Here is a 143680-nt window from a genome sequence, read left to right as displayed (position 1 = left end):
CACACTGATGTTTGACGTGTTAGATTGTACTGTTATTTCTGTTTCTGTTCAGTATTTAGACTATCTAACTCTAGACTCACTGGCTGTTGCACAATACTTTCCTGTGCTCTCTATCTCTCTCTCTCTCTCTCTCTCTCTCACACACACACACACGCACGCACGCACACACACAGATACACACACACACTCACTCAATCACAAACACACGTGTACTAGCGCTCCATGTACACCCAAAACTCAATTTTGGTAAACAAACGTGGGCTGGACACTGGGGTCAAGGGTTGAATACACAAGAGAAAATGTGAAGGGAGAGAACATTTTGTCAACTTTGGACATGACGAAATGAGAGGAGGACAGGGAGTCTTGTTACTGGCTTTAACCTACAAATATTAGTCTTATTTCACGCACAGGCAAATCAACACACTGCTACTGGTACATGTCTTGCTATCCAGACTAAAACAACAACAGAATAATCACAGATGTTGTGGACGTTTAACCCGAACGGAGCTTCTCCATCCATAACCTTTTTGTCCCATAGATTTAGTTACAGTTCCTCTCCACATCTCTTTGTAAGCAGGTAAATCCATCACTATAGAAATTCACCCCTCTATTTGGGTGCAGTCTGTCTCACACATTGTATATGCCTGCCCTTGACATGCTGGTCTATTGTAAGAGCCAGTGTGTGTGTGTGTGTGTGTGTGTGTGTGTGTGTGTGTGTGTGTGTGCTGGGGTCTTTGTGTATGGCAGTGACGGTAGTCTCCTGTGCCTGTGAATAGCTGGGTCTGACAGCTCTGGAGACGCAACGCCCTCTCTGTGGCCAGGGGCCATCATCACACACACACATATACAGATGGGGACAGGACAGGGCTATCCCACAATGCACCTTGAGCACGCCCCTGCTCTCCCCTCTCGCCTCATTCCCCCCTGGCCTTGGCTTACAGTTGGGGTCTCTGGGCAAATGAATCCAGCCGTATAGTGCACTGCAGTCTGTCCGCGATCGATGGCGATACAGTCCATAACACGCAGCTGGATCAATGATACAGCAGTCAATCAATATGCCAGCAGTTATCCTAACTGATTAGGCGTAGTACGGGGAATTTCAAATCTCCCGGAATGAGACAGCGAGTGCGTATGTACTTTGAATGCACCTACTGCAGCATGGCATTTCTTCCTGAAAGATTCAATCTGTCAACAGGCGCCCAATTTGTGCGTCCTGATCTATGGCAGACAGATGATGCCTTTAGTGGGGGAATCCTGCAGAGCAATTAAATGTGCTGGGGAGAGCGGTGTTGATGGACAGATAGAGTCTATCCGTCGGTGATTGGCTTTTTAATTGAGTCCCCCACCTGAGCTGATCACTATCATAAGCCCTTGGACCGTGTCTGGGGATGGGCGGCGGAGGGGGTGGGGGGGGTGGGGTTTGGGGGCAGCCGGGCGAAGGAATCGAAGTGGTAGCAATACCTTGATGCGGTTGCGGTGGGGGAGATTACAGCCTTCGCTGATTTGTGTCGTCAACGGCCCAAAATATCTGTATATCGTGCCGTGTCAGTCTGAGAGCTGCGGCAGGATTCTTCAAATGTAGAACAGTCGCAAGATATCGCAGATCTGCTCATGTGCCGTACGTTCACCGCCCAGCACAAAAGGCTAAGTCTTACATGTACGGTGGTATCAAGCATGCTTATGCGTATTCATGTGTGGGGAGAAGGCCCCATGGTAAATGGATTTAAGCGAGAGTTTAAATGGGCACTAATCTCACTCACTGAACACCCTTGAGCTGCAGGGGGTCTCATCCACACATACCCCCCCCCCCACCCCCCACCCGCATCCTCACCCCTACCCCTCCTTCTCCTCTCCGACCCCCACCGGTCTCTCGCTCCAACGTGCAACCCCGCCATCCCATCGCTTACACACACACACAAACACACACCCTACGGCTGTCACATAGTTAAAGGCAGGGGAGGGCCTCTCCACAACGCGGGGGTAAAGTCATGGAGGTCAGCGCTCAGTTTCCACATCAAACCCGGGAGCAGGGGCCAGAGTCTCATCACCCAACCGACCACCCCCCACCTCCCCCTCCCCCACCTTCCACACTCCTCCCACCCCCCAGCCCCTTTCTCTCTCGCTTTCTATCTCTCTCTCTCTCGCTCTCTCTCGCTTCCACCTCCCACCCCCCTCCTCCTCTCGCCCAGCGAACCCTCGCACCACCCCCTCCAACCCCCCACCCTCTCCACTCCACCCCCCCACACCCCCCCTCGCTGGATGTACAAATGCCTTTGCTGTCAGCTCTGCCCCGGTCCCCTGTAATTGAAAATAACAGCCAAGGGCCAGCCCCCAGCCACTCTCCCCAGCCTGGTGGCTCTCTGCCTCCCTGACAGCCACCCATCAATACCAATGACTATTACCCTGGAAGTGAGAGCGCTGCCGATGACATCCAAGACACCACCCCTGCAACACTCCCACACACACACACACACACACACACACACACCTCCCACACCTCCTCTCCCCCCCCCTCCCCCCCCCCCACCAGTGTCCTTCCTCCGCTACCCGAGCCTCCTAATGTTTAACCCGTTGCTAACAGCCCCGTCTCCCCGTCTCTGTGCTTGCTACAGTACGGCAGGCAAACAAGGCTGTCACACACACACACACACACACGCACACACTAACACTTTACACAAATGCACACCCACACGCACCACTCTCTAAGACATGCACAAAACTCTGACAAGCAGCAAACTTTTTTTTCCCAGTAAGAAGTGCTGAGAGAGAGTTTGGTGCTGCGCTGTTTCACTTCACACTCTCATACTCCAAACCAAGAGGCATTCAGTCAGTGTTATTATGCAACAATTCCACACTGTGCTCCTATATTTGGAAGTTATAGCAAGTGTAAATAGTGGTAATTAAGAGATGTGAAACAAAGCAGATGTGAGGACAGTAATCCCGAGCAGAGCCGGCACAGCACAGCCAGGATGCTGCCCATGCCGACAGTCATTCTGTGTATAATCACTTTTTTCTCTTGTCATGACAGCTTATGCATTCACATTGGAAATAGGTGTTACAAGTCCAGTCAGCACCGGTGATAGTCTCTGTATTCCCACTGACAGACACCAAACACAATGCCACACACGGACAACCAGTGTGCCATATAGGTGATCTGAGTTGTCATCTGCTTTGACAGAGCAATGACAGCTGAACGAGACGCACTGAACACAAGCACAAAGCCCAGCAACATGACAAATGAAGCACACAGCAGCAGAGGAACAGGACGAGAAAATGCACAGACCTTGTCAGAAGCTGCAGAGCCGTGGAGACTGTTTTCCCTTCTACAGTCCTCTCTCTCTCTCTCTCTCTCCTCTCTCTCCTCTCCTCTCCTCTCACTCTGTGTGTATGTATGTGTGTGTGTGTGAGTGAGTGAGTGTGAGTGAGTGTGTGAGTGTGAGTGTGTGTGTGAGTGAGCAGCTCCCTCCCCTTCTGCCTCTCAGCTGCTCGGCTCAGGCAGTTCTCAGGAAATGAATGGGAGCGCACAGAGAACTGTTGTACTTGCAAATGACTTACCCCCAGTCACATGATCCGCTAAATGTAGGGTGGGCCGGTGGGTGGAGGCTTCATAAGCAAAGGGAAGACAATATACTCTAAGCTTTAACAGCATGCATCGAATTACACGGGGGCCCCTCCGGGGAGGTTTCCGACGCGTCCGCTCTCAGCCAGCCCGCACTCCCTCTCTCCCCCTCCCGGAGCGGAGAGCCCCGGGCTGGGGGTGAGAGCACCGGAGCACCTCCCCGTTTAAAGGGGACGGACAGGAAGGTGTGCATGTGGAGAAGGGGGGACAGTTGTTTTATCCTCAGTGGGGGCCACGGTAATAATACATGCTGTAATAATATGGCTTTAATCTTTAATATTTGTAATTATTTGAAATACATTATATATTAAAGTGTGTGTTTATTATTTAATAGGCTAATTAATAATTTAATAATGGCTTTACTCTTCAACATGTAGCCTATATAAATTGTGAAATATGTAATATATATGATTAATATGATTAATTATGATGTAATATTATAAATATTACATAAAGTATGAAATATTGATGCTGAAATATTTTATACATATTGTATTTGTAATAATATAAATTTATTTCAAATGTAATTATGTATTAAATGTATATCAGTATTTTAAAATAATGGTGATAATAAAGGGAGAGAAATGGATTGGGTCATATATTGTTTTGGTAAAGATGTCAAATTCATTTGTTATTCATCTAATTCAATGGGTTTTTCCATCAAACACATATTTTTCAAATTTCTCATCAGATATTTGTAAAAAGCATTCGAATATTATTTCTAATACTTTCTCCCTCATTGTTGGCTGTCCGTTCCTGAAATGCCACAGCTCACTAGATATTTCCTGCTTGCTGCGTAAATGACCAGCCATGAATAACATGCTGGAATATTTCCTCAAAATGTGAGTGTTTTAAAATTCCCCTCTGCAGAAATGCCTCCGCCACATACCCATGTCAGTTCTCCCCCTGGTGTTTTCAGGCTTGATGAAAGGTAGCTCCGCGGTATGAGCGGCTGATGCTGATGCTGCTCAGCGCCCACAGCCAGTCCCCTGGGAGCTCTAATTAAGGTAAAGGAAGCAGGGCTCATCTGCATGGCTGATGGAGCCCACACCACTTTACATGGTAGAGGCTTACTGTGGAGCTGGAGAACCATGATTACACAGAGAGCCAGAGATGAGAGAGAGAGAGAGAGAGAGAGAGAGAGAGAGAGAGAGAGAGAGAGAGAGAGAGAGACGGGGAAAGAGGAAAGAGACATGACTATTTACAGTAGTACAGTGAGCCTGGTCCACCTGCTACCCACTTAATATTCATTCTGTTTCACTACAGATATGTCTCCTTTTTCGCTTTATTCTCTGAGTAATGATCTCGCCATGAATGGAGGATGAAACGGTCGAATGGAGAGGAGAGGATGGAACGAGAGGGACGGAGGGGAAAGGAAGAATAGATTGATAGGGTTGGCTGGATAGAGGGATGGCTGAGTGGATGTATAGGGGTGAATTAAGGAAGTGTATTATATGGCTGGCTGGATAGGGGTGGATGGAAGGAGGTGTCCGATGGAGGAAGAGGGGGGTGGGTGGATGGATGGATGGATGAATGGATGAACGGGTGGAAAGAGAGGGAGGATCTTCTCTTGGGGATCTGGTAGTGGTGTTAATTATAATGGCATATAATTGCAGGCTGGATACAGACACGTTCAGCTGTGGTGGGATGGGTTAAATGCAGCTTTAAAGAGGCTTTTTTCAAGCTTTTGGACAAAGAACCTTATACATGTATTTTCAGATGAGTGACATTTTCAAATCTCAGCATCTTAAGGCTATGTGTCTGAATAATTTGTAAAAGCATAGCTAGAGCCTTTGGAAGATATATAACATTCACACTCCAAATTACTAAAATATACGTACATGGTTACTCATCTCAAGGCCTCATGTGCGTGGTTGCGTCAGAATGATCATGAAATATCAATTACAGATGAATACGCCATTACCAAACTAAGAGACAAACGAGAAAATCAGTTTCACCTCATCACTCGCAACTTTGATTCACATTCGTTTTGATTTTGCGTGATGAGAGGACTGGCTAGTTAATAGGCACTTTGAAGGCGGCGTGTGTGTGTGTGTGCGTGTGTGATGGAACAGTAATGTAACATCAGCTGTAAGGCCTGGTGATGATCCTTATAATGACGTCCTGAGGAGCTCTTTCAGATGAAATCCTCACTCTCTAACTGGCGCCCCAGGAGTCCTGGCATGTGTTGAAGGGAGGCAGGCAGAGAGGAGCGCAAACAGGAGCTTCGAGGGAGGTGGAAGTGGGAGGAGTGAGGAACGAGGGAGGAGGGAGGGAGGGAGGCGGTGGTGGTGGTAGTGGTGGTGGTGGTGGTGGAGTTGGGGGGGGGGGGGGGGGGGGGTAGGGAGCCGGTCGGATGTGTTGAAGAGAGCGTGAAGAGGAGGAAGCGAGAGCGAGAGAGTGAGAGAGGATGAGAGTGAGAGAGGATGATGGGAGATGGTCTGAGGGATGGAGGGGGGCTGGGGGGGTCACAGGAGGGATGGATAAGGCGTACCAGGAGGCTGAGGGAGGGAGGTCTCTAAAGGGGAGGGGGGGTGGGGGTGGGGGGCTCAAACCAGGGCTCTCAACTCGTTCCTGGTTCCCCAAAAGAGCTTATTAAACACCCCAGTTATACGAAGGCCTCTCCCAAGGCCACGCCGGCTCCGGACAGGTTCCCCACACATTGCCCTTGGGGAGACAGCAGTTCAAAGGGGAGGTTGGGGGTTGGGAGATTGTTCATAGAGTGGGATAATAAGCTGTAAGACATCATAAGAAGAGCATAATCATTATTCACGGAGATGTTCACATCAAATGCCTGATCAAATCGCACTCATCAAATTAACCTCATTCATCATTTAGATAGAAATCACACACTCTCAGAACATTGTACATGTACATTTTATGTCCACACCGAGCATTCTTAGCGAGCAGAGGAAGCCTGTATTTGACTCAGCGAAAAGGAAAAAAAAAAAAGTGTGTGCTGCGAAATGCTGAGAGTGTGTGATGTGATGCTCCCCTCCTGTTGTCTCTGGCTGAACTTTAGACTCAGGAGTGAAAGAACAGACATGCCAGACGAGGAAGTAGGGAGCAGAGAGGCTAAACAGCCTGTTGAGCACACAGACCCGTCAGGGGGGAGGGCAGGAGAGTCATTCCTCCAAAACGGTGCATTTTATTAAGTCCCTCTGACATCATTTGTGTAAAATGTTTACCAACACCACATTCAAGATACAGGTTCTAAATTACTACATATTTCCTTTAATAAAGCACAATTTGTATTATGTGAGAGGGTATTTTGTTTATTGTAATCACTTTTTTTTTATTGAAACCAAGCCATTTTGCAATGTTCCTACGTTCATTTAACTTCTGAAAGAAATGCAACTAATAAAACAAATAATATAACACTTGAATAAGCATTGTAATGCATTAGTTGTCTTTCTGCCTGAGCCGACAAGGTAAGTATGTTTCCCAGCTCTGTTTTGTTTGTTTTTGAATGTTTAACTGATGGTAATGATCATAACATGTCAACCCTTTTATCCTGTATTTCAAAGGAAACACAATGAATCTTTAACTTATTTAATAAATGCATGTAGCCCCTCACTACATGCATCCCATGTGTTCCCATGTTCTTCACCACATGGGGAGTAATGGCCGATATAAGCTTGAAATGTCAACCCTGTAACAAGGTTGACAATTTGTCAATATGTAATATACATAGGCTATTCTTATATATCAATGTGCTCCATTTCTGACTGATTTGTTGTATTGTTTATATTAGGTCACACTTTTTTCCTATTTCACAAAGGAATACTAATTCCTTGAAGTACTATAACCTAAGTTTTACTGTAGCAGAACATTGTTTTAAAATGCTGCTCCCCCCTAATGGATTGTATGATTTATCCGTTTTTATTGTTCCTGTTAGTTTTCAGATGACTGTTGTCAATAGTGCATAAACACACTGTTTTCAACCCAGGTCTCCACCTAGTACACAATTTTGAAAGATGCAAAAAAAGTGGGGTGGGGAGCAAATAGGGGGGCATGTCTGTGAGAACGGATCACCCATCTCTCAAATGCTTTTCTGATTGCAAAACATTTGGCGCTGCCAAAGGTGAAATACCTACCTTGACATCACTGACTGAGGCGCGGCCAGAAGTGCAATACGGAGAGAACAGGGCAGCAACATTTTCTGCCCCTAGAAGTGGATGAGAGACTTCAATCGAAAAATTTTGAAATTATACAGGATTAGTGCTATTCACTATGTATGTAGACACCATATAACCATGTTTACAGCTCAAAAAACACCCTTTTTATAGCGTCTATTGGGTCCCTGCCTTTATTCAAATATTGTATAAAAATGAGTAATATAGCAGATTAAGGGTGATTATTATAAATGATCTGCTTCTGTCTTCATCTACAGTCATCAACCCTGTTACCCAAATGTCAACCCTGTTACTTAGCTATATTTTGATAATAATGTCATAACCTCACCAAATGGGATGCAAATATTAATTTGTATGTGTAGGGGAATAGGAGACCAATTATATATTCTAAAATGACAGTGAAATTCTTTCAATAATGGCTTTTCTTTTAAAAGGCAACCAACACTTTAAAAGGTGCTCAACAGAAATGTAATGACTTTATTGAAGTTGAAAAGCATTTTATTAAACAACTATTATTATGGTAGAATAAGGAACAATTAATTTGTAAAAAAATAAAAAAAATTTTTTTAAAAAAAGTGTTCTAAACATGCATTGAAATCACTTTCAAACAATTGTGTGAGGTTTGACATGTATTATGGTTTGTGAAATTTGCACAAGATTTAGGTGTCTGAGTTGGACCAGAATGCTTTTCTGCAGGTCAAATATGTTCTCTTTCTGATAGAGTGTTAAAAAGACAGAAAGTGGATACTTGAAAACATAGACAACACTTCGTCCAAAAGACACCCATTTGGAGGAATGACTCAGGAATGGGGGAGAAAAACGTAGTGCACTATAGTGCATATATATCTACACATAAATAAAAAAATAATTAAAATACACATAAGAGAAGTGTTTGAAGGATGAGATGAATCATGAGACACATGCAGGCTATTTACTACTTGGATCGCAACAATGTTTTCCTTTCCTTCCCTTTCGGAAGAGGAGCGCTATATGAAGAAAATTGTGTGAAAGAGAATTTCGAACATATTTTGAAATGTTTCACATAGACTTGGAGAGGAATATTAAAATTGACGGGCTCCGAATAAACAATGAAGTGGCTGAGAGAAAATTGAGAGTGAAGAGTGAACTTGAAACCTTGAAAGCAGGATGGACACCAATATATTCGCACTGCCAGAGAGCCCTGGTTTCTAGGCAATAAATAGCTCACCTCCAGAGCCACTCTCCATCCCCTGCACTCCCACTCTGTTCCCATTGTAGCTGCCCCTCACAATAGGGCCAGTACACAGACAAAATGAGGAGAGCATGCTGTCAACTTCACAAGACAGGGTTTTTTTTTTTCTATAACGACATTATTGCATGTCACTCAATATAGAAACAGACAAAGGCTACGGCGGGGATGCTCAGCACTTTCTGCACTTAGGTCTTGTATATAACATACAGTATGTTGTATTTTTTCTGGTGCTGCAGCTGATTCAGAGGGGCCACTCCTCATATGATGCAATACCTTTGTGACTTTGAACTAATTCGACCTAATTTGGATGATTCGTTTGAACAGTTTGTGCAATCACCACAGTGAATGACGCCAATCGGTGGGGGGGGGGGGTGGGGGTGTGTGTGTGTGTGGGGGGGGGGGGGGGGGGGGTTGGACATGGGAGTGGATGTAGTGCATCTGTCTCGAGGGTGTGCGTGTGTGTGCCATATCAGTACCGTATTGTGGCTGAACAGCTTAGGTTTACACCTCCGTTGGGACCTGCACATCGGATGTATGCAAACTCCCAGAAGTATAAGTCTCACAGAAGTCATCCAGTATTCTCATATCTGCTTCACAGATAATGTACTAATGAACGCTGGTGAAGAGCTACGAGGAGTAAATTATTGATTCATACATATATTTCTACATTTCTATTTATTCATGTGCATCTGTCGTTAGCCAAACAAGATTCTGCGCATGCTGCGCTATACAGTCTCTGACACTGGTTAGTTCTCCAAACTAACAGAAAGCACTGGCAGAAGTACTTGAAATGTCCTTACCTTAACAATAAAAGATATTATTGGAATGCCACGCTGAACGAGTGATATTCACCCACCATTCCGCAGCCTTTTATTTCTCACTATTTACCAATGCAGTGAGGGAGGAGGGGGCTGCCAGTGGAAGCCAAGAGAGAATTAAGAAAGTGAAGATGAGAGCAGTGAGGAGAGAGAGAGAGAGAGAGAGAGAGAGAGAGAGAGAGAGAGAGGGATAAAGAGGAATGAGAAGACATAAAACAAGCAAGAAACAAATGTTGAAATAAGGGAGGAGAAATGGGGTGGAGGGGTGGGAGGGTGGGGGGGGTGAGAGGGAAGACAAGAGAAAATGAAAATGGAGAATAAAATGGAGAGAGAGAGAGAGAAAGAGAATGACCATGAGAAATCCAGAAGAAAGGAAAAACAGAGAAATGGAGAGTTAGGACATCTGCTTGCTCAGGGGGCCTCCCCTGGTCTAGTGGCTGTGTGCGTGTGTGTGTGTGTGTGTCTGTGTGTGTGTGTGTGTGTGTGTGTGTTTGTCCAGGCGTCAGTACACCTGCACAGACTGAGTGGGTTGGCTCAGTGGGCTGGCGTGGAGCTCCGTGGGTCCCCCTCCAGGCCAGCTCTCTGTCAGGCCCTGCCAAGGTCAGCCTCCTGCCAGGGGGGGGAGAGAGCGGGGGCGGGGTGGGGTGTGTGTGTGTACGTGTGTGCGTGTGTGTGTGTGGTGGTGGGGGGGGGGGACGCTTCAACATGACCACCAGGGCCTCAGCATGCTGTGTCTAATAGCAACTGCATCTAGGAGAGGCAACGCTTTCACTCTCCCTCTCTCTCTTTTTCATACATACACTCACAGAGGGGTTCCTAGAATGAACTTTGAACACCGATATACACAGACGCACACACACACACGACACTCAAACAAGCAAGCAAGCACTGATAGACATAGATAGAGATGCACACGAAGAAAGAGGCGCATGTAACGAGGCAGTCACATTGTTCTGCACATAAGGCAAGACAAAAGAAAGCATACAATGTGACGGAAATAGTTTGGATTAGTAAGACAAAGTAACTATAGCCCCTGTCCTTAAGAGAATGAGAGGGTGGCTATGAAAGTAACAAGGAGACCTGTGTGTCCTAAAACTGCTAGCTCCGTATTATGTCCATTCCATAGCTATCCATTACCTAGATCGTCTTACTGGGTGGCTAGAGCCAGGGTGGAGCCTACGACACCCAAGCCATCCTGAAATACCTGACTCACTTATGTACACACTGGTAGCACTGCAAGGCCTACCGTGAAATCAAGGTTGTTACTGAAATATCAGGCATGAAATAGAGCCACCAAGTGAAATTGAAACACCTTGACACCTTACTCTCGACGCGTTCGCTGCCGCATGCGAGAATTACAGTAACTTGACCCAAACCTATTAAGTTGTGTTTATTAGAATATTCGCCTTCTTATTTGATCTAACTCTCGATTCCCGATTTGCACTGAATTTTAACCAGATACGGCAGATAAAACGACCGTGAGCGCCGGCTGAGAGATTAGCCTCCCCAGATGGCAATGGAGACACCTGAATTGTATGGCAGCATTGAAGCAATTATCCACTGCCACTCCCCCACATCCCCCCACGGCTGTCAAGCCTGTCAGGGACACTGGTGTGTGTGGAGCAGGGGCCGATCTGACACCGGAGCCCCCAATGTTGCTCTTTTGTTGCTCTTTTCCCAGCCAGCAGCCCTTTGGTTTTGTGGAGGAGAGACCTCGCGTTGTTCCCCCTTGGCAGCTCCGCCCCTCCCAGCCTCCCTCTCTCACCTCCCGCTCCCTCTCCCTCCCTCCCAGCCTCCCCCTCTCACCTCCTTCTCCCTCACCTCCCTCCATCCCTCCCTCCCTCCCAGGCGTTGGGTAGAGAGGGAACAGCCAGTGCTCTCCGAACACAAGGAGAGAAGCTGCCAGCAGGTAGCCATGGCAACAGCTTCTCTCTCACCCGCCACTTCCCCGCTCGGTAAAAGGGAGTGTGGAGAATCGCAGGGCCCCTCTCTCCTCTATCTCGCAGCCCAAATTAAACGGGTCACAGTCATTTTCTGGCACCCGTTTAAATAATCATAGAGACGGATGTATGTAGAGAGAGAGGGAGGGAGAAAGAGAGGTGAGGTGGGGGCACGCCGAGGAAGTAGAATGGGGGTGTTAATCAAAAGACGCAGATTGCTGCACAACAAATGATTCTTTTTTCTTTTTTTCCACACATAAGACTGTGGTGGGTGGAGACGAGGATGCTTGAAATATTTGCGAGCCTTGTGCAGAACTTATCTCACAAACGCAAGTGCAGGAGGGAAGGCTCAGGTTGCAATCATTTTAAACGCATTGTCTCAGCGAGAGGATGTGAACGTCTGGGAAACAAATCAATCCCTTGTTCGCAACTAGCAGTTTATGTGATTTCGCAGGTTCATTTGCAGATCCATCTCTGTAACTTTTAGTTTAGTTTCCGAGGCGTCTACGCAGTACATAAACAGTAGCACTTATCCAGACCTATTATACCTCAACTCACATTCTCATTTGAAAGTGCTCATATATTGTCACTGGCAGATATACTGTGCAGCAGGGGTCTTGCACACTTTTTATGGAGCACATGCTTCCACACACTTCTGTAGTGGGCTGATCTATAGCGCTTCCTGTGCTTCTGACAGTTTATGTATCTTCCAAGAGGTGCTGATATTAAGAACAAGAAATAGTATGATGGAAAACGCTGAAATGTTTTCTTTTCATGAGCTGCTGCCACGGGCCTGCTCTGGCTTAATAGCATGCTGGCTTTTGAAAATAATTCAACCCCGCTTATTTTCTACTTGATTTACTCTGTGCAAGCCGTCCCTCGTCAGACCAGGGTTTTGATATTAGGCCAAAATAAATCAGTTTCTTTTTTGAGCGATATGTTGAGCCTGCACCGGCAGCAAAAAGAAAACTTGAGAATGCAGCCATGGGATTACATCACAGCCAAACAATGTCTATTTATACCGCGGATAAAGTTTTTCTTACTTCCAGGAATTTCCAAAACAGGAGAAATCTGAAAGATTAAGCGCAGTGACGAAGAAAAAAAAAATAGAATTAAACTGCAGCCATAAAAGCAGGAACTAAACAGAGATTAAACATGGTCCCAGGGTGTTTGGAAATACAATCTATGGCAGTCTAATGGAATGCTAGTAAAGGGAAAATGCTGCTGGTTTCTGTCTTAGAAGGGGTTTTCTCATTGAAAAGACTAGTACATATGTGTGTATATACACAATAGTGATATTCCACCAACAACAAAATATCTAAAATACAATCACACTGAGTTGACTTGACTTACAGTGCTCGGTCATTTACAGTATGTAAAGCTGTAAGAAAGCCCTTCAGCGAATGCTGTCTCCAGTATTTAACAGTTTATTTGCTTGTTTGTGTTTTTATTTATGTATTTTACAGTTTCAAGGACAATCAAACATGCATAAGTAAATGTATTACATGATTACAAGGATGTTTTCAGCCAATGGACATGACGTTTGCTTTGGTCCAACAGCAGACACCGCATGCTTGGCGTAATTGTCCGAGCATTCACGTCAGCTGAAAGGTGACGTCCCCAGGGTGTCGCACTATGGGGAGACAGGTATTGTATTCCAAGACCGCACTCTGAGTGACAGGTCATTGACAGGATGTTCAGGTGCTGCCCCGAACCTCCCAGAGAAAAAAGAGAATCATGTAGTCTTTGTGTGTGTGTGTGCGTGTGTGTGTGTGCGCGCTCATGAGCTCGCTTCACTTCCCCACATTGATACCAGATGGCCCTTCCCATCATGGCCGATGGAGGAATTCAGCTGGCAGGACCCCTTCGCGTTCATGGTCAGTGTGTGTGTGCATGTGTGTGTGTGTGTGAGTGTGTGTCCCTCCCTTTGCCCCTCCTCTCCCACACTGACCTATTTGTATTCTGGGCAGAGCAGATGAGGCTCCAGGCCCGCTGCCCTGCTCCCCTCTAGCCCGTCCCCTCGGGAGGGCATCTGTGGGGCTGCACTGGACAGATAGGGCAGACCCATCATGGCAGCACTTTAAAGACCACCTCACTGGTCCGCAGAGAGGGGATGTGTTTGGATTTCGTGTGGGTGTGTACGGGCCTACATGCCGGCCCGTCGAGATGGCTCCTGCTCCGGCTCTTTGTTTCAAGTGGGGTTGTCTTTTTTCCTGACCGGAATTTAGCGAAAAAAGCAGTCGCCTGACCTCGGTATGGATCCGAAAAGCTCACGGTCAATAGAGAACGGTGACTCACTATTATCGTGAAATCATACCAACACTTCACCGCATAATAACTCATCTACTGTAACTGAGTCCTCCATCAATTCTGCAGTGAAGGAAGACAAAAAAATGAACAGATAATTGAAAGCCAGTGGGAGTTGTTGAGACTCTCCATCTCACACTGATTAGTCAGTCATAAGGGACACGTCTCCCACCTCTCTGAGACGGCCTGCGTGGTCAGCCTGTGTGTATGTGTGTGTGTGTGTGTGTGTGTGTGTGTGTGTACGTGAATTCAAGCTTAGAGGGCTCATTTAAAATCGCTCAAGCATCTCTGATAGACCCCCATTTTTAACCCCCCCGCATCTCTTTCACCCAACAAACATTATTTGTTGATTTGCAGTTGCGCACACACACACACACACACACACACACACACACACAGACTCTAACACAAAGTGTATATGTGTGTGGGGCAAATATACAGCGTGCGTGCGCATACACACACACATACGCACGCAGACACACACACACACACACAGGATGCCGAGCCATAAAGGAATGCAGAGCAGGATAATCACAGCATCATCAGCTCTGTCCTCTGAGAGAGCGGGCCAATAATGCCCCTCTAATTGAATAACTTATCCACAGCTATTTCCCAGGGGGTCGAGCTGCAAGGCACGGTCGCCCAGAGAGGGGGGCAGATGGCGCTGAGCGGAGCAGATCAGCATCCTCCAACTGCCACAATGAAAGGTGTTAGTTAGACAAACACACGTGATCATACAGTGTAGTATATCCCCACTCAAAGAGAGGTGTAATTAAACTTTTTTTGTCTTTTTAAACTCATATTTACAACGATACGCCCATGTAATTGACACATACACTAGCTGATCGGCTATACATAAATCACACACATACAGTACAATTCCCAGCTATCTTCTGAATTGCCAAGCACTGAATCTCCCTTCTGTAAAAGCACACAGCCCAGTCTTTGTTTCCTCTTCCCTTAGTCTTTCAGCACTGTTGAATTTCTCTGTGTGCAGATCAGAGCAGGACTCCTCTCTTATGTGAGGCTGAAAAGCCTGCTGTATCCCCGGGCCTGAGGGTGAGGATAATTCCCCTTAAGACCCCTTCCTCTGGCTCCTTGTTCAGCCACCCATGGGCTCACTACGGGGGGTAACTATACATTCTGTTTCCTTTTCTCCCATCAGAGAGAATGCCACCCTGAGAGAGGACACACACACACACCGATGCCGGAAAAATAAAGGGGATAATAACGGTGGTGGCGCAGTACTTATTTACAACAACAACAAAAAAAATCAAAAATGAGTGTTTCAATCATTAAAATTCATGATACATTATTAAAATGTATCATGAAACCAAGGGAAAGTGTATTGGCTGATTATAGTATGCTACTGTACAAGCCTGTTCCCACGATGTATAATTGAGCTCAGGAACAATGCCACATGCCTACACTTGGTGCCACTTTGATTGAACAGAGATCCTGAGTCCTGATGATTCAGTAATTTTTTTTTCTTAACTAACTAGCTGAATTCCTCTCCGGTGAGCTGTGCCTCATCAGGACACATGATATCTACCCAGGTCAATACCTTTATGCCCACAAGCATAGTTGAAGTCAATGGAATTTTTATTAGGAAACAATAATGGGGGGGTGAGCAAGAGGCGGAGAAAGAGAGAAAGCGAGGTGTAGGGAGAGGTAGTACATTGATTTACCCTTCATAGTTCGTTGCACTACATTTACCCAGCAGAGTGCTCAAATTAGTGCCCTCCAGCTCTCTCCCAATTAGTTTCCACAGAGACGAGGTGTAAAGCCAGTCACTGGCCTCATTACCTCTCCTCTCTCCTCCTCTCTCTCTCTCTCTCTCTCGCTCTCTCTGTTCACCACCCTCCAACTCCCTCTCTCTCTGTTTCATAGACTCCCCCTCTCTCCACTTCTGCTGCTCTCCTCTCACTTTCTCCATCTCCGTCCTCCCCACCCTTTCTTTTGTGCGCTCTCACTTTCTCTCTCTCTCTCTCTCCCTCTCTCCATCTCCATCTTTCCATTTGTATATTTTCCCTGGTTAAAGCAGGGAGCTGATTGAGGAGAGTGCATTCATCTCCAGGACCATGGAGTGGGCTGGGCTGCCAGAAACCCAACTACCTGATGGAGAATAAATGATGATTCTCTTTTTTCTTACTCAATCAGACTCTCTGTGGAGCTGTGGGGCTCAGTTCAGTTAAGGCTACTGCTCGACTCCTCCAGCAATACACAAGTTCAGTGGATAAATCATTTTAGCCAGCATTACCAGAAAAAGGGCAGACAGAGGCAGCAAGTGCAATGCTAGGGACTTTACTGAACTATTCACATTACCTTACATTAACTGTGTTCAAACAATGGAACATGTCGTGCGTGTATATGCGCCTTGTAATGTAAATAGTTTAACATAGTTCCTAGCATTGCACTGGTTGTCTCTGTCCCTTACATACAGCCTTTATATCCCTCTGGCTTTCAATCTGTTGATCCAGTTTTACTCAGCCGGGTAATGAAGACTGAGGAAAGTAAGTAGTAGTAGGTTTATATAAGTTATAAAAGTTTGTGCCAGTTAAAGTGGTAATATGCCAAATCCATCTTTGTTGCTAAGCGCTCATTGCAGTGGTGTTTCTGCACTGCACTTCCCAAAGATCACCTGTCAATCAAACAGTGTGTCCAGTACTGTGACGTCTTTTCCCTTGGATTTTCTGTTTGAGGTTTGAGTTTCTGTAGGTGGCGCTTTTTTCTTTGTCTGTTCAGCCATGGTGGATATCGCTGCTCATGCTAACTACCCAGTTCTTCTTCTACTTATTCCAAACAAACCGCTGTTGCTGCTGTCAGAAACATAAATTGCATCACTTCCTGTGTGGTAAAGGGTTTTTCCCAGGAAAGACCTACCAGACACCAGAGTGTCTGGTAGGTCCAGAGTGTTTACACCAGCAAGGACCAGAGTGTTTAGACCAGCAAATGTAAAAGCTTTCATGAACTGGCTATTGTTTGAATCACTATTGTGTTATAGCAATAGGCAATAGAGAGTAGCAAAACAGACATTTTTACATGAAAATGTTGTGAATTATTTCTTGAAGTTCTACCCAAAGAATCCCTTTTCTCACATCATGTACTAACATTATGGTGTGAGCGCTCTTGGTCATGGATCCTTGGCCTTGGAACAGACAAATTTTGCCTGCAGAAAAGCAAACACCTTTCCCTCTCCACCCCCCACCTCCCCACCCCCCCAGGCCTTTCTCCTCCCTCCCTCACCGTGGAAACCCAGAGAGAATCTGGGTGATGTGTCAGGCCAATGTACTGCCTGCAAACAAAAGCCGCCCTGTCCACCCCAGACCCAGATGTTCCTTATTGATCCCCCTGTGGATTTGGCTGAATGTAACCGCTCCAAACTCTCTCTCTCTCTCTCTCTCTCTCTCTCCCTCTCTCTCCCTCTCTCTCCCTCTCTCTCCCTCTCTCTCTCTCTCTCTCTCTCTCTCTCATATTCTCAAAAACAAAAGGGAGCCATTTCTTACTGTGTGCATACGTGTTACTGTGTCTGCTTGTGTGTGCATGCGTATCCAATCGAAGCTGGAAGTGCCGTTTCCCCTATGAAGTTTACAGTACCAGCCAGCAGTTTGAGAGTGCCAAACTGTAAGCCCCCCTGCCTCTCTCTCTCTCTTTCTCTCTCTCTCTCCCTCTCTCTCTCTCTCTCTCTCTCCCTCTCTCTTTCCCCTGTCCTCGATCCTGTCCTCCACAGCCCCTCTTGGCTGCTTCTGGTTAATAATGTAGCATGTCTCACTGTCTGATGTTGTGTAGGGTTGCTGTGGCACCAGAGAGAGGCTGTCTACCTTTCTGGGAGACGCTGCAACTGGTTGCCAAGGAGTTGGTTTCAGGGAGGAGGCAAGGGAGGGAGGGAGAGTGTAAAGTAAAAAGCTGGCGGAGACAGAGAAAGACAGAGACAGAGCAAGGGAAAATGAAAAAGTCAAGATACCGAGAAAAGCGAGACAGAGACCGAGACAGAAAGAGAGGGAGAGAGAGTGAAAGCATATGAGCTAAAGAAAAAACGAGAGACAGCCCAGCCCTTGCTCATTACAAAGCCACTTGATCCAGATAATACACACACCGCACTGTTCAACAGCTTGTTCATAATGACAAAAAAAAAAAAACACAGACAAAGCAGGTGGAATGTTCCTGAAGGCAGGTATAGTGTAAGAGATACTGCACAGGAATGTTGATGGCATTTGTCTAATGTCCTGTGGTGTAAAGTAATGGGCAGCGCTGTGGGGTTGATAAGTTCATTGTGGATCACAAGGACGCTATTCAATAAAAAACAGTGACTGGGTTTATCTGGGGGAGTAAAACATCTCCTGAATTCTCAGAAGAGATGTTCAGGTTTACATTGTAACTTCAAAGCCTGATTCTGTTTTCACATAACAGGTATAAAAAATACTGCATAATGATCCCATGTCTAGTTGGGAGACTGGCGGTGTGGGTGGAATATGTCATTCATGTATACATAGTGCATATTGATGTCATTACAAGCAAAGACATGGCTCCTGGGGGAGCTGATGGTTTTAGCTGCTTGTCAACGTCTCAGTTAAAGGTATTTCCCTACAGCCAACAGGTTTATGGTCAAAACACGCACACACACAGACAGACACAAACACACACACACACACATATAAAACACACATACAGACGCATCACAACTAGATATGCTAGGATGTATGTAAAAGCTCACTCTACGGCGGTGCCTTCAAGCCCATCCGTGGTATATTTGCGCTAGTTAATCTAATTCTAAAGCAAGGCTAACGCAGGCAGGGTTGTGTCAGAGATGTCTCTTTTTACCAGTGAGCTGCTCCTACATCAATGAGATTGCCTTTATCTGCCTGCTTGCAGCTTGGGCTCAGATTCTGCCCTCTGTATACGGGCGCTGGGTCGTGGGAGGCGAGTGGGCGAAGGTGCGTGGCATCCGGCCTAATGCACAGCCTGGAGAGAAATACTAACACTTCATATTCACTGTGACTTCAACCACCGCCACAGTTGAGGCTCTCGCATTTGGACAGAGATTTTCAGTGAATGAGTCACAGGTTTGAAAGACATTCCATGGGACATGGTCTTCTAATTTGGTTGTGGTGTGATGAAATGAAAAGAGTCGAGTGAAAACTGATTGCAGGCACCCGTGTCGCGTTGTCGTCCACACAAAAGGATGTTGGGCTTATAAAGTGTCATCCGGCTGATTGCGAATGCAGTTTTTAAAAGTCTTGCCGCAAAGCTTTTCCTCCTCAGCCCCCCAAAACTGCCTTCTCTTTGACTCAGGATATTCCCCGCTGTACCACATTCCAGTGTTGTTCCGTTATTCTGGACCAGGTCCCTGCCTCTTCCTGCCAAAACGCTCCAATAAACACACGTCCAACCCTCAAGTCCTCGCTCTGCAGGGGGCATTCCAGAAGTGTTAGCTTTCTGAGCCCTCCTCCACATTTAAACACACAGACACATACATGCACACATACACACACACACACACACACACACGCTGTGCTCTTACCCTTGCCCTAAAAAGAATTAAAAGAAAATATTTCTCACTGTACATACTGTGCACTTTTAAGACAACGACTGACCATTCAACAAGAAAATAATACCCTATTATTCCCCAAATCTGGTTCATTACATACTGTAGCCTACTATGTGATATCCTGCAGGAATTTCATGCCAATACAACCTAAAATTTGGGTTCTTAAACTATTTCAGCTAGAGACCCAAGCAATTTAGTCTCTTGCTCTGGGACACATGCTCATTAAAATATATTACTTCCCTTGTCATGTGGGGACCCACTAGCAATGTGCCCATGATCCGTTTAGGCCCTCAAACCATAATTGAAGAAACCAAGCCATAAAGTACAGTATGATATTGTATTTACCATATTGTCTCACTCGTCTTCCTGTATGGAGCATGTTTCCTTGACTCAGTCTGACTGAGGTGTGCAGAACATTTATGTGAGCTGACTATCCGTCACGATGGGGAGTTACAGTGTCGAAAGATTTCTTTGCTCAATGTAACTGCCTCATGTTTCTTGGCTCTCTTAAGGTGGTACCGCCCATGAGGTAACGGGAATCGCTCCGGCACTTGTTTGACCCGCTCCACAGTTCACCCATGGGACGCTGGGTGTCTCTTATCAATCCAGTGAGTTTGACTTCACCCCTTACCATCTTGTTTGCCTTCTTTTAGGTTTTCATCTTATGCAAGCATCGAATTGCTATAATCAGAAGCATTCTTTACTGTGACATCCAGGTTACGTTTTTTTGGGTGTTGCAACTTTTTTTCATTTAAGGCCGGCACTCATCAGACCCTTATGGGGATACAGTGTGTGGTTCAGACAGAGCGAGATCCCTAAACTGCACACCATCTTACCACTTTCTCCCTCAAATCTCTTCTGGAGCGAGTGCACACACGGTGGCCAGTATGAGCTTAGACAAACTCTGAAGGTGTAGAAGTTGATAAGTGAACTCTACGCATCAATTATTCAGTTCCATCACCTAGCCTCCTCACTGTCTCCATCTTAGCCTGCTCTCCTGCTGTAGATGGACCTGCTGTGCAGACAGGCGCAGTCAGGGAGGAGGGGGCAGCCCTGTAGATAGCCTGACTGGAGCCAGAAGAGGGCTGGAACAGGAGTATTCATTAAAGTCGCCCCGAGAGCACAGGCATAGGAGAGGATAACAAGACCCTAGGGTGGCTGGTGTGGGCCCTCACTCCTCAAAAACCATAAATGTATTCCCCTTCATCCAGACAAATCCAGAGTCTACTGCGTCAGCAAAAACACACACACACACACACACACACATGCGCACACAACCACTGTCGCTGGAACATGGACCCTTCACTTTTTGTTTTACCACACCACTTCGTTCACAACTTGCGATATAACAAGTGAAAAGTCAGTTACCCACTCAAAATTATTGCTGCAATGCTAAGAAAATGGCAACCTAAAATATGACATGCATACAATTAGAGCAGGCAATATATATATTTTTTCAGCGAGCAGCCAAACCCCTGAAACCAAAAGATGTGGTATGTTTAATGGCTTTTCTATCCAACCGTTGACTATTGGCTATCCAATAACTCTCACCTCCACATAGTGAGCAGAGGTGGAGAGCAGCTTTTTAAAGAGCCATAACTAACCGAATCGCTCCTGAGGGAGTCTAGTCTGACTGACGTAACTGTCCCTGGGGTCTCTGAGCTTTAACTGCAGAGGACTGTTGTTCTCCCCAGTCTGCCTCCCTGGCCTTGTTGGGCCCCATACCCGGGGTCTCCAGAAAGACCCCCAAGCGATGCCGCGCTCAGCCAGGCTGAGCAGTAAGCTGAAATTAAAGCTGTTTCACTGCGGTTAGTTAAATAGTTGGACAGTGAGAGCATGGGGTGGCCTGGAGTCAAGGCTAAGGCTGTCTGGGCTAGTGAGTGGAAAACTCAGAAAAGGCTAAGGGTTAGGGAGGGGAGGGGGGGGGGGGGGGGAGGGGGGGGGGGGGAGGAGAGGGGAACATGCAAAATAAAGAATTAGGGGAAACTCTTATAGTGACCTGGTTACAGAGTTTCAGGGATTTTTTGGTGGGGAAAGAAGCTAGGAAATGGATGTGGGTGTACAGTGCTGCTACTCTGTTAGCTTACTGTCACTGCTCCTCAGCCTTGCTGGTATAGCAGCACAGTGGGAAGGAATGCACAGCATTACATAAGATGATAAGATATACACTGAACAGGACATATATACAGAGGCAGTGTTTGCCCTGGCATTATGTAGCAAGCTTGAAGTTGGACAGGACGGAAAGGGTTCAAAAGACTGAAAGTGGTTAGACCTTTGTAATGCCCAGCTCTCAAGTGAGATTTAGGGGATTAGTTACTATTTTCTAAAAAATAAATACTTCCATTAATGCAGATTCCTTATCTGCTTAATGGATCCTTAACAGCATGGCATCATCGGGTGTGAGCAAAACGGATGAAACCATCAGCTATGAGCCAAAAGATATAACAGAGTTGATTCAATTGCTTCATTTTTCCCAATTGCTCTATAATTGGTCGGTCGTAATGCATTTGAAAACGATGATCATGTGGTCTGAGAGTTAGATAGCCTGTGGCTGCACTTCAGCAACAGAGTTGGAAGTGTTTATTGAATTACATAACTGTTTGGCAGAAATCTGGGCTAAGGAGCAAGGGGTGGATCTACAACGTCCTGCTACCCCCCATGATTTGCCGGGTTTGACCACAAGTCCTGCCCACATTCTTAAGCCTCTGCTCATTCCTTTTTGAGGAGATCTGTGTGCTTTTCAAGAGCTGTAGTCTGAAAAGGGGCTCAATCCAACATGAATAACGCCACATCTTACTCGTCAGCAGCGAATTTCCTGACAAATGATTTCATCCCTTTGCCCCCAGTCTCACTTCCAGAGCACACGCTGAAACTATAATGCACGGTCGTAATCACAATATTGCCTTTGCTTTTTTAGCACACGTTATTTTCTATTTTTATGCATGTTGGATGTTGTACAAGAGAAACATTTTCCCTCATTTTTCCAGGCTACAGTGGATTGGCCGCGCATAGTGACTGGAATGGAGGATAGTGGATTCCTGTGCCAAGTTCCTTTAAATCCATGGGGGTTCGTGCAGCGTATGGATCAGTCTTCCAAGAGGAACAGGAGCCAAGACATCTGTGTGACTAGCAGGGACTGATCCCCTCTACCAGAACACTGGGAATAGGAAAACCAGGATTATCTGGTCACATTGCATATCACGGGCATATATTCTGCGTACAATAGTGCGTGCCCTGCCTCATTGCCATCCATAAAGTGCTTTGTACTAAATTCATTATGCAATTTGAATAATACATCCCCATTAGCATGCATTGCTAGATACTGTACACATATTTGTGAGGTGGAACTCTTTTGCGGACAAGCATTTATAATCTCATGTGAAAGTGGGTGAAGTAGTGGAGCAAAGGAGACACAAAGGGAAAATGTATCATTCCCTACAGTAATCTACACTGTGTAGAGGTTTTCACCATCTACTATCCACTATCCACTGTGTTCATGTTCAGTGGGGTCTCTGTGGCCAGTTAGAGTCCCACTAGCCTGAGGGTAAAATGATGGTGATGGGGATGTTGGGAGAGCAGGGCTTAACTATTTCACTGCATTATATTTTACACTTGCAATATCGCTGCAAAAGTAGAACATTATTTCATCACTGCATGATTATGATATCCACCACGCTTGAATAATGTAATGTTACTTTGTTGGGTTAGTAAATCAGAGGTGAAATCACTTTGCAATGGTACAGACTGTAGATGGTTATTGGAAAATGCGGTAAATTGACTGAAACAAAGACATCAAATGGCACTATTGTTTTAACAGACAAGAGTTTCTACTGAGATATGGGGATGGGGGGTTTCAGGGGTTTTTGGATCGTAATTGATGGTTGTGTGTGCAGAATGTGTGTAGTGTAAAATAAATGTATACATTAGGTGGGTCTGTGTTTGAGTGTACATTTGAAAGTGCGCTTGCAGGAGCCTGCAGGAATGGAAGCTTGTGTTCTCACATATGTGACCTCCTGTGTCCTAGAATGCCGCCTCCACCCAACCACACCCCCTGGTACACACACACATACACACACACACACACACACACAGTAAGTATTCCGCCCTAGACAGGCCAGGTTGCCAGAGCTACACAAACTCCCACCCATTAGCGGCAGGATTCCAGGATAACCATGGCAACCAGTCTCTCACCCCCGGGGAGACGAGCAGTAGAACTGAAAGGCTCCATTCAATTTCCACATCCCAGTACAGCACACACAAATGGACACACATGCGCACTCTCACGCGCCCGCACACACTCACTGACAAACACGCACACACTCGTAGATGCGCACACACACACTCTCACACACAGACACGGACACGTCCAACACAACCCACTTGCTCTAACAGCCTCCCAGTCGCTCCAGCCTTCCCTGCCTGCCTCCACTGGGGTGAGTGGGAGCTTGTTAGAGAGACCACACACTACATCCTCTCACCCACGGTCCTTTACATACACAGCGCACGCAGTGAAATAATAATTACACCTCACTCATTATTATTAGACACACATTAAGACAAAGCTGGCAGACACTTTATTTCACACACAAAGATTATCTCACTCTCCCTATAGGCATGGAGCATGTAATCGACAAGGAAGCGCCGCACTGGGTCATGTTATCTGAGTATCAGGGATACATCTACAGTGACAACATGGCATGTATGTGCTTGTCCATCACTGGTGTGATCTCACATGGCGATTGCAGGGAAGTGAGATTGGTAACACACACACACATATACACGCACACACACATGCACACACACCCTTTGCACAGGCATAAAGATAAAGGTTTGAGAGAAATAAGGTCGCACATAGTGCAGCATAAGTGGATGTTGGTATATGATGGGAGGAGAGGTAACTACAGTTGCAGTCTCAATTCAGTGTGCCTAACAAGGATGTAGTTATGATCTCTGGCAAAACCCCCATCCCACTTGAGTGAGCGTGATGCGCTCCCCCAGTCTCTCCGGTCTCAGGCAGAAGATTCTACTCACTGGGTTTAACCAAGAGGAGAGAGAAAAGGTTAATGACGCACAGTGGGAAATCAACCTCTCTAAGCATCACATGGCGACAGATAGAAAGGAGGAAGACCTTGTTACAGGCAAGGGGGCAGAAAGAGGTATAGAAGAGAACGGATAGAAACAGGGAATGAGACGAGAAACAGATTACTGGATCCTTGGAGAAAAGTGTTGCAGGGCAACGAGAGAATAAGGGAGGGAGAGAGAGAGAGGGGGAGAGAGACATTGGTGCAAACAGTGTAAGTGACTGACAAACAGAGACCTTCTCACAGTGCACATTGAAGAGCTTTGAAAGGCGGTGGTGGGGGGGGGGTGATTTCCTCATGTTCACATAATGGCCCACACAGACCTTCAGACGGTGAGGCTGACTCAGTTTGGGAGCATCTATTCAAGTAAATCTTCACTGCCACGCGCACAGCAACTCATCTTTTACAAACACACACAAACCCAGTAATACATAGTCTGCAGTCAGAAGTCGGCTTGTTTTTTTTTTTTACCTTGGTGGCAGACAGAAGGGAGATGGAGCGGTGCAAGGGTTTTGTGTCTGCTGGAGTGGCTGGCTAGGTCGAAAGACGGGCAGAAATGAAGTCAGCCAGACATTACAAAAGGGTGTGGTGTTGTTTGTGAAGCAATGTGGAGAGAGAGACAGAGAGGGATAGAGAGCTGGAATGAGAGAGAGATGGAGGAAGAGTGGAGTTAGGCTGGCACTAATAAAGGGTGCGCCCCGGGCCACAGAAGTACAGCTGTCTCCCCTCCCAACTTCAGCAATGGCAGATCAGCATAATAAAACCCTGTCTGTTAGTCTGTGCTCACAGGAACAGCTGGGTGGCTCGGTGAAGGAAGAAAAAAATAAAAAAAATAAAAAGCGAACGAAAGAAAAGAGAATCGTGCATCGCCAAAATCCTTACACACTCTGCCTCAAGCTTGTTGAGTTGCTTGAACAAAACCCCAGTGACACTCGAGGAGGCTGTGGGGTGCAAGAGGCCAGCGGTGGACGTTTACACCTCTGGCAGCGTCTGCTCGCACAGATCACCGCGTTTTCATCGAGTTTCCCTGTGGCTGACGTCAGACTGTGTCCGGAGCGCACTGAGTCACACACAAGCAAGCTCTGCCCACCGCTCCGGCTTTGTACTTGTGCCCTTAGTGGCCTTGTGAAAAGGATGTACGTACGCACGACGCATGATGTCAGAGGTACCTCACTCACCTCCTCTCACGCCCTGGAGTCCCTTATCACTGATATCATACACCCGGGCCTTAAGGGCTTAACCCCTGGACGCACAAACATTGCCCACAGATAATGTCAACTCAGACAAGGAGAAGCGAACATGTCCGCTGCGTCTCTGTGGGACCTGATCCTTACATATTATTTGCACTTTGATTTGATGGGCCTAGATGTAGGAGGATATCTGCCTGTCTGACTCACTCCTTGTCTGTCTGACCACCCCCTCCTTCTAGCTCGCCGACACTCTCTCTCTCTCTCCCTGTCTCTTTCTCTTGTCTCCTCCTCTCCTCCTGCCTGTGTTTGTCTTAATCATTGCTGAGGTGATGTGGGCTGGGCAGGGCCAGTGGATAATGTGATTAGAAGGGGCTCAGGCGCAATGTCCCCGCTCTGATCGCTCCAGTCACCTGGGATTGCAGTCACATTTGTCAGGAATCCTCAGCTGGAAAAGTGGCCTCAATAAGATCTTGTGTCTCGTTACTTACGGTCTTGCGAGCCTCTCCTCTTTTTAACCTTGTTTTTGTACATGTGTCAGTGTGTGTGTGTGCACCAGCTCTGCCCCAGATGTCTGCGAGCAGCCCACCACAGCCGCAGAGCCTGGAGGCCAGAGGGAACGGGGGGGGGGGGGGGGGGGGGGGGGGGCAGGGTGAGTCGGGGGGGTTTGGGGAGCACGTCTGTGGGCTGTGCCTGCGTGTTTGTCTGTGCATGTGTGTGTACACACGCGGAGATTTGCGATCCCCATGTCCGCGCGTACGCGTGTGTGTTTTGCAGACCTCCAAAGGCTCCGCAGATGAATGCAGCGTTGGATCAGGTAAGCCCGGCCGATACTCCCCAGAATGTGCAGCAGCCGGCCCCCGGGGGATTATGGGTAGTGTGTCTGCCAGGCCGTCGGGGAGGGGGGGGATGAGGTGAGAAGAGGAAGAGTGGCGCTCGTCAGGAAAAAGATGAAGAGGGATTAGACATGACAGGCGTGTCATTAATCACAAGATTCTCCAGGCAGTGTTAGTGGATCTACCTGCACTCACTGGAAACCAAAGCGAATGGAAAGCTGGACTAGTCATGGGAATAGGAAGTGTGTGCGCGTGTGTGTGTCTGCGTGAGTGTGTGTGTGTATAGTTCTGTGTTTCTTCTGTGGCTTCATTATTGTCCTATTCCCTATTCCTTGTGTCGTTCCTGGCTCTGGCCGTGTACCATCAGCCCCTCCGGCAGACACATCCCTGACAGGTACAGAGAGAGCAAAGCACTCTGCAGGAAGCAAATCTGTCACCATGCTAACTAAAACATGTCATCGGAAGTGCTGTGTGTGTACGTGCACGCGCGTGCATGCTTGTGCGGTGTAGATTGTTGATTGGAATCCAAGACTGCAATACTGAAGAGTTCATTTCACAGAGTAGGAAGAGAAAGGGGAAGAGCTTTGAAAGAGCTGGAGCGGCGGTATAACTGCATAGTAGAGGGTTTTGGGGAGGGGGGGGGGGGAGAGATGGAGAGAGAAATCAAGGCATGGCTAAAGTATGAAACGGGGAGATATGTGTGTGTGTGTGTGTGTGTGTGTGTGTGTGTGTGTGGCCTCGGGGGAGCCAGCTCCTCTCTCTCTGGACTAGACTGAGCCCACCTGAGTCTCTCCCCCACCCCTCCAGCTGTTTCCCTCAACGTCTCCAAACCTCCCCCCCTCTGTCACCCCAATCTCCATCCTCCTCTACCTCGCCAGTAACTCCCAATCTCAGTCTGCCACTACAAGCTTGCTGCTGCTCAGATGAGCTCATTTGCTTTGCGGTTGTGTAATGTTTGTGTTTTTGGGGGTTTTTTTGCCCCGAGAATCACATTATTGATTTGAATTGTGGATAGCGAAGTTAAAAGTTGCGCTGGTGCGTAGATATTCCATGACCTGTAATACTTGTGTACTGACGACTGTATCCCAGTGTTTTCCTACTGAGTCCACTCCAGCCTCCAGACTGCACCACAAGCGGAGCAGTATGAATTCCCATATAAGGCTGGAGGACCCTTGCTAACCTCCTCCCTCCTCCTCCTCCTCCTCCCCCACCCCCCTCTCTTCTACCCCTTCACTCCTCTGTTCCAACCAACTAGGAGCTCTACACTGTCAGCTCCCCTCTTCCCTTTCTGCTGTGACCCTGGTCCAGTGCTCTTCAGACACACAGACTCACACACACACACACACAGGAGAATATGGCCAACCTCAGTAGAGAGCTGACTGACAAGAGCAGCCCAGCATTGAAGATCAACGGGTCATTCAGTTGTAGAGTACTGATATGCTTTTATCACTGTTTTTAAGTTTCCGCCTGTCATCATGCCCTGAAATACCTGTCTGGAAAACTGTATTGCTACATTCTATTGGACTCCTATTAGGAAGGCATATACAGTGAATATTACAGTACTGTACCTCATTTCTAACAAAAGCTTCAGATTGAACCTCACAACTCCAAAGGGAGGAGAGAGGAGAGAGGGGAGCAGAGAGGGGAGCAGGGAGGGAGGGCGGGTTGCAGGGAGGGAGCGATGGATTGAAGGATGAAGATAGGGAGGACAGAGAAAAAAAACACAAACAGTACTGATAAGACCCTCGGCGGAGGAAGTGTCATTCTTGGCCAATCCCCAGCGGAGTCCCAGTATCCCACTGTTCCCCTGCTGCAGGATGTGTCCGCGTGTGGGAATACACCAGGAATGTGGCCCCTTTTGTTTTGTGTGCGATAGGCTCCTGGTTGGCGGTCATTTGTGCGTGTGTGTGTGTGTTTATGTGTGACAAGCTCCAGGCAACGCTCCACAGTCCTTTCTGGGCAAGACCCTCCTAGGAAAACAATGACTGGGCATATGGCTGCTATCTTTCAAGCTCCCTCATTGGCTGATTGAGCCCTCCCTGGGTTTCCAGCAGTGATTCATATCCATAGACTACAGATTAAACAAAGGGCTAAGAAAGAATCTACATGAAAGTGTTTTCATCAAACCCTTCAGGATATCATTAGCAGTATGCGACGTTTCATGCATTGAACCAACACACACTGCATTTTACTTTCATTTCCAGATCAAACTCAGAAGCCAAGCATTTGAAGCTTGACATCTTATTTCATTCACTACATTACGGCTAATTCAGAAATGTACACTATATAGGATGTTTGAGCAGATACTTTGCAAAGAATACAACTTCGCAGGGGAATTTGTGTTTTGTTTTTTTTCACTGTGGTACCTGTAGTTCTCTTAGCCCAAGGCGTTAACCAAAGTAAAACTCTTGAAAGGCCTTTAAATAGAGTCTCTAAAACTGTCGAAGCCTACCATGGCCTTTTACGCAATAATGTTTCCACACACAGAGCCCGTTTCAGCTCCAGGCTACATCCTACACTTGGAGTGCTACCTTGTAGAACGGTAAAGAAACATGATTTCTTTATGAGAGCTTACTGGGCATGAAAGACGCTCAGACATGAGTAGATAGAAAACAAGGCATGGTGAGGTTTATTGAAGAACTTATGACAGTTTCTTTGCTTTGTGTAGCCCTCACGTTGACAGAAAAACAAGCTATTTTTTTTATCAAGTGTGTCTTCCCTCAATGATTAAACATGGTGATACAAACACTATTTAAGGGTCGGGATTGAAAGCACCAGAAGTAAAATGAAGACAAGTGAAAACCCTTAGCTGACCATGAGGACGTGCTTTACATTAAATATAGACAAAATTATCATTGCCAAAATGTTCTTGTATCTCTGGGCAACGGTTGATAAAGGCCCTTTTAAGCTTTTGGCACTAATCAATAAGCGAGAGAAGAAATAAACATTGGATAAGAAAGGGTAAACAAACCTGTTGATGGGCAGTGATTATTGTTTTGTTATTGTTTTCATGTCAAGCATTTACTGCCTGTATTTGGTATAATGTTTGGTATAACTGTTGTCTTTGTATGAACCCAAAGAGGAGCTCCTCTCACTCTGCTGAACAGTACATGTAATGATAAAAAAGGTTATCACATTAAACACAGTAATACATCACAGCATTTTTGATGAACTAATTAATTGAGAAACAATCACATCTTTGGTTCAATAGTTGATGTCGATGCTGCACAAATACTGTATAGGCGCAAAATACAAGCAAAACGAGCCAAGAAAGCAGTGTGGAACTGTATCCTACACATCCTGCGACATGATTTAAAAATGTTTCCTGATATGTTTCAGTTGAATTACTACTGTTCAGCGGTGACCATTTGTCTATTATTTCAGAGAAGGTTGGTGCAAACCTTTACAATGTCACCTCAATTATCACAGGAACATTTCCCCATGAGAGAGAATGTCAGGTTGGATTTATCAACCTCTAGCTTGTTTGGATTAGCTGCTGTATTTCAGCAAATGTACAAGTAGGCAAGTGCTCTGGGTATATGCAAACATACAGCACGGCTAAACAGAACATGTGACAGAGCATTGTGTGCCAAAGAATATATCCACTTGGACTAAAAACTAACTTTACAGTGAAACAGACACAATTGTGTCACAACAAGTGATGCCAAGAGCAGGAAGACTGATAGACACTGTGAGCAACTATTGAATATTCTGCCTTTTTCATACAGACATCACCTTGGTTGCCATATAAAAGTGTTGTATAAAAGTGGAGTTAAGCCCAGGAGTGTTTTTCTTTCAATCAGAACCATTGGAGATGAGTCAGACACGGAGGTGGGATAAATCAAAACTGGAGAGAGAGCCAGGGACACTCATTGAACACATTTGAACCGTCTGTCCACTGGGTCAGCCGGTTCAATGTCTATGTCTGTCTGTGTGTGTGTGTGTGTGTGTGCGTGTTACCCAGTAGGCCTAAAGACTTTTCTCCACTCAAAAAAAGGTCTGCAAGCCGTCTTTATGTTCTTCTCATTTCCTGTGTGGCCTCTCTCTCTCTCTTTCTCTCTCTACTCACTCCAACACTCACACGTTTCACTGTACACAAAAAAACAGCCCATGTGACCAACAGCGATGTAACCACAGGCATCTGTTGTCTCTAATTCTTGAGCGAGACAACATCACCATCAACCTCATGGAGAGAAACACTGGCTGCTCATAGGCCCACATTCAAGAACCATAGGAGGCGATGGTGATAGTGGTAGTGCTGATTGCATCAAATCTCTGCATCACAGATTAGGTTGACAAAAACACAAAAATGCCATATAGACCTTTAGGACAGAAGCATGTGATCCACAGCGTTCATTCAGACCCTTCCTCCTGGTCCTCGGCGCTCGAGCTCTGCCTCTGCCTCTGACTGCAGCGACACCTCGGTCAGTCACACGGGAAACAGGAGAAGGCAGACGACCTCACATCCTGCCCACGCTTTGGACGAAGCACTTCCTCCCCCAAAAAAGCAGCAGTGCAAGTACTAGATATTTGGTTCTCTCACGTGAACGCAGCGAAAGACATCCCTTTGTGGTGTGTTGCCGAAGAGAGGCGCCGCAAGGTACTACACGTGTCTGCTGAGGAGTAGAGAGCACCCAGATGACACAGTTCCTAACAACACAAGCCTATCAGAAGGCTCTTTGGAGGGAAATTACATTCACAAAGTTTTCAAGTATAACAATGAAACAAAAAGGAAATCAGAAAGCAATGTGATTAGCCTGTAGCCTGGGTTTCTGTCACAAACACAGTCATCAGACACGGGGCGTTCAAAATCATTGGGGTATCAACTCCAGCATCATCCTCACTAGTAATGGCTATAAGTTGACCTTGAGGCCCAAAGGAGTGTGTGCTAACGGCCGCCTTCTGTCCACCTCTGCAGCGCTACTGAGAAGGTCAGATTGGTTGTGAATACATCAAGGCAGTGCTTAAGAAGGATTGCAGAGGCAGACTCATTCCTCACTTGTAGCAAGCTGGAAACCGTGCCTGTGATTACTAAAAAAAAAAAATGAATAGGGACGCTGTGCATCTTGATCTCACCTTCAAACTGGCACTGAAACAGATGAGAGAGAACGGCAGCTTTGATGCACTGATGGAACAGTCTGTAGCTAATATAATTGAAACCGTCCACCCACCGCAATCAGAGTATATATCACTCAGATACTTCCTATACAGTTTGCCTGTCTGGACCTTCAGACAGACATCACACATTAACAAAACCCTGCCACTCTTTGTGTAGCAGTACAAAAACATTCTTTGAGCTCACCAGCCTTCACTGAGAAGTATTTCTCAGTGTTCAACCAGTCTCCGTTTGTTCACCGCAGTCTCTGCCTGCGTGTCTATCTGCCTGTGCGTCTACCCAGAGCAGCCAGCCCCCTGGTAGCCATCAGGGCTTCTTGGCCGCGGGTTTGGCTTTCCCGTTGGGTCCTGTTTTGATCTGGGTCATCTCCACATCTGCCAGGGCGTCGGGGGGAAGGCACGAGCGCATGCGTTCGATGGTCTTCTGGTAAGCTGCCCTCTCCTGCTCCAGAGAGCGAATCATGTGCTTCATCTTGCTCTCCCGAGACAGGAAGTTCTCCACATTTGTCTCCAGCGTCTGGATCTTCTGCCGCGCAGCCTGGAGGACAAGGACATGTTACCTCTAAATACAGGCCATGGTACAAATCAAGCTGTTTGGGCGAGGGGCAAACAAACAGCAAGGGATCGACAAACTGTGAGGACACTAGCAGGGGTCGGCACTAGCACCTTATTCATCTCACTTGCTTTGATCAACGCAGCAATGAGGTGTAATGTAGCATAGCATGAGTCAATGCAGAGAATATGGCTTTGTGGTGAGCCATTTGTTAAATGTTGTACTAACAAGTTACAACAGCTGCAACTCTATCAGTCTAAGACTCTACTAACATTTCTGTCAGGTCGGAGAGGACAGCAGCTCAGGGTTTTCTGCTGTCTCCTGAGCCAACATGATGACTTCTTTGACCTTTATTCATGTGCAGACCCTCAGTTGTGACTTCACCTGCCCTACAGTGCAGATTCACATAGTCCTGAGCCAAATGGTAGGAGTATTTAGAAAAATATATACTGTATATATAGCATTTCATCTCTTTGTCTTTCTATCTTTCCAACTGAGTCTTTCACTTATGTTTTAGTGCCATCTATGGGTGATCTGAGATGTTACCGGGGTGAATTTTGTGGATAGAGTGGGCAGGTGTAAACAATGTGACAGAAACCTTTACCAGCCAATCAAAAGAAGGAAATATGATACCATGTTCCCCGTAACCTGAATCCTTCCCACAATTATACATGCTGGTTGGTTTGTGACAATACACCAGCCTCTTCATTAGGAACCCTCTTCCTGATTCCACACAAATTACATACTAATGATATAATAAATATTCATACAAATGATATGCGGAACATTTGCTGTTATTTTCCCAGTTCATCCACACTGATGCAGATGAAAGGTAGTAGGTGTGGAGAAAGGTTTGGGTCTACAACAAGACCAAAGTGTGATCCTCCTCTTCCTTACCTGGAGTTTTTCCAGCAGGTCCATGTTCTGTTTCTTCAGCTGGACATTGGTCTTTTCTAGTTTGTCTAGCCGCTCAGAATCATCAGGCAGCGGCCCGGCATCCAACATCTCATCCTGCAGCACGTGGTACTCCACCTCATACGCATGCAACTGCTTGGAGATGTCCATCTCCAACACCTGGGAACCCACAGGTCACACAGTGAGACTTCATACGCCATCAACCGATAAGTCATAATAGTTTGATAGTGTTACAACAGCTATATAAATTCCAGCCGAAGTAGCATGTATGGACAAATCAACAAATCACTCCCAACTGCATCATGTGATTTCTTTTAAAATAGACTTCTGCCATAAAACATTAGGTCCTGGTGGAAGTCTGTTTTTTATGGCCATAGCTGAATACATCACGCAGTCGTACTTTTGCCCAGAGGCACTGTAATAAAGAATATGCATGTGCTAGGTATTATCTTTAAGGTCCCATACTGTAGGAAATATATATAGAAACTATGTTAGTATGGACTGGCCCCATACTATATATATATATATGATCAAAGATGTTTAATGAGGACATTGTTAAAATTTGCTTTCGTTTGAGCAGTTACATTTAAAGTTACTGCATTTTAAAAAATCCACCCTTTTTTCCAGGCAGTTTCAGATCAACCCCAGTAAAGGCAGCACAGCTGGACTTGGTCTTGACTGACTCACTCACTAACAAATTCTTTACCATCACAACAAAGCTGGGGTTAAGTGTCCTCAAAGGCACAAGGTATAAATGCATGATTGTGCTTAATTATTTGGGAACCTGGAACTGCAGTCCCTATAACTCCCCATTCTGTACCTTAGTGATGGTCTGCTCCATCTGGGTCTGGGTGAGGGTGGGAATTGTAGTTTTCAGATAATCCACAATGCTCTCAAAGCTGTCACACTCCACTATCTCCCTTTCATGGCTGCTCAGGAGACACAGGGCCACCTTAAAGATCACCTCAGTTCCCTGGACAAATAAAAAATCTGGGAAAAAAAAACAGAAGCAACACGGCAATAAATACAGCAATCCTCTACACACTATAAACAATGCAGTAAAGCTGTAATAACTAGGAGGCATATCCGATGTATAGCTTCCCTCTTGTGCTGTAAGTAGCATTGTGCTGATAAGTATGTGTGTGTGTGTATTCTAAAGATGTACCAAAGACGCGGGAAACAAAGTTGAGGGGGAACTGGGAGGCGAAGAGCGTGAGGAACCACGGCGCAGCGTAGAGGCTGGGGCAGATCTCGTGCTCCTCCAGGTGATTGTACAACTCGCGGTGGTAGTCGTGCAGCAGCCGCGACAGCTGGTACATCTGAATCTGGGATACCAAATACGCACACACACACACGGATACAAACAGACACACAGGTCAGAACAGGCAATAGAAAACTGGTATATCTGGATCAGAAGGGGACACGATATCACAGGAAAATCTAAGTATTACAGTAGATTAACCTTTACATGACCAGGGAGCTCCTTTAGTATTAGGAAAGCTGGTTCAAAGACTTGCTCAGACACGCACTAAGGCCAAGCATTAGACAAGAAAAAATTCTCTAACAGTATATCAAAGTGATCCTGACCGTGAAGTGTAGTAGCAAAATGCACAGCAGACAGAAAAGAGAAGCAGAAGTTACATCAAGCTAAAATTAGACGATATCAGCCTTACAATTTCCTGACGGTTAAACGGAATATGCTTTACCTTCACCCGCTCGCACAGAATAACAGCAGAGTGACAATAGCACAAATTCTTCCTGTCTTTGTGAACTTTGGGTTGGTCTTAAAGGAGCACAATAGGAGCATAGAGAGACCCAGGAGGCCACTGGTTGGCTGAATGGTTACCTGATGTAGATTAAACATTACCACGCCTGCTGATGCTTTTACCCCGGTCAGGTCAGCTGATATATAGCTGCAGCTAACAGAGGAAGCCGCCTGAGTGGTTTGTATAAGGGGCTTGGCTACTGTTTGCTGTTGATAGCTAACCCACACAGGTGAGAGGCATGTTGGGACTCCCACAGCATGCAGATGATAGCTAAAAAATGACTGTGTCTAGTAAGCCTGTTACTCACTCACTGTTTCAAACAGGTCTAATACCATGAAATTTGAATAAAATGTTTCTTTTTCTGTGGTAGCATATGTAAAGTGAGCTACCCTTTATTTAACATGATTTGGTGTAAGCTGCAGATACACTGCAGGATATTTTGCATGATTCAGCTTCAGTGTGACCTGAATTTGAATCTAAACTCACCAAGAAAAGTGAACATATTTGATGTTTAACTCCAAATTCTCAACAGCAAAAATAAAATGTAGAGGATTCTGTAGCTAATGTTGCTCAACTCCATTTAAAAAATTGTTTGTGCCAAACTTTATTCCAAGACAGTGTTCAACCTTTAAATAAATGTGTCAGCATTCATCAGCATTCACCAGCCGTCCCTGGGATAGAAGTTATAATACATAGTAATGGCGTTTCTCATCTTATAGCAGTAACACGTGTTGTCGAGTAGTGATCACCTGTAGAGAGACCATGTCTGGTCTGTACTGGCGTCTGAAGCCCAGGTCGTACATCAGGAACTTGAGCATGTCAAAGGCCTGGTCCTCACTCATGTGGAGCAGCAGCACTCCAGCCACAAAGCTGATTCCCTGGCAGTAGCCCACCTGTGCCGCACAAAACAAGAGAATAACACTGTGAGCTGCACAGTTAATGACATTCAACACACTACAGCCTTACATTCGTGCATCATGGGGAGAGGCTATCTTTGGAGATGTGTCCATAAACACAAACAGAGGATTACAGCAAGTACCTCTGTGTCCAGCAGAGAGTAGGCTTTCAGTAGGTTGTAGAGGGACAGCTGGCCTGCTCCCAGCTGGGCTGAGAAGTACTGGTGAGTGGGGAAGGTCCGGCCTGGAGAGGGAGAGAGAGAGACCGATACCAGGTTCATCACTCCCTGTGGTCCTACACATTATCACCACTCAAAATCTACCATTTTTCTGTGACAATTTTTTGACATAATTGTATTTATATAAAATGATTGTTAGCGTCAACAGTCAAATGTTGCAGTTTTTTGCTGAATAATTGATTTGGATGCCCCAGTTCTCTTTTCGGCCAGCCACAACTGCCACTTGGGACTTATGTAATCAGGAAATTGATTTGCCTTTTGTTCCTCCTAACAAGGAAGTAAGTAGGTGAGTAAATAAACAAAATAAGAAAAACAACAATACTACTACTACTACTACTACTACTACTACTACTACTACTACTACTAATAAACATCTTAACTTATAGAGAACCTATCAAATCAGAGTTACAAACAGTTTTACAAGCTGAAAATTTAAGCAATAAATTAAAATTAGTTATAAATGCTCTAAGGTAATTAGATCTACCAGCAGCCAAGCTTGACATAAGACACTTGACTGGCAAAAAAAAAAAAAAAAAAACTTTCCAAAACTTCTTGGACTTGCGTCACTCTCAGTAACTTGCCCAGGCCTGGAAAACAAAACAGTCTAATTCCACGGCTGTCTTGGTTTTCCATGACTGTAGGAGCCCTGTGGATTTGAATGTGTGTGGTGTGTGTGTGTACCTAGATCCACCAGAATGGCATGTTGCTGTGCGGTGAGCTGCTTCAGCAGGTCGTGGTAGGCGGTGTCGGGGGCCTGTTGGCGCAGCGGCAGTCTGTGGCGCAGCCGGTGCTGATGGGAAAGGAGCAGCCAGACTTCCCCTCGCCTGCTCTTAGGAACACCTGGACACATACAGAGGGACACGCATCATCAGCTCATCACACACACTACACACATGTATACTCCATGTATATACGCATGCACTCTCTACCTCTTTCCCTTGCTCGCTTACACACACACACACACACACACACACACACACACACACACACATACACACACACACGTACACACAAAAACACACACACACACAGCACTCTCACCTTGGCAGAGTGCATTGTACATGTCCTCCTTGTCTTGTGGGACGGTGGTTCTGCCTGGGGCTGTCAGTTTCCTCTCCCATAATGCCTGCACATCTTTGGAGCACTGGCCCACTTCCTGGTAGTCCAGCTTCATCTTGCGGATGTGCAGCTCATCTCGGCTCGCTGGAGCACGATCACCAGAGAAGAAAGGGATGAGCGAACATATTCTATGTCAGTTCAGCAAGGTTTTCTTTAAAGGTGGTACCAGCTGATGGAGTCTCAGTACACACATAACATGGCATCAGCCCTACATGTCAGTTATTCGTTCAGACTACAGCCCCAGTTTACGGCAGGCCAGAGAATCAAGACAGGAGGATGACAGGAGAGGGGTGTGAAGAGTAGAAATGCGCTTTTGTTTTGCGCCTTTGTAAAGCACAATGTAGCTGATTGAAAGAGGTCAGACTTGAGAGCAAAGGGGTCACTGTGGATACAGTCCCCCTCACCTTGCATGAACAGTTCCCATGGTAACCCTAACACATGGACGCAAGCCACAATAACCGCATAACACCAATAATACACCCTTATTCAAAGCTTTCAGGCTGGAGGCATGGCGAGGCCAAATCAAGATAGTGGAGAGAGGTACACAGGACAAAAGCAACACAAAGACCATAAAATGTGGTTGACCCTGAACATGCAAACAGAGGAGGTTGATTTGAATGAGCAACGCCCATATAATAACCAACACCAACAAACATGCAAAACATCTGCCTTGACCCAGGGGGCAGCTTTTATGTCTCTTACCTTCTATTCAAAATGGTTATTCACAGTTAGGTCCTCAGACCAGCATTGGTACCATAGTAAACAAACAGAGGGAAACATGTATTGGTGTTCAGAAGACAAAGGCTGCTGGGCAGCAGACATAGTGGGTGCATCCCAAAGCTCTGAAAATCAGTCCTCCTTTCCTCCACTACCTCCACCTTTCCTCCACTACCTCCTCCTTTCCTCCGCTACCTCCTCCTTCCCTCCGCTACCTCCTCCTTTCCTCCGCTACCTCCTCCTTTCCTCCGCTACCTCCTCCTTTGCTCAGCTACCTCCTCCTTCCCTCCGCTACCTCCTCCTTTCCTCCGCTACCTCCTCCTTTCCTCCGCTACCTCCTCCTTTGCTCAGCTACCTCCTCCTTTCCTCCACTACCTCCACCTTTCCTCCGCTACCTCCACCTTTCCTCCGCTACCTCCTCATTTCCTCCGCTACCTCCACCTTTCCTCCACTACCTCTACTTTTCCTCCGCTACCTCCTCCTTTCCTCCGCTACCTCCTCCTTTGCTCAGCTACCTCCTCCTTCCCTCCGCTACCTCCTCCTTTCCTCCACTACCTCCACCTTTCCTCCGCTACCTCCACCTTTCCTCCGCTACCTCCTCATTTCCTCCGCTACCTCCACCTTTCCTCCACTACCTCTACTTTTCCTCCACCTTTCCTCCGCTACCTCCTCCTTTCCTCCACTACCTCCTCCTTTCCTCTGTGCCCCGCAAACTGATGTTGGTGCCATCATGTTGCTTGTTGTCCCAATAGTGGAGAAGACGAGAGAAGTGTCAGGAAGGTTTTTTTTTTTTTTTTTTTTTTTTTTTTTTTTTTTAAAGGTGGGGGGGGGGGCAAAATATGAATATGACATTCATATTTTGCACTGGGTGTGCACAAAAAGTTTGATTGGTTATTAGTTACACTGTGGGCTTGGGATACGTCAGTCATGATAGGGCCACTTCATCAACAGCAGAAGTCCATTTTTGATGATGCCGTAGCAAATACACTGTCCCAAACGTCCTCCACTTTCCTCTCGCTCCCTCCTCTCCTCCACTCCATTCCTGCAAGTTACTTCCTGGTAGGAGAGGAGTGGTAGTGAAGAGGGAGGAAAGGAGGAGCAGTGAAAAAGCTTTGGGATGCACCCTGCATGACCTCGGCCATTAGAGGGCAGTATTTTCCAAAATCTATCCTGTTTTTTACTGAACAAAACAGTGCAATTACTGTTGGTTCAAAATGAAAGAGAATTAGTTCCATGCCCTTTAACCTACAAAGTGTGTGTTTGTGTGTGTTTGTGTGTATGTGTGTGCGTTTGCAAAGATGTGTATGTGTGTTCCATCAAAACATTTCTCTCTAAATATAGCTGTGCTCCAGAATCCCAAACCGAGGAACAGCAACGCTCGACTTCCCAAAATAAACAGCAGTCAGAAACGGCAGCTTAACGCGTGGCTAACCCTGGGCTCTCTAACCCTGTCCACTCCGCAAGGAACAACAAGACTTCTAGTGTTACGGCATGTGGTCAGGACTGACGGTGCAACTCTGGGGTTATCATGATAAGCAGGGAAGAGGGCAGGAATGGCAGTTTCCATTACAACAGCTATCCTCAATGGAAGAAGAGGAATCGCTGAAAAAACTCAACAATGACACCCAGTGTGAGCATTTTTCAACTACAACGGCCTCGTGACACAAATTATAAATACTCCAGTGCCTGTAGAAAACCAAATACAGTGAACATCAAAAGAACACTGAATGATCCAATTGCAACAAGACTAAGAACATAGGGTTCTTTATGTTTGGGATTCATATGACCAAAGAAAGGATTAATTCTAGAGCAGATAGCAATACGTCATGTGGCCAGTACCGACTGCAACTCACCCTCCAGCCTCTGGTTCTCCTTCTCCATGCGCAGCAGCAGGATCTGCTGGTGGATGGCGGTCTTCCAGAGGGACCGGTAGTCGGCCCCCGTCCTCTTCGGCCTCTCCCCGCTCAGGGGGTCACCTGAGGGGGGCAGCAGGCGCCCAAAGGGGTCCTGACCCGAGTCCAAGGAACGGGGAGAGAGGGGCAACAGCTCCCTAGCATCACAGTGGTCTAAAGTAAAGTTGTTTTTATTAGTAAATAGCTTTAACATACAAAGCAAATGTTTGAAGTATATGGACTATGTTTAAAATGCATGTCCTGTATGGCCCAGTGGGTAGAGCATGGGATGAACACTGCCAGGATTAGAGGTTCAATCCCCACTGGGGCAACCCATTATTTAAAAAAAACCATAAAAAATAAAAATGTACTCATGGTTCTGTGGTTGTGGTCTATGGTTGGATAAAGCATCCAAAAATGGTGCATTTTTCTATTTTGGTTTAGTGCATCAAGATTTGCATTTATAAATATGGGAATGGGAAAGCATCTCACAATTTAAATGTATTTCAGTTCTTGAGGTTATGATTCCATGCCATCACGTCTCAACGCATTATGATTTTCAGTTTGATTCACTTTGATTCACTGCACCACTTGACTGCAGTAAAAAAAACATAAAATGTTATTGATGACCATTTTTTGGTAATTGCTCATGTTTTTTTTTTTATCCCATTTTTTCTTTGCAAAATCATGTTCAAAAACATTGAGCCTCCCAAAAAACTGCCCAAGATGTTTTTTTAATAACCTGAGAATCATCTCCAAGTTAAAATTCTTAAGCTATGAGATCCCTTGAGGTCAAAGCAAGCTAAGAAAGACTATGCGCTTTAGGCAAGAAGAAGCAAAAAAAAGCTGTGGGAATAGGCTGGAGGATCACTTTGAAGAGCTCCTCTACCAGTAGTGTTCATGCATGCAGTCTCCTGTTTCCACTGAAGCCTTACTGGATGTCTGCAATTTCCATGTCCGCATGCAATTTGAAAATCAGGAGCTTCGTAATTGTAAGAATTAATTTCCTCTCCAGCCTTGGTGTTTTGTACTATTTTCTATGTGCTTCTAGATTATTCAGAGCTTATTCATTGTGCATCATGCCGTGGCTTGTTTGAATGTCAAAAGTGATTGTGTTACAGCAGTATCTAGTGTCAGACCTGGGTGCTGCATAGATGCAGACGGCTTGTTCATGGGCGAGGCCACCCTCAGGAAGATCTTCTGCCTCCAGGAGACCCTGCGTGGGGTGGGTGGGAGACCCCCTCCGCTCACTGAGTCGCTGCTGCAGCTAGACAGAGTCCTCTTCCTGCCTTCCCCATTACTGCGAGAGCAGACGGCACAGTCACGACACCCGATAAAAGAGTCAGGTGTCATCTTACACTAATAGTCTTTCAGCACCCTTTTAGAAGGCATACGCACACCTACAAATGCACAGACACACCAGCACACATCCACTAGTACACACACACACACACACACACACACACACACACACATCTAATCTCTCTACTCAGGCAGGACAGAGGAAACCTTATACAGGCACCTCATCAACACAATCTCTCTGAGTTGCTGCGAAACAGTCAGGATGAACCTTAAGAACACGGATGACAAACATACACAAGGCCAATACATTGACTGATACCCAATACTCGTATTAATAAAGCAGCCGGTAGTGTTGCAGCTCAAAATTAGTATGTAAAACGACAGCAAACATCAGACACACAAGCAGCCAAAGTTGCGGTGCACGAGTGTTTGCTCATTTCCTGGAAAAGAGGTTGCTCTTGTGGGGAGAGAAGAAAACACCGTTAGAGAGTCAAAAACCTCACTGCTCAACGACTCGTGTCGCTTGAATTTCACATTTAACACATCGAGTCACAAACACAGGAGAGGCCAGAGCTGCCGAGTGTCAAACTGAAATGTCAAGTGCACAAGTAAGAGGTTCTGTGACACGAGTCGATTAGGCCTTTAACTTCAAATTACCACATTTCAAGTCACTTTTCACCATGGAGGAGATGAGCCTATTATGTCATTAGGCGAGGGATCAGTTGAGAGCTTGTGCTGAGCCCGGTCAGCACACAGCGCCCGTCTGATCATGCGGACAACGAATAACAGGAAGTGACCTCCGCTTGAGGCCAGGGCCGCCGGGATGATTGTGTTCTTACAGCTGTCCTGCAGACTTTAACATCGCTTCTTCTCTTTGGCTTCCATCATTCAAATGAACCGATCTGAAACTCTTCACTTGTCATATTATCGCACCATGATTTCCTGCCAGTACAGATAAAGTCATAAGGAAGTCGCAGAAAGGCAGCGGTGCGGTAAGGTAATCTCACAATACAGATAATGCAGACTTTGGTAACATGTACAGATGAAAATACCCAGTAGGTCTACAGGCTTTTCAATAGTTGTAATCTAAACCTGATCTTATTCATCACCGGGGGGCTAGATGTGCTGAAAGCGCCGTTCTTGTTGTTCTTGCTGGTGACATTAACAATGCAAGCGCTCCAAGGGCTGGACTGCTGTCAGAGGGGGAAAACATCCCCTGGAATTGACAGTCGACAGCGGTCTGCACAACTGAATCTCATTCATAATGGAAATGTTAACCTTTACTTTCCCCCACCCAGACGTTCTGCCATGTTAGATAGACCCTGTCAGGATGGTGCAAAGACAATCAGGAGACTCTCGGGGCATCTTATGTCTTGTTTCCTTGAGAATATAGTAACTGATTAATTACTACAGTTGAACATCAACTAATAGCAACCTTTCAGAATAAATACATCACTAAACTGAGTCTGAATTTGACATGACATTATGATGCTCAAAGTTTCTTTTAAGCATCATGAACTGCATTGGTCAATAAAGTTGATGGCAAAAGTGTGTAATGCAGTTAATAAAGGCTGTAGTTCCAGGTTAAACATAGCCTTGCCGTGCAAAAAAGCTTCATATCCGCATGCAAATAAAACAAGAGTGGAGCGCATCAGCATCCCCTTCTACCTCTGAGGAAAATAGGAAGAGTCCAGCTAGACAGTAATCTTTTCTGTTAATAAAACAGGGGCTGTCGATAGAAAAAGGTAGAAAGCTAGATGTTAAAAGGTTTGGACAGACAACACGAATATGGCTACCGCCTTCCCAACCATGAACAGCACCTCCCTCCCATCCCCTCTGTCCCTGGCCGATGCTTTCGGGTCTAAGCGGGGGGTCAGCTGTGCACCCCCTCTCACCTCTTGAGGCTCCCACTGTCAGCCAGGGAGCCCAGGGACCCCAGGGAGCCCTGGTAAAAGCTTTTCAGGAAAGTGGGAGTGGAGAAGGAGGAGGGGAGGCTGAAGGAGGACTCGCTCTCCGAGACGCTGCGCGTTCTCGAGACGGCCGGGGGACTGGGTGAGCCGAACACACATGAAACGGCCACAAATGAAAACAAACACATTATACAAAGAAAGGGCTGCAGCTCGGAGCTCAGAAAAAACCCTGCAGACTCATGAGGCATCAAACAGTGACAGGAAACTTGTGATGCTATTGTTCAAGGACAGTGGGGCTGGAGCTGGGGAGATTTCTCAGAGTTCAGGATTGATCAAAGCGCTGCAAATAGATTACATTGTGTGTGTATGTCAAAGGTCAACTAAATATTTAATATTTCCCAGTTAGTGTCAAACTGATTAAAGGAGAGCAACAGGTTAAGAATTTCCATGACAATGTTAGCTTTCGCCATAAGTGTCTTCAAACAGAACACCAAAACGCCCTCCAATATATCCCAAACATTTCAGTATAATTTATTCTAGGGAAACCACATCCACTCCAGCAAGTTTACCAAAGGTTGCGTGAAATTAGAGCATTCCTTACTCAAACTAGAACAATAGTGACATGGAAGTGATGCCGATTGAGTTACCTGCCCTGCAGTAGTTCGGGGTTCACAGACTGCTGTCTGCGGAGCGGGGCCTGCTTGCTCTGGCTGGCCGGCTGGCCCTCGAAGGAGATGCGTTTCTTCACAGGGGGATGGCTGAAGGTGTGAGCGCGCCGACGGAACTGCAGGCCGGCCTCCGGATCGTCATCAGGGAAGCTAGGAGGGGAACCTGGAGGGGAGTGACCGGGAGATTCCTCGTCCTGCTGGGGGTGACAGAGATGAAAGAGACGTCAAAGGGGGTAAGATGTTATTGCACACGTTGCACACATTTAAAGTGACAGCCTGATGCAGATTTATTAAGTTTCATATGAAGAGTTTTTTATGTGTTTTTTATGCAGTTTATTAGCATGCTCGATTTTCTGATCTATCTGATAGTAATTTTGAGTGAGGAATGATGAATAACGAATTGCAAGCTGAATATATAATCAAACAACAATGATCTGAAATGCAGAGTATGGCTATACTGGGGTGTGGAGTAACCTGGGTCTAAGTCAGGCAAAATTCAAAGGGCATGTATGGTAAATTGTTTTGGAACTCAAACCACATACAGCATATAATTCTACTCCAGAGGTTATGTAAAGCCAAACGCCAGATAAAGCACACTAGCTCAACTAGCCAAGGTACAACAGGTCTGCACTCACCTAGCCCGTGCCCCCCACAACAAGACTCACTCCAGGTTCAACTCCCCGCAACACTCTTGGACTCCGTGCTACCTCATGCCTGGCCGTACAACTCCCACATCTATTGTATTCTAATGGCCAACGTCCTGTGACTCACAGCATCACACACTATTGGTGGGGAGGCCCTCGATGGCTCAGCTCCTGACCAAACCCTCCAATCTCCTCTCTTTGTGCTCCAAGAGACCTCCCTCTCTAAGATCTGACATGATACGAGAAGTGCGCCAATAACTCTGACATTTCTTACAATGTGCAAAAAGCAGCCACTCAAAAAAAAAAACAGTCACTGCAGGGTTTGATAGAATCACTACCTCACACAATTATTAAGCTGACTCACATCTGACACTGCTGATCCCAAAGCACGCTGTAATGTCTGGTGCATTTATGTAAATCGCATTAGATGTGACTGTCAGCTGAACGGCTTAATTGTCACTCGTACAATGTAAGATATATGGGTAAGATGAAGTGGTTCAGATTGGGACGGGGCCAACATCACGAGGAGCACAGCTACACTTCTGTAGTGCTGAGTCCTGTTTACAGGGCTAAGAAGAGGAAGCCAGGAGAGGCACGGCTCAGCAGACACAGAACTGGACATCCTGACTTTATTTCCTGCTTGCCAGGGGATCTGCATCCTGACACAATCCCCAGACTACGACTCACTCAGCTGAACCGCAGGGCAAAACAACAGTCTTGGTTGTAAGCACTGCTTTTATGGATTCGACTCGTAGTGTCAGGGATTAGACAGAGGGGGGACGCAGGCGAGTCCAACAGGATAACAGCATTAAAAGAAGAAGGAATAGCCTTGAAAGTGAAACAAACAAGAAAGTGTATTTATACATCTAGTGGTGACGCTTAATGCCGCATTCAAGTCTTATCGGAAGAAGCGGAAGAACGGGATGCCATCTGGTTGCTACAACTTGGAAGCATTCACATGTTTAACTCGTTGGAATGCCCACATCCAAAATAATTTTATTTACTAATTTACCATAAACAAACTGCAGCAGACAGTAATCACTTTTCATAAACCGGGTTGATTGCATTACAGTGACTATAACTGATCATTTTGATTTTTATTATCTTGGACATAAGTGGATTCGCTGCTGTGTTTGCCGCCTGTGTTGACACACTTCCACAGCTGGTGACGCCAAGTGGGAGATACTGGAGCCCAAAAAATAATTCCCACATATCCTACTTATTTTGTGTTGTTTTTTCCCCAGTCAGCAGCTTGTACTTTCGGTAAGTCTGACATGACATGAACACAACATAAAAGGCAAAGTAGAAGTCATATGACAAATGGAGCATGTCGGGGCACAAGCACGGCCCATTTCTAGTCTGCGTGTTTAGTATAATAAGTCACAGATCCCCCCTATATACCTCTGATGACTGATGGGGGGTCAGAGGGACTCCATCACACACTCTCCCCACATTCTGCACAGCAGTGACATAGTTCTGCCATCCAACAACCCCAAATGGTTAACTGACAGCTCGACAAACACACTCCCCGCTGTACTGTTTGTCTTCGGGGGCTACAGATAAACCGTGGAACAGCCCAGCATCCTCCGTCCCCACGTGAGACCCTGAGGTTTGCATCTCAAAGCGGTCGCCCGCCTCTCAAACGGGTCCCTTTCTGGGAACACGCGCAGGAATATAACATCCTTCTAATAGACACAGGCTGAAAAGTGAGAATTCCCAGAGGCCCGGCTCTGGGAAGAGTCACATTCCCGCTCAAGGACACTTACTCTATCAAAACTGCCCAAGCTTCCCATGCTTCCCAAGCGGCCTCGCATCCGACTGGCACCCTGGAGACAGAGGGGATTACATAACATCAGACAAGTTCTCAAAATACAAATGGGTTAAGAAAAAAAAAATACAATACATAATTAAAAACAGGATATTGGTCAAGCATACTTATAAAAACACTTTCTAAAAATGTAACAACCGTCCCTGATATATAAAGAAAAAATGTGCCTTGGCTCATAGGCGCTGGGTACGGTCAGGAACACAGTAAAAAAAATCAAATAGAAATAAATCAGGAAATTAAGTAAAAGCAGAAATATTTCCTGACCGACAATGTCATTGTTTAGCGAACTCTCTGAGACAATAACAGATGGCAGTAGAGGTCTCAGACTGCCTGGATCCTTCAACTAAGGAATTATTCTGCCGTCTCACTGGCAGATATGGGTCAATCCAAATCCCCTGGATGACAATGACACGGAAATGGCAACAGATACAAAGGTAGGGCAGATAGAGAGACACACACAGCGGTACACAGCAGGATGGCTCTGTTCTGTCGGGAGTTGGGAAGATGAGAGACAGAGAGAGGGATAAACTTAGAAAGAGGGAGAAAAAAGAGACGGCCAGCAAGAAAGAGATGGCGAAGATAAAACAACAGGGTAGGAAATTAAATTTAAATGGACGAGACAGAGGCAAGAGAAAAAGTGTAAAAAAAAAAAAAAAACAGCCTCTCAGCTCAGTTCCTACCCTTGAAAAGATGTTCTCCAGAGAGCTGGTGAGGGAGGTGCGAGCTTTATTCTTCAGGATATCCAGTTTGAAGCGTCCGCCGGTGGCTGTGCCGTCTCCTGATGCTGAGTTTGGCGCATTCTGTCACAGAACAACAGACAGAAACAAGCTGTCAGAGGCCAGGTGAAGAAATGGTTATTAAAATGTGACTGCAGTGGCTTGTATTGTACGCCCAAATAGCTTCAGTAAACAGACTCTGGATTATTGATGTAGATGTGTAAAGAGTACGTTAGTTTCCCATAGCAACCAAAGAGTTGAGTGGTGAAGAGTTTTGGAGTTACGGTCAAGGAGTAAGAATGCATGAGAGTGTTTTTTGAAAACAAGACTGCGAGGAAGTCTACAGCTGGCTGTTGCATTAAAATACTGAAATTGAACTCGGGGGTGAGCCATTCAAATTAAAATATTCAACACACAATCCCTCGCTCTAGATTATGTTAAAGTCTTTTTAATTTAACCATTAATTTACCAGGCAGATCACTTAAGAACAAATTGTTATTTATTCATTATTTATTCTTATTAAAAAGGTACCAATGCACAACATATTCATATAAATAAATGTCTATTATGCTACTCTCTATGGATACTGATATAACACAATAGTGATTCAACCTATAGCCAGTTCATCAAAGCTTTTACATCACACCCGGTGTCTGGTAGGTCTTTCCTGGGAAAAATCCTCTGATGCATTTTACATTTCCATATTTCACTTTTCAATGAGTCTTGTTTGGTGAAAATCGGCATGTTTTGGGGTACGACATGACACTGGTCGACGTTAGACATCAACTCATCATTTACACATCATTTAATAAAAAAAAATCAAGTACTTTCAAAGCCATCCATTCATTGTCAAAAACTTTTAAAGCCTTATTTTATTTTACTCAAATCTGTGAACTTCCAAGGATCGTCATGGCCCGTGGGAACCCTGAAGACATACGGGCTACACTGTTTGACTGTGAAGTGATCTCTGGGGAGAGCAGTGCTGAAACTCTGCAGCGACTCTGCAGCTCTGGATGTGTAAGAGGTTCATCTCTGCCCTTGTGACACAGAAGAGTTATAGAAAGTTTTTCCAGGCCTACAGTAAGTAATTACCTGAGGACCCTCTCCGATGTGGAGGTGGGACTTCTGTTTGGTTCCACACAGCTGTCTCAGGTGGAGAATCACCAGCTCATTCTCCTCTTGGTCTGATCCGGGCTTCATCCTCTGCAGACACAGACACACAAACACACACACACACACACACACCTCAGAGCTCCAGATGGAAAATCATGACCCCACAGCAGATGTGGTATCTGCCCCAATCAACTGTTTCTGGTAAACCATCACCAATAAATGTTAATGCGTCACTCATTTTGCCAGTGAAGAAAGCGGTTTTTCTCCAAGCAGCGTCGATCCTCACCTGAACCCGCTCGAAAATCTCAGCCTGCTCATTGTCAGTCAGCCGGGAGAGATATTTTTGGATGGCTAGCTTCGCTCTGGGCGGATAGAGACCTGGAAACACACGAGGAAACGAGAATCTTGCTTTGACTCCCAGAGAGAAATACAGCCTGCATCAATATATTCATGAGTCAAGCCAGAGAAAGCACTGGATGAGTGGCTGAGTTTGCGCTGCATACCCTCGATCCGCTCACACAGCTTGTGCAGGTCATGCATGGGGCAGGCTTCGCAGAGCTGGATCTGGGTTTTGTTGCTCTGCAAGGCTGCTGCGGTGCTGAAGGCCTGCTTCAGGGTCAGCATCACCTCATCCACCTGGCACACACACACCAACACAGACATAGACAGACAGCGGGGAGAAGTTTCTAGTAACTAAAATCAAGGGATTGAGGCTGAAAGTGAAGCCTGAAGTGGTTTTGTTTCAGATGCTCTGTGTGACTCACCAGGGACTCACTGGCACACTGGAAGACATAGCAGACATACTGACTGGGACCAGACTCCGCAGGTTCCCGACAGATGAATCCAAAATGGTCTGTCTGCTTTATACCCTGCATCAAAGTCCAGAAGAAAAAAAACCCACAAATAAGCAACTAGCATAAACCGCAGAGGGGAAGGACACTTTCAGGTCTTTGAGTTCAGTCCCACAATAGCGATGATGAAACTGCAACTGCTGAAGGACAACATATGTCACTGATGCCATAATAGCTCTTGACATTTTCCCTGATGCCAAAAATATGTTATTTAATTTGTGAAATGGCTGCCGCGCTCACACTAGTGCATTATCTTTATGGGGGGATGGCTGCTCAAAGGAATGGGATTGCATCTGGCAAGGATAATATATTTCAGTGTCATTGATAAAGATGTAATTTGCCATCAAATCAAGGATACAAGATGAGAGGCCCGCTTTATGGTGAGGAAGAGCAGTAATGCATTAGCGATCAAGCGAAGAATATATGCAAAGAGGAAGTATTTGGTGGTAGAGCTTGTCCTCTGACTAGGACTGGAGCAGAGGGGAGGAGGGGGAGGGGGGAGGGGGGTGTTAGTGTAAACACAGCCAAGTAGAAACAAACTAACCTGAGAGCAGGATGAGATATCTTTGAAGTTCTTCTCCAGCACCACTGTTTTACTGTCCGGACTTATGAGGTTTACCTCAAAACGCCCCACCTGTGAAACACAAACACGTACAGATGCACACACACACACACACACACACACACACATACACACAGGGTGATAAGGAATCTGACTTTCATACACAGGTAATAGCTAATTATACATAGATAATATTGTAACTTTAAAGGTAAAGAGGTTCACAATGTCTTATGATGTAGTATCTCATAACAGGGACTATGGCTGTTCTCAGAGACCCACTCAATGAAAGACAAACACACACATGCACACACACAATACCAAGGTCAATAGTCTGCACAAATGATTTTTCCCATAATTGACTGCTATGGAGGGTATCATATTGAGCGCTGTGCTCTAGTTTTCTAAATTAGCTTCATAAGGAAATGGGCATGGTGTGTGAGGAATGGCAGCTGGCTAACTCCACCGCCTGCATGCTAATCATAACAAAGCGGCCTTACATCTTCACAGGAGTAGTGCTGCAGTCACAAATTCTGCTCAGGAGAGTTACAGCCTCTTTATTCGAGGCAGTAACGCGGGGCCTCGCTAGCCTGAAGTTTGTAACTGCCAGCCGCTTGCCCATTAAAATGATTTGCAGTAGCGAGCACCTCGGAGGCTAGGCTAAATGCAGGGAGGGATTGAATGACAAACAGTGCTGAAGCAAGCAAGCGTTTGGTTTTTCTTGTGTAACAGAAGGCTTTGAGTACTTAGCCTCATTATTACTTGCTACCGGTAAGTGAAAAAATTTGGTCAATCCATCTCATTGACAAGGGGGATTAACAGTTCTGCTCATAAACCAAGCCTCTACTACAGTTTGGATGAAATCCAAAGGTTATAAAGTAAGAGTGCAATTTAACACCTACACATTAGATTTCTTTCCATCAATACCATGATCGCATACAATATTTACTCCCAACAGTTGACTGCAAATTACTGAAACTCAAATATAATGGATCCCTTGGTGCTGGCTAAGCATGAGAGTGCATGTTCAGCCACATGTTCCAGTGAGAGGGCATGCTGTTATGCTAAAGCTCCACAGCCGAATGGGAACTCTCTCCACACTGCTGGGTACTGCAAGAGGAGAAACCTCTGAGGAGCTAGGCTAAGTCTGAAACCAAGACATCAACAAAAGTAAAGCCCATGATTACATCTCGTGACATTTCATAAGGTACCTGGACGCTACTGAACTGTACTTATTGGCATCATGAACGGTGTGAGGTGTTTTATCAGCTGAGCGCCGCACTCATTTTCTGTACCTGGAAGAGCATGGTGCGGTTCTTGTCTGCGTCAGAGGGCTGGACGTGGTTGGGTGCGCTGGAGTGTCTGCGGCGCATGGGGCCCATCATGACGCCCTCCCTGGGCTTCCTCTGCAGCCCCCCCGCCAGGCTGTTGCAGCGCGTGCGAAACTCCTGCTGTTCCTCGAAACCAGAGTCCTCCAGGATGCACTCAGGGAACGTTCCCCTCAGGCTGCCCTGACTGGAACTGCTGGACAGGCCCATACCTGGACCAGATACAGCAGGGATACACTAAGTTGTTATAGAACAAAGACAAGGCAACAGTAAACGAGTCGTCCCAAGAATGATGCAGTCCTCCGTGTAGCCAATCAGTAACAAATATGACCTGTAATTGTGGTGCCCTCTTTGGGCCAAATCAGTGTAATTTTGAAAATGCAACGAGTGCAGCGATGAGATGCATCACTCTAATCAGTGGTGTCTGAGATATTGTGTGGGACACATGGACAAATGCAATGTATGAACAAACAAATGGAAGAGACTGATCCATAGTCTTCCCCCCGATTTCATCGTGGGGGAAGAAATGGGGGGACAGACTAAAAGAGTCAATTTATTTGTGAGGATCTTGTCTCTAAGCTCTGTTCCAGAGAGGGAACCAGGGCTCTCAGATAATGAAACATGCCCTCCAGCAGCCATATTGGAAGTCCGCAGCTCTTGGGCAACAACAGCTGAGAAGAGCGGATTGCATTTCTGAATTTACCACTTGGCCATCTCAACAGTATCAAATAGACATGGTAAATTTATGTGTTGTTTTTGCCTGGATACTGCAGAGCCTGTACATCTATCAAGAGGATGCTTCTTAAAAAGAAACCTCAACCTGCCTTGTCTATTTCTACCTTCCACTTCAGTAGTGGGCCCAGAAATGCAAGGTACATCGGCGATAGCTGCTTTTTGAACAGTGTTAAAGTGTCTGAGGTTGAATTTTTCCTTTAAAGTCAAATCAATAAAACAAGTTAGCTTCAACCTCTTCCTGCAAGAGGCTCTTACCTCCATTGATCATGTCCTCCAGTCCAGGGCTGTCCGGATCCTCCAGACTCTCACTCAGGATAGAGGAGAGGGGGTCTCCTTCTCCCCCCACGATGAACTCCACGGGGGCGCTCTCTGTGGAGCCGCGTTGGCCGTTGAGCAATCGCAGCCGTTTGCGCTCCACCTCATGCTGGCGAAACTTATCGATGCAGTCGTCGATGAGGGTAGACGGTGCCTTCTTGTGCGCAACTGTCACCTGGATTTTTTTTGGATTCAATGACAATGATTCAATGGCCGTGACAAATGCAAACATTCCATATGTAAGAAATGCACGTTCATTTCTACCTTGCCGCAGTAAAGCACTTCAAACTTCTGGGAGTTGTAGAAGGCCTCGTCGGTCTCCTGCTTGGGCTTGGCGTCTTCCTTCAGGGCCGACTTGGACACTTGGCGAATACCGCTGATCACCTCAGGAACCTGACAGAAAGGACAGGAGGGTTCCAGAGCAGAGGAGGGAGAGACAGAAATGATAAAGAGGAAGACACATTAACAAGGAAGACTATAACAAAGAGAAAGGGAAACAAACTGGAAGCATCTGCAGGAGGAGGTTTTCTCTACTGCACCACGAGAGGTGAGGCATGAATGAGAACGGTACAACAACATCAATATCAATACATTTGTAAGGAAAGATTATGAAATAACACAGTAACAGAGCTGCTGCATTACCCGGAATGTCAGTTTCTACAATATCGTAAATCTGATTGCAGGTCACCCTTGAAAATGAGACCTTGAAAATAATTTATAATCATAATAATAATCTGAGAACACTTATAGGAATCCAAAATGGAGGACAACTATGAAAGTAAATTAAATAAATAGCCTAAATAAAATAACCATCGCAACTTGCAGTGGTTGACCCCTTACCTATAAAAAGGTGGCATCAATCCAAGCCAGATGGTCTGGATTTAAATGTACTCTAGATAGAAAGCATAAAAAGCACTACATCATCAAACCCTGAGAACGTCTTTTGATTAACACTTAAGATGGGCTGACTGCACGTCGTAACTTTAAATAGTTCAAGGCGAACAAAACAACACAAGATTTACACTAACAAAGACTAATCAACAACAGACAGACAAAACACCACAATGGTGACAGAACTAGGCGAGGAGCCAGGAAACGCCCAGGCTCTATAAGACCGAAGACAAAACAGAAGGCTGGAAGAAATGAGAGACTTGAAGGTCAACTAGCCTGTTTCTGCTCCACTGTGTTACGCACACTTGCTGGCGGAGCAGCCAGTGCCATCCATGCCAGAAAACATGGGGAAAAGTGTTGTGTAACTCACGTCAACGGAAGAAACTGAGCTGCACAAGTCAAGACAGAGAATGCAAGTCTTCCCAAGTCTATTCTTTAGCAATACTGGAGAATGTGAATCCTCTTAAGACATTTTGGTCACACTTTATTTGCATAGTCCAATGTTGATACTCATGAACATCTACTTTTTGACACCTGATAGTTGAGTATCAACACTGGACTATCCAACCACGGTGGAAGGAGAAAAGTCTGATGTCTGAGGCCACAGAATCAATACAGCATGCCAACATTAGTTTGGCAGACACAACAAGACTGATGGCCACTGAATATCAGCTCCCTAAAAAGCAAGAGTGCCTAGAACCAGGGCCAGAGCCAAGGTCAGGCAAACATCTCTTTTAAGGCAACAATAAATGCCAAAACAAACAGTGGCTCCACATTCTGCACACACCTCCTATCATATCTGATAAGAATTACGTATGGCCTGTTGAGCAAATATGCTTTTAGTTTAGAGGGGATATCATGTAACAAAATACATCAGTCCTAGTCCAGTGATGTGATCAGGACAACAGCAAAAAGAAAACAGAAGGGGAAAGCAGGGTAATTCATTAGGAATGAATGGGAGATGTGCAAGAAGGAAAAACTGCTATCCTGAAAAATCATATCCCTGCTACTCACAGAGGCCAATTCATCCATGAGACACGAAGATCAAATATTTTGCCTGACCCCTGCCATGTTGTTGCTGTGGCTACATGAGCCATTTTAAGGTCACACTTTCCAAGCGCCTGCCTCCTCCAGGGTTGAACTGAGCATGGCTGGAGACAGAGGGCTCCTTTGAGATATTGGGGTGGGGGGGGGGGGGTGGGGGGTCATACATACACGGCCTTCTCTTCACTCAAACACAACTCTGACTTGTAGAAGTAAGAGCACGGGTGTGGTTGAGTTTCTAACCGTCAACAGGCTTATTTCCCAAGAATCCTTGAAGATTTCCACTAAATCTTTTGAAATGACAGCAAACTGTAAGCTGCCAAAACTAAACTCTGCAAAGGCACACGTGAAATAGTATCATCAAAAAGGCAAAACGTGTTGTTAAAAAAAAATATACAAAACGGCCAAAGACTACATTTTAGGGTTCCCTTAGTGACATAAATGCATTACAAACATGGGCTAACGGAGCAGGTGCCTAAATATACTGGCTTCCATAAAGACATCATTCTATGTCCCTGGCCCATCCCACAATGTAATGGTCCCAATGTCAATCAAATGTATCAATGCATTACACACAAACAAAAAGTTGTGCTTCTAAACACAGGCAACGCTCAAAACAGGGTATAAACAAACAAGAACATCACAACAACACAAGTCTGTTACAGTGTGCCCAGGCTATTTAAGGCATTGATTGCTGAGGGCACAAAACTCCTCTCAAAGCGTGTTTTTTTGCAGAGTAGTTGTCTGTATCTGCGGCCAGAGGGGAGGAGGGTGAAGCATGGGTTGAGGGGGTGGCAGGGGTCGTGTGCTATGGTCAGTGCTCTGCGAGTGGTGGCAGTGTCAATGAGGGCTGGCAGGTTGGGAGTGGGGAGGCCAATTATTTTAGAAGATATGTTAGTGAATTTCAGGAGCTTGTTTCTATTGGTGAGGGTAAGCATGGTGAAATAGCAGGTGGCGCAGTACAGGAGGATGGGTTCAATAATACTCGGTACAGAAGGAGCAGGAGGTGGGGTTTGACTGAGAGAGCCCTAAGTTTGCGGATGGCAGAGAGTCTTTGTTGGCAGCGTTTATGGATGTCTGTGATGTGGTGATCAGAGCTCAGTTTATTGTCCAGGATGATGCCGAGGTACTTAAAGCTCTTCACCATCTCCACTGGCTGGCCGTTGATGGAAGTGGGGCAATGAGGGGTGGTGAGTTTATTGCAGGTGTCAAAGATGTGCTCCTTCGTCTTGGTGACGTTGAGGAGGAGGTGACTGTCTGTGTACCACTGGGTGAAGTGGGCAACAGATTGTTGTTGCCCACTTCACCAATCTGTTGCCCACTTCACCCAGTGGTGCACAGACAGTCACCTCCTCCTCAACGTCACCAAGACGAAAGGAGCTCATCTTTGACACCCGCAATGCACTTTGACACCCGCTTGCACCACTTTGTCATTGATGAAAACATGACACACAGTGTCGTCTTAACATTTAAAAGACCTGCTGGATTATACATGAGTAAGATGACGCCACAGCACCGTTTGATCTGATTAATTATTTGTAGTCAACCCAATACAGAGCCAGTGAAGTCGCTCCTTCCTTGGATGAGACGGGCACAGCGGTCTGTAGCGAGGGAGCTGAGATGACAGACTTGCGGTTTCAGTAGAAATCTATTCAAATGAATCCTCCCACACCAATTGTTCCTCAAGCTGTTTTTATGTCTAACCTTCACCCATCATTGTCTGCCTCTCTCAGACAATATCAGCAACTCTGGCTGTGACACTGAGCCTGTCTGAATAAACACTAACAGCCAAGCGCAGCTTTAGAGCTTAGGAGAAAACAAACATGAGGATTGTCCCCTCTGAGCTGGTAGAGTCCTGAGCACTTTCAGTGAGTCAGCTCATGTCTCATGCCATGCCAACCTCCCCTACAATAGGCTTAATATCTGATCAAACATAGCGGTTGGCACACAGAGTCCTTTTACCCTTATCAGCACCATAATGCCAAACCACAGGGAAACAATGCGAGTTCAACACTAGGTTTGCCCATAGCATCTGTGATTAGACCCAATTAGACTCCCTTTGAGAGACAGATGTTATCACTGCTTCAATACAAGATAAGGATGGAAACATTGGCTGAGGCATGAAAAATTATTTCCAATGTGTCAGAGAACAGAATGCCATCCAAGAATCCCTAATTATTATGTTAAAGGGACTAAATGTAGATATTGTGGCTAAGCTACTCAAAGTAAAGCAAAGAGGACAAAGCCAGTTACAGTTGAATCAGAATACCCAATCAGAATAATGATGATAATGAGGCTCTACTGTGGTAGGACATCACTAGGAAAAACACTGTGGCTTTGGTAGACCTGATGTCTATTTTTGTCTGACCTCCATGTCGCCTAATTAGGAGCAGCCAGGCCCAAGTGCTCTGTGGAGGCACAGACTCCACAGCTATGACGTCCTCCCAGTGCTTTTCCATCTGCCCGAGGACACACCAGCCACAGCCAGCTGACAAAAGTCATGTTCCAACTCAAAACAAAGCAAGACACAGGCTCCCATGTCACCTTGACAGGGGGAGGGAGCTCATATCGCACTGAAAAATCTCCATGTGCCAGGAAGGTGAGTAAACTCAACTGCCTGTTTGGTGAAGCGTTTCTCCCTCTGTTGGGTTTTTTTTTTTTTACTGTCGCCTATTGTACACCTTTTGTACTTCTGACATCAAACCATTCATCCAACACCCACATCTTCCTTCCCCTCCCACAGATTTCTTAGATTCTCCACCTACTCAACAGGCTACGTGTCTCTAGTATTTGTTATGAAAATACAATGCAACATGCAAAAGATGGAAACAGGTGACTGTGACAGTGCACACAATGATTTTCTGGAGATAAAAGGTATATTTTTGAATATGTGGCCCTACTATATCATTGTATACTATAATAAATGCTGAACCTTGTTTGGATGTAAAAGAGTTAGATTAGCGTATGAGTCCACAAAGTCAGTCGCCCAATCACGGTCAGTGGAGCAGCTCCGGGGCGCGCATTTCATCAAAATGTCACATGACATCACAGAACAGAATCTTGGTTCTCTGGTTTCTCGCTTTGCAAGAAACTTGATCATGTTAACAAAAAGTGATTGGGCTGTCTCAGGTGAATTCTTAAAGCTGCACTAGTTAAGATTTTTATGAATACAGCCTTATTATCAGCACAAAGTAGGGCTGCAACAGAGAAGAGCTTCCATCCCCCCTAACGGAGACGCCATGGATTCACCCTTTCAGCCCAGTGAAACTCTGGTGTTGGTTATGGTCACTGGCAGGAAAACACTTCCACCCACAGAAGTGACGAATTGAAACTCAAGCACAAAACTGTTTCCAAACCAGCTGTGAGCGGGCGCTCTGTCCAGAGAAAGCTGAACTCACCAACGTTAGATCTTTTGCCTCTCTCATTCTTTTGATATCCTTTGGAATAAAGTGATCACAGACTAGCTGGATTGGTAAACAAGAGCGTACTGTGTGCAGCTTACCGACGTCACGTTACATTTTCTGGGTACTGAAATTCAAACCGTTTCTAAATGGTTACCTCTTGCAACCCGCCAGCATGCAAAGTTGCCTAGCACAGGGTCAGTTATTTATTAGGTCAGTTAACAAAGGGGGGGTTCAAATCAGTGCAGAGATCAAGTCAGTGCATTGATATGTTGCTTGAAACTTATCACCTGGGCTTTTGTAAGGGAGACCTGCTGTAGAGACCCCCCACCCCCCACCCCACCCTTCCAATGTCTGGCATTCTGAAATAGCACTGTTATCTCCAGGGGTCCGGTCACTCTTGGCCTGACTTGGCTCGTGTACCGGTGTCACCGGGTCCTACAAGAGCAGGACCCACTGGACAGTGCAGGGTCACCCAGTGGTCTTAGAGGAGTGAGAGATTCCACAGTGGCCTTGTTCCAAGTCAGAGCACAACATGAGCCTACTGTTTACACCGTGCAGCCTCAGACCGTCTATCGCTGACTCGATGATGGCACAACAGGGTTGAGTCAGTGCTCTATTTGCGCCCGCTGCTATGCCAGTCTCACTGAGGAGGTAAATGAGTATCCCAGACTCTGAGCCAGGCAAAAGGTTACAACTAAACTCCAAATGGCAGTCTGTTTGCTCAACGTGCTTGGATGACATGTCGGTTTAATTCATGGTTTGTTTTGCAGTTATGACACTGTAGCCTTAGCTCGTTTTCCTGGATAAACCAATCAATCAACAGTCTAGAGTCCTATGGTTCTATTAGAGCTGATTTAGTGGGCCTTAAATGTGCGAATCGCTACACCAGGTGCATTACTAATTTAAGCTGGACCAACAAGTTTCTAGATGAGACAGTTCATTAGGACTGAACTCGCATTTCAAGTTGAGAAAGTAAAACTATGTTTTTACTAGCCAACCTATCAAACAAAAGAAAATGCGCTGTGAGGCATGCCTCTTTCATGCATAGGCTATTCTTTGTCAGTCATTATTCATGTTGGACTTGATTGTGTCCCATGGTTACATAATTTAATAGCTTTCCATGAATCGACCTTGTGTCAACTAAGCCCCTCTCTTCTACAAGACACCATGACAGCCAACTCATCTTAACCTTTCACATCTTATTGACAGATGCAAGAAGTCTGTCTTCAGGCTTTCACAATGTACTGCTGTCACTCCTGAAAGCTAAGAATAGATGTGAGAACATGTCTCTCTCCTACTGTCCCTCTGCCTAAAAATAAAGCAATAACTCATCATGTGTTCAAACTCAGCTGGGAAAAAAGACAGCACAGTCGCACAATAAAAAAAAAGACAGAATGCCCACGTTACAAACAGGAAATGAGTTGGTTAATAATCAGATCAGTTACAGTGACAGGGTGGCCCGCAAGGCAACGAGGTTCTGATTGGACGAAGAGTGCATTCCACATGGTCCACCTTGCACATGTTGCTAGCTGCTGGCTACCAAACCAGTTTTTCTTGCGTAACAATCCAGAGCGAGGTACTGTGCGAGGCAAGCTGCCTTTCTAACTGCTGTATTCATGCCCCAGTACTAGAGGGGCCAAACACCTCGAAAGTGCATCTGCCTCCGACTTGTTGCTTCTGCCACTCTCAGCTTTCACCAGCAGACAAACAGCCTGCTCTGGTCTTGCACATACCACAGGAAACGTGATACAGCCGATACAGGCACACTTGAGATCCTTGAAAAACGTGAGCATAACTGTATGTCTGCTTGTGAGCAATATTTGTGAAGGATTCCTGGTTCACTGGGGAGACAAGAGTAAAAGGGACAAGTGTCAGACAGCTTGTTATTAAGGCCTTTGCTTCGGTTTGCCTTATGCTGTCTGAGCAATGATCTTGGCACAACCCCAGACCACGTGATTCATGTATAAACAAAAAAACTGCACAAAGGCCTAACCCCAAACATGGATTAAGCACACATTCTCATTTACTCCCTCAAATCCTCACTCACACACATAAACACATAAACACACAGACAGACACAAACACACACACACACACCAATGCCACTGGGGTGAGCTCTTGAGTACTGTGCCCTAGATATCTGTCATCAGGAACATTTCTGCAAAAAAAAAAGAGAGTGATTGCAAACTGATTTTCTGACACTTACTCCCACCTTCCTGAATTTCGAGTGTTTACCAGATTGTCGGTTTGTTACTCAAGAGCGGTGTGCTGATCGGAGCATGTAAATGTGCTGATTCAATATTGTGCCCATTGAGTTCCTGTCACAACACAGGCGGACAGAGACGTTTGATCTCCTACAAGGAAAGCACTGAGATGGATTAACTTTGCCAAAAATCCAGGTTGCCCGCTGCATTATCCACACCAACTGGTGGCCTAAATACTTAATACCAAAAGCAAACATGTTTTGCCCATTCCCTAATCTACAGTGTGCATTTGAAATGAAATGACACAGTGGTTATCTCAAGGAACATTCAGTCCAGGCTTGGCAGGACATTTACTTTGGCCTATATTTGCCTTTAAAAAGAGCTGTGAGTCTATAATACATTTCAGAAAGATACTCAACAAATATCACAGCAAAACTATAAGTCCCTGTAGGATTATAATGGGAATGTTATAGTGTTACAATGGGAGATTTAAAAATACCATTCAGCATGATAATGTCATTAGAATCTCACTGCACTATAAGTCTCTATAGCAATATTATACAATATTATATTGATTTTTCATCAAACTGACTACTGATACCCTCATGAAAATAATTCAGATGCCAGTTGGTTGCATTTTCTCGGTCAAATGTTCTGCACATTTTCAGTGGTATGTGATGTGCTCTTGCCCTGTTCCTGGTGTTATTGCTGTGCAAAAGTTTATGGGTTTGTTTGTTTTTTTGTCAGTCTTGGGTAGACCTACCTGGTTGGGGTCGCAGGCCTTGAAGACATGACAAGACATCTCAGACTCGGGGTTGTCAGGCTGACCCCGCAGCAGATAGGCAAAATAGGTGAGGTCATTGCTGTTGTGAATGAACCGAGAGATGAGCTGCGCTTTGTGCTCGAATATGAAGACCGACGAGCTGCTGTTGTTGGACGGGACGCATCGGACGACGGGGGGGGTCAGGACCAGCTGAACTTCTCTCGCCTGCGCCACGGGACCGCACTCGCTCTTCTCGCTCTTCCTCCGGATCTCGGCCACCAGCCACGGCAGCATGGGCAGGGTGGTCCGCCTGTCCAGCGACGACCAGCCGATGTACCACAGGGTGAATCTTTTGTCCGACTTCGGGGGGCTGCTCTCCTTCTCATCCCGACCCTCCATGTCGACCCGCTGAAGCTCGCTGTCCTGAAGCTCGATGACAGCAACGTGAGACGCAGACTGGCTTTCCAGTGAGCTGAAGACTTCTTTCAGAAATGACACCGATTTATCATTCTCTTAAGCGAAAGGCGAGCGCAAATCTAAAGGCTGTTCCTCCTTCCAAGTTGTGGCTAGTTTGCAACAGTTTGCATGTCCATGTTCCCAGTAAAAGTTGACACAACGAAGGCGATTAGTATGCACACACCAACATGTGCTCCTCGTGTCCACCAATGCAACCAGTCCTTGTTGTCCAGGAACCACCCAAAGCCTGTCGGATAGATATTTTTCCTGCAAGGATGTCAACTAAATTGACTTATATAGTCATGCAGTTGTAGCTTTCTCCCTGCTCTGCTCATTCACTATTTGCATGAGCAGTGGGCCAAACGCTAAACAACCCTGTGCTGTAGTTTCCAACCTTGCTTGCTAAAACGTGGCGTTGGAAGCCTCCAGTGTAAACAGTAGTCGCCCAGGAATCAGACTTCTTGGACGCGTTTTGCTTTTCTCCCGAGCGCAAAACTGGGCCACGCATTAATTAGTTGTAGCCCTAAAAGTCCTGTTGCATGTAACCCTCGCTCCCTCGCATTTTTCTTTGTCAACTGCCTCTAAAGGGCATAAATTGATGCTTGTTTATCGCTTTGGTGCAGTCTCCCGTCTGTGATCCTTCCATCCACAACGCCTTGGAGGCGGAGCGGCCGTGCGCATCGGCAACCCGCCCATCCACCCATCGCATGTGCAGGAGGAGTGGGCCGGGCCGGGCCGCTTGCTTAAACGTGACAGGGGCGAGGCTCCGCCCCTCCCACAGTGCACAATCGTTGGCAAGTCAGTATGGAAAGTGTGTGTTGGCTCTATGGTGGACCCAAAGGTGAGGCAGATACTTGGCCAGGTACAAAAATGTTGGAATCACAGTGGGAAAAGATGCAATATTGAGATGCATAATAAGAGTGACGCTTCACAAACTGAGGAATGTGTTTTAAATCCTTGTCTGCATGCGTGTACTCAAGCAAATAGTTGCTGGATGACATGAAACCCTTGGACAGATGTAATCACAGATATACATTATGCACTAGAGGAGTTCCCTTACTACCAACCAAATGCCATGGTTCAAGCACTCCCTCTGTCCTATAAATAGTAGCAGCACTAGATGTACCCTCATCATGGAGGCAGTGGCCTTGGAGCAGCAGCCTGCCAACACCAACCCCACTGGTGCAGACTATAATAGTATACTATAATAATAAAATAATTATACAATAATATGTACATATATACTATAAATGAGTAGACATGGGGTTATCAAACGTTTTCATGGCATAGACCCCCAAATAGATACACATTAGGCCACGGACCCTCATTTGATAAGATTTTGTCCCAAGGAACCCATATGGAATTTTTTTTGAGTGTTGATTTTGTATTGAATTAGTATTTTTTTTTTTTTTTAACTCTCTACACTGTACAAAATAGTGAGTGAAACCTATGATTAGAATAATCATTCTTATACAATCTCTAACTGGGATAATTCCAAGTGAATTATAGTGAAATTAAACTATTTCTCATCTTGCAGGACCCCCCCTGGGCCCCCCTCAAGGACCCCTGGAGGTCCCTGGACCCCACTGTGGGAACCACTGTGCTACACTATACAATTAGACATGAATAAGTCAGAATAATTTATCTCCAGATTCTCTTTTCAGAGTTGGTAGATGGAAAAACAATTACACTACTTAATAAGTTTCGTTCAATTGAATGTATAATTGCTTTTATTTTAATTTGTTCCCTGAGCTGTGAAGTGGAACGAAATAACCACGAAATGAAGTTTGAAATTAATTTCTTGTTAAATATTTATTACATTATTGTTAAGTGATATCCAAGTAAGAATGGACAAAAGTTGAAAAAAGTAAAGGCCAGTTTAGGATCATAGACATACCAGTGTAACCTGGAAAAACACACACAGCAACAGTAACAGCCTGCATTGTCAAGACTAAAACAAATATTAAAACAAAGCAGTTAATGTAAACAGTTGATTTGGATAATACTTCATAAGCTATTCAAACTATAAATAAATTAAACTACTGCAAAGCAGAAAAGCTTTTTTAGCCAGCGACTGACAATATAATATGTAGTATACAGTATGTTGTCACAAAGCTAGTCACAAACCCCTAACCACGACAAAAATCTTGTGTTCCGACGTAACATAAGCAACAGTTTTATTAAGCTTGGTAATGTATTTTCATTTTATATAGTCAAAAGGTACCAGGTCAGATGCAAATGGACGTTTCAATGCCAACTATGTCACAATCAATATAAACCATATCAATGTCAGACAGCCCTCCTCTACAGTGCTACCAGTGTAGTTGCATATAACCCTAAAGTTAAATTCATCCTACCTGGATAATTGAAAAGGAAGAAGAGGAACATTTACATCTTTACATTCAAAGCAGGGATGGGCACTTGGAACTATTTTCACAGTTCAAACTCCTAAATTTAATACTTTAGGAGCTCATGCGCTCCATGGAAAAAAATGGCACTGTAGAGCCTCGTCACTGAGAAGCAATTGACATCTACAGTAATCTCTATCCACAGCGTTGGACACAACATGTGGCATCTGATGTGGCAAACACCTGTGTCAAGCTATTCTCCCATTGGTTCCATGTAAACTGGGATGCTTTCTTATGATAACACAGCGGGACAGGCGGATCTGTGCCATCATACAGTCTCCAAAACAGCTGCCATCTCCTTGAACTGCTTGTGAAAGTTCTGCAGAAAACAAAAAAAATAATCTCAAAATGATGCTTATTCATAATTGATAGCTTACTGTGATGTGGTAATAAAGCCAATGTATTATAAGTGCATACTAAGCACTGCAGTCACATGACACGCCCTTTCACATACAAACCTGGAACTGTGGAACAGTCATCTCGAAAGACCTCTGGCGGATCTGTCCAGAGGGCTCAGCGATCTTCAGCAGCAGAGACACATAGGGAGAGTTGAGAGACCGGCAGGTGTCAGAGCTCACTGCCATGCCAAGTTTCCACTGCATGTCCACCAACTAGAGAGATACAGCAACAAGGGTTAAGTCTCATCAACACAGATCACTTGTCACTCTTCTCATCTCATTAAGGAGATGCACAAATTCTGTGATCATGTTGTCAGAAATGTTCTCATTTGACAATGGATGAGACTGCCTTACTGCATCTGACTTGGGTTCTCAAAAATAACATACCTGGCCAATGCTGAGCATGTCTTGGGCCTCTTGCTGGGCATGGACTAGTGCGCCCTGTTCAGTCCACAGCCTCTGCACCGCCTGTAGGGAGGCTTTGGGCCACTTGCCGCTGCCCTCTTCCAGCCTCGACACCAGGTCATCTCCAGAGAGGTTGCTCTTCCCAGCTGACCTGACACATGGCGATACAAATAAGTATCACACCCTACAGTATGACTATGTGCTTATTCATGTGTGATTTAGCCTTTTACTAGGCCCATGGCAGCTGGATAAAAGCCATGCTCTATTACACTGAGCCATAGGAGCCCATGCCATAGTCAGGCTAAGCCAAGTTCCTCAGCTTGATGTGGTCCTATCTAGTATATAGTGCATTTTGGATGTACATGCAACTGCATCAAACTGGGCAAACTTATTAACACCTTGATCAATATCAGAAAGAGGGAGCGGGGGCTAACAGGGAGAAGGGACACCCACCCAATACAGAATTGTAACAACCCACATTCAGAGACAAAAATAAGAGGGAAGATACCTGAATGTTAACAAGAGAAATCTGATAATGTTTTGCAGAGCTTCGTCGTCAAGTCTGACTCCATCTCTCTGAAACCTCTGCCCAGAACAAGAAAACAAGTTGTGAAAGAGGAACTTGTGAAGATGGGTTGCTGAGAGTGAAGAATTGTAAGGAAATATTGACTCACATCAGACAAATTAGCTGAATCTACTCCCCTGGTCTGCCCTTGAAGATAAGTCAGAATGTGCTGACACTGTGGAGATTATAAGATTAGTTATAACTATAACCTCTAGGGCAACAACACACCACCCAGTGCAATTTATGCAGGGCATGGCTACTTATAGCCCTAGAATAACAACCTTTACATTGTATTCAACATCCCATTGTTGTTCATTTGTTAGGGGTTTGCCCCACAACCGCTTCATCAAGCAGCAAATCTTTAAAGATGCAGGTGCAATGGCTGCATTGCCAATATTTTAAGCATACAGCTCAGGAGCATTATTGTTAAGGTTTTCACAAGAGACATAAATGGAAAGAGTTTGGTAATTAGTTTTCATGGGCATGTTGTGTGAGCTCCATAATCTTGCTCCAAGACAGTTGCTAGGCAACTGTTGATTCTATGCCAGCCAACTTTTTAAAAGTTTGGTACCTCACTGTGGTGTAAGGGGCATTTTTACATTTTGCAGCCACTACTTCTTAGTTCTTCAGAAAGGGTCGTAACATTGTCCAAACCTGGCCAAATAAGTGGTTCTGGTTTCCTTTCCTTGTGAAGGAGTACAGTACATTTACACTAATGTGCAAAGGCAATAAAACTAAAACTTATCTAAAATTCTGAAATTTCTGCAAACCTTAAACCTGCAAGTATGTTTGACTAACGCGTTGGCTGTATTAAAATATATTAGTCATTCTTCAAAGGGTAAACTGTAGTCCTAGACTTAGGGCTTCTGTAGGCACACTGCAGTAGAAATACAATTTTTGTGTTTGGCTTCTATGGGGATACAAATCAATTTAGGGATAAGATAAATATTCTCACTGTTTCGGCCAACAGATCAGGAGAAAGCCTTCCGATGTTGTCCACAATTTTGTTAACACCTGAAATGCAAAAGTATAGCTAAGGTTAGTTATTTTAATTAACGTTTACCAACTCCTAGTCTCTTCCAGTCGGGGCAGGTGTGGGGGTAATGACTAGTGATGTTACGTCTGACATTACTAATGACCACAGTCACCAAGACCTGCTACCTAAACCTACGTGTGCTTGGGCAGTTAACGGCGTTAGCTAACCATAGCCAGCTAGTCCTAGCAAAGGGCTATGAGATGAGAGCTGGCTGGCTAACTAAGGAAGCTTGTGTTAGCTGACGCTAACAAGTAAGTTACCGCAAAACAGCCTGAATGTACAATGTTGTTGTCAAAAGCCAAGCATGTCCTTAGCAGACGTTTCTTCTTCTAACTACAACCTGTTGAAAACACTGTCCTGTGATGCTGTGATTTAAGTTAAAACCCACCATATGATTCCTCTACTGCTGGCATCTTCTTGCTCATCAAGTACTGTGTTGAACTGAACAGCCGCCCTCCCTCCACCAAAAGCTGAAATGAAGGACAACAGCGCCCCCCTCCGGCTTCCACACGTCAGGGCATAACAGCACAATTCCCTTCAGTTTGAGGCAGATTTTATTAACTGGTTTTAAGATAATTACTAGAAACGGATGCCATATAAATGTCAAAGCAAAACTGTGTTTGCTTATTTACAGCTGGTACAAAGTTAAAGGTAAGGGGCGACTGCTGGCTGTCTACGTCTGAAACACGCCCATGACTCTGGAATGGTCCATTGTAGGGCTGGTGGTGTGTGCAGTACATTCACAAATCAATCATTTTTCGGACAAATATCCAAAGAACAACAATTTAGAGTATAATAATAACATATCTTTAAATTAATTATACGCCAGTTAATGTCTGTTCATGGAGTGAATAACTGGAAGTGGTGTATTTATGTTTATAAACAAGCACTAACCCCCTTGCATTACTTGAACGTCAAGTTCACTTACAGACCCGGAAGCGCGTGCCAGCTGTCAAACAGATTTGCAAAAATCAGTTTCAGCACTTGGTTGAAAGGAAAATAACTGTTTACGTTAGCTGAAAATGGAAGGCCCACGCTGGTTGCCTCTGGAGGCGAATCCAGAAGTATGTATTGTTATTATTTTATCAAGGTATATTATTTTATCCAAATCATTCACCCACAAGCGTGAGAGCTAACTGGTAGCTAGCAAAAGAGAACAAAAGCTGAAGCCGGTGTGGCTAGTTTGCTAACCTAAAAGCAAGTTGATTAACCTTCGTATTTGTTTGTTTTTCCTTTCAGGTCATGTCAAAAGTGAGTATTTCACTCTTATTGCACTTAACACCAGACGGGCCAGTTTGTTGAACTGTTCTGTGGCCAAGCGACGTCCAGAGGCATAAGGCCTACCTAGCATCACAGAGATGATGTTTGCATCGATTGCAACATCAAGAAATTAATTTCATCAAACAGTGTGATGTAAAATTGATAAACACCCTTTAAGAGGCCAAGCCAGAAATAGGCAATAAACACTATGACCTAATACCTTATTATTTCTTTATTATCATTTTAATATCATTATGAACCAGTGTTTTTTATAGAATATGTTTTTTTCCGTTCTCTTGCCTTATTCTTCCAACCCACACCCATATGAGCTGCATAGGTTTTTGTAAGCACACCAGTCAGTGGCATTTCATGCAGATGTCCATTGCCTTATTTCTTGTCCATTTGCCTGACACTGTGGCTTCTTCCCTGCAGTGATGGCTGCACAAAGTGTCAAACTTTCGCATAGACAAAAGAAAACTTAAGGTGTTAAAGAATGCTTAAGGTTACTTGATGTAACTCTTATTCAATGCCCAGCCCTGCTGCAGCACACATCGTAGTTAACATTTGTTGGAGATGTAGGCCGCCTCGATGTAGGGGCTGCCTTCTCACAGGATTCAGGGTTACCAAAAACAGCCTGTGTATGCTTGATTCCCATGTTTACAATGTAAAAGAGATTGGGATCTTTGCCTGAGATGTAAGACCTTGCATGCTTCGGGGCAAAGGGGGGACATTTGGTTCCTTTCTTTTTTGCTTCTAGCACTTGAGGTAAAGACCATGTTGGGGAAGGAAAGGGAAAAACTGAATTAACTGCTGACCTTGACAGCTAGCTAAATGGAAGTTATGATTAGGTATGTGCTAAGATAAGGTGAAACTGTAATGATGCCTATGGGGAAATTGGGCCATTGCAGCAAGCTACATAGAGTAGAGATTTGTAAACTGCTAAGCTGGTGAGGACACGCTTGCCTTAATGTGTTACCTGTGTGGGATAACTAGCAGATGCTAGCACCGCTGCCAAAGGTCTGCCTTAACACACCTACTTAGCTAATTAGAAAATGATTTTTCTTAGTGAAAATTGAATTTTCCTGTGCTCAGCAATAAAGTCCTTGAATATTTAAACTGAAGAGAAGACTGATCTGGTTGTGCTGAGGAGAAGAATTCATGGTCTTTGCAGGAAAGAGGGCAAGGATGTCATGCCTGTGATTCACAGTAGTGTATATGTTATGGTGTGGGGAAAGTAGTAATAGAGATTTTTTTTTTATCTACTTTATTCATCCCTCAAGGCTGTGGTGCAGGGTCGCTCTAGCTAGTGCTGGTAGGAGTTAAGTATCTTGCTCAAAGATAGGTATGGGGATTGATGATGAGGATTTTTTATTCTGGAAATGCAGGAATTCAAAGGCAGAATATGTAGGGAAAGTCATTGGAGGGTGATGACATTGCATTTGCAGTTTCTGAGAAATTAAAATTTTACATTTCAAGGCCCAGCGGTGTGGCTTCTTGGTCTTTCTAGTCTTAAGTAACTCTGTGTTTCTGAGGATAATCAGGGACTTGGGATAACCCACGATATGTCACTTCATTTTGAGTTCACCAAGTTAGTCAACTATTGTTAAGCTAGCTATATGTGTCTGCATACATAAGGTTTGACTCTCAGCTTTTGCATAGTTCCTCCATTGTTTGGGTATGAAACCAACCTGGCAATTTGGGGATGTGTATGGATTGGATCCAGAACTCCTCAGCATGGTACCAAGACCAGTGTGTGCAGTTCTACTCCTCTTCCCTTTGACAGAGAAGGTACTTTTATTTCTCCTTACAACTGCCGGACCTTTTAGACTTGGTGTAGCAAGTATTTCTGTCCACAAATCATAATGATGTCTCCAAAATATGTATGTTTTAACTTCAAAGTCATAAAAATACACAAAATGAATAATTCAGTAATACTGTCTCATGCCCATATATCCGATTCCCATTTTGCACAAACTTTTCTCTTTTTCTCATACCTCCAGTATGAGGCATTCAAGCTTGAAGAGGAAGAGAAAATTAAGGCCCAGGGACAGGACGTCTCTCCTGATGTCTACTTCATAAAGCAAACCATTGGAAACGCCTGTGGAACAATAGGGTTAATTCATGCAGTGGCAAACAACCAGGCACATCTGGAATTTGGTAAGTGCTTAACAGTAGCTAGCTTGTTCTTTCTTGGGTTACAAATGTAATGGTGAACACAACATTCAGTATTGGGTTGGAACCATGTTAAAGTAGCACTGCTGGTTGGTGCTTGGAGCAGGAGGATAGAAATAGGATGCTACTTGGAGCATGGGTATAAAAGGATTTTGCCATTAACACTATTGTGAAAATGGCGGTTTTCATAGCAAGGTATAGCAAGACATTTTTGCTTGTAGGCAATTTTCTGCAGATTGTACTGTACTTTGTCCATTCTCCTCAGAGTCTGATTCTGCTCTCAAGAAGTTTCTGGGACAAACCTCTAAAATGAGCCCAGAGGAAAAGGCCACCTTCCTGGAAAAAGATGAGGTAAGAAATCACTAAAGAGTTGAAGGTTTGATCAAAGATGGGTTGATGAAGTGCCCAGAAATAGTCAAGCGATTAAAGGAATACACTACATTATTGGGAGACTGGCATGTTGGTCAACATACTCGTTAAGTGATGAGAAATAGACATCAAAATCATCCATGCGCTCCCAGAAGATCATTCCGTCCAGTGCCTCATGCTAACTCTTTAGCATAGACTATGTTTGGTGATCGTGGGCCACTAGCATTATCTGAAAAGTGAGAAAATGAGAACTTGTAGCAACTCTAAAGCTAAATGGTATGCAGCTGAGTCTGTCATTTTGTGTAAGATTTTTTTTTAATTAAACATAAATCTCTCTCTCTCTCTCTCAACTGAACTGTTTAAATAAAAAAAGTTGGGTGGACTGCCCACTCTTTTGGAAAAAAGCAGGGGGGATGAACTGTAAGGATGATGACTCAACTCTTGCAGTGCAAAGCCTTTGGTAAATTATAAATGAAATGATTTTTTTTTATTTCTGCTTTCTCTTCCAGAGTATACGCGTTACACATGAATCCAGTGCACAGGAAGGACAGACTGAGGTTAGTGTTAAGTTTTAGATATATTGTCTGAGGGTGCTTTTGACAGGTAACACCACAGCACATATTACAGTGTAGAGTTATGTGATGGATGTGCAGTTTATTACACATTAATCTAACAACATGACTTGAACTCAGCCGAACTCTGTGTTTATTTTTGTGTGTCTTAGGCCCCGAGCATAGATGAGAAAGTAAATCTGCATTTTATAGCTTTTGTGAATGTTGGAGGACAGTTGTATGAACTGGGTAAGTTATCCACTGCTAAAGGATCTTGTTTCATGTCACATACAGAAAATATTGTTTGATTGAGCATTTGTCACATTGTTGACAGTAATAGCTCCAGTCCATATGACTCAAAGTGATGGATTCAGTGGTGACAGAGCTTAGTTACTTCAGTCAATTTAACGTGTTTAAGAGGTCTTGATGAACTGTCTTTGATGTACCTAGATGGCCGCAAGCCTTTCCCTATTGTCCATGGAAAAACGTCTGAAGACTCTTTCCTTGAGGTAAAATAATTAAAAGATACAACAGACACACATTCTCATAAAAATGGCTGTGCAAGTTTAATTGCAAATATGTATTTTTTTTTTCCTCTTGTTTTGCGTTCCCATGCACTGCAGGACGCTACACAGGTGTGTAAGACTTTCATGGCTCGCGACCCTCAGGAGCTTCGTTTCACGGTCATCGCCCTCTCCAAAGATTCCTACTGATGACACTTCCTTGCGACTGCCGAGAAAAGAAAGAAAACGCAACTGCCAATCATTCTCAAGTGCTGACTTTATTAGAAAATTAGAATTTTTACAAAGTAGCTTAGCCTGCGGTGTGGGAAAAACGATAAAAAGTAAGGGATATCATTCTAAAGTAATGTTCCACTTTTGTTACACATTACTTGTTATGAGTTGTGTGGCATTCTGAGGGAATTACAATGTTGCTATGCAACTGAAAGTGGTTGGTGTGAGATCAAAGTATACCAGTTTCCCATAGTTGAAACATCCCAGTAACTACTGCAGATTTCAGTTGTGCTACCTTGACCCTGCACTAAAGTTTGTTTACATGGCGTATTTGGCACTCAGTTAAGATTGTGAAAGTTGGGCAATATTTCCCATAAGACACTGGGATAACTGAACTTGTTTTAACACTCTGGACTTAAAAGATAGATATACAGTAATCTGTCTTCAAGCCCATATTATCAAAACAAGTTTAAGAAGAGTTTTACAAGGCTTTCATAATTATGTTATAATTATATTATGAAAACAGGTAGGCCTAAAATGATTGTATGCAGTAATGGCGTTATGAAGAGCTGATCAAAGGAGCCTGCCTCCTATATGTGAGGCTAACGTTTTTTTTTTTTACTTTGGGATTTATAAGATCAAAATAAAAATGCAAGTGATACATCTATGCGGAAGGTGCCTACATTTTTGTAAGAATTAGACGTTCTGTCAAATAAAAAGCAAATTTATTAAACACTTCTCTTGTGAATCTACTCTATGGCACAAATGAACAGCATTTCAGTTATTTGGAGCATGCATCTACTTACTGTAGTGTATTTTGTAATTTGTACTTGGACAGGTTTGAAGAATCTAATGTCAACAAGACTGGTGCTACTTCAAAAGAGTATTTTTGAAATAGTGAAGTAGGCTACTCTATCTGTAGAGTGTTGGCAGTGGTGAGGGAAAACCTGTTCAGTAACTTGAGGAGAGGTCCTAAATAAAAAAGTGTCCACTTTTTTCAAAAGCTAATTTGAATGTAACCATGAACGTATGTTGAAAGTTGCAAGCCTAAATCATAATAATTTTACTGAAAGTGTTATACCACTCTGCCACAAATCCCTCTCATTACACGAGGAAACGTCTGCAAAAGCTGTGTCAACAATTTCGTTGTTATTTTGGCTGATGAGAATTTTTAACAAGGTCAGCTGATCACTGGGTAGATTTTTGTTTGAGGCCTTAAGTTTTGATTCAGGAAGAAAAGTTTTCTGTGGGCAGTTTTGAAAACAACCTGCAGTTCCTGACGACAATAGGCTATATATTTGTTGGGGGAGTTTTTTTTATGCTAAGACAATTTTCATGTTTTCCTTGAATATAGATTTTGCCATTTCTCTCCTGTTGTAACACTGCAACACAGCCTAATCACCGCTGGGTGGCGTTTCAGGAAAGAATAACCCACATAAAGTTTTTGGGAGAGGGAGAGAATTAAAGTTGACTTTTTCTTTAAAGTGCTGTCTCCTTGGGGCTCACAAACGTTTGTCGTTTTCATCCAAATAGGTTAGACCACGGACCCCAGTTTGATACGATTTTACCACGAGGGGAAACAAATCTGAGAAGATCTTTGCAGTTAGTTGTGATTTGGTATAGAATGTGCTGCAGATGGGGAGGAGGCAGTGAAACCTGTCATTAAAATTGCCTTCTTAACTTCTAGGGCGTGAAATAGTAATAGCGAAATTGAACTATTCCTTATTTTGCTGGGGACCCCCTGGAGCCTCCTCAAGGACCCCTGGAGGTCCCTGGACCCCACTTTGGGAACCCCTGCCCTAGCCTACAACACAACCTCCACATGAAAAGAGTCAGTAGCTGTCCTGTCTGTCACTGCTGTCTTTCTTACAAACGCAGTGAGCTCCGGCCGGCTCCGAAGACACGTTTGGCCGCCAAAAAAGGTGAAGTACTGGAAGCGTAACGGATTGTAAAAAAGAAAACAAAAACAAAACAAAGGTGTGTCGGAGGAAAGAGCAGGTAAGCAACTGGTGCAAGGGAATTCATTACTGTTACACCCCGCATTCATCCAATGATATGAGACCAACACGGTGTCAGTAGCCGACCCAACCCCAGAGACACCGATGGAAATGAACAATAGGAGGCATATTTCATGATGAATAGTCAGGAGTGTTGTTGTTATTAGGCTGCAAGTTCACCTGTCGCGCTAAAAAAAAAAAGTGCGCCGTATCAGTCCGCGTGACGACTCTTGAGTGTCTTAATTGTGTCTGCTTGTCTGACTTGGCCCACATTTATGTCACTGGACTTTACATGCGGGCCACTAGGAACTGATTTCGCCCACTGGTGTTACTCAGATCGCGCTTGGATAAGTTTTTGTGATGGAGTGGCGTGAGCAGTCCGCCGTCAGCTGCGACGAAGCCTACTTGGAGGCGCAGAGATGGCTTGAGGTGAGTGCACCCACCTAAGATTATACCAGAACTTCTTTCTGAGTTTGTTTTTTTTTTATATTTTTTTTTACAGCAGTTGGAAAGCCTGCAAAGATTTCTGTCATTTTTCATGGAAATAATGAAACTGAAGCAGTGTGGAATATAATGGGGACCAGTGATGTTGAGGTAAATGATTAGGTGTGCATCCAATCGGTGATCATAAGGCAATAACAAGCACCAGTATAAGCAAAAATCGATTGTATTGTCAGGAAAGTAACATTTTCCCCCATTAAATCCACATATAACTTGCGTCAGTTTGATACTACTTACTGTATAGGCTACTCTGACTTTACATATTAAAAATGTCAGCCTAAAAAGATGAGTAAGCCGAGTTTAAGTTGGGTTATTTTACAACACATTCCTGATTGAGAAGCATGTTGCTTCACTTTATAAGCCTTTGGGTGAAAGCTGATCAGGCAGCCACAGCTGCTTGCCCCCAGAGAACAGAAGTCTGGACCAACAGATGCATGGATGGATGTGTGACTCTTGACCGGTCCTCACCTCTCAGATAACCTATGACAGTGATTCTCAACCTTTTTCATATCAAGGACCCTAATCTAGCCCACATTAGAGCCACAGACCCCCATTTGACGAGATTTTGTCTCTCAGACCCAAATCAGAGAATATTTTTATTGTTAGAAATGATTTTGTCCAGAATTCCATGACTATCTGTATTGTAGGTAGAGAGAAAACAGTGAAACTATGATCAAAACAGTCATTCTTCTACATTCACTAATTGTGTTCACTTCTTGTAAATGAAATAATGCTGAAGTTTAACAATTCATCAATTTGCTGGGGACCCCCTGGAACCCCCTCAAGGACCCCTGGTGGTCCCCGGACCCCACGTTGAGAACCACTGCCCTACGAGGTCGTAACAACTAGAAGAACCACTGGGTTATTTTAACTACTGGAACTCAATTGGCTTTACTTCACTAAGCATTTGTCACCTCTGTATTGAAACCCCAATATCTTTGTCTGTCTTCAACTTCATCTCTCTCTCTCTCTCTCTCTCTCTCTCTCTCTCTCTCTCTCTCTCTCTCTCTCTCTCTCTCTCTCTCTTTCTCTCTCTGGTACATGGTTTTGAGCCCATTCATCATTATTGTGTGGTTGTTTCCTTTGTCAGGTCTTGCCTAGACTTGCTCATCAGATTTTTGAATGTTTTCAGCAAACTCTGAGCTTTGAGGCTCCAAGTGCAAGGAGGCAGTGAGGAAGAAATGAAATGTCAGAGACATCAAGTAAAAGAGTAGATCAGTGGTCTCGGTATTGCACTACAGACCTAAGTGTTTAAATGCAGAGAACAAGCCAGATTCACAGGATTTCACCTAGTTTACAACACATGCAATACAACTGTTAACACTCTTAATCCATACAGAGCATATTGGAATTGTTATATTAAATGGCAGTAATGAAGGAAAACCTTTGCAACTTGTTTGGGACAATTTTGCGGAAAATCTGTAAAACACAAGCCGCATTTGTATATTGAATCAGATCCAATTCTATCACTTGTACCAACTGTTACAATTCACATTAATTTTTGAAAGAAAAAAAATCCCAGCCACCTGTACATGCCAGGAATGTTTCTGTTGAGGATAAATCAGCTGTTGAGCAGCAGGATATGTATATACGTATATATGAAGAGCTTGTGATGTCTCAGTAAGTGCATTGTTTTCTGAGCCAAACTAAAAACTGCCTTTTTCATGATCATAATGTGTCCCATTTCCTAGTGCAATAACCCAATAGCTACCTACCCAACAAACCTATCCAGCCTTTCAATAACACTCTCTTTTCATTTCTAAAATGTCAAATTATCTCAAGTTTCCATCAAGGCTCCAGCCAGCCTCCCATTCTTTCTTTCCTCTTTATAAGCGGGTGAAATTATGTCTCCTCGTCCCGCGAATTCCCTTCCCAGCAGGGTGTCATGGAGCCGGTGCACCGGCTGTAACTAAACAAATATTGTTCTAATTTCATGAGGGGTGAATCTGAATGCTTTCAATGTGACATCAGCGTCTCTCACACTTGCACACTGGCCCATTGTAGTGGCTTGGCTCGTGGACTTTGGTGGGGGCATGATCTCAGGCAGGAGCAGGAAGATTGAGGGGCGGGGAGGGGAAGGGGGGTTAAGTAGGAAACTGAATAGGTTGAATAGGTAAAGGGTATAGGTGCAGGTATAGGAGGCAGGGGCCGGGGCAATACAATAGAGAGCAGAGGCCAAGTTCTGGCACAGGAGTCACAGTTTCCCTTCAAAGGGAAAGTTTTGTGGCCATGGGGTCTGCCACTGAATGATTAACAAGCTGTTTGGCTTCACAGCACTTTTAACAGAGGCGTGTGTGCATGGCTAGGTAGGTGGTGTTGTTAAAAACTAGACTAAATGGTCTGGAGTCTGTCACATGGACACATTCCTGCATTAGCTGCCATGGCTGTGAGCATAGCCCCCTCAGAGCTGGCTGGCCTTCAGCTCAGTTCACTGTGTCCTACAACTACAGGGCCTTGTGCAATAATGAAGGTCCTTGTTAATTGAATAGAAAGGCCTTTGATAAGTGACTGTTGTGACAATAAAAGCAAGTGGCAGTGACTATGCAATGTACAGGTCATAAGTAACATGTAACATAACAGCAGGTCTGTTATGACTAATAACTGAGTTGTTATAGCAGTTAGCTACCCATAAAATGTTGAATTATGATTTTTCTGTGCTGCAATGTTTATGGTTATAGTAACAGAGTTTTAGTAACTGTAGGCTGTCGGATATTTTGTAGTTTGGTAAGGTTTGTGCTTTGTTAACTGTGATGAAGTGGTACGTCACATACATAGGAGTGTCAAAAACAACTGCCATGCCAAGTTTGCACGTTTCATTGACGTTGTGATAGGCGTAAATGTGCTGTCTCAAAGTGCCTCCTCTCAGAGAGTCTTAGCCAGAATACCTAGAATACCTCTTTAAACAATTGTTTCTTTTCTCTGAGTATTAGGCAGAGGTTCAGCTACAGTAGCTAATGATCTGGTTGAAGGTCATTTAACAATGCAGGGTATGATCTGTTCTGTATTAGGTTTCAGTTCCAGCTTTGATTTTTATTCACCTTCTTTTGTGTCAGAGTGACTGATTGAAATGGACCATATCAGCTTCCTCAGAATTGTTTAACTCTGGAATAAAGCAGCCAATAGAAGGTAACATAATCCTGTGTATTCCTTGAAGTTTGGTTACTTATTCTGTTGTTGCTCTCATGTAGCATTGAACAAAGCCTGTAGTGTGAAACTTCCCTCATCGCTTCCTCATGGTTTTGGTGTTTGGAAAACAGTGCAACATGATGCTACTTTTGTGGATGCATGCTTAGATTGATTGCTCTGAATGCTAATCTGCATGTTTTTAGGGAATTTGCACATTGCAGATTAAGTCAGCAATGATTAAATCACAATTTTTTATATTTCCATCCATCACCTCTCTCCTTTCATTTTATTTCTTGCCCGCTCTTCCATTCCATCATAATGTGTTAGTCTTGCGGCCCACTCTCATGAATGGCTTTCGTGACCTACAGCTCAGTGTTGTTTTTCACACTACGGGCAGTGTGGCCGGACCGGTCCTTCATCACGTCACTGCAGCGGCATTCTGTTTGTTGACTGTTTTGATAGAGAGCCATGACCAGCCAGCTTGCATGCATTCAGATGTACTCATGTGAAGCAGGACCTCACACGAGTAGCTACGACTCGCAGTTACACATTGATGCTGATAAGACACTAGTGTCAATAGTGATAGCTTCCACAGTGGTATATTTCTTGAGGCAGGTCCCTGAAATATTTGGATGATGTCCCAATTGCCCCCTGATGACCCATCCCATGTCCTCTGCAGAAGGAGCAAAGAATTTTAGGAACAATTAGCGGCGGGTCGCATTTCGTGCGTCCACACAAACCTTGAATACTGATTTGCCTCAGTGCCCTGCATGAATAAACAATGGCTGTAGTCGGGGACCCAGAGACTCCCCCTTCCTCAGATGAGTCACGTTCTACTGAGACATAATTCCATCATGTACATCTGATTCATTGCAATAATAAAAAATAAAAAATGAAATCTATTGTTTTCTATCGCGTTACAAGCATGTATCGGAGCAGCAAAAGACCCCATCGTGTTCTCCGAGGTCTCCATTTGTCTTTTCAACGGGAGATGAGGAAAGTTGTTGTGGCTCCAATTCCTGGACACCTTCAGCTGCGAGGAAGTCTAGCACATTCTTAAAGGGAGGGAGGGGGGAGTTTGCAGGAAGGCGAGCTGTTTTTCATATCTGCTCCTGCCTTAAGTCTCCCCGGTTTAGTCAGAGTAGCGGTATGTTGTTGCAGATTAGAGCTGTAATCCGACATGGCAGGTTCAGCGGGGGAGGCAGGGTAACGCAGGCTGGATCTAAGGGAAAGTTAATACTTCTAATGATGACGATACAGGGAAGGAGAAGTACCCTCGTGCAGGCTACAGCCAACTTAAGCGCCAGTGCCAGGGTGGGTCACACCTTCCACACTTGGGCTGGGAGATAATATCTTAATTAGCCCATTCACTCTGCTTGACTGATGTAGCTTGATAAAAGACTGTATAGTCCTGGATGCCAAGTCTTTATGTAACGGCAAAAACCGAATCACAAGCACCTTAAGTAGGCAGCACTGAAAGTAGGAAAAATAATGATGCCGTTTCCCCTCCACTCGATTTTTATCAAAGGTGTGACCAAGTCAACTTTGCTCGAGTCCCAAGTCAGTCTCAACTATTGAGGCACAAGTCTCAAGTCAAGTCCCAAGTTTAAATGTAGATTACCAAGTCAAGTCCAAGTCAATTCCATGCCATTAATGTCAAGTCTCAAGTCTAAATGTGGAACACCAAGTCAAGTCAGAACAAATCAAGAGTCCAGTATCAATTTAATGTCTGAAAGAAAACAAAATATCTAAGACTTTTCAATGAAATAGTGTTTTAATAGGATAAAAACTTGGTAAGAGCATCATGAGTTTGATTTCTATAATCAGTTTCAACTTCATTTAAATTCAGAAAACGGAATTCAAATTCAGTTCAATCTCATCACTTTCAATTGAAGTCATTTACACAAACACAAGATCTTTTGTCAAGACTTTAGAAACCTTTTCAAATCATCAAAATACAAGTCAAGTCCCAAATCACCAGAATCCAAGTCAAGTCTCAACTATTGTCTTCATGCATCAAGACAAGTCTCAAGCAATTAAAATTGTGTGTTTGTGTATTTTCAGTGTTTGCGTTCACTTTTCATGGTTGAATACTCAGTGTTTTCAAGTGAAACAGAGAACAACTTAGAGCGACTGCCCCAGGTCTCTGCTCTCTGATAAAAGCAGGTTGTCTAATGGAACAGTAGGGGTCAGGATTTCATATGCCAACACCAGGGCATGACTGATGATGGTGTTTATTGCTGTGTTTATGTGTGTGAGTGTCTTTGCGTATGACTGTTTGCAGCTTTGCTTGTCTGTCTGTGTTCCTGTCTGTGTTTTCAGTGTCTGGTTATGATTGTAATTTTGTCAATGGAGGTGGAGTAGGCCAAGTGCTTGCTGTGTTTTGTAAACAAACCAAGTATTTCCTAACAATGGCTGGATCACATGACAGAACTACTTTATGACTACTGAAGGCTAAAACCTATGAAACTTGAGCTGCATCCTCCAAGTCATTTAGCACAAGTGAGCGTTCTCACAAATCTTTGATCGTCTTACAGTTTGAAGTGTAATGAGCCTGCACACTCGACGCTTACACTACGCAAGACAAAGAGGAATTCCTGTGTCAAAACATTCACCTTATTATTCATCAAATACAATACGCTGTAATTCCCTAGGAATGATGAGCATTTTAGGCCTTGGCTTACTCAGGTTTCCTAGGGTGTGTTCTGGGGTGTAACCGGACTTTGTTTGCAAATAATAGCGAGTGTCCTCCTGTCAATCCAGTTAATTGGCCTGGTTTCTCCTGCTCTCCTCAAAATGATGACCTTTACTTTGCTATTTTAGTGTTTGTCCCTTCAAAGAACGCCTGTAAGGGAAAGGGACAAAGGCTTGAAACAAGGCGCATCTGACCAATTTGGTTGGTGTGACCTGTTTGACCTGTTTTGTTTCTGTGTGTACGTGTGTGTGTGTGTGTGTGTGTGTTTGTGTCTGTCTGTCTGTGTGTCTATGTGTGTACTTTCCTTTATACATAGTGTCCCATTCTTATTATGTCATATGTCCCTGTGTGTGCATATCGAGGGCTTGGAGCCAAAGGGGCGTAAGTGCGTTACAGTAGATTTTACAGGACAGTCAAAACAAATTTTGATCAAACTTGGATCAGCTGCCGTTACCACATACTAAGCACAATATTTTAACTTTTTGTGTTATCAGATTGAGCATTACCATAAAAACAATACTGCTACAGTTTAAGTTGAATTATATTTGTTAACTTTTTTTAAAATGGAAAAAGAGTGAAATACGCCTTTTTGGCACAAACATTGTCCCAATACAGCCATGCAGAATATGGGCGTATGTAAGTAAACAATTGTAAAACACATTCATTTTAATACAAATCTAGCAATTACAATTCAATCAACACTGAAATATAAAACAAGATCACAATGAATATCTTTATCTTGAAGTAATGCTCAGCAACTTTCACCAAGGCTTTTAAAATTATAGCTACATGGAACATATCAAATTGATTGATACATTTTTCTGTTAAAAACTTTTAATAAACCTTTTTAATAAACCTCTATAGACATAAGAAACTACTTTTGATTCTAAACTACTACTTTTTTTTTTCTTTTGCTAGTATAATACATTTTTGTATGTGTCCCAGGACACGTCACTTATTGATGTGTCCTGGGAACACATTCAAAGTCCTGTAAAACTCCTCATAACACTGAGGGATAACTTCAGCTACCAGCAGTCTTACTACCAGAGCTCATCTTGACCAGTTCACACTCCTAACATTATAAAATAACATTTTGAATCTATAGGCCTGAGTATTTCATGGGAATATTAACATATTTACATTCATCTAATATTGGCCTAGAATATTAATTAGGATATGAATAGGATACTAAAAATGATGTGATCATGCTGCCATGCTAGCATTACTTACGTCAGCATGCATTTTGAGTTGACCTAAATGCTGTTAGAATCCTCTACCCACAATGCTTGTTCAGTGTCAAAAGTGGGGTTTTGCTTGGTGTCAAAAGGGCGTAAGTGCAGTTACGCCCTTTTGGCAGCAAACAAAACCCTACTTTTACTGTTACGGCTTTCAGTTTTTGTTTAATTAAAACTTATGGGTCATGATTTCAGTTGTGTCCTTTCGGCACTCTAAAGATCTCACTGAGACCTTTCAATTGATATATAATACTCATATTCGCCCAAAATCGCACTTACGCCCCTTTGGCTCCAAGCCCTCGATATATACTTAGTAAATATAGATAATAATTGTCAACAATAACAATTATTGTAACAATAATTGATAATTTTGTCCCACGCGGACTCAGAACTAACAGAAGTTGTTCTGTCTTACTGTTTACTCACTTCTGTTCTACCTTTTACACATATGTCGCTTTGTTTGGGACATTAGCAATTTATTCTAAAGCAGTTTATCCTTTTTTATCCTAAAATAATACACATCCTGTTATAGTAAGTATCACAGATCCAAGGCTGTAGCAAAATATGATTACAATGTGGCTCCCACTGTAATTATTTAAACTATTTTTGTTGGATTTAGCAGCCGAGGTACTGATACTGCTGGGGGTAACATTCCTCAACAGAAAACAGGAAGCTCTCTTGAGGAGTGGCTATTGGCACGAATTAGACATCCCTTAGCCCTGCATGAGAACCTCATAAAAAATCAGACACTTTTATTGCCTTAAAAGGAGTATAAGTTCCACAGTGCTAAGATCCATTTTCACAAAAAAATGTAACAATTTCAGTGAAAACCTCAACTGGCAGAGTTTTTAAAATGCAGTTGAGGTCAGCTGTGTACATTATAATCACATATGTAGAGCGTTGTGTTTAAAATCAAGGATGTAAACATTGTGTGTTTATGTGTATGTGTGTGTGTGTGTGTGAGTGTGTAAGCCTGCATGTCATGCATGCAGTGTGCGTATGTTTGCCTGCGTAATGGGTCTTGGTGTTCCTGCAGTGGTGGTTTGCGATCATGGGAAAGGCATGAGGCTATAACACAGCGCTGTGTTTCTCCGGCGCTCCAGATGCTCCCATAGCCTTGTGGCTTGGGCTGCCTGGCTCCGACTCTGTTCAGCACAGCTCTCCTGTTTACCAAAAGCTTTTAGCATTGAAGTGAGGAAAAGACCGAGCCACTCCAGACCTTCCCAAGGAATACCTGAAGAACTCTCAACCCTGTCCCAGAGACACTGTAGGAACCCAGGAGGAAATACCACTGACTTCCTCTCCTACTGTTCTCAACATCCTACCTTTCTTCTCCGACCCCCCCCCCCACACCCACCCACCCTTCTCCTCACCCCCCCCACCCTTCTCCTCACCCCACCCTTCTTGCTATTTTGCTCTCTCTCTCCTTCTGTATCCTTTTTTTTTTCTTTCCAGGCAGTAACCAAGAAAAAATTTGGGAGCAACAACTTCCGATCGGCGCTGGAGAATGGCGTTCTGTTGTGTGAGTAAGTACTCTGCTTTTCCCAGGCACGTCTCTTAAGCCACTCATTCATTGGGAAGCCCTCTCCTCTCCTCCAGGTCTGCACTCCACCGTAAGTGTTACTGATATTTCCCAGGGCGCCCGGCAGACCCCCTGCCGGGAGCGAATTGTTTGTTTGTCGGCCGCGTTACTGGAGCCAGTGTTTTGGGACGGCAGCAACAGAGCTTGTATTGTATTGTATAGTTAGTGTTTTCAGTGTCAGATCTGCCCTCTGTGGTCTTGTTTGAGATTATGCGCTCTGATCTATTTCGAGGGGGATTGCGTCGCCCGTTTGACAGATGTTACAGCGCTGTGGATGGGCAGAGCGCCATCCTTACTTTTAATGAGAGCTGTGAGAAGCTGTGTAGTAATTGGAAATCCTCTAGCCGAAACCACACGGGAGAGCCAGCGCACCCTGCTTTCTCATTAGACTGGGTGCATTGAAAAGCAGGAGTTTTGATAAGTTATAGAAAGAACTTTGTCTGCACAGAATAGGCTCTTGCATTCTAAGAGTTGTGGAGCTGCGGCTTTTCTGAGGTGTAGACTAGATCAGGGATGTGCATGTGTGTATTTGTGTGTGGGCAGCGCTGGTGGATGGACACAGTGGTGTTATTTGCATGAGTCAGCAGGATGCTGTAATTACCAGCGGCCCATGCAGAATCTCCCAGACCTCTCCTGGCATCTGTTCTAAGGAGAAGCCCTTCATTCTGCTGATCTGAGCCTGACTCCACTGTTTCATCACTCTCTGTGAGAACAGCAGGCACATTGTCATTCAGAGAGCTGTCCATGATTTCTCAGTGTGAGGAGGAGGAGGAGGAGGAGGAAGCCAGACAGCAAAATAGTTATCTTCACCCACAGACACTCAGCTTCCCACTGTGTTGTGGTTATCACAAGTGCCTGGGAAGAATTGTTCTGCTATGTTTAGTATGGGTCCTACACATGATCATTATCATACTCAGCCTGTTTTATCTGAATGATAAAGCCACTATAGCTTTCTATTGTTTTATTCCTCCTAGTGCTGCCGAAGGACTAACTTGGATACAAATGTCAGAGGTTGTAATCTTTCTTTACCTGGATTATCAGTCCAGGCAAAAGTCAATAGACCAGGCCTAACCTCCTTCCCCCTTCCCTCCACACACAAACACACACACACACACACACACACACCACATCCCAACCCCCGCACCCCCCTGAGTCTGTCTGCTGAATGAGCAGAAGAGACACACTACTGGGGAGGGTCAGACACAATCTTCTAGAAAGACTTCTTGTCACTTCTTTTACTGCATTGTTACTTACATCCATGGTCTAATAGGTCATATGTGTTTAATTTGAATCAGTGCCATACATTTTTTTTTTCTTTTTTAAACTTTGTCACTCTTAGCCTTAGTCAATAGTCACATTGCCACTTTCCTGCCATGCTTCCATAAATTGGGACCAGATGACACAGAATTGCAATGTGGCCCACAACCCCTAACTATCATGTAGTGCAATAGACTATCTTTATCTGTCTGTTTCCAATCCCTTCATTTGAGGAGAATGTGGAAAGGCATCACAAACATAGCACTGTTGTCATGTGAAAAACTTGTAACTCCCATTTAGGTGATTTTCATTTTTTAACTTCAATTGAGAGATTACATGGTCCTCTATGGGTTGAAGAAATTCTTCGACCTCTTAGGTTTATTAAACCCTTTCAAAACGAAATATTATGACTAAATATTTAAATATGAAATATATCAAAATGCATTGTTATCAAGCTAAAAACAAGGGTATTTTTCATAGTTCCTGAAATGCTGACATTTTGGAGATACAAGCTTTTCACCCAACAGCAATGATAAGGTGTGTGTGTGTGTGTGTGTGTGTGTGTGTGTGTGTGTGTGTGTGTGTGTGTGTGTGTGTGTGTGTGTGTGTGTGTGTGAACTGAGTGGGGTTGTTTCAGGAGAGGAGGGTATGTTTTAGCAGCAGAGGACCAGCATGTTTACTTCGTAGTGCTGCACCGGCCATTTACTAAACTGAAGCCAGGTGGCCACCATTAAACCAAGTCGTAAACACACAACACCGAGACTTTGCAACTGTTTTTGTTCATTCCTAGTCAGACCAACCTAGCCAATGACCAACCGCTCTCACTTTCCTTCTCCCTTTCCTTCTCCCTTTCCCTGATTCCATCTCTGTTCCTTTTCCCCCAGTCTGATCAACAAGATCAAACCTGGTATTATCAAGAGGGTTAACAGGCTCTCCACACCCATCGCTGGACTGGTAAGTTGAGGAAGTCTTCCTCTCTTTTTATTTATCCTACATGTGAGGTTTAAGATTTTTGCATGTAATGCTTTGGATGATTTACCTGGACTTGACATTCCATTTAAAAGACATATTTACATTCACAATAATCCTTAAACTCATGCTAGTCTTCTTTCCATATAATTACCTCCGCCAACAGAGTTGGACGGGGTTATGTTTTCGTTCCGTCTGGTCGTCTGTTTGTTTGTTTGTCTATTCGCAGGATATCTCAAAAAGTTATCAGTGGATTTGCACAAATCTCTGTGGACAGATTGGTCATGGGGAAGGGAAGAACTGTTTAACTTTGCACATTGATTGGCGGGTGTGGCAGTGGGCGTGGCTTCTCACAAAAAGGCACGTAACATACGAACGGATTCACGTAACACCATCAAACTTTGTGTGCATATCAGCAGACAGAAGAAGAGGCAAACCCTCCATTATTGGCCCAATCAAACAACATGGGGGCACTGGAGAGCTCATTTCCAGTTTAGACATAATCGCCCTGCTAATTTTTCCAAAATTCAGTACAGTGGTAGAAGGGAAGCCCTATCGGCCGCTGAACAGATATAGAGCTGATTCAGTCATGAAAATGTGTGCATCTCCTAAAGTGAAACAAGTTGGAAATGGAGCATGGAAGAAATAATTAACTTTTGGTGAAAATCTGACATGTGGAACTGGCATATCTTGACAATTGCATAGTGTTGGCAGAGGTATGCGCTCTACTGAGTGCTGTCTGGTTTTGTGTCTTGTCATGATAATTTCTCCACAGTGTATTAGGGCAGCGTCTGTGGGAGCGGGTGTGGTCAGATGTGAGAGGGAGCAGTGCGAGGTGCAGGAGTCGAGTTGACTGATGACAGGTCTGAGGCACGGTTGCCAGTGAGAGAGAGAGATGTCTGCCTCAGTGACTTGTCGTTCCTCATATCCGTCCACGCTAATCAGCACAGTGAATGTGGAACTGCTTGAAAGGCCAGTGGGCGCAGTGGAGTGCACCCTAAATATGATGTCTGCCACGCTCGAGGCTGTGCTCAATCAAAACCAGCATCCTAACACAAAAAGTCTTTGTACTGGTGCGGTAATTAGTTTTTTGATTGAGTGGTGGGAGGTCAGGTGGGGGTAGCGTTTGGTTTAGGTAATTACCTGTTATTAGATCGGCGCTTCTCAATCTTTCAGACAGTTGCTCCTTGAGAACGCACCTTTTTAGGCCTGGACATGTTCAGATTTAGGCAACTTGTGGCCGAGGCCTTTTGGGCCACAGTGGCTCAGTTGAAATAAATGTTTTGGGAGTGTCTGCATACAAGTACTTGGGAAGTAGAGGGTTGAAAGGCACTACCTTAAACCCATCCCTCACAAAGCGCTCTCTTGTGGGTGTAATTGAGTCCAGCTGCCTCGAGGAATTATAGAGAACCCCAACCCTAGACCCAGTGAGACTGGGTGTTTGACGGTGGGCTCGGTAACACTCAACATGTTTGGCAAGACAATGACAAGCTGGCTGTAGTAGAAACAGACTAGCACTTTAGGCTAGATGTAAACAGTAAACATAGTATTTACAGTACCAAACAATGTACCACCGCATCTGTGTTATGACATAAATCACACTGCCAGCCAGCTTGTTTTGGACCGTTACTCTTTTAACTGGCCAGGCACCTGCTGAGGTAATGGGGATAAGTATCTTCTCGATCAGCAGCATCGGTGTGGTATTTTTCCGAGACTTGGACTCGAACCTGAAACCACCTGATCATAAATTCTCCAGCAACTGCAAAAGCTCCTGGTTGGCCCAGGGCTATCAGTTACTGCCAACCACATGGAGAAAAGTGGAAAGCACTCCAACCAAAGATTACTCACTCTCAGTCTGCAGTGGGAATATCTCTTCTCCCAAAGTAGTCAGGAGTGCTGTTCCCCTCCACACGCAGTTAGTCTGCTCCTGTATCTCTCTTCTCTAGATAGTGATGTGTCTGTTCTTTAAATGTTGTCAGGAAGGATTTTTTTTATCTCAACTCCTGAAATAGTTGGGGATTTATTTGTGTTTTCTAAAATAGTTAATTAACTTAAAACTTTAGGTTTGCCTATTTGTCTTCTGATAATTTGGCTTACTGTATAAAGTTTGCCTTAATGTATATGCTATACAGGAAGGAACTGGAAAAATATTGTTCTAGTGTGTTGAACTTACATAAATGCCTATGGAGGAGAAATACAATGGACAAAGAACAAGAGGAATGCTGTTGCTGTGCTTTTTTGTTTGTAATTTGGATGACTTTAATCGGCGCTGAATGAAAGGCTCTTTACAAGCATGCCTCATTAACACTCAAATATGAAAATGTGCTGCCATTATGGTCATATCTGTCCTTTTAGTTTTGCTTTCTAAAAGATTTCACCACTCAAAATCGATACCAGGCTCCAGCCCTGGCAGAATCAAAGCTCGGGGAGGGAAAGGGAAAAAACGGAAATCTCTGGTTTTGTGGAATATTTAGCAACATTGGCTCCAGATCCTGGCCTATTCTTTGGTTTCACTTGTGTCCAAGGGAATGTTTCCCATGTCAGCACACTTCTCTCCCTGTTCTGTCCCTGATGAGCACTCAGTGAGCTGCGGGTTTGGGTAACGGTGCCCCGGTTCTGCCGGCCCGTTCTGCTTTTACCAGTGCTGGGGAGGAAGCCTGCAGTTGTGCGGTGGGGCAGCCAGCCACATGAGAGGGGGCCGGGGTTTGAGGCCCGCAGGGCTGAGGCCAGAGGGACAGAGTTAAAGATGACTCCATCGGCCTCTGCCCACCGTAAATACACTGTAATTGACGTGTTGCTGGATGTTCCCGCACACACCAACTCCTTAGTGAGTTGAGGTTGTATGAAATAGAAGGTGGAAGGAGATAAACAGACATTTTCATTGGCCCTGAGGGCGTCCTTGCTCATTTAAATGTCTGTGTAATATTCTCTGTAACGACAGGCATTTGACCATGTTTTGTTACAGTGTTTGTGTTGTAAGGGTGCATGTTTTGCCTGGATCTGACTGTCGGGACAGGAGGGTTTTTATGGTGTCTGTTTCAAGAGAAGGAACATTTCAAGTATTCCATCTCCTCTCAGTTTATTGTGACAGGATTTGAAAAATGTGTAGCCTGATATTTTAACCATGGTTTAGCTAGATGTTTGAAGCATTGCCAGGGGTCAGTTGAGGGTAATTGTAGAGTTCGCCCGTCTCAGACAAGAATCCACTGGAATAAATAGAACGACCACAATGTGACCAGTAAGGATGAAGGTCCTGTTATGCCAAATCAGACACCTTATGAGTAAAATCTTTCCGTTTCTTTGTGTGAAATCCTTAAATCAGAGTCCTCCAGTCTGTATGAGAGGATTAGAGGCTGCTGGATGGGTACAGCATATTTAGCAGGATTATGTGCAGGCACAAGTCAGCATAACATTCCTTCAACATCATTATCTCTGCATGCTCTGAGACTGACTGGGGGGGCTTTCAGACTGGCTTACAGTGTTAGTAATGCTATTGGATGGGGTTGTTTAAATGACACCCATATCTCTGTGTCATTAATTGCGCTCTTATTTTTGCATAGAATGTTTCACATGCCAGAGGATCTGCTTCACAGGGGTGCAGGGGAAGCTTAGGGCACAAAGAGGGAGATAGATTCTCAAATGTTCATCTAGATTGCAACAATACAGCACATACAAAGAATATAGAAACTATACTTGCACAATATCTGTACTTGATAGTTCATAATCTAATGTTGTCTTGTGAGTCAACATGTTGCGGTGAGATAAGGTGGCCAAGATGTATCAGCCACAGTCATGTATACTTTGTTACTTCTAACCGGAGTCACAGTACATGCCGTACACACTGAATAACAAGGTCTTAAAAGACAGTGTCAGTGAAGAATGGACATGTGGATTATGTTACATGGTCTTACATATGATTAAGAGGAGAGTTTTCTTGTCCGGGGGAAGGTCACTGTATAGTATCTGTGTAATTAAATCAGTTTCTCAATCAGTCACTTGAATATTAGCTCGCACGTCCCTTTTCCATCTAGATCTGGCAAATTAGATTATCCCCATAGCCAAAACAAAGTGGGAAAAGAGAAAAGCTCCACTGTATCATTATGAGTAAACAGTGGCCTCCATACGCAGTTGACTCACGCACAAGAGGAAGGGGGTTTGACCCTTGGCCTGTAGGGGCCCTTAATGACCTGTGGGGCCCAGCAAAGTGCCGTTTAGGCACAAGCGAAGCTGTTAGGAAGGGACGCCGACACAGAGAGGTCAACTCTCTCCTACCATTTGCTAATAAGCATGTTTGCCATTTAAATATAGAACTAGCTACCCCTTAATTATTTCAGCCCATGTTGAAGCCATGTGTCATTACATGAAACCCTGTTGGGGAACGCTGTCCCAATGGGAAATGCAGATGTACAAACAAGACACTTGGGAGTACATCGGAATGGTGCTGTGTGGTTGAGATTTGTTTGAAATGCTTGCGATGTGCAAAGTGTAATTTAAGAGCAAAATGTATTTTCAACACCTTCCAGTACACAGACACTCACACACACTCACACACACACAAACACACACACACACACACTCTCACACACTCACACACACACAAACACACACACACACACACACACACACACACACAAATGCAATCTAAGATGATCGAAGTGTAGGAGTTGAAACTCTCATTCCACTCCCTGGTCCTCTCGAGTTGCTTGGGGGAAATATTTGTCCGTTTCTGTCACCCAACCTCCTGTTTCATAGCAACCAAATGTCTCCAAAATACTCCGCCGCCCCATAGATTCCACAGGTATTCTCCAGCAAAGGGCTTGGCGGGGAGGGGAGGGGAGAGGAGAGGAGGGGAGGGGAGGGAGGGGACAGTTTCAGGGTGTGAGAAGGAGAGTGCAGCAGCAGCAGCGCTCCTGGGTGGCGGCTTTGCCCTGCATGGTCGGGTGGGTGGGATTTGTGCAAAGCTCTGATGTCATCCTTCCTAGTTCTGCCTCTGGCCCCACCCTAACCCAGCCCACAGGTAGTTTTGGTGCTGTCAGTCACCTCCTGTCACGCAGCCTCACCCCCTGCATGTGTGTTTGTGTGTGCTCTGCATTGTGTCACTTCTTATTTGCTACACACACACACACACAGACACGCTCCTCCCCGTCCCTCTGTTCTCCGGTGATATGAACTTTGGAAGCAATGAGTTGTGGGCTGTGTCCCTGCCAGAGAATTCCTGAGTGATTATTCTTTGCCTCTGAAGGTGGACAACCCTTCTCCCTGCTTTGTTCTTTGTCCAGGACAACCTAAACGTCTTCCTCAAGGCCTGCGGGAAGCTAGGACTAAAGGAAGCACAGCTCTTCCACCCAGGAGACCTCCAAGACCTATCCACCAGAGTCACAGTCAAGTAAGTTCTGACTTTTGTGAGCACATTAATTGCAAGAAGTGTTGGTAATACCATTTTGATTGCCATGCATGCCATCCAAGGAACATAGATCATCCAATAGACTCACTCCTTTCTTTGACACTTTGCTGACTGACAGTTCTCAGCTTCTGTGCTTCCACTGATCTGAATGTTTAAATGTAACTTTTAGACTATATTTCTGAGCACGTGTTTCCTCATGTGAGGCATGTTTCACGCTACCCAGAGAGGTGTAAAAGGGGTCAACAGAAGACATATTTGTTGCTATTTTCAGTACCGTGTATTCTTGTCTGGGTAAGCACCTGTTTTAGCACAGTGCTGCATGTGTCTTGTAAACATGATGGAGGTTAGGGTTGATGAAACCACACAAGCCAGTGGAACAGTGAGGTAGGAAAGACAAAATGACCTCCTGCCTGTCTGGTGCTCTGAGCTGATTGTATTCACTGAGGAAGGGAATAGAATAATGTCCAATCAAATTCACTTCCCTGTGGTGCAGCTTAAACAAATCATGGCCTATGTCAGTGACAACGGAAATTAGTCCTAAAAGTATTTCATTACTGTCAGGTGCAGGTTATTATAGCTTTCTAATAGAGAGAGAAGAGAAAGTGCAGTTCAATGTAGGTGGTGTGTGCATTAGAGAGCAAGAATAGAAGTGTCATTGCACTGCTACAATGTTTATTGTTTCTGTGTTTTTGTCAGTTGCTCTTATGTCACTTGCATGCCGGCCAGGGATGCATGCGGTATGTTGAACAACCTGTTTAGTTTTTAAACAGGTGCGCCTTTAGGAGGCGGCGAGGTGAGGCAGAGCTAAGAGCAAGGCCCATCCGCTCCCACACGTTCTCCATGGCAGCGCACAACAAGAACTGTGCAAGCATAAATAAAGCTGCTTTATCAACAGTGTCGGCTGTATTGTTGAAGTCACAGTTCATAGGCGCTCTATAACAAATCTTCACAGACCACTTCAGGTGGCAAAAGTATTCACAGTGATGTAATGAAATTGAAATGCTCTGTGCCTCTGTGACTCCAGCTCGCTCTCTTTCAGCTCCAAGCTTGCATGCGTCATTTAGTGTTGCTTAATTGTGCCATTATGCTCATTTTGGCCACTCCTTTGAGAAGTTGGCACAACTTCTAGGATATTTTTTCCCATGATCCACCCGAGACTGTGGCAGCCTCCCTTCAACAACACTGAGAAAGATGTCGAAACCACAATCATCACAAACACACACATATTGTAATATGCACACAGACATACATACACTGGAATACAAGCTCTAAATAAACAGCTCTGCCTAACCATTATCACACCACACCCTCCGCCCAGCCCTCACAACAGGGGAGAGAGAAGATATGCTGCCTTAAGATACCGTATGATAAGGTGGGATTAGGTAATATCATTCATGACATGATTGATTCAGTGTTGCAACTAGCGACAGTCCCTTTATGGATCTAGTGCCCTGTAACTTAACATCATTATCAGTTATCTTGCCTTTGACATAATCATTTCCCATGATAGTGACAGTAAATGTAAATTTAGTTTCAAAATGAGATATCCACCATTTGGAAAAAAAACAACACCCGCTTTTATACAGTGATTGCTAACATGAATGTAAAACTAATGAAATATTACTTCAGTTATTGACCATCTGAAGACCTTTGTTTATAAAAATTACAACTTTTTTGAGGAGGCATACACATGCATTTTACGTAATAAGTTTTTCTCTAAATAGAAATATAACATTTTTGCATGTAATCTTTAAAATGTTCTGCAGCAAATCCCACTGCCAATGTTCTGTTGGGGCTGAGTTGAACTCTTTGCCCCTCTATCTGGCCTGTGTGAGGGGGCTTGGCCAGGGGGGCTCACTGGCCTATTATTAGGACCTGGAGGGTCACTTTGAGACATAGGATTGATTGGAATGGTGTCAGGACTCATGGGAGTGGAGCTTTTTATAGTGCGTTTCTCCTCCCACTGCATTCTCTCTTGCATCAGGTCTTGAAAGTACATCCGTATTTGTGCGTGTGTGTGTGTGTGCGCGCGTGTGTGTATGCATTTGGAAACTTGAGTTTGGTTGTCAGTTGTGGTTGCATGTTTGTCATTGAAAAACCACTGGTCATAGAGTGAGCCCATTCATACAGAGGAAGACTTGAAAAGGCTGTGTGTCTTCCTGGAGCAGAACGCTGGAATGCACCATTGCTCATCCCAACCATGCTGAACAATCACAGTCTCTCATCTTCAGATGGACCTGTAGTTGCTCTTATTACGGTTACCAAAGTGTATTCTGTTGAAGTTAGCCGAATACTTTTTGTGGCTAGTCAGTCAGTCAGTCATGATGAATTGTAAGGAGGAGATTTCTTCATTGTTTGGGAAAGTGACTCCTTAGATTAGAGTCAGTGTTATTCTTACATACAGCAGGGCTTTATTCAACCTCACTGGGCTGAATACTCCTGTCATAAAGAATTCTTATGAGATGTAAAACTTTGGGGGGAGTTGAGTTTGTGGGCACACTTATGTGGTTCCCCCACTCGAGCATTTCTAGCCCATAAGGAGAGAGTGGAATGGATGGCACATGGGGAGTAACATGAGGAGGTACCTCTCTCTAATCCCAAACAAGGCTGCAGACAAGCAACCAATAGCTTTATTCACTGTTGCTTATCAGCACCTAGGCAAATGAGTGACAGAGAGAGAGAGAGAGAGATGTTTCTAACAGCTGTCTCTACCCCTGGTGTGCATCCAACCTCCACTCCCTTAAACCCAGTCTGACAGGTGCTCTGCTCAGCCTCCCTGTTCTCAGTTTCTGCAGCAGTATGACTGTTCTCATCCTGTTGGTATGTTGTCTCTTGGCCAGGCCTATTATTTGGTGTTCTTGGCAACATCCTGTACTTGTTAAATTAACGTGGTACTTTGTGGCACTGAACTGATCGACGACCTTTCACTGACCAACGATTGAGAGGCCTTGCTGATTGAAAAGGGCCTCACATCTGCATAGGAAAGGCTGAATTTCTTTGACATATTGACAGTAGGTTGCGCTTAAGATAAAGGTCCAGAGTTGAGCATACTATTTGACTAGACCTGTATCTTTGTTTCATCTTGGAATTGGAGTCAGTTGTTGGGTGAGGCAACGTGAGCTGAGATCACAGTTCAATTCACAGTAGGCTTTGTTGTCACGACAACCATAAAAGATTATTGGGAGTGTATCTTGACCTTTGAGCTTTGTTAGTTGTAGTATGGGCCTTACCTACCATCTGGACTGTATATTGCTCTATTGCCTCACATTATGCAACCTGCGCTCTGATAAAGACACTTATCTGTTACTGCCTGCATACTTCCAATATCAAAATTGTCATATACCATGAAAAACTGTTGTGATAGAGATACAAACTGATAAGAGGGAAGAAGACATGACACTGCAATGTGATATGTGGTCAACCAGGGAATGTTCTGGAAGATTTCCTCATGCCATCCACCTGTCATAGAACTATATAACCTAGTGCAACCACACTGCAAACCACCCAGAGGTGTCAAACTGACCAGACTGAATTTGATTCATCATTGGAGGCTATGATTCACTGGCTACTTTGGACCAACTCCGTCACTTTCTAGCAGCTGCCCAGGAAATGAGGGCATTTAAGTGTTACAGATGAATCATGGCATCTGGATGGGCCAGCAGCATAGAAAGCTGCTCTATTTTAACTTAAGCCACTTCCTTTAGACCCTGCCTTCAGCGAGCATTTAGAAATTCAACAACAGCAGCATGGAGTCCAGGCCAGGCCGGTGCCATGGCTCTGAGCTGTCGTGAAGGAAAAGGCTGGAAAGTTTCGAGCCTGGTTTCCCCTACTGACTCGTGCTGTCAGCATTATATTATAGTTGACCTCTATGAATCTTTTAATAAGTGGCATTTCTCACAGTTCTAATTCTTAAAGGGGATTTCTGGCTTAGAGGAATGGAAATTACAGTGCATGGCACCGTGGATGCACAGGTATTACGCCATTACACACTGTGCGGTTAGTCGCTGAGGAATTCACATGCTTATTCAGCTTGTTTCAGTGTGTGAGCTACAGTAACCCCATGACACTGATACAGGCTCAGATAGATCTTCCTCACCCCTATTCCCTGCTAAGGTTAAGAGGGATTACAGTATATCTGATCCCAGATACATGGCGATGAATGATTTATATAGATCTTGTTGAACTCAGATGGCTTGGCGCGCTGTGAGTCAGCTTCCGCTCTGTGACCTGCAGCAACTGACAGAACAAATCCCCCACTGAGAGCAGTCCAAAGTCTCACTGGTGGCTGCCGTTTGATTAAGCAAATTATTGACAAGGGTTGAACACTCTCCAAGCCAAAAATTAGGAACTGCACAAGATAGGTAGGCAGATGAAAAACTCTTTGCCCTGGAATTTGAATGACCCTTTCTTAACAATAGATAAAGAGGAGTGGCTGTGTGGCGTGATAGCTTGATTTTGATTATGCAACGGCATCTCTGGCTGTTGATCAAACCGACTGTTTGATCTACCTGAAGGAATGTGTCGTTTCCCAGGCAAAACTGAACCGACTAGCAACGGGTTATCAGAATTTATTCAACAGCGGCATGCCGGGTACGATTCTGACCCATTGTACCTCACACGTGTGTGCCGTCATTTAACTAGTTACTAATCTCATTGTGACAAATCTTTCAACTCACACGCGTTTCCTGCATGAGGCAAAAAAGACAAACCAAGTGCCCTGGCTGTTAGCATTTGGGGTGCGGTTCACGGTGCTGGCACTGCGAGGCTTGGTTTCATGGTTTAGATATATGGCACCGCCGTCACTTCTTGTGCAGTGGTGTGTGAACTGTGGGCAGATTGTGAAACCAAACGAGTGATGATGGTGGACGGCCAATAAAGTCTCCACTCCATGGTTACGGCCCTGGCTGTAAACGGCCGACACAAGGGCTATATTTGTGCTGCCTAGCTGACTGGAGAGAGAAATGCCAGCCTCACCCTGTTCCCCCGCTCACAGTAGCTGCAGTGTCTCTGATAAGTATGACACAATGATGCCCGACACTGTCTCGCTCACAGCTGACTCCTTTATTGAAACTCTCCTTGCATCTGGCGTCTACGCTCAGCTGCGCTTAACCCTCCCAAAAAGCTCTCCTAGTTTTTGAGAACTCCTGATGTGCGCAGGGTGTCCGGCTCCGTCTTTAATTCCGAGGTATTCTATTATAATGTAAGAACGCGGACGGAGGGCATTCCATGCGGTGTTGAATGCGGCAGAGCAAGTGATCTTCATTGCTGAGGTATGCTTGTAAGCACACCCATTAATTTAAGGCTTTGGTATTGGGTTGGTGATAGTGCTGTTTCTGTTGGACCAGAGGTTTAGGGAGTGGGCAGTGTTGGGACACTCCAAGTGCTCTCCAGCCTTTGTCCTCTCACTGTTATTGTCTAAAAAGAAAGGCTTGGCAGGGCTGGCTTGAACTAACGAGTTACTGGCATTACATGGACTGACGCCGCAGGATGTGGTTTCACTCATAGGTTTTGTTCATCTTGTTCTGGACCTAAATATATGGTTCTGTCTCTGTTGCAGCCATGGCCCGAAGGCCACTGCGTACTGATTGACTAATTTGGCAAGATCATTTACGTTATTTGTCTAACATTTGAATAGTGGCTTGTGTTTCTTCGGTGGTGTGTGCGCATGTGTGTCTTTGACGTGCATAGGCACAACACACTCTTTGACTCTTCCTTCGAGTCAAATCAAATTTATTTAAAGTGCATTTTACACACAAGTGACACAATACGCTTTGCACAGACACCGACAAGAAAGAAAGGGAAGATGCTAAAGTGATAGCAATCATATGAATAACGTTTCTACCGGAGGGGGAAAGAGGAAGGATGTCACAAGCTGGTGGGGGATTGGTTCCCTGTAACCCTTTGACCTCTGCAGGAGTGTGGTGGTGTGAAAGCTTGTGTAAGCATGCAAAGTTCAAGCCTCATGACTTAATTGATAGGCTGTGGGAAGTGATGAGAAGTTCCTGTTAATTTGTCAAGCTGAAGAGTTTCCTGTCAGAACGCTGCATATCTAAAACTCGAAGGTGCAATATGATAGCTTATAGGCCTATAGGTTCTTGTCATTCTGTTGTCAAAGAACACTCATCAATGATAAGGATCCTGAAGTTATAATAGTCAACCAAACTGGAGACAAACTTGAGAAAACATGAGACAAACCATTGCAATAACCTTTGCCTAAAAGCCAAAAAATGGTCAAAGACCAATTTTTGGCTCCCTAACAAAATCAGAATTATTCATCTCCCTTTAAGATTTTCACATCTTCAGAAGACAGCCTACATGTTGTTCTGATCATATTCTGTTTGAAATATCTATTCTATGTATTGTATTTCTATGTTGAATTGAGTGGAATGTGTGAACTAAGATTGTACTCAATGCGGTTCTCTAGAATATTCAGGTTTTCCTCATTCCCTGCGGGTACCATAGAAAAACACAAACACCTTCCTTCTCCCCTGCGCACATCAAAAATCGAATGTGATTATTATCAGTGACGCCATAATCATCTATTGCTCAGAAGTCACGTTGCTATTCTCAGCCCACACTGTATGTGCAGAACATCGTGTATCAGACTCCAGTGACGTTTGTGATGATTCTCCTTATTCATATGAGCGCTCAGCTGATACAGCACAGTCCCGAGGGTCTGGAGGCCAGAGAAAAGCCCTTTTTATTCCCTCCTCTCTGTTCAGCTATTACCACTAACCATAAATTAGCATTAGGTAAGCGGTGCTGTGCTAGTTTGGTCTGCAACTCCCTCTCTCTGGACCAGGCTGCCACAGCTATAATCGTAGACTTTGTGAATGTGTTCCAAGCCACACAAGAGGGGTCATTTTTTCCCCACCTCGTTTATTGGGCCTATAAATCTGCAAGATGTGGAGTTGGTAAAAATTTCAATTTTCACATGTTGGATCCCCCTGGTGTGTAATGACGTGTGTCGGTCGGAGAGAAGATCGGCCTCTCATCCTATCTAATGCTGCGTTGTTGTTGTTGTTGTTTTGCCAATACTGTTGTCTCCTGTTCAGTAGTCCTTGTCTAACCAATGGCCAGGATTAAAAAAAAAATGAAAAATATGTGTTTAATTATACCTTCTTGCTTTGCTCCCTCCCCATGAGCTAAGGAACACGTAGGAATCTGAACATTTTTGATTGACAGGCAGTCATGTCAGGTGTCAGAACAGGGTGTTCATCACATTCTCAGCAGGTGCTCCCAGCTGCACCAGTTACATCGCTGGGAGGGGTCTATACGATACCTAAGAATGTGTAGGATGGGAGATATGAGGCAGGCCATATATCGTCCTCTGTCACCGTGGTTATCATGCTCGTGTCGCCCTTTATCAACCTTTATAGGCCCAGGTCGTTTGGTTTCACAGGCGCAAGAATGAGCTGACGTTTTCCTGGGAAAGTGATTTACTGACAGCCAGACCTCAGAAGTATGACTGAACTTCTGTCTAACCTTGGTAACATGCTCTGGGCTGTTTGCCTAACACAGGAGCCTTGTTTGGTATTCAGATGTCGAATTAGTAGTTATTAGTTCTATCACTAGTAGGAGCAAGAGCTGTTTTTGTGTCCCTGACCTTAAACTTTCAAACACTTCATATTTTTATGGTCGCATGAGTCAGTGATTATCGTAGAAATAGCACACACCCACACGTTTACACACACATGTAACAGTTCACAGCGCTATTCCATTACAGCTATTTTTGCAGAAATGTGTGTGTGTGTGTGTGTGTGTGTGTGTTTGTGTGTGTGTGTGTGTGTGTGTTTACCCTCAGCCTTTGTGTTGTTGTGTGAGGCAGCAGTATGGGTGATTCAAGGGCTGGCAGTAGTCTGGATTGTGCTCTCATTTTCCAGCTCTTTCACTGCCGAACACAGAGACCCAAGCATGCCCTCCATTCTTTTATTGTCATTTTCCCAGCCTTTGGGCGATAAACCTCACAAATACACCTCTCTCTTCTGTTCTTTCTCACAGGCATCAAGAGACCAACAGGAGGCTGAAAAATGTGAGTGGAAAACTTAAGCTTTGCTCCTTTGGAAGGTTTGATTTGGCGGCCAGTCGACCAGCAGTGAGGTTGAAACATAGTTTGACTTCAAATACAGTTTTCTGCTTGGGTGGTACATGATCTTATAGGTGTTGTAGGTCCTGGTTGGTATTATAACAGGGCGTTCCACTGTGCCACAGAATACTATTTAACAACATCCATAGAAACCACAGAAACCATGTCACACTTTTTTTTTTTCAATTGTTTATTTTTTTTATTTTTCACAAAGTCAAAGCATTTCTGCAAACAATGTGTTTCTCATCACTCACTGTTTTCCCGCATTTTGCCACAGCACAATGCACAAACTACAATCATTTCTGATTTACATGAAGTGAGCCCATATTCATAAAGTAAGACCAAATACATACGGTGAGAGCTGACACATAAAGTGGAACCGGATCATGTGTAATGTGGGACCAGTGTCGTTGATCTAGTGGTGTTTGTTTGTTTTTTTCAGTGCACTAGGCTTACCTGTCCAGCCCAATGCACACACAAACAGTAGCAGAGTATTCTGGATGGGCCTGGAAACAAGAGCATAGTGCTGGGTAATATGACCCTGTGTCAGAGCAGGGCAACAACTATCATAACAATCAACAGCTTTAGCACTGCACAATACATTCATCACCGAGGGTAAGCGAAATGATGCGCTGAGTCGATTGCACTACTATTACTGTCAGTCCAATAGTTGTGGCTGCTGAAGATAACTTATAGGTCTATTCCACTGCATTCTGCCTGGTAATAAACATTCATTTCCATGTATAAACATTTAGTCTATACATGGCAGATTGTATGATTTTGTAATAATAAGCTGTGTCTTTTCTTCCCCGCAGGTGTTGATCACCATTTACTGGCTGGGAAGAAGGGCTCACTGTGACCCGTTCTATGATGGACCTTACCTGAATCTCAAGGCATTTGAGGGATTATTGGGCACAGCACTATCCAAGGTAAAGTGCTCCACTCCACTGTAAGCGAATAATCATCCCATGGTACAATTAGAGCTGTCTTATGTATGTCGCCATGTAACAGGGGTTTAATTATTCTGTGGAAACCAGAAATAGTATGAATGAAATCCTCTTTTACGGCCATACATTTCAGTATCCTTCCTGGTATGTAGACTATGTACGGAAGAATGAATGTGATAGGCTGAGGGGCCTCGGATTGCTGGCCACTAAAACCAAAGCTACGTTAAGTCATAAATGATCCGATCCCTTGACTCGGCTATTTTAATCTTGTTTACAGCGGGGCACACAGTTCACATAGTACATATTTGAAAATAGCTTCTTCTTTTACTGAAGAAGCCTGTTTCCAACCCCTTGCCGTGCCAGTGTTGAATTTGACACTTTGTTTTCACTTAGATTTATAGGTGGCAGTATGTCAGGCCACTATAATTCAACTGACTACAGGGATTTTCAATAATAGCAGTTGGTTACAGCATGCCTTGTACGTTTAGCTATGATAATCCAAGTTCACTGGAGCAGTGTTAAGCTGGGCTTAGTTAGCGGACTTGTATTGTCTGCCAGGATTCAGGTGATCACAGATCCGAATATTATTTCCTTTGAAAGTGGCTGACGAGTTTTTGCATGTTTGTAACCATGCTGGTTAAAGTGGCTCCGGGGCTCGCTTATGTGTTTATGCTATGCCTCTCTTTTTTTATGCAGTAAACACAACCATCAAAGATGCATGGATCACAGCACTGTTTGTTTTCAGTGAGACAGCAGTGAATGGAAAAAAATGAGGTGTTCCGCTTAAATTGCAGCATATGTTGCCCTTATAGACAGCGTACGAGCGCATGTGTGCAGTAACTGAGGGTGATTCTGCAAAGACCGAGCGGCCTGACGATACAGAATTCACACTCTCCCTGGGAGATCTCTCACTCACATGCACCACACACACACACACACACAGGAGCTAAACACTGTAATTGGCGCGCGACTAACTGACTGTGTGTGTGTGTGTGTCTGTGTGGCAGGCTCTTGAGGAGTCGTCCAGCCAGAAAGGCAACAACGTCAGAGACAGTGGTTTTGGAGACAGCTGGTACTCGGAGCGCGAGGAGCTCTTCCAACTGAGAGGAGGAGGAGTAGGAGGAGGAGGAGGAGGAGGAGGAGGAAGACACAGGAGAGACGACTCTCTGGACAGCCTGGACTCTCTGGGCTCTCGACCCCACAGCATCTCATCTGACGCCACCCTTAAAGGCAGCAGCGAGGGTAGGAGAACACATGGCAATCGCAACTACACACACATACATACACACACACACACACACTGACAAAACCTTTGAGACACTATGTTTCTCTGCTTTGTCTTCAGCAGTCCTTGTAGCCTGTTGCAGCCTCTCTCTTCATTTGAAATCTTAAGCTGACATGATGCTGTTTGAGATGCCACAATGTGGGTTTTTTGTGGGGGATTTTTGTGTTACTCACGATTGCCTCTCAAACTGAGCTTGTTGATGCTGGAGCTGTCTGTGTTCCCAATAGATTGTGCACATTAGCTGAAGTGTTCGGGCTCTCTCACATGGTATCTCTGCATGAAATATTTATAATTCAATTCATCTGTCTAGAACTTCAAATATCTGTGAATAGGGAAGATATGCCGTATCAGAGCCAGAAAAGTTGACTCCCATTTGTGAAAACAAATACCTATTGCCATCTAGTGGTATGTTATTGCAACACCTGAACACCTTTGTATGAAAATTCACCAAGTCCAAGGAAGGAGAGACATATAAACACCAAAATCCTTCTGTGATTATATTTCATGACAAAAGTGTAGTGTGCTTTGAGACAGAGGAGCGTTTGGAGCTGGTCATTACAGAGGGCTAGCCCCCCTGTGGGAGAGGGCAGTGAGACATTCCACAGCGCTCCACACAGGCTTGTAAATGAGGAGGCCTCCATTCCCCACCCAACACCCCTCTGTTACTGCTCCAAACTCACGCCAGGAGACACAACACACTCCCTTCACTGGTCCTCTGCTGTCTTCCTCGATTCTCACCCCACTTGTCCTCTTAGCACTTCGCAGCCCTTACTGGACCTCTGCCCTCCTCCGCCACATGTTGCTCTCCTGTTTCTTTTCCCACTTATCTTTCACCCTCCCTCATTTGTCATAATCTGTCTTACACCTGTTTATCTTCCCTCCTCTCCTCTCCTCTCCCATGCCCCAGGTTGTTGCAGTGACACAGACACAGACTCCGTCTTCAGGATGGCCGAGAACAAGGACTCTCTCAGTTACCGCCGTTCGCTGGTCGTCACTCCCAAGACGGCCACCCAGTTCAACCAGTTCCTGCCCAGTAAAGACAAGCCTTCAGGCTATGTGCCCGCTCCACTGAGGAAGAAACGGGCCGAGCGCATTGAGGACAACCGGCGCAGCTGGACCAGCCCCATGTACACAGAGGAGGATGGCACATTCACCAGGTACCGTTTATAGTATACACAACTGTACGCACATGGTGTTGTATCTCATCCTGGCTTATTTATGGAGAGTTATTATGCCCTATACTTCTTTCTACAAAGCAACTAAACAGAGAATGATTAGAGAGAATGATGAAGTGCTGGGTTCAAACCCAAATCCCTGGTTTGTACTTGCCTGATGCTTATACTGTGGCTGTTTTTCACCATCTCCTCTCTCACTATTGTTGTTGTTGGTGGTGTTGTTGTATTGTCTGCGAATGATCCATGCTGGTCGTGTTTCATTGTGACCGCTGTGGCATGGCGACCTCAGTGAGTTTTCTTCCGACTCCCCCGGCAACGGACGAGTATCCCAGAGCGACCTGCCCGCGGCTCACCTACAGTGGGCGTACGAGTATGAAAGCGGCAGTGACTCTGATGCGGACCGACCCGACCCCGATCTGGTTCTGGACGACCTGGCCAGCAGACGCTTCCACAGCCCCTCCCCTGCACCCCCCACCAACTTTGCCGTGCCCGTCAGTCCCCTGGCGGGGCGAGGGGCGTCTGGCAATGGGAGAAGGGGCTCTTGGCCCAAGGTCACTATGACTCCCAGTGTCCCCCTTCAGCAGAACGTGACCTGCCTCAGGTCAGAGTAACGCGAAGCAAGAGAGTGACTTTGATGTGCCTGCCTGATGAGAGAGCAAGTCAGAGTGCTTCTCTTGCCCTCAGTTTGCATGGTTAGCTATAACCATGAGCAACGCCTTTGGTCGTAGTGTGCTGCTTCTAACAGAGCTCATAGTTTTACAGTTTGCTTTCTTTTGTTTGTTGGTTTCTGTTTGAACTGATTTAAATTTGGGCTTCCGCAAGTCTTTCTTTGCCCCTTCTGGATTGTATGAGCTGGAGGAGTGATTTGAGTCAGTGGCACAACTCCTCAAATGGATTTTTGCCTCCTTTACAGCTTGAGTTTTGATTTGAGTTTGCATTGTTTTCCTAATCCTTGCGTGCTCTCGTTGGAGAATTTTTGTGCTCAAGGAACAAACAGTGTGCTCCTTGCTGTGTGACTGGTGTGCTGTACGTGCTGCTGATAAATACTTTTGACGAGTGTGATTGGCCGTCTCTCTCGAGCAGCAGCAGCAGCAGCAACAGCGGGGCAATGCGGTCCCCCCAGCAGGGCTCCGTGAGGGTGGACCACCGCCGGCCCATGTCTGCTGACAGCCTGCTCAGAGAGATGTACGATGACTCTGAGGATGAGGATGATGAGGTGGGCTACGCCGACCCCATCCAGGATGATCTCTATGCCCGAAAGGTGGGCCTCACAGGCCCGCCTGGTGGCAGTGCACCTTATGACAAGTTCTTACCCAAGTTCTGGACGCCTGAAGAAGACATTCACATACAGAAGATCAAGCTGGGCTCTCAGAGGAGACCCTGGTACAAGAAGATGCAAGGCTTCAGGTGTGTGAGTCCAGTGTGAGATGGAAGTCACAGACATATCCACCTAGACACATAGCCTGTTGCCACTTCTCCTATCTGCATAGTTTGTTATCGTCAGCACACTATTTAGACACATACAGTATGTTTGCCATATTCAAAGTAGCAATCCATTAAACCATCCAACAGTTTCACAAGTCAAGTGGCAACACGAAACACATGACATCACTCCTCAATATCGGAGATTAAATTTACTCCCCGCTGCATTTGCACAGTCCTTTCTTGCTTACTGTGTATTCCTTCTTTTCTGTCTGACACACTTGATTGATATGCTATCCTTAGAGAGTTAATGCATGCCATATTAACCCTGTTCATGAGACTTAAATTACTGTTTTGATCCAGTTAGATCCATCCTACTGGTGTTCACTACATTTTCTGTATGCGTTCTTCCTATCTGACCTATGTTTCTTTCTTTCTTTTCCTGTCTCCTGGCCCTCACTTTCCCCTTTTTACCCTCTCTCCGTTCCTGTCCCCTTCTCTTCATCCTGCTGTTGGTGGCTGTAGCTATAAGAAGTCGGGCTCTTCCTCAGATGATTCGGACAGTGACATCAGTCCTTGGCTCTCCTCTGCCCCCTCCCCCTCCGGCCCCTCTCCCTCCCATTCCCACACACCCGAGGCCTCCGCCCACACCACCCTTGTTGTGGGGAAAAGGTCGATACAGCTGCATGATTGTGACGATGCAGGAATGTTCTAGAGCATCCGGATACCATAGGAGAAATATAAATGGCTGCTATCAGGGCAGAATTTCTGATAAGCTGCTTCCTAAAATACTAATGATAAAATACACTGTCAAGCTACTGGAACTGCCCTAACATGCCTGATAAAACAGCTTGCTTGCACTGACCTTCGTGGAATATAGGCTGTGTTTCAGCATTATCCTATTTTTATTACAGCCCGTTATAGAGAAGCCATCAGTATTTTATAGCAACTAGCATAGCGGTATTACTTCATAGCAGTGTGATTGTAAAATCTTCATTTGATCAACATCTGTTTGAATCAAATATCACCACTTTGGCTGCTCATTTTATCGCTTCCTCCTTTTCTTGCTCTTTCTGTGATCTGGTTCACATGCATGCACTCATCACCTCTCTATCCTTTTCTCTCTCTCCTTTTGCCCTCCCTCTAGTCCTCATATTCAACCACACACTACCCCCCAGCTCCCCAAGCAACAGCCCCCTCTGTTAGAGAGCCCCCCCATGGTGTTTGCCCCAGTGGACCCCACCTCGGGTCCCAGACTGGTCAAATGTGAGAAGCGACCCCTCCTGGGGCGCCAAGACCCCAGGGAGCCTCCAGACCACTTTGATTATGAGAGCATTTTCCCTGACCTGGAGAATGATGACATGTTTACCAGGCGAACCCAGACCTTCCAGCAAAACACAGACCTGGCTATGATGAAGACTCAGCTGTCTGCCAACCGCTCCCGACGTCATCTCTACTCTTCTGATCCGCAACTCAATATCGTCACCCAGCCACAAGGCCTTGACAGCCCCACGGAAAGGATCCAATTCCCCGACATCGAGCGGGACGACGTGGTATACCGTAAGATCAACCCCCAGCAGGCTCAGCAGCAACAGCCTCTCTCAGGTGCCCCTGACCACTATGCCCCCATGCCCATCCCAGAGCCCTGGGCCCTGCCTCCTAATCTCAAGGCCAGACTCCTGTGCCCTCCATGTCCTTTGACCCAGGAAGCAGCAGCGGATAAAAACAATCAGGTTAAGGAGGAGATGCGCCCCAGAACTGATGACATGCTGATCCGAAAGCTCGGGGTTTGTTCTAGTCAGAGTCAGGGGTCACTGAGAGGCCCATCAGCCAATCAGATGACTCCCTCAGTGCCAAATTCCTGTAGCGAAGGTGACCTGCTGAAGTGGCAGGCTATTAGGGAAGCCAGTCAGCTAAGGTATAAGAAGAGGCTCATGGTGGAGAGGCTAGCCGCTCTGAAATCGTAGGAATGGTCGGATGTAACAGTGCCTGTTGCTTTTACTCACACTGTAGGTTGTGTGTTTTATCCTTCCATTTTCATTCTCTTTTCATTATTTCTGTGAGAGCTCATTAGTGGCATTTCACTTTTTGAAGTGGCTTTCATTGCATGTTGATATACCTTATGATGGATTGGTGCTAAGGCCACCATAATCACAGATGGGAATCTCACCCAACAGAGCACTTCCTCTTGAAAACTAATAGGTGCCTTCCACATTCACTGGATCAATCGCGACTATTTGAACACAACCCCCAGTGGAGGAAATGTAGTGAAATAACCTGCAGCACCAGCTTTATTGATTCTTTCTTGTTTTTAATGTTTGCTGTTACCTCAGAATTGAAACAAGAGGATTTACCAGTCAGGTAGATGGTGTACAATGCCTTCATAGGGCCTTTCATTATAGTTTACTGTACAATAGCAATGTGTTATACTGTAGTACCTTTGCAACACAATGATATAAATGCAAATACCAGATTGGATGGCCTTACTGTACATCATAACCTTCTGCTGCTGTCTTTTGAAGTGTTATTTATGAACAATAATGCATGAATTCTCTTACAGCATTGACCAAAATGATTTAGTACATCATCAGCATTGGAAAACAGACCCAAATTCTGTGTTTTACATTTGTTTTTGTTTTTCTTCTATTGGACTGAGTTTGCCTGTGAATGGAACAACTTTATCCAAGCTTAAATAAAGAAAAACACAGACTTAAAAATGTTGTGATGGAATGCATTGAACCGGCCATCTGATGACCTCACCGCAGCACCGACATGGATCTGACCAGAGCACAATGTTGTTTCCTCTCAGCGACGGGAACTTCACATTGACATGTAAAGCTGACAGCGCAGTGGGCGGGGTAGTGTGGAAGGGTTCAAGCCTGAGTAATAGCCAAATATAACCGGGGGCATGTCCTGAACACACTGCACCAAGCAGGGTCATTAAATGTAGTCGTGTCTATTGAGAACATAAAAGCCTATAGAAATTCCTCATAGCTCTGTAAGAAGATGAAAGTTATTAACTCCATGGTAACATGAAAACAAATCTATACCGCAGTGTTTGTACATGACATGAACACACACACACACACACACACACACACATACACGCACACACACACACACACACACAAAGCAGCCATTTAACCTGAGTCAAGGCCATCTGGATTTACTTCACTTGTGTATGGAAAGTGCTTTCCAATGACATCATCTTGGAGACTCTAGAAAGGCACTATTGTTTAGAGAAAGATACATGTCCACACACCTTCTCAGCCAAGTGGCAGGCCAAGGAAAGGTGATACGGTAGTGTAAGCCTACTATATACACACCTTGAACTCTATCCTCTTCACCGTAGAAAGAGAAAACCAGGGGAATCGTGTCTTGGGTCTCAACTGTCTGGGTTTACGTTGGAATCGAGCCGATGTGAGAGTCACCAGTTCTCTCTCTCTCGACCCTTATGCAATGACAGTCCACTCTCACACACACACAGTGACAGAGGCCAGTCTGCAGAAATGTGACTTTTTGTCTGTGGTTCTCTTTGGTTTCCTAGACTGCCCCAAATGCCCGACGGTAGCGACGGGTGAGTTGATACGTGGTCCCAGGAATGTGGCACGTTTGCATTTGCTCTGCCCTCTACAGTCGCACCCCGCTGCCTACTGCTTTTGTGTTGCTGCTCTCACTCTCTAGCTGCTAAACGCTGACACAGAACATTGTGGATTGTATGGCACAGGGCCAAGTTGGGGGTGGGGGTTGGTGGGGGGTGGTATTGCTCAACAAAGCTCTATTGACAAAGCAACAAAGTGGAGTGAAAGGATGCATACAATACCAATACGCTGGGTCATCTACCCAAACTGGCGAGTGTGTCCCACTGAGAGTTATGAGAGAGTGGTGGTCTAAGCTCTGTTTGAGTCCCTAAACACTCCTTGCACTCCTGTTAGCAATATGACGCACGTATAAACCTTTACAGGTAAGTGAAAACAAAGAGTAAACTTGTCAAGAGTCTGCAAGCTTTGAATGACTTTGCTGTTTTGCATGAAGGGTTGGATGTGATGTCCGTGAATACAGTGCTGCAGCATGTGTTTCTAACCCATCGAGCTTAAACTGCTCCCCAGTTTTTTTGTGGTTGACCTGTGTGCTGTGTGTGCATACTAACACTCGGGCACAGGTATTAATGCAACTCATTTTCAGCCTCAATGCCAAGTATACGGATGGGAAATACAGGCGGAATACATTTTGGATCTGTAGGCCGTGTTTTTTTCCTACAGCTTGTTTGGTGTAATGGTAAGAAATGACGCATGCATACTGTAACTGGAGTGGAACTCATTTTCAACTTTTGCAACAGTTTGTTTAACTTTGCATATAAAGCAATCTGCCAGGAAATGCAAACTTTACGTACCCTACGCCTCTCACATGAGCTGCAGACTGCCCCTCTGGTCTGTTTTCAACTTGCTCTCCTGTCTGCCCCTCCTCTATCTCGCTGTTCACAGGAGCAAATCAATGAATGACATCCAAGTGGACCCCGCCGTGCTACGGCAGGCTCGCTACGAGGAGCTGCAGAAGTATCGCGAGCAGGTGAAGGAGAGCGAGGACAAGTGGCAGGATGTGAGTACGACTGCATAGTACACTTAGAGGGATACCTGTGTGTTAACCACCAACCTTGTTATTCGAAACAAAAAATGTCTAGTGCGCTCAGTTTCACTCAGTAAATATCTGTAACCTGACTCTGTCACAAGGAGCATAACTTTCCAACATAGATGTTATTGAAGTGGAAGATGAGCACGTTATCTATGGGATCTGTAGTCTAAGGAGAGCAGGTGTTGTGGTGCAGCCGGTGGCTACAGGGTGCAAGGAGAGCTGTTTAGACAGAAGCCAGAGACGGAGGCAGACACTGATTGGTGCAGCACTGCCCTCTGGCTATGGACTGTCCTCATTTCCAAATCTCAGTCTGTGTGATACTAATCACCACATTAATACTCAGGGTTATTGTGTAATGGTGTCGTCTAAGACAGAGACACTAGGATGGAAATAATTAGACTGAATCTATGAAAAATGATATTACATAATAAGTTGTTTCATTATATAGTGGAAATGTGATGCAACTTTATGCATGAAAAGTAATTTTCAATGGCCAGTACTGTACTGCTCCAGTTTTGAAGGCCACAAATCCCAAACACGTCATGCTCATTAGGTCCTTCTCAGGTAGAATCATAAAAAAGCCATTATCCATGTATAGTTGCGATGAGAGTGGTATGTCTATCAGCAGCCTGATTGAATAGTGTCATGGTAAAATAATGGAGTCTTAAAGCAGCATTTAGGTCACACACAGTCCCCAATACTCGGGGGACGTGAGCCGGGAGGAGCCTAAAGCACACAAATAGAACACCTTCAAATGTAGCCCTCTCTCTCTTTCTTTCTTTCTGTCTCCTTCTCAACTTCACTCCCTTCAGCTGTACGGTTAGCCACGCAGCATAACAAATCCTTTTGTCTATGTTAGCTGAATTAGTCGAGTAAGTGACAGTGGATGAGGTGATCTGGGCTTGTTTCTCTGCAGGACCTGACCAAATGGAAGAACAGGCGCAGGAGTGTCAACTCTGATATAGTGAAGAAGAAAGAGGAAAGGGAGCAGATTGAGCAGACCACACTCGGCGGCAACTCCAGAAGGTCTAAGACCTTCAAGGAGATGCAAGAGGGGAGGTAAGGAAAAACACACCTGGTCAGGTACTTATTGTAGTGCGAGGATAATGCACATTCACTGTGAACTGATAAGGGGCAGGATGGCTGAGCGCACTGGAATACTATATAGATGCTATTTTTTGCTCTGATCCATTTTTTTTTATTTTTTTACCGAAAAGCTACAAACATCCTAAAGGATTTGCTGCTACCTGTTGCATTACAAACACACAGAATTTGCTTCTCTTTTTGCTGTTTATTTAGCCTCTCAGGGGAGCACTTTGCTTTTTTTACAACAACAGGGTAACAGCGAGAGAAAAGCTGTGTATGCAAAGCTTGCAGTACCAGACATAGGATCCTGCAGTCAGAGGCAGTGAAAGAACGAACTCTCTAATTGTGTCTTTAGTCGGCGAAAGTGTAATCTAATCATGGCTTGCAACCTGTCTCCCCTTTTTCTTTCTGCCCCACCTCTCCCTGCCCTCTCCCTTTCAACCTGTGTTTCTCTTTCCGCTCTCGTCCCTTTCATTCGCTCCCCTCCTCATTTCAACTCTTGCTCCCCAACCCTTTGTACTTCTCCCCTTCATCTCCTTAATACGTTTCCCTTTCATCCCCCTCATCCTTTATTTTACCAATTACTGTCCGTCCTACCCTCTTCCCATCTCTCCCTTTATCCCATTTCCCCTCTCCTCCTCTGTCCGGCCCACAGAGATAGAAAGAGCTCCGTCGGCAGCCGTCTCGGATCTCTCTCTTACTTGAGCGACGACCAGGACGTATTTGACAACCCCGTCCCGCCCCCACGTACCCTGCCTGCCAGGAGCTACACTATTGACACCCCCTACTCCTTGGTGGACCACTCCCCCGCCCCCTCTGTGCCCTCTCTGAGAGAGGAGGACCCCCCCGCCGCGTCCCCAGCTACTAGCCAGGCCGTTTCCCCTCCCGCCTCACGTGAAGTTGACATTGTGGACAGTCCTGCAGGCAGTGACGCCACCACCGCTACCACTACCACCGTCTCCACCAGCCGTAGCTCCATCCACAGCCCCACCTCTCCAACAGCTGCACCCATGGAGTGGAACACCGGCAGAGTCAAGACAGAGGAGACTTCCTCCCCCGCCGCCCCCGTCTCCTCGGCCAGCGTCCTCCAAAAGGCGCCCGAGCCAAGGCGCCCATTGGCGGGCGCACGGTGGGAGGTGGAGGCCCCCTCCTCCGGCTCCCTGTACAAACAAGCACAGTACAACCCGATGGAACCCAAGCCTCCCGGGGTGTCTCGGGTTTCCGCCTCCCTCCCCAGGAGCTACCAGAGATCGGATAGCGCGCGTCTCACCTCAGTCGTCACGCCCAGGCCCTTCGGGACCCAGTCCACCCGCATCGCCTCATTTCCCCGGGCCTTCACAGTGAGTACTGGACTATTCTACGGCTAAATACAACCCGTACCCGCGCAGTGCATGGGGCTGAAGGACGTCTAGAGGGCAGGATGAGCCGGGTGTTTATTTGGCAGTAGGAAAACCTTGGTCTCGTTGGTCTGTTACAGTGTTATCTATTTGGAGTACATCAGAGTCACTCACGAGTCAGATCTGATTACTTTGTTTGTGAATAATGGATGAAGCTAATGTTTTTATATTGCTAACTCACTTAGCAGAGCTGCTATTTTCAGCCTTCACTTTTAGCACTGTTACAGCCAATGATAGATGATACATAATGCTTCATTGTATCAGGGGAAATAACTGTCAGGTTTCCTTAACAAGTTAGTGTTTGTCTGTCAGGCCCAGACATGATATGGTTATGTCATTCTGAACTCTTGAAGCAGTTCCAGTTTACGTTCCACACCTCTGGGAAATCGACCCACACATCTACTGTACATTCTCCAAATGCATTCCCCCCATTCAAAAGTCTTAAAGGTTAAAAGACACTATTTATTAACCAAAAGCTCTATTCTTTATTCAAGTTTGTTTTTTTATGTGCATTCCATTCTCATGTACTTGAGACTCAAGCAGTGTGTACTTTGCCACTCTACACTCATCCCCTGACAGATGGATAACTCTCAAAAGCGTGTGAACGGCGACGTGGATGTTTCTAAGAAGTCGTCCGTGCCGAGCCGCTACCACCAGTTCATGACCTCCGAGGACGAGGCCCGCTCCCACTCCAGCTCGGCCCACAGCAGCGAGGATGAAGAGGAGGAAGAGGAGGCCACAGGGAAAAGCATCACCCCTATCCAGAGCGTCTCGCCCATCCCTCCCCAGGTCAAGAGTGAAGCCCCAGTCAGTCAGGCTCCAGCCAAGGAAACCAACCCGGTACTTAAATTACCTACTGTTGACAAAAAACAGATCAGCTTTTATCTACAGGCCATATTACAGGCGTCGTAAAATAATACAAGCATTTGTCAAATAAACTGTGTTCAAGAATGAAAATGTGAACCGTCAGATAATGTATTTTTAGCTTTGAAGTGAATACTGTAGTGCTGTAGTGAGTGATGTAGATGCATCATAACATTGCACTTTCAGTTGAACCTGAAGTTTGATGGCACTTACAAAAAGACAGTTTGCCTAAATAAAAGTTGCACTGAATAAAAAATACAACACAAAGGAGTCAGCATTACAGAAGTTACAGTAGAGGATCTAGGCTTGGCTTTTAATCAACAGCCATAAATCATTCATCCATAGGAACAAGGGGTTCTCCATTCCCTGGAGCTGGAGCCCAACCAAAGCAGGCCTGCTTACACACAGACACACAACCCGACATGCTGACTCTCCTCCAGGGCAATGGAAAGTCAGGATCGGCTAGACACTAAAGGGTGTTAGGGAGAGAGATGAAGAGTTTGTGTTCATGTATATTCATCTGTGTGTGTGTGTTTGGTTCCTAGGAGAGCTACTGTGACATGCGGATCAGCCTGAATCAGAAGCCCAACAGCAGCAGAGACTTTGGCTTCCAGGCCGACTGGGACTCCACAGGAGCTCACGTCACATCCATCCAACCAGGTAACAAGACGTCCCGCCAGGCTGGGTGCTCTGAAAACATAGAAATAACTTCAAACAAAGGGATCTGATGTGAACTGAAACATGGGCAGAGCTTTATTCACCTTCCATGATTCATATTTCATTACCAGTGAATTAATTGCACTGGTCCAGCAGTGGTCCAGCACCGCAGGTCAACCAAAACTGGCAACCATCACCTCTAAGGTTCTCAGTGGTCAGTGCCAGTGGAAAAAGAACTCACAGGCAGTTGTCATATATAATTCTCACTAAAGCCAGCTGATGTATTCACAGATACAGCGGTAATATTGGAAACCAGTGCTTGCGCTCTCTCATGTATTGCAGTCAGGCACTGCTGGTTAGTCCTCAGCATGCCTTCCAGCAGGAGCCCATTGCAGTGGCTCTGCCAGGCCTATGTAGGGCAGCATCTATCTGGGTCAGATCTGCTGGGCCCGAGCCTCTCTTTCTACTGAGGTTTCTCCACCTCCATATGTTGCTGTGTATCATATGGGGTGTAAGTAAAAATTTGATTGAGAAACATAAAAATAGCTTTGATGCCACGTCTCTGTTGTCAGCGTCAAAACTGCTCAGGGGTTCTCAGGCGTTTTCATGTCACGGACCCCCAAATAGACACACACTAGGCCACAGACCCCCATTTGATAAGATTTTACCCCAAAGAACCCCCATATGTGAAGTTTTTTGTTGTTTTAATTTAGTACTGAATTATATAGCTGTCTACACGGTACGTGGGGAGATAATAGTGGTGAGAGTGAAACCTATAATTAGAATAGTCACGCTCTCTAATTGGGTTCATTTCTAGTAAATTAAATTATAGTGAAATTAAACCACTGCTCATTTTGCCGTGGGGCCCCATGGAGACGATTGTCTTATACAACAATTTCAAGATTTTCTGCCCATGTATCGTTCTAATATTACCTCCAAATGATAAAGAATTCCACTCCTGTGCTGAGGAAATTGCAATAACTAGGAGTGGTGGAGTTTTTATGTAACAGGAGTGGTGGAATTGGGGTCACCTGTCCGACCCGCTCCGCTAATGGTGTCCCGGCCCTCTGTCCCGGTCCTCTGTCCCGTGCAGGCAGCCCGGCGGAGATGTGCCAGCTGCAGGTCGGGGACGAGGTGCTGACGGTGAGCGGGCACCGGGTGGCAGACATGAGCTACACAGACTGGAAGGCCCGCATGGAGGAGGCTCTGCAGCAGGGCAGCCTGGTCATGGATATACGGCGTCACGGCAAGAACAGTGAGTCATCTGAACGCTGTGTGTGTGTGTGTGTGCGTTTCTGTGCGTGAGAGAGAGAGAGAGAGAGATTGAAAGAGAATGAAAGAGTTGAACCACTTTAAGGGTTGCATTCCTGGACTGACAGTGCTGCTTATGCTGGTTGCGTTGCTAAACGGTTTTGACACTTTAAATTGGCCCGTAAACTGTTGTGAAACCATCCATGAATGATCTCATGACAGTTAAACGGTAAAGGTCTCATAACTCTGTTCTTCTACTCTGAGAAGGGAAGATAGTTTTCGTATTGATAAGGGACTTCAGCGGCTATTTTCTCCCTTACTACTCTGTCATTATTTCTGTACCGTATGTCTGTCTCTGTTTTTGTTTTCTTTGTTTTCTATATGTTTCTTTTTCTTCCTCTTTCCTGTCCTTTCCTCTTTGTGTCCATATGGTGTTTACCTTGTGGACAACTAACCCAGCTCAGGTACATGGTCCTCTGAGTGTAAGCGTGCTCTTTTTACAGTGTTAGTATAACAGGCTTACTTGTTTCTACCATGTCAGTGTCACTTTGCCAAAACAATAATCCGCCCAGCGTAGCTGACTCGAGCTGAATGTGCTAACATACTTTATTGAAATAGATCAACTTAGTGTAGTGGATGTGAGCCTGTTAGCAACACTGTGGGGTTTATAAAAGCTTTAATAGACTGCATGACTGGGGAAGGTGGTTTCTCTGTCATCCCCTGCTGCTCTCTAGAATAACACCATAACAGCAACCTTACTCCCTGCTTAATAGTGGTTTTTAATGTATTATAATCATTAACAGACACATCAGTGTCAAATGTTGGGTTTTCACATGTACATATGTGCATACACAACTACTGATACTCATACCGTACATGTGCACACACATGCACAAACATGCCTTCTTGTGTGCATACACACATCTACATCCTATTCTTTGCCATTGCATTGTCTGCATGCAGACTGGGACAGAGATCGACCTTCCCCGCCATTTAAAAGCCATAAGACCATCAATCTGACCAGTATGGATCATCCAATACTTCTAGGTTCCCCTGACGCAAACACTGTCAACACCAGCTTGGATTTCACTTCACGCATATCCACGGAAATGCTGACAACCAAGGAGGTCCCCACCCACCCAATCATTGTAAGTGACCTAGGATAACTGAAGTTGACGTACAGGGTTAATTGCTTTCTGTTGTCTGTCTGAGAAGGGTGTCTCCTGCTTGGATAAGGCCACACCAGTCAGTCTGTATTCTGTAATGTACGTGCTTTATTGTTCCTGTTCAATGAGTGTACGCCCTGCCATGTCTTCCTGCAGGATGTGGCCTCAAACGGACTGAACGGGGCTTTCCGTGAAGAGTCAGTGACCATGAGAAACAAAGGTAAAGAGCAGAGCACACAGTCTTGCAAAACAGTTATGAAATTCAGTTTGGCCATGAAACCTGTTCGGAATGCAAAAACGTGGCAGCAGGCACCTGGCTTTGAAAGAAACATTATTATGGATACTTAAGGATAACTATGAGAGACTGCCATCTGCAAGATACGATTATGATGCATCTTTGCCTGTCTGTGTATATCTAATTCATGTCAATGTGTAGGTTATGAAGATGTTTTTTCCTTAGGTAAAACTTGTTTCTCTCTTCTACTGTACCTCACTATACCCTGTTTTCCATTTCTCATGTAGAGTCAGAACCCATATCTTTGAAAAACTTAAAACGGAGGTCAGAGTTTTTTGAACAAGGTAAAAAGCGCTGACCTAAGCGGGGCTATTAATGACGGGTTTACTTGTATGTAATTTGGTGGCTGGGCGCTCTGTGCTTTCGTCTCACCAAATTCAACTGATTTCCAAGGGGCTTTTTCATCCAGTGTGCATGTTTCTTGTCAGTCAAGACCTCATGTTCAATCGATAAGTAAGCTTTAATTTAATATCAATTGATCATGAGCCTGTGGGGATTGAAATAGAAACTTACATGCAAAGTTTGAGATTCTGCCATGGCTCTATTTTGGGGCTATTGCTTTTCTTTTTTTTTTTTTTGTCAGTCTGGTCTGCTGCGAGAGCGTAACCCTTTTGCTGTGCCCCTTCCCTCTTCAGGCTGCTCAGGGTCCAGTGTCAGTGCGCTGGTCTACCTCTGTGGTAAACAGGGTTGCGTGTGCGGTGACCTCCTCACCTCCACCTGGTACAACTGGGGCACTGACATGCTGTTTAAGCCAAAGGACAGTCGAGTGCAGTAGCTGTCGACCTTTATGGCTTTCATTAAAGTCTCCTCACAAGCCTCCTCACATACCAAACAAGCTTAACTTTAACTTGATTTATTATTGAAGGAAGCCCAGAGGCTACAAATATCCATTGTTTCACCAGAAAGGCAAAAGTCACAAACATTACTCAAAATTCGCAATTATATATAATTTATTTGTATGTGAGAAAATGTCTGTTTGGTCAAGATGAAGATAAGCTCATAAGCTAAGATAGAATGGGAAAGAAAACACGATTTGGCACAATTTGTGTATAAAAAACACTCTCAGCTCCAAAGGCTGTGCAGCATGCCAGACTCTGTGCCTAAGTACCAACCACAAATACAGATTTTTCGATCCTGATGTGTTTGTGGTGTTTTTTGTGTGGTGTCCAGGTCAAACACATGGTTATACTTTTCACTTTGCTGCGCATGATGTTAAAAGCATTCCTGTTGCACCCGTGTGGTTATTAACAGTCAGTTTCTCTTGGCATGCGTGCGTTGAAGTGCCCTTTAGCCTTTTCCACTGGTTGCTCTGTACTTGTGTGCATCTTGTGCATGCAGCTGATGTGCTCTTTGTGTTTTGTGATTTCTGTGCATTTGTTTGATCTTATTTTCTCTACAATCAATTTATTGATATTTTTGGCGTGCCATCCAGTGTAAATGTCAACTAGTGGGCGATCTTTAATTCAATGACTCAATAACTCTTAGTGGGTGAAATTAGAAGACCTTTGTTGCTCGAGGCTTTTGAAAACATCAATTACTGTTGTGCTTTCAAATGCCATTTCCAATCATGATTTGGTACTTGACTTTAAAATTGAGTTGAAGTTTTAATAAGCCTGTCAACTTTGTGTCGATATGGTATATAGCCTCCAGGTAAAGTTGTATATTTACAGTATGTTCCATTGCTCTGACCATACATGCCACAAGTATTTATTGGATTAATTTCTCTCTTTTAAAGGAGGATCGGAGTCCGCAATATCAGATGTGAGTAGTATTCAATATATCAAGGGGAGCTTTTCCTCTGTTATGTGTATTCTTCTAGTATGACAACATCTTTGAAAGTAGATTCCACAGTTATTACAAAGCCAGGGCCCATTATTAAGCGTGGCACATCGCTACTGCTTCAGAGACAGCTTCACTCTGCCTCTTAAGCCCTTGATTGCCCAGTTACCTTGAATACAAGATAAAGATTGGAAGAAAGCATTCCACAACTTTGTGTCATTGAGTATCATATGAAGATAAATCACTTGGTTGTCAAGGCCTTTTTAAGAGAGCTGTCATTTTCATCTAACTTTGAAAATTGAAGTAAACTACTGAAATGTACCATTGTAATGCCATAGAGTTGGTTAAGATGCTGTAGAGTCGATGGCTGCTGTTGATGTAGCGATACTACAGCATGTAGACTATAGGATTTGATGTACATTTACATTGCATGTGTATCCTCTCTTTCATCAGATACCTGTTCCCTCAATCACTCCTTCCACCAACCGCTGGTCTTGGGACCCAGAAGAGGAGCGCAGAAGACAGGAGAAATGGCAGAAGGAGCAGGAGCGCCTCCTACAGGTGAATAAGGACTTGATTACCGGTGACTGCTCATATGCAGCCTGGTAATCCATTAATAGAACTAATTGAGCCCCTCTCCAAATGAAAAAACCTCATATGAATGATTCAGTCAGACTGGAGTTGAAATTTAGATCCGGTTGAAGGACCTGGGTTACCCTTCTGGAAATCCGTTGCATGTCACATCTGTTGATGAGATGGGGTACAGAGCACTGAACTGACAGGCTAGTTAACCTAATTATGCATTATCCCAGTCATAATTTGTTTAGGAGTCCTCACACTGACCGAAGACTGCTCCTAATCTAATCTCAGAATAGAAACTTTACTCAGCACCCAGGCGGTTGGAAATAAAGGGAGTGTGTCGAGAATCCACGTAACATATAGTAGAATCCTGTCAAACATTCCCCTGAGCGCCTATTTCTGGTTTGAGATCAAAGGTGTCCATTGGAGGGCTGATGTAGCTGGGAAGGCTTGTTACTCCCCCAGTCTTATTCCCTGTTGGTTTAACGGCCTGGTTTTGAGATGTGCCCAAGAGACTTCCTGCCCTGGGCAAAGATTCTCTAGGTTTATCAACTTTCAGGGCGGTTAGATAAAACATAGATGAGCTCTCAGTTGAAATGATCTGGAACTGATTTAGTATCCATCTCTCCATTAAACATGGTATTCTCACTGTACTGCACAATATGGTCATGTAATTTAGAATAACTTCAGATAGGTCTTTGTAGTTTTTTTCTAGACACTTTTGAGAAAAATATGTTCCAGGGAACCACTTCTAGTTTTGTTGAATCCAAAAGTGTGTGTGTGCTTGAGTGTGATGATCTCCTTCTCCCTGCTTTTTCGTCCAGGAAAAATATAAGCGCGACCAGGAGAAACTGGAGGAGGAGTGGCGCAGGGCCCAGCAGGATGCTGCCAACAGCACACACCAACAGGAGGTAGGGGGCAATGCAACAGCTCACTCCATCACATCTGACTAGGACAATTCAGTTAGATATTCAATTATACTCTACATCATATACATTATATGCAATTTTACATTATATCGTTTTACTTTGTAAATTGCTCAAGAAAATATTAGATATTATTAGATTAGAATTCATTCCTAGGCCAACCCCCAAACCAGATAACAATAAGCAATAAGTTACATTTTTACTGTCTCACAGCACTAAATAACCTCAACAATTACTTCACCAAACACTGAGATTTCTGACTTTCAAAACCCTCTTTCTGGCCCGTACTCTGTTTTGCAACAAAACCCCCTGCCCACTGGAATTTGAAGCCTCTCCCAATGTCGATCCTCCACCCTCCTACTCCTATTTTCAACTGCTCAACAATGGAGGACAGTGCTATGAGCAACTGACCATCATCACAAATCACTTCAGCTACAAAGGCTAATGAGCTTTATTCTCAAGCCAAAAAGGCAAATGACAAAGCATTATTATTATTCCAGTATTTTGCACTGTGATATTACTTCTCTGCTCTAATTAGCTAGCATACTCGTTGTTATTGTGCATATGTGTGTCAATTATGGGCCACTGTCACGTAAGGGGACAGGAGGTGCTAGAGGTTTGGTATCTTCGCCATAGACTTGTGTAGAAGGAGATAAGTTGCATCGAAGTTGTTGCAATTCCTACTAATCGCAGATAAAGGCCATAGATTACTTAATGCCCCTTTAAAAATCATCATGTGTTCCAAGGCTTCCTCTTTTCTCTCCTTCCCGGCCTCAAGCAGCCAAGCAGCCTGGAGGTGAACAACCACAGTGCCAGCCCACGCTCGCCCCTCTCTCCCCTCACCCCCCTCAGCCCCCTCAGCCAGCCCACTCCTCCATGGGAAGATAAGGCAGAGGAAGAGCGAAAGAGGAGGGAGGAGCAGGAGCGCCAAAGACAGGCGGAGGAGAGGAGGAAGAGGGAAGAGGAGGAGCGAGAGCTCCAGCGTCTCCAGGAGGAGAGGAAGAGGAGAGAAAAGCAGGAGGACGACGAGAGGAAGAGGATGGAGGAGGAAGAGTTGAGATGGCAGAGGAGGAGAGAGGAGGAGCGGGAGGAGGAGAGGAGGCGTCAGGAGGCGGCCGAGCAGCAGCAGCAGCAGCAGCAGTGGTCAGTAGAGCCACTGCTCTCCTTCTACTCGCCCCACACTTTGTTTAAATGTCCCTTTGCCTCCCGCATCTGTCTGTCTCGCTGATGCTAACCAAGTTAAGCACTAAGTGTAAAATATAACCTGCCTTGTCTGTGCATCACCATAACTCCAACTAATGTGTTTGCATGTGCTTTGTCCTCGGCCTGTGTGCTGTAACCCTCTTCCCACCTCTCTCTGCACCGACCCTTCACTAAAGGGCTGGTGAATCCCATGGCTTTGCCAATGTCCAGCCTGAACTATCATTTGCAGACAGGTTAGTATGGGAGAATGTGCATGCATTTTTTTTCAAAGTGCAGCCAAACCATATGGATAATGCCTGTTTAAAATCCCTGTTTAACCATTCCCCGGCTAATCGCACCATACAGCACATACAACTAACATTTAAGCAGTACATGTCTGCCTGGTTTCCCGTAACAAAAAGTAAAAATACTTCATGTCAGTGTCCAGCAATGACTAAAATGTATTACCCTGTTTCAAAGTAATAACTTAGATAGGTTGCATTTCACCTTGGATTGATCCATGTGGCTTTTAATTGATCTGTTACCCCTGTAAATAAAGCTAAATATGATTACTTTCATTGATTTTTGTATTAGATCCTTCAATCTTTTCTGTTTGATTGACAGGGCAAAGTCTAAATCAACTCCCCAGCTCGATGAAGTGGAGAAACCAGAGAGGAAAGGTCAGTCATTTCACCCATCAATTCACATTGAGTGAAGCTATAGTTCGCCTGTAATAAAGATGATGGATGGCAGATTCATGAATGCAAAAGTGATGTGTGAGAATGGGAATATGAGAACCTGTCTTCTTATTTGCTGTAGTTAGGACCGCTGGACGGTGTATGCGTTTGTGTGTGTGTGTGTGTGTGTGTGAGTGTGTGTGTTTCTCTGCATTTTTGCTGTTTTATAAGTGAGTCTGTGTACACATGTTGGTGTACACCCATGTGCGTGAGTCCATTCCTTTCCCAAGAGGCTGTGATTAAGAGCGTATGCGGCCTGTGCCCTAGGTGTGTATGGGCGAATGGGGGGCATGGCCCACTGGCTGCTGGAGGAGCAGCTGAGGCACAAGCGTGACAAACAGGCCCAAAGTCAGAGGGCTGCGTCAGAGCTGGAGGTGGAGAGGAGAAACCTCCTCAATGCCATGAGATACAGAGAGCCAGAGAGAGGTGGGCTCGGCCCCGAAGCTCCCCGTCTCCAATCGATCCCCAGCCCAATCAATCTATTCCAAATTATGATCCTCTAAATCAGCTAATCTGTCGATTTTGGCTTTTCACCAAATCCAAGTTACAGCTGTTTGATTAAGAGCTGACCAATCAATTAATCAATCAATCAATCAATCAAGCAGTTGCACAGAAAATTACACACAGTAAAACAGTATTGATTTGTTTATATTACCTACCAGGTAATTGTTCTCAGGTTAATGCATCTGATACAAATTTGTTGAACAAATGTTTGATTTTAAGAAATGATTACTTAATATTAAAGTTCCTATAATTGAATTGCACTAAAAATAATTCCCCAATTACTGTCTACAGCAGGTCCCTCTGTCATAAGACTGAATCACCGCAGACTCAGGGGAACACCAATGTCTACTTCATCACGATTCCATCCGCTCTGTCCTTTTTTCTGTTTTCCCTGTCCGTTGCCAGCTGTGATTTATTTGTGACTTCCAGCAACTTTTAATTTCACCCAGCATCATTTTCTCTCGCCAAAACGTTTATCTCGTCCCTGTGTGTGCAGTGACGGGCAGCGGAGGGGGCGAGGCGTCGTGGAGGGACTCTCAGAAGAAGGGCCAGCAGTCCGTGTCCCAGGCCGAGCATGAGAGGCAGCAGATCCTGAAGGAGATGAAGAAGAAAACTCAGCTGCTGACAGACAACAGCTGGATCCGCCAGCGCTCCACCAACACCGCCGCCAGCAAGGAGCCCGACAGCCTGCCCATGCGCAGGTACGCTACCTCAATATATACACTGCAGACATTACTCAAACTGCACCTTGAGTGATGTAAAGACATTAGGCAGGTAGACTGATCTAAGAGTCAACAACAGTATGGAGTGTCTCTAAAAATATGTCAACGAGGGAGTGGACAAAGACCAAAAATCCCATTTCTATTATTTTGTGGTGTTGTGGGCTTCACTGGTGCAATGGCTGTTTTTTTAAACATACTAATATTCTGTAACTTGTGTGCTCAAGTAAATACTGTATATTGGTATCAAATGGTGTTGGTACCAGTCTGGCTACCAGTCTGAATCTGCCTCGCCAAATCTGGTTTTATCATAAGTCTTGAAAAAACATCACAGCAGGTAGAGCTTTTAGCCAGACGGTTTAAATGCTTCCACTAACCGGCTAACGTGGGCTGGCTGGGGTTGGCTTTGCAGAGGCGAGTCTCTTGACAACCTGGACGTCCCCCGCAGCTCCTGGCGCTCATCGTGGACTCCGGGCAGCACCTCCTCCATCCCCAACTACAGCCGGCCTCACTCCGCCCTCTCCGGCAGCGCGTCCTTTTACGGCGGCGTGCCGGCGGCTCGGCCCGGCTCCGCCACCCTGCCCTCCTCCTACTCCACGGGATCCCTCAGAGGCGGGGCGGGAACCCCCTCGTCCCTTTGGTCCCAGCGGTCGACTTCCCCCTCGCCCTCCTCCCCCTCGCCCACCACCTCTCCGGAGCCCACCGAGACGCGCTCCCAGCTGCGTAGCAGGTAACACCCCATTTAAAGCCAGAACGCTGCTTCGCTAAATGCTCCCAACAGGCAGACTCTAACCATACTGGGTATACTGGGTCACTAACTGTTTAACCAGAACTCTGGATTGGGAGTGGTGGTAGAGGGCAACTTGAACATATACTTTGGTTTTTACTGTTGATACTTTTGAGCATACTATTATGTGTTATTGGATATGATATTGTTATTTTGTTTTGACACACTTCATGCCTTCACCCTGTTTCAGACCCAACAGATTATACTCTGTGTTATTCTGTGCAGTGCTCCCTGTTTTATTTCAGTTGCACATATTTTGTAGAGTTTGTGGTGTGTGTGTGTGTGTGTGTGTGTGTGTGTGTGTGTGTGTGTGTGTGTGTATACTATATGGGTTTTTTAAGCCTGAGACCAATACAGATATTTTTAGACAGAAGTCGCCAAGAGCAGATATTTTGCATCAATGTTCACTATATTTAAATTTGACCTTTTTCCAATGTTTCCCCCAGAATTTTATTCGTTCCATGGTGGAAAAGCCTCTGACACATCATGTGACACTAAACTCTCCAGTGAAACACATATGAATGAAATTCCTTTAGGCAACTGAACAATTTAATGAAATGTGCAAAGAAAATAAAATGTCATGTCGGGTTTTACAGACTGTGCTCAGGGACAAACCTCCATCATATCGGCAATGGACAACATAACTGGCCCATTTAACAAAAGGCCAATATTGGCCAGATATATCAGCCAAAAACGATATATCGGTCTAACCCTAGTGTATACCTGTGTGAGCATGTGTCTGTGCGTGTGTGTATTTGCAAGCACACATGCATCATGCATGTGTGCTTGCCTCTCAAATCATGGTTGTACATTCTGTAATCCAGGTCAGTGAGTGGCAAGAAAATCTGTACGTTCTGTGACACCCCGCTGGGAAAGGGAGCGGCCATGATCATCGAGTCCCTTGGGCTCTGTTATCATTTGGGCTGTTTTAAGGTGAGAGCTGGACCGCTGTGGCCTGGAGATCGGCAGCCCATCTTGGCCGATCCACAGAAACTAACCCTGTCTGATCATGTCAGCCTCAATCTTTCACTACTAACCTGGTAAAGAGGAATGGATCACAAAGTCCTGATCCCTTTGCAGCTGAGCAAAGTAGATTTTCTCTATTCATGCCAAAACCTGCAAGCCAATCTAATCAACCTTTCACTTCGTTGCTTCCTAACATCCTTACACTTAACTGGTTGTTGCTCCATCCTGGAACATTGGTCTTCACTTGGGTATGAGCTGTTGGTCTCCTGCATCTGATTATTGATCCTGCCCGCCACTCTTTGTCCGGTGACTCTCATTTGCTGTGATTTGTTTTTCCCACTTGCTCCTCGTGGCTGTTGCTCTGCAGTACATACTGTACAATCCAGGGCCTTCGGTCTGTCTGTCCTCATCACTCCTCCTGTGGAGCTGGACACTGTGGAGACTAGCGCTGACAGTCGATTGAGTCCCTCTCTAACGCCCGTCTTTCCTAAACTCCTCAGTGCATCGACTGTAAGTCCGACCTCGGAGGATCAGAGGCTGGGGCTGAAGTCAGAATACGAAGCAAACAGCTCTACTGTAACTCCTGCTACATGCGATTCAAAAGTGAGTATGTGAGCAAACGGATCGACATGAGAACCTGATGTTATAGGCTTTCCCGTTACGTCATTTCACTGTTCCCTTCCTTGCAGCTGGCCAGCCAACCTCCATGTGACATGACTGTGCTGCAGCAGATTGATGAAGAGACTACTTTTGACAACAACCCATGAACATTGCAGCCGTGGCAAAACACTTTGTGGCGAGCTTGGGCGCGTTTGCATTTACGATTCTAGAAAGAAAACTGACTCGGCCGTGAGAATCATATTCCTTCTTTTTACAGTGTGTGTGATTGAGAGGGTAAGCTTGAAAAAAAAAGTTAGCAAATTTAATGTGTTTATATCGTATTAAGTATTACGAATTGTACAAAGTATAAGGGATGTGCATGCACCAGAGAGTTTTTAGATGTTTTAGATGCCAGAAATTACTCAAGCGTTATATTGTCTATAAGATTATTGAGGCAGATCTTTATTATGACAGCTACCGTGACACATTTTAGAGATGGAAGAGTTTTCATGTTAGATCGGAGGAACCCTGCAGTATCATCTCCTCTCGTTTAGACTTCTTCTCTGCTGAGTCTTGCGCTATTAACATGTTTGTTGACCAAGGTATTCCTATCATGTCTATGTGCCTTTTTCGTTTGTAACAGGGGAGAAGTAATAAAGATTATTAGAAGTATATCGAAATATATTTAAAAAAAAATGTTCAAGTTTGCTTGGAGAGCGCTTATCAGGAGTTTTCACTGATAGATTGAAGATTCTACACAAGCAGGTTTTTCATGAGGAAAATATATCATATTGGATGGTATTGAGGCAAACTTTCTTCAGTAACATTTGTAAATAAAATGACCAAATGCTCATCCTGTGTGGCTTTGTTTACCTTTATTCATTAAACCATAGAATTGCTTAATACATCATCATGATATTCTGCTATATGATACAAGCTTATCCTCCCTCTGTAATCAGGAATCCATTATCCAGTTTCTCTTTCTCTCCCTGCCTCTCTCTCTCTCTCTCTCTCTCTCTCTCTCTCTCTCTCTCTCTCTCTCTCTCCCTCTCTCTCTCTGTAGTGCCATAGTGGTAATGAAAGGAATTTCAATGAGCCTTTGTGCAAGGTTCAGAGGACCTGCCTGCTCTATGTTCTCCAAAGCCAATTTGTCATGCATATTTCATTCAGTGCGCATGCATTACATTTGATTACACTGTGATAAACTATTCCCCTAATGTATTCTGTCATTCTAGCTGTTTAATGAAATGGTATCTGCATAAACATACATTCAATATTCATATGTAAATGAATGGAAACACTTCTGATTGCTCAGTTCTGAGGTCCCAAATGCATTTTGAACGACAAGGTGATAATTTGTCCTCTTCTCCACTAATGAAAATAAGCTCTTCTGAGGCAATAGATGGAAATAAGTTGGACTGAGCATAAATAGTCCCTGGCCTCTCGAGGTGGAGAGTAAACAGTCCCTGGAGGCAGACATCTCGAATTCTTCGATTCCTTTTTTTAGATTTTTCTTGGCTCTCTTGTGGGGGAGATTTTAATCCTAACGCTTAGAGAACAAGCTGGGCTGCGTGGCGCCGAGCGTAGCCGAGTGGCCAGGAAATCTAAAACCTTCCAGCATAAGCATCCCATCTCTTTTCCAGAGCCAAGGCCGCAAACAGCCTTCACAAGAGGCTTTGACGTGGAGAATCGAACGGTGTCGGTCTGAACGGCTTGTGTGTCTGCTGGGGCTTACAGCAGAAGCGGTATGCTTGGCTGGTCAGAAGAATGAAGTCTGTAAGCAGATTGAACACAGATGGAAGAGCTTAGATGATGTGCCTGCTATACCCTCCATCAGACAGTCTCTCCTAACTCTTTCAGCTCACTGTCAGCTTCTTGGTTCCAACTAATGCTCTCCTGCTGAGAGAACAGATTACAGATATTTCAGTAGATATCCAGTCGGGGCCATGTGGACGCTTTTTTTTTGCCTTACAATCAACACACAAGAGTGAGCCTGATAATTACGCTCCATTTCCACAACACAGGCCTCATTATGATGATTCCTGCTTTTGGAAATTGAGGCTTGGGTGTAGTTTGGACTTGGCCAGAAGGGGGCACTGTGATCTCAGGTTGCAGTATCAAAGGCTGAAATTATCCTTCAACTGCAGTCACTTTTACTTAGCTGGATGAAGACTGCTGTTGCTTGCACTAGGCTACTCAGCATGTCAGGAAACATCACATCTTTCTGTGAGGTGATGCATTGAAAAGTAGAGGTGCTATGTCCTTGGAATTTATCCACAGTATAGTTTCCAAAATGTGTACTCAGTCATAAGACTTTGCAGGTTAGTTTACAAATTAAACATCACTGACAACGCATTGGATTTCTGTTTTGACTGTGAATGTCTCCGGAGCACTTTCAGTAGCCTGGATGTCAGGAAGACATGTTGGGCCAATCTTTTCCTTCTTAGCTAATAAACTTGGATTTCTTATTAACAGCCATGTACTGAGTCTCTTCTGAGTTTGAAGACATCTGAGACCCTGCAGTCCTTCGTCATATACTGTGCGTGGACAAGTAGAGCTCCCTGCTGCTTAAAGTAGTCCCTTTCATGCTCCTGAGAAACCATCAGGCACTAATCCACCTGCAATCTGAATTGATTCTATAATTAGTCATGTCATCGCAGACACTGTCTCACCAGACCTGTTGCCATGGCTTGCAGCATCCATGCGTCTGACTTGAACGCTGTTTTGAATTGAATTAACAGGGATTAAGGGAAGTGAATATTAAGGAAAGCTCAAATACCCAAAATATCTGGATTAAGCTATCAGGCTATTGTCAGTTCGTAATAGCACGGTTCAAACTTATCTGTAGATCAACCTATTGTACATAAAAATAACAATAAGGTATAAGGTAGAGCAGTTACAAAAATAGCATTGAAAATGTGAACAGACAGTTTTTTCAGTTGTGTAGAGATGGACGTTAAGATAGTTTTATCACTAAATAATGTATTCAAATAAACTGTTAGACCCTGTTAGACAAGCATAACAGAGACTAAATGAAGTCGGTGATCACGCTGGATTTGATTTTATTATTGAATAGATCAGTAATTGGAAATAGTTTTTAAAATATGCTATTAAGTAGTTTTACTTGTATTTCTCTTATTAATAGGGGATTCTGAACTGAACATGGTTTGAAGATGGTAAATGTCCAGTATCTTTCAAGGCTGGAGTGGCTATTAAAAAGCCTATGGATTTTTGCCCTGCAGGATGTAATCCATATACCCCCTCCACTCTCAATGTTCAATAGTTTTTACAATATTTAATTATTTGTAGACTCAAAGCTGGCTCATGTTCACTTTCTGTAAAGGGTTCCAATGCAAAATGGCTCATCTTTCTGGGTGTCTGTTTTGCTCCTCTGTAGCTCAGTGGGAACAGCATGGCACAGATATTGTCAGGGTTAGTAGTTCCATTCCCACTGGGGCTGTGCATAGTAAAACTGCATGAACTCCAGTAGGGTAAGGCTCTTGGGATAAAAGTGTTCATCAAATGGCATAAGTTGTGTCAAATACTTCCCAGTTAAAGTTTCCTTCATTCTTTGGGTGGCACAAACAGCTCTGATAATCAGTTCTCTTTCCCAGATAAAAACTTCTAACTTGAAGAAGTATTCTGCGACCTTTTGTTCAATGAAGGAAATATCAGCCTAGATCCCTACTCATCCTCATTATGAATGCTGACTCTAATCTCTGGCTCACAAAAGGGTAAAAGCTCATTCAAAAGGGATTCAACTTTAGAACAGGGATGGAACAGGGATGATCGTGTTTATTCTGTGAGACTCAGGATTAATTTGATGAGTAGGAAAGTCCTCCAAAGGAAAGTTTCACATAAAAACCCACATTCACAGTCACTGGAAGAGGTCAACTGCCTGTGGATGGTCATTAGACCTGACTCATGAACAAATCTGTTCCCCTGTCCTCTCCTCTCATCTCATCTCATCTCATCTCACGCACTCACACGTCTTCACAAAGGAGAACATTTTTCTCCCGCTGTGTTCTCTCAGGAACATCCAGCAGTGTAGACCTGGAAGGGAACAGTACAGGTACAGTCGGCTGAAGAGGAAAAAGGAAAGCTTTTGTTCATCTTTTTTCTCTATGTGCAAAAAGGAAGAGAGGCGGGCAGGCTCTAAAATTTAATGCAATCAAAAGGACGAAATCAGGAACAAGAACAGCTGTGATTTCCCTCCATGACCTTTCCAGCCCTTCAATCTGTTTCTGCTCCTCTGCTTACCCTGGCCGAGTGAGGAAAGTATCACTCGCATTGAAATGCATTTTCGTTGCTTTTACATTTTGAGGAGAACGGGGAGAAAAAAAAAAGAGAGTATAAAGTGTTACATGGTTTCTAAACGATAAGGCTGCATGGTCACAGCTGGGGCACCCTGATATGCTTGCGACGTTATTATGCCTGGGGTGACAGGGGACCAAGTTTTCTGGCCTTATATTAATTCATCCTGCCTCTGTGTTATGGCTGAGCACGAGCTGGAATACTGATTCTCAGTTAATTATTCTCTTCTCCTTCTCTGGTGTTATTTTCAGCTGTAACTTCAGGGGAGGACGAGCAGAGTAAAGAGATAAAGCATCTAGATTGGATGCTATCATTGCTGTCTGTGTGCCATCCTACTCCTCTCTCCTCTTCCAATTTAGAGCCTATATAGTAATACCCATTCAGTTAATATGCCATGCTAGCGCTTGTTTCTTTGTAGACAAAGAGATGTGACATTACTTGCTAATAGCATGACTGCTATGGCTGTGTATTAGTAGCACGTTTGCTGGGGCATTGATCTGTTGTCAAGTTGGCTTGTTAGCTTGTGTGTGTACCATGTTATCTGACAGAGAGTTTGGTAGTAGCACGGCTGCTCTGGTTGTTTGTTAGTAGCATGGTTGCTGGTGTATCGACTCTTTAGAGTGTTGATATCATGGATGGTTGATATGTTGGCTTGTTTGCTTCCAGTTGTCTGCAGCATCCCAGCTGACATATTGTTTGCTAGTAGCATGGTTACTCTGACTGAAGAGAAAGGATGTCTGCTGGGGTCCAAAATCTATCGTATGATTAAAACATCAAATATGGGAGTATATGAATATGTATCTTATGATTGAGACAGGAGTTTCATATCATATGACAGTACAGAGGTGGTAGCCAGAGTGAGTTGTGATACTGCTGATACTCTTTGCTGACAATTCAGTTTGTGAACTGCTGAGCGGCCTGTAAAGCTGAAATCACCTTTGAGCCTTCTGGAGGTGTTGTGGGCTCAATTCAACACAACATGTGTGATGGGATAAGCCCACTTGATAACCTCAGTGACAACCACACTCACACACTCAACCCTGTAACATGTACATTAGGTGGCTGTTAAATGGTACAGCCTGTGTGATGGTCCTGTAAATTTATGATGGTGTAGCCTGATGTCCTCCGGTCACTATCAGTGGATTAGTACATCATTCTTTGACATCTGTATTGGGCGTCTGTATGCTCATCCTGGATTATGGCACAAAGGATTATAACATAAAATCCTGTGTATTTGTAAATGCTGTTAGGTTGATCACTTAGAGCCCAACTCCCTCTGCATTCAACAATGTAGAATTTGTGTATGAGCCACAAGAGCAGGCTTGCTGCTTGACTCAGCAATGTGTCCCAACAGAAATCAACTGGCCGGGATTGCAATGCTTCTCTTGCACAAATTGACAGGGGCGTCATATTGCGCTTCACAGGCCCTACCTCATCTTCAAATACAGCCCTGTTTCTGCTCCCACCCCTTGTCATCACTTGTCACACAGGATTGAAGTTAATTAGAATATTATCAGAGGAAGACTTAAAAGAGAGGATGACACATTCTTAATCTGTCCTTCATTTGATGTCAGGAAAATCAGTTTGACGTTTGCAATACGCACATCACTACAAAGACAGAGAGATGGTATATAGGTCCTGTTAATACCTGCCACCCTGGCAACCTCCACCCCAACCTTCATATACACAAGATAACGATGAGTTGACGCAGAAAACTCTTTATATACCTACAATTTTCACCAAAATTGCTTGTTTTACGCCATGCATAACGTCACTGACTGCACTCCTCTCACTATGAAATGGATGACATTATTCCTGGAATGTCAAAGCTCGATCATAGATGCATAAATAAAAGATCATTTCTAATCTTTCAAACAATCTGTGATTGGGCTGTGGCTATGTAAACAGTGAGTTCTCATTTTGGTCGAGAGACATTGTCACCCTCGGCAACACAGATACAAAAATACAATCTAAATGTGTTGCTCTGTGCCCCATGCAGGCGCTCCTGGCCCAGTGTCCGTGTCACATCATCAGAGCAAGGACAAATGAGGTGGAGATGAAAGTGTTTTTGTGTGTGTGTGTGCGCGTGTGTGTGCATGTGCAGGGGAGCAGGGTTGACAAAGGAGAAGCGGAGCGGTTAGATTTATCTCTGGCATTATAGCATAATTCTCCATGTGCCGTAGGGAGCTGTGGAGAGTGTTTGTGACTGTGCATCAGTACCGCTCATTCACTGATGGTTTAAGCAATGCCAGGACCAAGCTTTGTTTCCCCTTCTCTGAGTAACCATATGGGCCGGTAATCCTCTGGATATCCCAAAGCCAGCCTGAAGCTGCAACTGAAACAGCCTTGTCAACATTCACTGACAGGACATTTCCCTGCACCGCAGCATGACCATTTATCCTGTGTCATGGTTTTGTGTTGATTATGCAACACATGAGAATGAAATCATGGCAGACCGAATAATATAGGTAGTGTTTTGCAAATTCACATTGATCGTTATGTTTTTATTGATGTGTAGCATTTGACATACAACCAATTTTGAGATTTGTAGTGGTTAGAAATAATTAGCATGTGCATATCTACACAATCTCAGGTCATAAAAGGCAGGTTGCACTGAGCGATTCTCCCTCACCGTATGCAGTTCATTCATTAGTTCATCCATTTTTTTTTTATAATCCTTGCTTTTATTTGGCCAGAAATAGGATCTGTTTGTGCAACTCTAATCTCTTAGGCAGAAAAATCTGTTATGTAGATTATGTAATAACTAGTGTTGACTGGTTCAGTGTAACAGACAATTTGGTTACCTGGTCTGATGGCCCAAATTATGTAGTAGGGTTATGTGTTACAGATTTGATTATCAAACTCCTCTCAATGTATCAGCTTTGATCTGATTTCCAGTGCATATGTTATACAGATATTCCTATTTAGTATTCCCATGATGCCACATGCATTTCCTACCAATATGGTAAGAAATGTTTTGCCATATGCACAGCTCATTGGCCGTGGCTGTCATTTGAGTATAATCACTTTAATTTATTATAATCACCTGTTATTTTCCTACCAAAATGGCCGTGTGGTGATGTAACAGAGTACTCTGAATATAAAGGGATAAAGGATGCAGATGTAGACGTGGATCGCATGTTTACAGAGATGCACAGGTAGTTAAGATGCCCTCCTCTGGACTTACATACACCCATGCTGACTTCGGGTGAAATATCCAACCAGAACCTTCTCTCCTGCGTCCATCTTAAAGGTTTCTTTAAACCATCACTGTCTTAATAAACTAAGGAGAGTGGGCCGCCCACTCTCCCCTAAAAAAAACAAACCTATCTGAATCATGAGTCAGATTTTCACACAAACAACGATTCGGTTAGACCTGTTCTTGGGATCAGCCCTACAGCTATTGTCATGGAAAGATAATGCAGAGCGATGGATGACAGGAAGCAGAGTGGAGGTTGGATTGTTTGGATTCGTCATCAGAGCAGAGGATAGACCAGACTGAATCTCCTCCACCCATCCTTTCCCTCCATAATGGCCCTGAACGCTCTTATGCAAAAGTTCTCTCTGCATCTTTAACCAGGTCCTTGTCAGTATTGGAAGGAATTTGTTTAAAACATCTTAGGAAGTTTCGGGTTTGTTTGGAACATTACTTTGCACACCCTTAAAGGCCAGACTGATAACACATCAGTTTGAAACATATTTTTGTCAGTGCATCGATCCAGAGCTGCAAACATCACATACACAAAGCACCGACGCAGGGATTCACTTTATATGCCAGACACTGACTCTGAAGCCCGACACAGAGGAACTGTCTCCACCACATTATCTTAACATTGTGTTCTTTTTAGCGAGGCAAAACAAACAATAATTCATACAAAAGTTTGTAACTTTCTGAAGTGCTCGTTGTCTGTTTGTTCTCCCCTACGGTAGCATGCAAGGAATATGTCAGGATCTGACTTTGATTGAGGCCATGCACCTGCCCTTTCATTACACACACACACACACACACACACACACACACACACAGTGGTTTGCAATCCTAATGAATCAGATGTTCTCAAAATGCTTACCATCAAATACACACAAATGTACCATGTTTGGCCATATACTGTATCCTTATTACGTATTTGAGCTACATTTGAGCATGATGTTTTAGTTTATTGTCATCGCACTGACAGTGTTGCTGCCCTCTTGGGGCAAAGAAATCTCTCCCACTGACAAACAAACTCTTTCTGTTCAATGCTATCTGTTTATCTTGTGGAGAAATCTGATCACAGAAACAAGCAGAAAATAAACAATATGGAAAAACTGAATTCTGGTAAATGGCGCACATGATATGCTGTGTTTATCCTTGCTGTCTTCTTGTAGACTAAACAACACTGTTGGCGGTTTGCAGTAATTTGCATGGGTGATTGGTTGTCACGCTGACAGTCTCATGGGACTCAATGATTTCTGACCTTGTCAAATTGTGAAAAATCAAAAGGAGAGGGAATATATGCTGTGAATTGTGAACGTCCATTTAGACCATCGTGGGATGAAAATAAATTTGGCTTAATCAATGATTGAACAGTGTAGAAGAGAGCAGAGATGCCTTATTATCCTGTGCTCATTTCTGCATCAGCAGCCATCATAATTGTGTCTCTGAGTTTACCTCATGTTACCCTGACTGAGCTTCTGCCTTCATGAAGAGACACAAGACTGGGGAGTGAATGGATTCCTGAAAGACAGCGTGCCAGTCTGGATGGGACTTTATTGTTGCCACTGCAGTAAGCGGGTAATATTTTATCTGAAAAGCACCACTAGAACGTGAAGCTGTCAGTCCAGTCTTTTGTTTGTGGTCCATTCAACATCATTATCTCCATGGCAGGGCAGTAATTACTGTATGGTGAATAGCTTTCCAAAAGCCATCATTTCCTGAACTATAAGCTTCTTGTTTTGTCCGTCCTACAGCAGTGCAGCTGAGCTATTGTCAATATATTGATTTAAGCTATTTTCATGCCAACGACACTGTGGAGAAGGTATTGCAACTCAGGCATTCATATACAAAGAATGAGAAGAGAGATCAATAAGAACTTTGGGGTTGAAAAACTATTGACAACTTCTCAATAGTTTTGTTGAAGATTTGACTTCAGCCGCACTTTTGGTGTGATAAAGAGAACTGTAAAGAGCATGAGAGCAGCTGTGTGCCGTACAGCTGTGAGTTTGATATAAGGCTGAACGTTTAAATCAGCTGATACTCCAGGTTCTCCACTGACAGAGACACACAGTAAATTTAATTTGGAGTTTAAGGTTGCAAATGAGTGAGCTCACAACTTTCGGAGGGCTTTGCCCCTGAGTCCCAGGCGTATGGGAGTTTGATACGCCAGCTGCTATCTTCTTCATACTTGACTGCAGGCCCGAGGGGAATTGAGCTGGAGCTGGAACAGGGCCTCCCTTAGGGAATCCTCTGAAGCCCTCTCTCCTCTATCACTGTTCGACAACTTGTTTGTTTTGGATGACTGCTCATCATTCATATTCAAACTCTGAAGGCACTCCACGTAGAGCTGAAATGAAATTCCAATAACTTTTCCCAGTCTTATCCGTGTAACTGCAATAAAAACACAGAACCTTTGTCTCACTTGCTGTTGTAAGCACTAAATTAAGACTAAATTAAAGACTTTCCACCTTAGGGGCAAAGGTAGATCTGATGTTCTCTGTTTTATTTTATTAGTAGTCATGTCTTGTCCCCCTTGCCTCTCAATTAAAGTCTGACTGTGCATGTGTAAGCTATACTCTGTTCTGCCCCAGCGAGTGCCACTGTTGCCACTAGCAATGTTCCCGAGATCAAGTTAATGAAACTTTTGTCTTGATCATTGTTGCAGTCATTGATTTGCTATGTATAAGCAATTTTCCCTCAGTATCCTTTCGTCCCGAAAGACGTGACCAGAAATTCCACAGTTGGCAAATAGACAGCAGAGTTAATAGGTTGAAATGTTCAGATTAAACAGACCTCCGGCTGCCCTCCCCTCCTCCTCCTTTATTGTCTGTTTGCGATCCAGCCATTACCCAGTTCATCATTAAACCCCGTAAGTGCTCCAGGGTCCTACGCCGAGCAAAGAGAAAAGCTCAGCTTATTAGAATGTTTGGCTTGTTAACTTGCTAATGGTCTGGGTGTTTGCTCTAGGTGATCATAAAACCATCAGTTACGTCCATTTGTCTCTAAACTCAATTTCATGCTCTCCTGAACTGATGCTTTATGTCCTGAGGAGGAGGAGATAAGGAGGGGTCCAACAGGGTGGATCACCCCTATGCCATGCACCCAACATGGCTATTTCTCTGGATAACACACCTAGGAAAAACCTTAGGCCACTGGGAATATCAATGTCAGAGTTTTCAAGCCTTTAATTCCATTAAAGCTTTAAAATGCAATTGCTGCTTAGAAATTAAAATAATTTGGCACAAATTTAGTCCTTCACAGGTCTAGCTGAATCTACCTGTGGTGACTGCCTGTGTTTGAAGTGGATGCTGGAGTTATGCGCATGCTGTACATGGTGCTTATTACTGCTTGCCCAGTCATTGGAATCATTTGAAGTGGAATTCAAGTTCAGGGACATTTTATAGCCTTGATCTTTATTTCATAGTGAGCTGGCAATTGAGAGTTTATTTCCTTGTCTCTCTATTCGTTTTATCTCAGTATTTGTTGATTAAAGGAGCCAAACTATAAATAGAGGCTCCATTGGATAGGTTGCGCATGCTTACTTGAGAATGAGAAACTGTACTGTAAGCATCACAGAGGGACTTGCATTGTTAGGCCAGTGCTAAAAAGGACTTGCCCTCTGCCTGCCCGCATTTTGTAACTGGAGAATTTAAATACATACACACTGTAATAGAAATCTCATACATTTTACTAAAATGATGAGATGATAAAGATGTATCATGATCTGAATGCAACTTTTGAATGACTTTAGATCTCATTACTTTTCACATACTAGGCTACTTGATTAGCTGCAAATGTGCAACATGTAGTCCTTATTATGAAGTGTGATCTTTCTTCTTTAACACTGCTTTTCTGCTGGTTGTTATATCCATGGTGCTTCAAAACTCATTTTCAACACATTAAAGCTTCGTACTCATGGTGTGCTTATTGTTTCCATGGCTACCATACAGTAGATGCAACATTTCAGTCTTGAGCGCCTCTTTTGAGTTTCCTTATTTATTCAGTTATTAACAGGTTTTTCTGCCAGGTCCCACAGACAGTCTCTCCACTCACACCATCTATTCTCAACTTCAGCAGCCTTACATCCAGAAAATCCCTCTTCCAGCTACTATTACATTTGTATCTAATGTCATATTGGTTCCTGTAGTGCAACATTTCTGTGGCTCTTTTCAAATTATTTTGGAGAATACCGTTAATCCCTTTCCTTAATCAACAACACTGCTAAGCCTGGAAGTCAGAGTTTTTGATGAATACCTGCAGGTCTGTCATACTCTGTCGGACTGAATGTGTTTCTCTAAGCCATTGATTGATTTTCAAGGGCTTTAGGCCCTTTATGTCTCCACATGAATCATACCGGCTATTTCAAGCATTCAAGTCTCAGTGGTGGCGGAAGTAACTTAAATTGTGTTTCTGGCAAGGTTACTTCTGTTTTATTTAAAAGACTAAAAGTTGTGCAAAGTGCTAGAAGTCATGTTATTTACAGTTTGATTGTGTTAGATGTGTGCATCAGTACTGGGCCTGGTGGCAACATGGACTTTTCTCCAATAGAATCTACGTGCTGCATGTTTAATAGAGTCCTAAATAGTGGAGCAGGAAACAATAAAGGTGAAACAGTAGCTATTGTCGTGTGTGTATTGATTCATCTCACATCCTTGTTATACTGATTAATCTCCTGTGCCCTTTAGTAATCTCTCCTAGCCTGCTTTCCTGACTCAGGAGTGGCAGCTGTTGACCTCTGGTATGGATCAGAGTTTTACTCTGATTTAAGAGGTTGATTTTCTTTTTGGTTTTTTTGGTTTTTTACCTGTGAGCCATTCGTAAGAAGCTATCTGCTGATTCACCAGCTGGAGCACAGCTGCTGTAGCCTTCAGGTCTCCACCCTTGGTCTTCCTGATAAGCCCTCTTCAATCACTACCTGATCAATACCCCTAATATGCCGCCCCGGCTGGCCTTACCCCGGCTACAGAATATCTTGCATGGAGTCAATCACTGCCGAGGCAGGGGGGGATAAGCAGGGTAAGTGAGCAGGATGAGGCGGACATCCCACCCTGGGTGCTGAGGCTGGCGATCGAAGTGAAGTGGTTGATTACCTCAGTCCCTTATGGGGCAGGTGGGAAGCTGATGGGGAAAACCTGCTGCCTCTCCTTCTACCCCTGGAGATTGATCAGGGAGCAGCAGGCACACGAGGCCACCGGCACATCTGCTCTCTGTCAGGCTCCCATCGAGAGGCAAGGATGAAATAGAGGGAGTAGAATATGAGAGGGAATAGGCCTACCTTTGCCCTGAGGTGGGATTGGTTTCACTCAGCTGTGCCTAAAGGAGGCATGCTCATCACCCAGGGAAATACTCATCACCCATGTCCATTTTCAACTTGAGGAGTCATATTCTTCCTTCATCTGCGTAAAAGGTTTCTCTGCTATTCTCATCCTCTTGAATTCCTTGTGTTCCTCTTGCCATAGCACAGTAAATGACATTGTTATTACATGCAGATCAATTACTACATTCAAATCAGATCAAGTTACAGACTATATAAACCAATATGTAATATATGTAGACAAACTGTACTATCGCTGATAAGAGTCAACAGTCCTCATGCAGTGTTGGCACTGCCATTAGGCCATTACATAATTGCTTTATTATATAATTGTTCTTGTTCTCTAATGGTATTACAGGAAAGAGAGCCAAACTGACAGCCAAGTACTAGACGTCTCCAATTATACCTGTAATTTACATCAGCATAAATATCCGATCATGATCCAATGAGAAGGCTGACTTCAGAGCACATGGCATCATAGCATGGATAATCAGACTGCAGCAGCAGAAATCGGTCCTGGATGACTCACAGTAATGAATCTGAACCCACCTTTGCATTTCAAAGTCATATCTGTGACTTATCTCTCCACCGTTCTTAATCAATATTTCATAGCTGAATATATGACAGGATCAAGCCTTTTTTTCCGATTGAAACGATTCACCACAACAACCAAAGGACAACCTGAGAGAAATGTTCAGGTTAGAAGAAAATTACTATTTTTTCCCTTCCACGGTACAATGGGTCTTGCAAAGAAGACTGTATGTTTCATTGTTGTCATGCACTAATTTTCATAAGTTAACTTGGACTCACTTGGTATTGCTAATCTTCTAAAATTAAAATTAAAATAAAAGGCAAAAGGCCATTTCCAGAGTGTTTGTTCTCAGCGAGTGCAGGATTATTAAAATGACTCTGAATTGCAGCAACCATGCTGACAAAATAATCACACTTGGTGTAAATGTACGTCACAACAGCAATAATATCATTTTAAGTAGATGACCTGAATGACCTGAAATGGGCCATCTGACAAAAAAAAAACATTTAGAAACAGCATGATGCCAGCAACTCTCTGAGAGAATTGTACGAGGGAAACAGGCCGGTAATTTGGTCCCTGCTAATTCAATTGACTTCCCCACTTAGACAAACAAACATTAGTTGTGAGGCACAAGCGAGCTGCACAGTGCATAAATCAGGCTGTTAAAAGTGGATATTAATTTTGGTTGAATTGCTAACTGTCTCCTCTAGCCCCGACGGTGAAGAGTTGAGCTCAACATTTCCACAGTGCCAGCACGTATCTAACCTCCAGGCCGCACGTCGCTCAGAGAGGAGAGACAGAGCCGCACTTGTCCCCTCGCAGGTAGAGAGAGAGAGAGAGAGAGAGAGAGAGAGAGAGAGAGAGAGAGAGAGAGAGAGAGAGAGGGAGACTGAGGACAGCTATTCCTCCTGGAGTTTGATCCACATTTCAACGCCAGACAAACAACAACAAAGGAGCTTGACCAGAGAGTGCTCAGCATCAAAGCAGGTTGGGCTGGCACACATCCCCTCTGGGCACACACACACACACACAGATGCAATAGCATGCATGCAATACACATATTGTAGAAACTTGCACAGGACATTGCAAGAGAGTGATATAAAGGTTTGACAAAAATGCCTGCCTGATGAGAGTGTAATATTCTCACATAGCCCATCACTACGTGCACACACACACACAGGCACACACACACACACACACACACACACACAAACACACACACATACACTCAAAGACACACAGCCACAGGCTTTCAGTGACTTAGATTTCAATTTCCTTTCCACCAAACGCTCCCTCGTACACCAGGAATATCGAAATGCTGATAGATAACTGCATCTGACTATCACATAAAAAGTGAGCGAGCGAATATTTTTCTACACATTCACATGATCATGCACATTGATCACGAATGAATCCGTATGAGTGCTGCCTGTCTCTCTTCTGCGGGGGCCTTTTGCAAAGCCCGTCGGTGCTGTGCTCAGCAGGTTGTCAGGATGGATCTAGCAGTCAATGAAGCTCTCTATCCGTCAGGCTGACTGCTGCTTTTGATCGCAGCAGAGAGTACAATCACATCCTCGAAGGCCCATTCGGGTGGGTGGAAAAGAACAGGAGTGGGCAGAGAGGCCACCTGAAGTAAGTGAGGGAACTATAGAAGATGGCAATGAGGGTCTTGAGAGCCAGCAGTCATTGATTGCATGGTGTAGAATTGAAAAAAGTGGCCCAGCAGGACTGTGTTATTGCACTAATGGACCTGACAACAATGGCAGCTGAGCAGCAGAATTGATTCCCAATGGCAGTTAGAAAGGCAGCACAGAGAAAACGGTTTGTCCGGGAGATGACGTATAAAATTCAACATTGCCTGTGTAATGGAGCATGAAGAGAGGTCATGGCTAATCAAGGTTGTGATTTTCAATTATCTGTCATACTTAAAACCAAAATGGCTCTCTGACAGTTACATTTAATACATTTCAACTCGCGCACAAACAAAAAAGAAAATCCCAAACTTTCACACTTTAAACTTCAAACCCCAGACAGGTGATCAGTGACTGGCATGTTGATGTTTTTCTTCCGCCCTGGCGTCAATATGACCTTTACGTTTCCAGGAAATTCTCGTTCTTTTCTCTGAGTAACTATGGTGTCATCTTAATGTCACCTGTCTCCGCGTGAGCGATGCTGCTCGGTAAAAATGGAACGTTCCAGAGTGTAATTGTTCGGACCACCTGTCTCTCTGTCGTCATCCGCCGTCTGTGTGCATCAGGGTGTGAAAAGATTATTTACAACCAGGCACCGAGTTAATGGGTCATCCTCAGCTCGTGCCGCACAATATTTTGAATCAGCATTTAAGCAAATCAATCTGTTCAACAACAAAAAAAAAAGATCCACATAAAACAAGCCATAGCTGGCAACAGTCATTAATAAAATAATTCTGTGACCAAGTTAGCACGGCTCACAGCACAGCAGGCCCTCAGATACAGAGCCGTGTCCAAATTGGCAACTAGCTTTCAGTGTTTCTAAACCTTTCACTTCCCACCGCCTCACCCAGTCCACCACATGAATTTGATCCAGTTGAAATGATGAAGTGGGGGTGTGAGTTTACACCGAGGGGCTGTATCACATCGTATCATTACTGTACACTCAGCCTTATAAATCTACTCCACACGCCAGAGCAAACCCTGCTAGTGATGTGGGGCTGGATTTGCAAAAATGCTCTTAAGATACAGTAGAGCTTAAATTACCTATGAAGAGATCGCGATTCAATACAACCATGATACGATGTAATAAATAAAAGTTCAGTGACAACAAAGTCTGACTGAGCAGAATTATGTTTATTTCTGAGCCACAAATCTTTCTAGCGATGGCATTGGCTTGCCAGAATGTAAACAACAATTTAAAAATGTCATTACAAAGAGTAGATAATATAATTTTGATGGAGTTTGTGAAATTGTGATGGGCAAGCCGTCCCATTTGTGATTACTACAGCAGAATAAAATGTAGCCAATATTGCAATTCATTTTTTCTGTCACATTTTTGTTTTGCAATATATTGAATTTCGATATATTGCCTCATCCCTAAAGCTTGATCAACTTTTCTTAACCTTTATCTTAAGACTAAAGTTACAAAGAAAATACCACTTTTTCCTCAGACTGGTGAATCCGGCCCTTGACCTCAACCTTACTGTCCAGGTCAAGGCACCAGAGTAACCAATGGTCTCTGTCCACTGGCAGAGGCTTTATCACATGGTGTCCACCATGTCACACCTCCACTAATGGCTCTGAAAAATGGGCTTTGAGAAGAAAATGCAAATACTGAATGTTAATATTATACTGAAAATAGAGAAATAGACTATACATGCACACATGCCTTTGCAGCTTTGTAGCGGTAATAAAATGTTAGACATGCCAATGCATCCAAATATATTTTTAAAAGTTGTTCTCTGGTGTGATGTTTTTCTAGCATCAAAATAACTCCATTGACGCTTGCCAGAATATGCAATCTAAGCTTTGCCTCAAGGATGTAGCTCCTGTGGCACCGCGTTTGATTTTCTGTCAAACAGGAGCTCCTCTATCTGCATCTACCTAAAACAGCAACATCGATAAAATGATATATTTGCATTTTTCAAAAAGCGCGGCTTTGATCAGATTCAAGGCAAGTGATAAGCTTTTTACATTAAGTATTTATCTAGCGCATTAACATATATGACACGGCTCACACTGGTTACCAAGGATACCTTGGTAACCAGTGTGAGCCGTGTCATATATGTTAATTGCCAAAACAAAAGAAGACTCTTATGTGCACTTACAGTATTTGTCTGTTTCATGTAGCCTATGATGATTAAAAGCTGTCTCTTGTGAGGGAAGCATCTTCGACCTAGTTATCTAATCAAGCTGTAACCTGTAAACAAGGGCTGCAGAGGCGGACATCTGTCAGTTGGAAATAACCGGGCAGATGTCAGGCATTAACTAAGCCAGTATTCCTATACAGCTTCGCCTCAGCATGCTTGTTCCTGAGCAGGGGAACAGTCATTGCTGTGATCACACATATTGAGGAGAGCTCCTGCATCAGGCCATGCTTCAGTTTCTGTGCTGCTGCTGACAACAGTTCCCTCTTTTTTTTTTCTTTTTTTTTTGCTGGTATTATCCCAATGACGAATCTCATCTTCTGCCTGCCTGGCTGTCAGTCTGTCAGTGCAGCTCATCAGAGAGAACAGATATTTCAGCAGAAGGAATCACACAACACTTTGACCAAATATACCCCCAGTTATTTATAACATACAGTACATACGAGAACAAGTGCCAACAGTCTCCACCTCTTTTCTTTTTTCTTTTGCTTGATAACGGAGAACAAATCAGAGGGAAAGACCACCCAGAAGAATTGCATGCGCTGGTAGTGTGTCCCTGTAGGTTGATATTGATTGAGCGTACATTATATAATAGCTGTAGGGGCTCCCATCCACTCCTCCAGTGCTTATTCTCCTGCTTACGAATAGAGAATTGTCAAAAAGCCAGTGCAGAAATGTACAGTGCGGCAAAGCTCAAAGTAAGCGGGATGAATTCACCTGAGACATACACAGAATGTTGTTTTATGTTTTCCTCGGTTCTCGCTCTGAATCTGATATGACAGATACAAACATTTATTCCTTTTTATCTCAATGTAACAGCTGTCTGGTAGGCTGTATGAACTTCTGAGAACACTGTGATTTCCAGCCTTGAAAGATGTGCGACTCATTTGTCTCCCGTCTTTATCTACAGTTTGTGTAACAAGCAATATATGTATATGACTTTTCTGGTTTTGAATCCCATAGCGCCCGTGTTATCAGCAGGGATGATGAGAGATGAAGTTCTGGTCTACCTCTGCCTCCTTTTATGTTATATTTCTATTATACTTTTTTATTACATTCATTTATAGATATGAGGAGGTATGGGCAGGGGGGGATAAACCGGGGGGTAAACAGAGAAAATAAAAACAAAAAGGAGAAGAAGAGCAGATCAGTTTGTGCAGAGATGTGGAAGAGAGGCAGAGGGAAAAACATAAAAATATGCCCTTTCTGATGTCACTAATTTGACAACTTTGAACGATACCCAGAGGGTTTTGATGTAACCCAACAACACATAAATCATTATGAAAGACAACTGTCTTGTGGTTCTGCACTAGCCTTTTCAGCTGAAAGATCACAGATCAGTATTCCTCCCAAAATCAGGGAGTTGGTTACGGTGAAATGCCACGCTTCACTGTTCTGTTTTCTTTGTACTTCAGAGTAGAGGAAACGATTCTGATGGAAATTCCCAGGAAAATAGAATAAAACCAATTATATCCTCACACACTCTACCGTACAGATACAGGCAGGGTAATGTTTGTGCTTGATTCATATCTGAAAGTGCAGTTTGTGCTCACTGGGTGCACAAATCAAATATCACAGTTATGAAAGTAAGTGAGGTGCTTCGTTAAAGGTTAGACATTTGTGCCGATACCAACAGAGTAATGCCATCACAGGATTTTATTATAGACTCACAATTATTATTACCACATTTATTTTACACCACAAATAATCAGCTGGCCCGTGTTCCCTTTTGGGGAAAACTCTGTCCTCGACATTCTGCCTTACCGAAATGTGCAAGCTCAAACAAAACAGGAAAATGGATGTTCATAATCAAATAATAACACACTCTAGACGGTTTCCAAACTTTTTTCCAGGGACCCACATTTTCAAACTATTTTTTTGCTTGAAATCCAAACCTGATTTTGAATGCCAGCTGTATATTGGAAGGGATTGGGAAGGCTTTGGCAACATAGCAGGCCAAAAATATTTGATATCAAAAGAATAACCGTTTTTAACCTCCCCACTCTCACCATTGGGACCCAGTCTTTTTCAGTACTAGAAAAACACTTCTACTGTATAGAACCATCCCTAAATGGCAATATATACTGTAACACAATCTCAGAACCAAAATCTTAATTGTTGTTCATTGAAAAAGACTCTGCAAACTACACAGAGACTCAAGAGTGTGAGCTCAACCTGGCCAAGGCCATCAGTGGCTAGTTTTGCTAATTTTGGTGTAATGAGGTCAGTCTAACAAGCAAAGACCCACGAAAGATCCTTTCCAGTTACATGTAGAGTTGAGACTGGTTCCATTATAGAACCACTCTGTTCTAGAACTCAGAAACCACTGGAGGGAACTATCTGGTTCTGTGTAGAACCTCTGATGGTTTTTCAAATAGCAGTAAAGTGCGCTCCAATTTCACATATTCTCTCACATATTATTTACTGAATAAAAAACACCCCCTTTCATCAAAGCCCAGCATTCAGAGAAGAAAGCGAGTGTTCACATACGAAGCCTCCCTTACAAGCCTTTCTGTCCGGACTGCTGCCTAACAAGCCAACTTGGGAACTGTGCTGCCAGTATAGATAACTAAGGAGGAGGCTGTAGTGGAAACGCAAGATGTTGAGGTTCATAGTTAGCCCTATAATATTACATTATTCAAGCCATGACAGGAGCAAATATAACTATTCTTTGATAGGACCACAAGTACTTGTGCGTGCTTTTTTGAGTGAACAGTGAGAGGCTAATGATCAGGGTTAGCCTTTCTGAGGTGAGAAAAGTGTTGTTGAGAATTAATTGCCTTTTCCATGGTAGCGCATTAATGACCATGAATTTCATATGGAGCTGCTGCTGCATAGCGGAGCAATTATTCCCATACCTCCAACTGAAAACTGGTTCCACTTTACGCTCCTATCCAAATTAATCCGCGATCATGGCTATATCTTAACTCCAAAGTAAGTTGTGTGAGTTGATATTTTGTCCCTATAGAGGTATCATCCATGCTACTCCACCCTGCCTGTCTGTGTCCCATAGACAGAGATGCTTCTACCCAAAGCCAAGCCAGATGTGGAAAGCCTGAAACTAGAGCAATGGCTGCAAAAACTGATCTTCTGAATTCATGCAATTACCACTGGAATGGAAACCGCAGTGCCCAGAACTGAACCCTGTCATTGTGGACTAACTCCACTCCCACTGGGTAACTCAGACAGTATGTGACAAACTCCCAAGTTGGGCAAGAAGAGAGAGAAGAGAAGCGCTTTAACATTATACACTCTGCACAGTCCTAGAGGCTTGGAAAGTATCTGCTTATTGTATAAACTACAAGCCTTTTTTTGTAGCTCCCCAAAGTAAACTGAACCGATGCCCCCAGAAAATGCAAGATAGTGAGTGACAACACAAGAGACATTTCAGTGTGGAAAATGAACCATGTACAGATAAGAATGGCTCCAGAATGGTTTCGTTTACAAAACGGTGACAGCTGTTTGATGCCGGGATCAAAGACGGGGTATCTGCCGCCAGGCACAGCTACACAAGAATTTAACTTGTGCAGAGCATCAAGCAGAAAACAAATGCCTTGCTAAAAGGGCCAGCTGATTTGCAGTAACCCTGGGAATGCAGAGAGCGCTCTGAAATGAAAGGCCTCCGCGTGAGACCGTGGCCCCCGCACACGGCAGCAAATACATATGTGCGTAGCAGCTGTGGAAAGGGCATCTTGTGTTTGATGACTGTAATTTTCAAAAGCACTCACTTGGTTTAAAAGGTGGGAGGTATGATGCTTATGTGAATGGCTGCAGCGGCGTCTCAGCCCAGGTGATCAGAGCGCATCACATCAGTCAGGAGACAGCTGATTGCAAACGATGGAGAGTTAGACGGGTATGGTCTAAAATAAGAGTGAAATGCACATGATGCTGAGGCTTAGAAACTCTAATAACAATCGATTTTATAAGCAATGCGCTGTCAGCAGCATAATTTGCCATATGTGAGATGTGCTTAGTTTGATGTTATTGGTGGTATTATAGCAATATCACCAGTAGCTCCAGTGGCAGTGGCATCACACTTAAGACTCAGCGGGACCTTGACTGGTGTTTTTCTTTCTCATATCCTGTGTAATACTTTCTTTCTGTCTTGCCTGCATTTTAAGCCTTTTATCTGCA

General features: G+C 44.4%; 7 protein-coding genes across 21 annotated transcripts in view; 4 read left to right on the top strand and 3 right to left on the bottom strand.

Annotated features, from left to right (window-relative positions):
• klf12b (Kruppel like factor 12b) overlaps positions 1-3494 on the bottom strand; it is a 36387-nt gene extending 32893 nt beyond the window's left edge. The window contains exon 1 of the mRNA XM_071923539.2: positions 3284-3494. The gene's annotated coding sequence lies outside the window, so the exon portion shown is untranslated. The remainder of the gene's footprint in view (positions 1-3283) is intronic.
• Positions 3495-29305: 25811 nt separating this feature from the next.
• Positions 29306-61282, bottom strand: tbc1d4 (TBC1 domain family, member 4). Of its 6 annotated transcripts, none has more exons than XM_071923579.2 (23): positions 60191-61282; positions 52149-52277; positions 51825-52059; positions 50802-51046; positions 49492-49581; positions 48861-48965; positions 48600-48732; positions 48383-48474; positions 48076-48186; positions 46948-47067; positions 46206-46265; positions 43775-43992; positions 43113-43265; positions 41055-41215; positions 39877-40089; positions 37229-37390; positions 36869-37027; positions 36092-36192; positions 35802-35945; positions 34452-34611; positions 34107-34276; positions 33269-33445; positions 29306-32356 (listed from the first exon to the last, which is right to left on the bottom strand). In XM_071923579.2, exons 1-23 carry the CDS (start codon positions 60587-60589, stop codon positions 32126-32128), a joined length of 3768 nt encoding a protein of 1255 aa, XP_071779680.2. In that variant the 5' UTR covers positions 60590-61282; the 3' UTR covers positions 29306-32125. The 6 variants fall into 6 exon arrangements, with proteins under 6 accessions (XP_071779680.2, XP_071779681.2, XP_078142144.1 ...); XM_071923580.2 differs by having other exon boundaries at positions 43775-43989; XM_078286018.1 differs by lacking the exon at positions 43113-43265.
• Positions 61283-62439: 1157 nt separating this feature from the next.
• commd6 (COMM domain containing 6) lies at positions 62440-65904 on the bottom strand. The gene is made up of 7 exons (XM_071923570.2): positions 65847-65904; positions 65378-65436; positions 64532-64597; positions 64366-64442; positions 63840-64008; positions 63513-63665; positions 62440-63373 (listed from the first exon to the last, which is right to left on the bottom strand). Exons 1-7 carry the CDS (start codon positions 65881-65883, stop codon positions 63323-63325), a joined length of 612 nt encoding a protein of 203 aa, XP_071779671.1. The 5' UTR covers positions 65884-65904; the 3' UTR covers positions 62440-63322.
• A 483-nt stretch (positions 65905-66387) lies between these two features.
• On the top strand, positions 66388-71207 carry uchl3 (ubiquitin carboxyl-terminal esterase L3 (ubiquitin thiolesterase)). Of its 2 annotated transcripts, XM_071923554.2 has the most exons (9): positions 66388-66526; positions 68299-68306; positions 68378-68506; positions 68719-68875; positions 69156-69241; positions 69769-69816; positions 69984-70059; positions 70261-70319; positions 70434-71207. In XM_071923554.2, the coding sequence occupies exons 1-9, from the start codon at positions 66481-66483 to the stop codon at positions 70521-70523; spliced, it is 699 nt and encodes a 232-aa protein (XP_071779655.1). In that variant the 5' UTR covers positions 66388-66480; the 3' UTR covers positions 70524-71207. The 2 variants fall into 2 exon arrangements, with proteins under 2 accessions (XP_071779655.1, XP_071779654.2); XM_071923553.2 differs by lacking the exons at positions 66388-66526; positions 68299-68306 and adding an exon at positions 66704-66709.
• Positions 71208-72886: 1679 nt separating this feature from the next.
• On the top strand, positions 72887-123205 carry LOC139930376 (LIM domain only protein 7). Of its 9 annotated transcripts, none has more exons than XM_078286303.1 (29): positions 72887-72970; positions 81554-81624; positions 83822-83891; positions 89186-89292; positions 97312-97342; positions 98212-98325; positions 99351-99585; positions 100536-100785; positions 105773-105802; positions 106710-106824; positions 107774-107916; positions 108599-109283; positions 109920-110180; positions 110750-110864; positions 111955-112116; positions 113160-113260; positions 113435-113498; positions 113801-113857; positions 115309-115334; positions 115806-115913; positions 116756-116842; positions 117636-118000; positions 118237-118293; positions 118664-118719; positions 119777-119981; positions 120412-120729; positions 121611-121719; positions 122253-122355; positions 122442-123205. In XM_078286303.1, exons 1-29 carry the CDS (start codon positions 72902-72904, stop codon positions 122462-122464), a joined length of 4137 nt encoding a protein of 1378 aa, XP_078142429.1. In that variant the 5' UTR covers positions 72887-72901; the 3' UTR covers positions 122465-123205. The 9 variants fall into 9 exon arrangements, with proteins under 9 accessions (XP_078142429.1, XP_078142424.1, XP_078142422.1 ...); XM_078286298.1 differs by having other exon boundaries at positions 113076-113260; positions 117639-118000; XM_078286296.1 differs by having other exon boundaries at positions 113076-113260.
• LOC139930375 (uncharacterized) lies at positions 101661-102955 on the top strand. Its single transcript, XM_071923530.2, has 2 exons — positions 101661-102210; positions 102751-102955. Exons 1-2 carry the CDS (start codon positions 101912-101914, stop codon positions 102938-102940), a joined length of 489 nt encoding a protein of 162 aa, XP_071779631.2. The 5' UTR covers positions 101661-101911; the 3' UTR covers positions 102941-102955.
• On the top strand, positions 103434-104816 carry LOC139930378 (LIM domain only protein 7-like). Its single transcript, XM_071923533.2, has one exon. It carries the CDS (start codon positions 103443-103445, stop codon positions 104190-104192), a length of 750 nt encoding a protein of 249 aa, XP_071779634.2. The 5' UTR covers positions 103434-103442; the 3' UTR covers positions 104193-104816.
• Positions 123206-143680: the final 20475 nt, after the last annotated feature.

The sequence above is a fragment of the Centroberyx gerrardi genome, chromosome 10 (genome assembly GCF_048128805.1).
Source record: "Centroberyx gerrardi isolate f3 chromosome 10, fCenGer3.hap1.cur.20231027, whole genome shotgun sequence".
NCBI classification, from domain to species: Eukaryota; Metazoa; Chordata; class Actinopteri; order Beryciformes; family Berycidae; genus Centroberyx; species Centroberyx gerrardi.
The sequence above is the reverse complement of the archived record's forward strand: the minus strand, read 5'-3'. Positions and strand labels throughout refer to the sequence as shown.

Bases quoted from the DNA above. Each gene is read 5' to 3' on its own strand.
- LOC139930376 (XM_078286296.1), top strand. From the start codon at position 72,902: ATGGAGTGGCGTGAGCAGTCCGCCGTCAGCTGCGACGAAGCCTACTTG. The intron at 97,343-98,211 runs GTGAGTGGAAAA...TCTTCCCCGCAG, and splicing joins CCAACAGGAGGCTGAAAAAT to GTGTTGATCACCATTTACTG. The intron at 121,720-122,252 runs GTGAGAGCTGGA...TAAACTCCTCAG, and splicing joins ATCATTTGGGCTGTTTTAAG to TGCATCGACTGTAAGTCCGA.
- LOC139930375 (XM_071923530.2), top strand. From the start codon at position 101,912: ATGCGGTCCCCCCAGCAGGGCTCCGTGAGGGTGGACCACCGCCGGCCC. The intron at 102,211-102,750 runs GTGTGTGAGTCC...TGGTGGCTGTAG, and splicing joins AAGAAGATGCAAGGCTTCAG to CTATAAGAAGTCGGGCTCTT.
- uchl3 (XM_071923554.2), top strand. From the start codon at position 66,481: ATGGAAGGCCCACGCTGGTTGCCTCTGGAGGCGAATCCAGAAGTAT. The intron at 69,242-69,768 runs GTAAGAAATCAC...TTTCTCTTCCAG, and splicing joins CCTTCCTGGAAAAAGATGAG to AGTATACGCGTTACACATGA. The intron at 70,320-70,433 runs GTAAAATAATTA...CATGCACTGCAG, and splicing joins CTGAAGACTCTTTCCTTGAG to GACGCTACACAGGTGTGTAA.
- commd6 (XM_071923570.2), bottom strand. From the start codon at position 65,883: ATGAGCAAGAAGATGCCAGCAGTAGAGGAATCATATG. The intron at 65,437-65,846 runs GTGGGTTTTAAC...TTTGCATTTCAG, and splicing joins AGCAGTAGAGGAATCATATG to GTGTTAACAAAATTGTGGAC. The intron at 64,443-64,531 runs GTGAGTCAATAT...TGTTCTGGGCAG, and splicing joins ATTCAGCTAATTTGTCTGAT to AGGTTTCAGAGAGATGGAGT.
- LOC139930378 (XM_071923533.2), top strand. From the start codon at position 103,443: ATGGTGTTTGCCCCAGTGGACCCCACCTCGGGTCCCAGACTGGTCAAA.
- tbc1d4 (XM_071923579.2), bottom strand. From the start codon at position 60,589: ATGGAGGGTCGGGATGAGAAGGAGAGCAGCCCCCCGAAGTCGGACAAA. The intron at 43,993-46,205 runs GTAAGTGTCCTT...TGTCACCCCCAG, and splicing joins GCTTGGGCAGTTTTGATAGA to CAGGACGAGGAATCTCCCGG. The intron at 33,446-34,106 runs GTACAGAATGGG...GTGGGTTCCCAG, and splicing joins TGGAGCAGACCATCACTAAG to GTGTTGGAGATGGACATCTC.